A 144,179-nucleotide genomic window follows, 5' to 3' on the forward strand; every position below is an offset into this window, starting at 1 on the left:
TAAATCTCTTTTTTTTTAATATATATTTTTAAATATAAGTATATTTTATTGGATGATCATATTTTTTTAACTGTGATTTTTTTTTTTAATAGAAAAAGACGAGAATAAAAAAAATGCAAAATTTTGTGATGCTGTGAGCCACAAGTACAATGAATTTGGTCCACTCATTTTTTTTTTTTTTTTTGTCAGGGATCATATTTTTTTTTCAATAGTCATAATTAAAAAATATTTTTTGATTAATGATGTTACATTTATCATATATTTTTAATGTATTTATTTATGATATACACATATAAAATTTATACATAGTTTTCCTACATAATAATATAATTCAATGTGGAACTATTACTTTAAATAAAAAATACCTATAAAAATGAATTCTACTTACAAAAATAATATTGCTAGGAAATTATTGTAAAATATTTTTATATAAATTTTATGTATAAATAGAATTTTTATTTATTTATTATTATTGAATTTGACATGATTGACTAATCCAACTAACAAGGAAACTTTTGAGAATAAATTAACAAAATAATGAATGTCTAAGCTACGGTTCCTGGCCACACACAACGAGCAACTATAGCTTTGAACTAAAGTCGCAAGGCTCCTGCGAGACAGTTGTGCGCTGTTTTTCTTGTTTTGCGGTGGTCCAAAGTGGGATACAACAAGGCTGGTGTGGATGCTTTAAGAGACTCAGTTTAAGATAATACAATTCATGAGTTCGAGTAATTTTATTGTATATTTCGTTGCTCTTCATTATAATAGACTTCAATTTTAGTGATTAGAGAAAGCAATATCTTTATTTCAATTCACGTCAGCATCATAGAGAATAAATTATGATGTAGTTGTAAAGAATGACATTTCAATCCTTCAGAATTTCACATGAATTTTCTTGTTGACAATTTGTTGTAACCAATCAGCATGCATATACCACTGGGGGTAGTGGTAAGGTGGAAAGGTGTCTTCGTTCTGTTGGAAAATTTGATTTTTTATAAGCTTATTTTGAACCTATTTTGAATCTAATTTTGAGTGGGTCTCAAACATCTTTTGGTGTGGGTCCAAAGAGGTGACGTGTTCCTTACCGCATGGTAAGTCACACGGTGAAGATGGTTCATCAAAACCATTTATGAGTGAATGGGAACTTGATATCGTTTTCAGATTCATGGAATCAACATTAAAAAAAGTAAAATGTAGGTTTCCTTGTAAGGCTTGTCCTACATTGGAAACTTAAGAGAACTTATGTGTGTATATAAGTTCTAGGTGGCAACACTTGGGTTGGGCCCCATGGGTCACCCCAAGTTTGTAGAATGAAGGAGTTATGGACAAAGTGAACCTTATCCCAAACCACCACACACCCGCGCCGCCGAGCCGCACGTGGGTTCTAATATTAATTTTTTTGACAAAAATTTATTTGAATTTTTTCAGAAATTCTTAATGAAACTAAATTCTAATTTTTTGCCAAAATTGAATTTAATTTTCTGTCCAAATGTTACCTTGTCCAGTCTAATTTTTCCAAATAGATTAAACTGTCCAAACAGTTTTTCAAATCTGTTACACCCGGACAGATACAGTTTCTGCACAGAACAAATTTAAACTGCCCAAACAAATTCAAATCTGCCAGTAGTTTCCAACAGATAGAAACTACCCAGTAGTTATTTGTTTGCACCTGTTTTGTTTGAAAATAGATCTGTCCATTTGAAATTGAACCTGGTTGGACAGCCTCTATTTGCCTATAAATAGCAGCTATTTCCAGCAGTCTTTGGAATTCCGAAAATTCATTTTGTTGTCTTCCTTTTGCTCTCTTGCATCAATTATTCTTCATATTATTTTAGGGAAAAATTCAGAGAGTTTTGAACACAGGTTTTGTTCGCCAAACAAATTGTTTGGAGTGCTACTACAATTTGTGAAGATCATTGTATCCTACGAGATAAACGCCATTAGTCCGTAAGCACCGAAGCGGGGTGAATCTTAAGGACAGAGTGTCACACACTCGACTTGATCTTTATGTTACATTTCGATAAAATAAATTCTGTAAGTAATTTATTTTTATTTTTGTTTGATTTGTTTCATTATTTATCTTAAACGGAATATTGTTCCAACAATCTTAAGACAAATTCGAGTTATTTTGTTTGTACAGAATTTTTCGTTTGTTTCTTTTTCTTTTTCTTCTTCTTATAGAATTTTTTTTTCTGTGGTTTTACAAAGAAATGTTCTAGTTGGAAAAACAAATAGTAGTAATATACTGTTTATTTTCTTTGACAACTAGTAGTAATATACTGGTGTCATTAACAATTCAGAGTATTTATTTGTGAAATTTGTCAGAAATTAATTTTGATTTTCAGAAATAATTTTTGAGTTTTCATTAATTAAAATTTTGTTTCGGTATTTTAATTATTGAAATGTTACAGAAATTTAATTTTCTGTATGGAATTAATTTGTTTAAATAAAATTTTATTTTTTTTTCAAATTAATTAAAAATAAAAGTTACAATTTTTGTTTCTTCTATTTTTACAGAATTTAATTCTGTGGTTTTGGTTTAATTTTTTGTGTAGTATAAAATTCTAATTCTAATTTTGTTTTATAATTTAGAATTCATGGCTACTGAAACTAGTCAATCTAATACTCAAGCAAGTACTGATATGGTGGCTACAACTGCGCCAACCCCTCCTCATGTTGTGACTGTACTAGTCAATCACGGTGAGAAGCTATAGAAGTTCTCAGGAACTAATTTTAAAAGATGGCAGCAAAAAATATTATTCTATCTTACTACTCTCAAGCTGACTCGTTTTCTCCGTGAGGATGCTCATACTTTGAAAGAGGATGAAACTGACCGGTAAGTGGTTGCTGCGGTCGATGCCTGGAAACATGCTGATTTCCTTTACCGGAAATACATCTTGAACGGACTTTACAAAAAATTATGCAACGTCTATAGTCCTTTCAAGACAACAAAGGAACTTTGGGAGTCTTTGGAGAAAAAATACAAAACAGAAGATGTTGGCTCAAAAAAATTTGTGGATGACAAATTCCTGACCTTTGTGATGGTTGATTCTAAGACTGTGATCAGCCAAGTTCAAGATCTCCAACTCATTCTGTATAATATTCATGCAGAAAGCATGTCTCTCAGTGAATCCTGCCAAGTTGCTGCCTTAATTGAGAAATTTCCACAAGGTTTGGAAGGAATTCAAGAACTACCTCAAACACAAGCGCAAAGAAATGTCTTTGGAGGAATTAATTGTGCGTTTGAGGATTGAGGAGGACAACCGCAATTCAGAGAAGCGGGCTGGTAAGCATCTAATGGGGTCAAAGGCAAATGTGGTGGAACATGCTCCAAACGGAAGGTTTCTGGAGAAAATTCCTCACAAGGCTCTAAAGGATGGAAAACTAAAAAGTACAAGTTTAATGGCAAGTGTTACATCTGTGACAAAAGGGGACATCGGGCCAAAGATTGCCGTAGTAAAGGCAAAAGCAAAAGAAGAACAAGCAAAAAGCCTGTTCAAGCCAATATGACCGAAGTGGAAAAAATTTTCAATGGTGTAGATGACATAAATCTTTCTGCAGTTGCTTTCGAGGCAAGCCTTGTCGGAAATCCTAAAGAATGGTGGGTGGACACTGGTGCTACTCGCCACATCTATACCGACAAAAAGATGTTCACATTTTATTCTATAGTGGACAACAGTAAACAACTTTTTATGGGCAACTTCTCGACTTCTAAAGTTGAAGGACAAGGAAAAATTATTCTGAAGATGACATCTGGAAAGGAACTCACTCTTAACAATGTGTTGCATGTACTGGACATTCGCAAGAATCTTGTTTTTGAATCTTTATTGAGTAAAAATAAGTTTAGGCTAGTTTTTGAAAGTTACAAGTTTGTACTTATCAAAAACAGAATGTATATAGGAAAAAGTTACATATTTGATGGCTTTTTCAAAATGAATGTAATAACTATTGTACCCTCTGTTATTAATAAAAATACATCTTCTTCTTACTTGCTTAAGTCTTCAAATTTGTGGCATGGTAGACTAGGACATGTTAATTATGGATCTTTGCGTAGATTAATTAATATGGAATATTTACCTAAATTTGACATTGATTTAAATGATAAATGTGAAATTTGAGTTGAGGCAAGATTATCCAAAACTCATTTTCATTCAATTGAAAGAAGTACAAAACCACTTGAATTAATTCATAGTGACATTTGTGATTTTAAATCAATTCAAACTAGAGGTAGGAAAAAATATTTTATCACTTTCATAGATAATGTAACAACCCCGATCCATGATTAACGTTAATCCATGATTAATTATGCCTAATCAGTAATTAAGGAGAAATTATGAATTAAATTGCATGTGTGTTACATTATTTGTGTCTATATCTGTTTAACGTGGAAAAGATCTGTTCATGTTTTCTTTCGGTTGCGAATTGAAGGCCTTATCAGTATCCAATTCAGAAATTGACTTGATTTATATGTTAATTAGGATTTATAAGATTTTATGGTAGGTTTAATTAAAATTTAGTTTGGAACAATTAATTTAGATTAATTAATAATACTTAGCTTAATTTAGACCAATTACATAAATGCCACTAAGTGGGCTTATGCAAGACCACTTCTACACCTTATTACATGTTTTGACACTCTTGTTTTTCCTCATTCTTGAACCAAACTCTTGAACCAAACGTGAGGGAGAGGGAGAGGGAGAGGAGAGAGATTGAACTCAAACCAAGAGAATTGCTTGAGATCTAGAGGAAATTGAAGAGGGTTTGGAGGATTAAACCACCACACTTGAGAATTCAAGACTTAAGGTAAGAATCCACCCTTTTAATTGTGAAATAGGCGAATTCATGAAAATTCATGCATGCATGTCCATATCATGGAGTTTGAGGTTGATTTCATGAGAATTCTCACATGCATGTTCATTTCTTCACAAATTGAGCATGATTTCAAAGGATTCTTTCATGCATGTGTCCATCTCACTTATATTTTGGGAATTCATCATGTTTTCTATCAATTTGCCAAATTTGATCATGTTTTGAAGTGAGTGAGTACAAGAGAATTCATGCATGTTATGTTCTTGAACATTCATAAAGTTTAAGTTGAAATTTTGTACAATTAGCATGCCCTTGGGCCATGATTTCATGAAATGATCTTCAAGCCATGATGTTTTGTGAGTTTCTAAATGTTTTCCAGAATTTTGGCCCAAAATATTGAGTTTTGAAGTGTTTGGTTTGGGTTTGAAGCATGATGATCAAATCTGGAAATTCCAGATTTTGCATTCATGTTCGAACGTAGTAGCTCACACTCGAGCAAGCACTCTGAGTGCGTGCACTTCCGCTCGAGCGACCTGAGGTACGCTCGAGCGTGAAATGCATGTACCCAAAAGTTCATGTGTTTTGCAGCACGCTCGTGCGACAGAAGTCACGCTCGAGCGAGGATTTGAGTCTCACCCTCGAGCGGAGATCGAGCGTCCGTCGAGCGTGAAATTCAAACAACTAGTACTTTTTCAAAATTTGCAGTCCGCTCGGGCGAGGGGAGTCACGCTCAAGCGAAGCCTCACTTTTTGCATGTCTGCTCGAGCGAGGAAAGCCACGCTTGAGCGTAGACCCTGTTTTCAGCAAGTTTTGGAAAATGTTTTCAAATGCATTTTTGCATCCTCATTCCATCCTAGGCATTCTTAGGCCATGATTAAGACACCATAATGGGGTTAAAGACTAGAAAAACATGATTAAGCTATGTACAACCGAGCGTGTGATTCAATGTATGAGTCTGCTATGTTATGTAGGTCACGCGCCTCAGGAAAGGTGAATTGCCCACTTTGCCATCTAATTGGAGCTACCAATTATCTGTGAGTAATAACTCTGTAAAGTTATGTTTAACTTTAATTATTTTCTGATGATATGAAATGATCAGTTTTCTGAAATGCTATATTTTGTATGAATGAATGATTGTCCAATTTTCTTTGAAACGTATTTGTGGTATCCTATATAGAAGCCCTTGCCTAGGGGACATAATACTGTGGCTTTTGGTCATGAGGACCTAACCCGGGGGATAATACCATGGCCTAGGCTCTCGCCCGGGAGAAATAATACCGTGACCCAGGCCCTCGCCCGGGGGAAACAATACCTTGGCCTATGTATGAGATATGTCACCCGGTACTGGAGGTTCCTTTATGGAACTTGATATGCTTGACCAAAAAGACATGATTATGCTAATGGATGTACCACACATGATTTGAATATGGATAAGATCATGATTTTGTTTCTGTCATCTGAATATGATTCTGATTTGCTATGAGGTTTGAAATATGTAATGGGCATCATTCATTAAAGTCTTTACTCTGTTATTATTCCCTGGGCTTTAGCTCACTATTTATATTATGTATGTAGGTGAGTAGGCACGTGACCAGGCCCAAAGTTGACGGCCTATGTTCAGTTTTTGTCAGCCAACCTTTATACCTCCCTAGGAGGTTTCGAATGAAGTCGAGATTTGTGGTTGTTTTTGTAATTATGTTAGAGTTTGTTTGTTTGTTAAGTTTTGAACAAGGTTTCTAACATTATGCTACTAGGGGTGATATGTAATGGCTGTCTCTCAACATCACTCATAAGTTTATAAAAGTTTTAAATTATGCGTCTCATGTATGTCTTCACAGCTCAATAGACTGCGTATATTATGTATATTTGCTTCCGCAGCTCCTAACTTTATGTTAATCCGTCAAGAGGCCTTTGGTAATCCAAGGATTACTGGCCAGTTACGATATTAAACCCATAGGGGCGGGTTTGGGTCGTGACAGAGTGGTATCAGAGCATGAGTTATACCCCACACACGAGTCCATATGAGCTTAGGATGTCCTAGTAAAAAGTAGGGGCATTCCAACTGCATGTCTAAGTGTGTTTGTTTGAAAGAGAAAACATAAATCCAATTATGATCATGTGATATGGGAACAAACAATCTAAATAATGTAAAAAGGACTATTTGCCTATGTTCATAATGTCCTGTTTACCTATAGCAAATGGACAATGTGAGAAATAGTGGAACAGCTGAATCATCTGAGGCTCGAATGAACAGAATGGAACAAATGCTTACAGCTCTAACTGACGTAGTAATGCAACAACAGAGGCAACAACCTTTACCTCCTCCACCTCCACCTCCGCCTCCGCCAACCCAAGTTGAACCGGACAACAACAATATTATCAGTCTGACTCAGAAGTTCATGAAAATGAAACCACCAACCTTTCTTAGTGGAATTGAACCGTTAAAGGCTGAAACATGGTTGTTGGAGATGGAGAAATTGTTTGAAGTATTTCCCTGTTCCGAGGTTCAGAAGTTTTATTGGCCACCTACACTCTGAAGGACGAAACTCGGAGATGGTGGTTGCTAGTTCGAAATGGCAATGAGAACATGACATGGGCTCAATTTAATACAATTTTCTATGACAAATACTTTCCCCAGTGCTTCCGAGACCGGAAGGTTTCAGAATTCTAGGAACTCAAACAAGGCAGAATGTCCGTAGCTGAATACGAGGCTAAATTTACTGAGTTAGCCAGGTTTGCTCCTCATATGGTGGACACGAACTATAAGAAGGCCCGCAAATTTGAAGATGGGCTGGATTTAGATATACTGGATCGGGTGGCAGTTCTTAACCTACCTACGTATGTGAATGTATTGGATAGAGCACTGATGGCAGAGGCCATTCTAGCGGCAAAGAAACAAACTACAACTCCACCAACTGAATGGAAAGGCAAGAGGGTCGAGTTTAATTTCAAAAAGGGCTGATCATTCTTGAAGAAGCAAAATATAGGATCCTCTAGTAGTTCTAGTCAGCGTAGTGGATCCATACTAAACTGTCCGGATTGTGGCAGGAGACATAGGGGAGTGTGCCATCGTGTATCTGGTGCTTGCTACCAGTGTGGCAAAGTTGGCCACATGATAAAAGATTGTCCATTAGGATCCGGGAATGCCAGTCACCTCATAGCAAGTTCAGCTGGGTCAGTTTCAATGACCAAATCAAATACCAGAACTAATGGCAGGGGCAACAACAGGACTGAAGCGAGGCAAAGGAGAGTATTTGCCTTGGTACCTAGGGATATACAAAACACTGAATCAATAGTGTCAGGTATCATTTCTATCTGTGCTCAGAATGCATATGTGCTGATTGATTCTGGTTTTACACATTCATTTTTGTTGCATGCTTTTTCTCAAAAATTAACTAGACCGTTAGAACCTATGAACTGTTTGTTATTTGCATCTACACCGTCTGGGGGTTCTATGATATGTGCTTATGTTTATTCGGCATGTGATCTTATGATTGGTGAAATGACATTGTATATTGATTTACCATCCCTGAACATTGATTATTTTGATTGTATTCTGGGTATGGATTGGTTGGCTAAGTACTGCACCACCATTGATTGTGTGAATAAATCTGTTGTATTTCGTCCACCCAGTATACCTAAGTTTACTTTTACTGGGAATGGGGTAGTTCCTTCGCCCTACGTGATTTCATTTTTGAAAGCTAAAAAGCTGTTAAGAAAGAGATGTCGGGTCTACTTGTGTAGCGTGCTGACTGTGTCTTCGAATAGTACTAATGTAGAAACTATTCCTGTGGTTTGTGATTTTCCTGATGTGTTTCCCAATGATCTACCCGGGAATTTAATCGATAAGGAAATTGAATTTACTATTGATGTAATACATGGAACACAACCCATCTCCAAGACTCCATATAGGATGTCGACTTCTGAATTGAAGGAATTAAAAGTCCAACTTCAAGAACTCTTAGACAAGAAATTCATTCGCCCGAGTACCTCACCTTGGGGTGCTCCAGTGTTATTTGTCAAAAAGAAAGATGGATCTTTGAGGCTATGTATTGACTATCGAGAATTGAACAAAGTGACCATTAAGAACAAATATCCATTACCCCGAATAGATGATTTGTTTGACCAACTCCAAGGAGCTCAAGTGTTCTCTAAAATCGACCTTAGATCTGGATATCATCAGTTAAAGGTCAAGGCAGAAGATGTTGAGAAAACTGTATTCAGGACTAGATATGGACACTATGAATTCTTGGTAATGCCATTTGGGGTAACAAATGCACCAGCAGCTTTTATGGACCTAATGACCAGGGTTTTCAAACAACACCTCGATGAATTTATTGTTGTGTTTATTAATGACATTTTGATTTATTCTAAAGACAGGGAAGAACAACCATCTGAGAACTACCTGCAGATTCTGAAAGAAAGGAAATTGTATGCAAAATTGTCCAAATGTGAGTTCTGGCTTGACAGTGTAGCATTTTTTGGGCATGTAATCAACAAGGATGGTGTCTCTGTTGACCCTCAGAAAATTGAAGCTATTGTGGATTGGCCTAGACCAACAAATATAACAGAAGTTAGAAGTTTTCTAGGACTTGCTGGTTATTACAGAAGATTTGTGAAAGACTTCTCAAAACTTGCAATGCCATTGACACAATTAACACAGAAGAATGTATAGTTTGATAGGGATGATCAGCGTGAATCAGCCTTTCAAGAGTTGAAAACCAGACTAGTGACTGCACCGATTTTGACTTTGCCCAATGGTTCAGATGGGTTTCAAATTTACAGTGATGCTTCCTACAAAGGTTTGGGTTATTTATTAATGCAAAATGGGAAGGTAATTGCTTATGCCTCTCGACAACTCCGTTCACATGAAAAGAATTACCCAACACATGATCTTGAACTAGCAGTTGTAGTGTTTGCCTTAAAGATTTGGCGACATTATCTGTATGGAGCGACTTGCGAGGTGTACACGAATCACAAAAGCCTCAAGTATTTCTTTACTCAGAAAGAACTGAATATGAGACCAAAGAGATGGTTGGAACTGATCAAGGGCTATGATTTGAAAATTCTGTATCATCTAGGTAAAGCTAATACTATAGCCGACGCTTTGAGCCGAAAGTCGATTGGGAATTTGTCATGTTTGTTGTCCAATCAAAAAGAATTGCTAGATGACCTAGAAAAAAAATAAGATTGAAATTATTTTGCGAGAGCAATGTGTGATTTTAGCTTCCATTTCTGCCCAACCTGCAATCATTGAAGAAATTAAACAGAAACAGCTTGAAGATGAGTACTTGAAAAAGATTGTGGAAGAATTTGATTCAAAACCAAAACCAGGGTTTGTGTTTGAGAATAATGTGTTGAAATTTCAGAGTAGACTTTGTGTACCAAATTCCTCTGATTTGAGAAAGCGTGTTATGTCCGAAGCTCACAGCACCAAATTTGCTATGCATCCAGGGAACACAAAAATGTATCATGATTTGAAACCAAATTTTTTGTGGCCTGGAATGAAAAAGTGCATTACAAATTTTGTGGCTAGATGTTTACATTGCCAACAAGTTAAAGCCGAACATCAATGACCCGCTGGTTTGTTACAACCGCTTCCAATACCGGAATGGAAATGAGAGCATATTACCATGGACTTTATTGTGGGATTGCCTCGCTCTACTCGAGGTATGGATTCTATCTGGGTTATAGTTGATCGTTTAACTAAGTCTGCCCATTTTCTACCTGTTAAATCTATTTACAATGCAGACAAATTGGCCAATATTTATATGAATGAGATTGTGAGGTTGCATGGAGTGCCAGTATCTATTGTATCTGACAGGGACTCAAAGTTTGTGTCAAGATTTTGGCAGAGTTTGCAACAGGCTTTGGGGACTAAACTAAGATTGAGTAGTGTTTATCACCCACAGACAGATGGTCAAACTGAACAAACTAACCAAACTTTGGAAGATATGCTCAGAATGTGTGTATTAGACTTCCAAGGGAATTGGGAGACCTGCTATTGGCTGAATTTGTGTACAACAACAACTACCATTCAAGCATTAGAATGGCTCCTTATGAAGCTTTGTATGGAAGGAAGTGCCGATCTCCGATATGTTGGGCTGAGGTAGGTGATAGACCTTTGTTGGGATTGGAACTTGTACAGGAAACAACAGAGAAAGTGAAACTGATCCAACAGCATCTGAAAACTGCACAGAGCTGGCAAAAGAGTTATGCTGATGTCCGAAGAAGAGATAGAGAATACGAAGTTGGGGACCACATGTTCATAAAAGTGACCCCTATGAAAGGTCAAACTCGGTTTGGTGTAAAAGGCAAGTTGGCACCACGTTATGTTGGGCCGCATGCGATTCTTGAGAAGATCAACTCCGTGACGTATCAAGTAGCCCTACCTCCAGTGATGGAGCATATGTACAATGTTTTTCACGTATCTACGCTTCGAGAATATTTGAGAGATCTGCTACATGTGATTGAGCCAACTCACGTGCTTTTGAAGGATGATTATACATACGAAGAACGACCAATTCAAATTGTTAACCGAAGAGTCAAAAGACTAAGGAACAAAGAAATCTCATTAGTGAAGGTTGATTGGCAGAATCATGAGGGAAGCTATGCAACCTGGGAAACGGAAGAAGACATGATGAAAAGATATCCTGAATTATTCCCTTTGAATTCGGTATTCTTCCAAAATGAAGGTAACTCAAGTTTGGAGGACCAAACTCTTTAAGGGGGGGAGACTGTAACAACCCCGATCCCTTACTAACGTTAATCCATGATTAGTTATACTTAATCAGTAATTAAGGAGAAATTCTAAATTAAATTGCATATGTGTTTTACATTATTTGTGTCTATATCTGATTAACGTGGAAAAGATCTGTTCATGTTTTCTTTCGGTTGCGAAATGAATGCCTTATCGGAATCCAATTCAAAAATTGACTTGATTTATATGTTAATTAGGATTTATAGGATTTTATAGTAGGTTTAATTAAAATTCAGTTTGGAATGATTAAATTAGATTAATTAATAATACTTAGCTTAATTTAGACCAATTACTTAAATGCCACTAAGTGGGCTTATGCAAGACCACTTCTACACCTTATTACATGTTTTGACACTCTTGTTTTTCCTCATTCTTGAACCAAATGTGAGAGAGAGGGAAAGGAGAGAGATTGAACTCAAACCAAGAGAATTGCTTGAGATCTAGAGGAAATTGAAGAGGGTTTGGAGGATTAAGCCACCACACTTGAGAATTCAAGACTTAAGGTAGGAATCCACCATTTTAATTGTGAAATAGGTGAATTCATGAGGGTTTTGGGCTAGAATTTAAGGAAGCTAAGTCAATTCATGCATGCATGTCCATATCATGGAGTTTGAGGTTGATTTCATGAGAATTCTCACATGCATGTTCATTTCTTCACAAATGGAGCATGATTTCAAAGGATTCTTTCATGCATGTGTTCATCTCACTTATATTTTGGGAATCCATCATGTTTTCTATCAATTTGCCAAATTTGATCATGTTTTGAAGTGAGTGAGTACAAGAGAATTCATGCATGTTATGTTCTTGAGCATTCATAAAGTTTAAGTTGAAATTTTGTACAATTGGCATGCCCTTGGGCCATGATTTCACGAAATGATCTTCAAGTCATGATGTTTTGTGAGTTTCTAAATGTTTTCTAGAATTTTGGCCCAAAATATTGAGTTTTGAAGTGTTTGGTTTGGGTTTGAAGCTTGGTGATCAAATCTGGAAATCTCAGATTTTGCATTTACGCTCGAGCGTAGTAGTTCACGCTCGAGCAAGCACTCTGAGTGCGTGCACTTCCGCTCGAGCGACCTGAGGTATGCTCGAGCGTAAAATGCATGTACCCAGAAGTTCATGTGTTTTGCAGTACGCTCGAGCGACAGAAGTCACGCTCGAGCGAGGATCTGAGTCTCACGCTCGAGCGGAGATCGAGCGTCCGTCGAGCGTGAAATTCAAGCAACTAGTACTTTTTCAAAGTTTGCAGTCCGCTCAGGCAAGGGGAGTCACGCTCGAGCAAAGCCTCACTTTTTGCATGTCCGCTCGAGTGAGGAAAGCCACGCTCGAGCGTGGACCCTGTTTTCAGCAAGTTTTGGAAAATGTTTTCAAATGCATTTTTGCATCCTCATTCCATCCTAGGCATTCCTAGGCCATGATTAAGACACCATAATGGGGTGAAAGGCTAGAAACACATGATTAAGCTATGTACAATAGAACGTGTGATTCAATGTATGAGTCTGCCATGTTATGTAGGTCACGCGCCTCATGAAAGGTGAATTGCCCACTTTGCCATCTAATTGGAGCTACTAAGTATCTGTGAGTAATAACTCTGTAAAGTTATGTTTAACTTTAATTACTTTCTGATGATATGAAATGATCAGTTTTCTGAAATGCTATGTTTTGTATGAATGAATGATTATCTAATTTTTTTTTGAAACGTATTTGTGGTATCCTTAGTAGAGGCCCTTGCCCAGGGGACATAATACTGTGGCTTATGGTCATGAGGCCCTAGCTCGGGGGATAATACTGTGGCCCAGGCCCTCGCCCGTGGGAAACAATACCGTGGCCTATGTATGAGATGTGTCACCCGGTACAGGAGGTTCCTTTATAGAACTTGATATGCTTGACCAAAGAGACATGATTATGCTAATGGATGTACCACACATGATTTGAATATGGATAAGATCATGATTTTGTTTCTGTCATCGGAATATGATTCTAATTTGCTATGAGGTTTGAAATATGTTAAAGGCATCATTCATTAAAGTCTTTACTCTGTTATTATTCACTGGGCTTTAGCTCACTATTTATATTATGTATATAGGTGAGCAGGCACGTGACCAGGCCTAGAGTTGACGGCCTATGTTCAGTTTTTGTCAGCCAACCTTTGTGCCTCCCAAGGAGGTTCCGAATGAAGTCGAGATTTGTGGTTGTTTTTGTAATCATGTTAGAGTTTGTTTGTTTGTTAAGTTTTGAACAAGGTTTCTGACATTATGCTACTAGGGGTGATATGTAATGGCTGTCTCTCAACATCACTCATAAGTTTATAAAAGTTTTAAATTATGCGTCTCATGTATGTTTTCACAGCTCAATGAACTGCGTATATTATGTATATTTGCTTCTACAGCCCCTAACTTTATGTTAATCTGTCAAGAGGCCTTTGGTAATCCAAGGATTACTGGTCGGTTATGATACTAAACCCATAGGGGTGGGTTTGGGTCGTGATAGATAACTATACTAGATATAGTTATGTTTATTTAATTTGAACCAATGATGAAACTTTGGAAACTTTCATTCAATATAAGAATGAAGTTGAAAATCAACTTAGTAAGAAAATTAAAAAAAAAAATTAGAAGTGATAGAGGTGGTGAATATGAATCACCTTTTAGTGAATTTTGTAAAGAACATGTAATAATTCATCAAACCATCGCTCCTTACTCACCTCAGCAAAATGGAATTGCTGGAAGGAAAAATAGGACTTTGAAAGAAATGATGAATGTCATGTTAATAAGTTCTAGTTTACCTCAGAACTTGTGGGGGGAAGCAATACTTTCTACTAATTATATACTTAATAAAGTACTCTGAAAGAAAGTGAATCAAACACCTTATGAAATGTGGCATGGGAGAGTACCATCCTACAAATACTTAAAAGTGTGGGAGTGTTTGGTTAAAGTGGCTATTCCTAGTCCTAAAAAGACTACGATAGGTCCTAAAACCGTTGATTGTATTTTCATTGGTTATGCCAAGAATAGTAGTGCATATCGGTTTTTGATTCATAAATCAGAACATTCTGAAATCCATGTAAATACTATTATTGAATCTCAGAATGCATCATTCTTTGAACATGTATTTCTAAATAAGACTGGACAAGAGACTAGTATTAATAAAAGATCTTATGATGCTATTACTAGTCATGATCAAGAACATGATCATGAACAAGAGCAAGAGATAGATCAAAATGAGGAAGAGAAACCTAGGCGTAGTAAACGTGTTAGAACAACGAAGTTGAATCCATCCTGCAAAATCACACTTGATAATTTGTGGATTTGCCACCAGGATGTAAACCTCTTGGATATAAGTGGATTTTCAAAAGAAAAATGAAAGCGGATGGATCAATTGGCAAATACAAGGCAAAACTTGTGATCAAAGGTTTTAGACAAAAAAGAAAGTCTTGATTAGTTTGATATATACTCATCGGTTACTAGAATAACATCCATTAGAATGCTAATTGCTATTACATCATTGTACAGTCTAGAAATTCATCAAATAGATGTGAAAATCGCTTTCTTAAATGGTGAGTTAGATGAAGAAATTTACATGGAACAACCAGAAGGATTTTCTGTCCTAGGAAAAGAAAAGAAAGTGTGTAAATTAGTTAAATCATTATATGGTTTAAAACAGGCGCCAAAGCAATGGCATGAGAAATTTGACAAGGCAATGATGTCAAATGGATTAAAAATTAATGAGTATGACAAATGTGTTTATATTAAAAATACAGACAAAGGTTATGTCATTGTATGTCATTATGTGGATGATATGCTCATCATAGGTAGTAATAATGATATGATTAAAACTACCAAGAAAATGTTGAATAAACATTTTGACATGAAGGACATGGGGATTGCTAATGTAATACTTGGTATGAAAATTACCAAAACATCAGAAGGATATGCTTTGTCACAATCACATTACATTGAGAAAATACTTGATTAGTTTAACAAAGATGATGATCATCTTGCTAGAACACTTGTGGATGTTGATTTGTTTCTTTCTAAGAATGTACAGGAAAGTATTTCTTAATTAGAGTGTGTCCAAATTATTGGAAGCTTAATGTACTTGATGAACTGACTCGCCCGGATATAGCTTATGCAATAAGTAAATTAAGTAGATAAACGAGTAATCTAAGAGTAGAACACTGGAAAGCAATTATAAGGGTTCTAAGATATCTCAGATTTACTCGTAACATTGGGCTGAATTATACTAGATATCCAGCAGTACTTGAAGGATACTGTGATGCAAACTAGATATCGGATACTAGAGACTCAAAGTCCAACAGTGGGTATGTCTTTACTCTTGGTGGTGCGGCTGTATCTTGGAAATCTTCTAAACAGACTTGCATTGCTAGGTCTACTGTGGAATCAGAATTCATAGCTTTAGATAAAGCTGGGAAAGAGGCAGAATGGCTTCGCCACTTCCTTGAAGATATTCCAATGTGGCCAAAACCAGTGCCTGCTATATGCATACATTGTGATAGTTAATCAGTAATTGGCAGAGCACAGAGGCATATGTATAACGGTAAGTCACGACACATTCGTCGTCGACATAACACCGTGAGACAACTACTCTCTAATGGAATTATTTCCATTGAATATGTGAAGTCTAAAGACAACATAGCGGATCCACTAACCAAAGGGTTAGCAAGAGAGTTAGTTGAAAATTCATAGAGGGGAATAGGACTTAAGCATATTAAATAAAAGTTACCACAACGGCAACCCAACCTAGTTGACTCGAGATCTCAAGATTTAGGTTCAAATAGACAACTGAGTTGTGTATGACTCATAAGGATCACTGGGGAGTCAAACTCCTACCAATTTCTATAATGAAATAGTGATGTCTGCAGCGGTTTAGATTAAGTAAAATTTTAATGATTCTTATATCTAGGTAAACCTAGTGGAGTATGGCAGAATACTCTTCATAAGAATCACATATGTGAGTGTGAACTGGGTCATCTCTATAAAATTTGTGAAGGGCTACAATTCTCTAGAGCACTCATGAAAGACCAAGTTGTTCAAGGCCAAAATGAACACAATAGTGAGAACTAAACTGTGTCTGGTGATATACTGCGTGAGTTCTATTGTCTTGGTTTACACAAATGGCTAAACAGTTCAAGACATCATATTCATTGATTAGCTAGTAAATCCGATAGTGTCTCACAAGGGAAGGTTCAAAGCCAAAAGCTACCTATCATTTGCAGAATATTCCCAATTTGTGTACTCTCTGTAATTAGATCATGTTGTTGCATTTTCTCTTTGTCAAATTCCATTCATGTGAGGGATTGTTGGAAACTTTGGTTTTTTAATAGGCTTATTTTCGGCCAACTTTGAGCCCAATTTTGAGTGGGTCCCAAACGTCTTTTGGGGTGGGTCCAAAGAGGTGACGTGTTCCTTAACGCATAGGAAGTCATACGGTGAAGACGGTTCTTCAAAATCATTTATGAGTAAATAAGAATTTGACGTCATTTTTGGGTTCGTGGAATGGACATTTAAAGAAATAAACTGTGGGTTTCCTTATAAGGCTTGTCTCACATTGGAAACTTAAGAGAACTATAGGTGTATATAAATTCTAGATGGCAACACTTGGGTTGGGCCCCAAGGGGCACCCCAAGTTTGTAGAAGGGAGGAGTTATGGACAAAGTGAACCTTAGCCCAAACCACCACACGCGCGCACCGCCGAACAGAGCCGGGTTGGGCACGACTGTGGATCGGGTCAGTTCTAATATTAATTTTTCGGACAAAAATTTATTTGAATTTTTCTAAAAATTCTTAATGAAATTAAATTCTAATTTTATACCAAAATTGAATTTAATATTCTGTCCAAATGTTACCTCATCCAATCTAATTTTTCCAAACAGATTAAACTGTCCAAACAATTTTTCAAATCTGGTACACCCGAACAGATACATTTTCTGCACAAAACAGATTTAAATTTCCCAGACAGATTTAAATCTACCAGCAGTTTTCAACAGATAGAAACTGCCCAGTAGTTATCTGTTTACACATGTTCTGTTTGAAAACAGATCTGTTCATTTGAAATTGAGCCTGTTGGGACAGCCTCTATTTGCCTATAAATAACAGCCATTTCCAGTAGTCTTTGGAATTCCGAAAATTCATTTTGTTGCCTTCATTTTGCTCTCTTGCATCAATTATTCTTCATATTATTTTAGGGAAAAATTCAAAGAGTTTTGAACACAGGTTTTGTTCATCGAAAAAATTTTTTGGAGCGCTACTACAATTTGTAAAGATCGTTGTATCCTGCGAGATAGACGCCATTAGTCCGTAAGCACCGAAGCGGGACGAATCTGTCTTAAGGACAGAGTGTCACACACTCGACTTGATCTTTTTGTATTTTTACATTTCGATAAAATAAATTCTGTAAGCAATTTATTTTTATTTTTATTTTTGTTTGATTTGTTTCATTATTTATTTTACACAGAAGATTGTTCCAACACCTTCTACATAGTTGAGTAGGGCTCGACTTTTGGGGGTGCAATTAGCGGCCCATTTTTTCAAACAGTGAAGTTAATTGTGTTGTACTATGATTGTGACTTTGCCTCCTATATTGGGGATTGGTGCATTCCTCTCTTACCTAGGTGGTGAGTCCCTTTCTTTGAATTAGGTTAAATCTAACCAACAACTGATTATCCCGAAGTCAAGACCCACGAATGCTATGATGCCTCCTCAGAACTTTTTTTTTTTTTATCAAAAAAACAAATATCAGCATGCGTATGACCTTAAAAAAATGAATAAAATTTATTACATACTATGAATTTGTGGCAATTTTTATTAAATCCATTTTTATTTAGATTTTTTTTTCAAATCATATTATATAGTCAAATCCAACCGTAATTAATATAGAAAACAATTGAAACTCTCTTTAGCTTGAATGAAGTTTTGGATATTTTTCTCAAAAGATAATTTTATTTTTTGAGATATGTGATTTGCTTATAACTACCTGATAGAAATTGAGAGGGACAACCTAATTTGAGGGGAGGTGATTTGCTTATAAATAACATGAGGAAAATTGATACCACATATTATATATCTATATAATAAAATAGAAAAGTTTTCAAAAATGTTTTAGGGGATGTTTGATAACTTGATTCAGCATTTAAAATTGAATATATTAAGTGATAATCAATTAAGCTCGTTTGATAACCACAACTGATATCACTTAAAAGTTTAAGTGCCTATCAAAATGTAGGTTAAAAATTAAGAAAATTTTAAGTCATAATAAACTGATTTACTTTTGACTGAATTTATAAAATAGTCAATATAATCATCGATATATACTATTATAAAGTTACTACCACCACCATCATCATCATGTCACCGCCACCGCCACCATGACCATCATGCCACCACCACCACAACTACCACCGCCTTCACTATTGCTACCGCTATTACTACCACCACCACCATCATTATTGCTACCGTCACCATCACCATCATGTCACCACAACCACCACCATCATGCCACCGTCACCACTACCACCACTACCATCATCATCATTGCCGCCACTACCATGCCATAGCGACCACTACCGTCGCTGCCGCCATCACCACCATCACGCCACCACTACTACCACCACCACCACCACCTTTGTCACTATTGTTATTGTTGCCATAAGCACCACCATCATTTTACTACCCTACCACCACCGCCACCATCAACACTACCGTTACTACCACCACCACGATGCCACCGCCACCACTACCACCACCACTGTCACCATCATTACAATATAAAAATTGAAATGTACAATTTGAAAATAATACATTTCAAATTTGATCTTATACATATGAAACAACTTACTTTTAGTTCAGCACTTAAATTTTTATCAAATAGTTTTTTAGCTTTAAAAATTCAACATTTAGCTTTCAATACTTAATTTTCAGTCTTTAATTTTTAATTTTCAGTTTTATCAAACACCACCTTAGAGATACAATTGGTTAGAATGGCTAGGATTAACTCATATACGATTAGATTTACTTGGATCAAAATAAATTTTCCACCTAAAGCAACTTTCTAGCACCTTCCTCCCATCATTCACTCCACATATCTCTTCCTCTCGAAGCTTAGCTTATTGGGCTCATTCCAGAGTCTATTTTAATGATCCAAACCATTCACTTTTTAGAATATATCTACTAAAATATATCTGCAAAAAACCAAATTAATCGGACATCGGTAACCCTTTCGTCAAAACACATTTGTATTTAGTTTTATATTTCAAATTACATTTATCATTCACTTTTTTAAATGCAAATACGATTTGATAAAAGGGATACGTATGTCTAATCTACTTAATTTTTTTTTTTTTTTTTTGCAGTTGTGGTCTACTTAATATACTCTAAAAAGTTAACAGTTTGAATTATCGAAATGGGCCCTAGAATGTGCCCAATAAATCGTGCAATAGTGGTTGCCGCACACTATGTGCAATAGCAACCCAAGTCCCTTTCTCTCTTATTTTACATTTATTGAATTCATTAATTGTTTTTCATTGCAATATAAAATACTAGCGAATGACCCATGCCTAAAGGCACTTCCAACCCAAACTAATGCAAATTAAATAATCTAATTTAAGGGCACCATTCCAATATAAAGTTTAGAGATTCATCACAAATTTAAGGACAATATTCCCCAAAAAGAAAAAATGTAAAATAGTAAAACCCAAACTACCAAATCAATTCGCATCCATCTGTTAATCCACAAGGCACGCTCAATCCGTATCTGCTAACTAAACTGATGATACAAATTGATTTTTTTCCAATTTGCATTGGTTTGGACGGATGACAGAAGAGAGGGCACCTAACCCAACCCGATCCGCAAGCACCCCTAGTCAGCTATAGAGGTGGAGAAACTTTAGGTAGGGCCGGGTTCGAGTCAGGCCGGCACTACATAATAAAGGATTTTGTGTTACCCAAGTCTAGCCCGACCCTACATCGGGTCTCTATATCTGCCCAAGCCCGATTCAAAAAATAATTATAAATCCCAAACCCACCTATTAGGCTATATGTTTAAAAAAATTAAATCATTCCATATTTAAATTCAATCACACATTATATTTCTTAAATAAATATATTGACATCATTATAAATTGAAAGATTTTGTGTATAAATTGAAGGATTGCTTAAATAAATTCAAACACACATCACTAGGGGTGCAACTCGGGCGGGTTCGGTTGGGTTGGGAGGTTATTCAAGCCCAGCCCAAGTTGTGCTGAAATCTACCCAGGCCCGCCCAAGCTCGAATTGTAACCCGAGGTTGCCTGCCCAAGCCGCTATAGTAGTTTTTACAATTTATGAGTGAAAATAAATAATAAAAAAAAATAAGATTTTATATTCTTTATATATATAATATATATTCAATATGATTTAATAATCTAAATTACTTTAATATCATGTAATGGCTAATAATTTATATACATATTTAATATTTTTATATATCTATATATGTATAATTCGGGTTTCAGGTTGCTCGGATTGTTTGATGTCTTTGTTCAAACCCGTCCAAATTTAATTCAGACTTCTGAATTTTTGCCCAAGCCCATACCGAATTTGAAAATATTTTAGCCAAGCCCTAAAAAAATTCAGGCTGGGTTCGGGTTGCTCAGGTTGAGCCCGCCCAAGTTGCACCCCTACACATCACCACAAATGTGTGTTTCAATAAAATCAACAAAGATAAAATCTAAATCCCAACAAAAATATATATTTTAATATGTTTTAAATAATTAATTAATTTAATAACAAGCCGGGCAAGGCTGGATTGAAAGTATAAATTCCAAGTCCAATCCATTAATATTTTAGGTTTAAAATGTTGGTCTAGCACAGCCTTATGAGTTTAAACAATCTTTTCAAATCTTAAAAAAATACAGTTGGGCCGGACGGGCCAGCGAGCCGATGTCTACTCCTCGTGGCCAAGTTGTACTAAAAAGTAATCATCAAGTTTAAGTTGATCGCACGGTACTGCCCCTTGTCAATGGTTCTTTTGGTGGTGGCCAACTTGCCCCAACCCTTAACCGTTGGATCTATGTAGATCGATTGGCTGCTATTATATTAGCTGATTTGTTTTGAACCGTATCTTGCTTCTCTTAGATATGCTATGTATCTAGCCCCTCATCAACCTTGGGCCGCATTTAACTTAGGCTTTTATTTGGGGATTCTATTTACATTCAAAAAAATTAATTAGTACGTTAAATTTCTTAGTACTCCATATTAAGGGGTTGTTTTGAATAATCTAAATAAGTGTATTTTTTGTCTTTTTATGAAAAGATGTGCAGAAAAGTAGAAAGGTGATGTGATAGAAAAAAGATAAAAAGATGAATTATTTTTGAATTGCCAAACTTAACCTAAATTATTTAAATATATAATTTACTCTCAATACATCCTATAATTTTCACAAATTATCCTTGAATAATTTAATATTTTAATTTTATGGTACACCTAAATAATAACTTTTAGACAAAATCAATTCCAAAAAACTCTCCCTCTTTTGTTTTCTTTTCTCTTCTCTTCTCTTCTCTTCTCAACTCAACCATTATTAGGCACGTCTCAGCCACTTCATCATATTCTCAATCTTTTTATTACCAATTATTGAAGAAGAAGCACATTTGATCCAAGTTAAAGTATGACAATGACGAAACGAAAATTGGGTCAAAGTCAACTTGTTCGGTCTTCCAGTATCGGACAAGACTATTTTGTTACAACATGAACAAATTCACTTTGTCCGGGAGTGAAAGTCCAAACAAAGTGAATTTGTTCGGATCTAAAAGTCCAAATAGTATTGATGTAAAACAGTAATATTTGTTTTTATGTTAAAAAAAAAACACCGAAATTAAGAATTGTACTTTGATATTTATGTGAATACTTACCTCCTCTTTGATATGTTGCTTCAAAAAATATTTTTGATTATTATTCTCATCCATTGTTTGATTTTATTCAAACTTTATTCTAATTGCAAGTAACAACACAATAAAAAACAATGATATTGATGATGAACAGGTGGATTAGAGTTTTTGAGTGGGGAAGAAGAATAAGAGAAAATAATTGAAATTTAGGAAAGAATATGAAGAGACTTGAATATGAGTAATATATATAAGTGATTAGATTTTTTAGGCTTAAACCAAGAATTGTTGGGGGGAAATCGACTCAAATTAGATTTTCTAAACTCATTTTTAATATTTAATCTAATATTAGAGTCACAAATTAACTCATACCGATCACGAAAGATAAAGACAATTTTAAATGATCAAGACAATTTTTAATGATTATGTGAAAGTCATATTGGCATAATATTAAGTTGACTAGCTTTTAGGTCACTTCTAATATTTGGTCCAAACACCACAAGTCAATCACGTAAGAGTTTTTTTTTTTTTTTTTTGGTAAGCAATCATATAAGAGTTATGACATAAGGCAATTTACAATTTGGAGTACACAAATTTTTAAGCTTTACAAAATAAGAAAAAATTAGTATATTAACAAATATAATTTACTACAATCATATGGTAAATAAAAATTATGAAACTATGAAAGTTATAAAACGAAATTTATTTACATTTTATCATAAATATAATTTTTGTAATTTTTTCTCTAATTTTTACCAATTAAATTATGGCATGCAATTTTTTATTAAAAACTTAGAACGCACAATTAATGACATCATAATAAAAACCTTCTATTATGTGTAACTTTGATAAAAAAATTAATAAAATTTAATTGATTATAAATTATTTTTACCACACATTTTAAATAAATTTTATATTATTATTTTAATTTAAAAAATAATTTTTAATTATTTATTTATATGCGTGCATAGCACAAGTAATATACTAATGTTATACTTTATTGAAATTTTAATATTGAAATAAATTTGAATTTTTTTTTTTTTTTATCAAAACAAAACTAAACCAAATTAAATATGATGTCCAAAGTAGAAACATACTATGTATACACCATTCAAAGAGTGTATGTCATAAAATTTTTCTACAAAATAATATTAGGGATCATGAAAAAAAAAATCATGAAATACATCATGAAAATTTCTTATCCTTTTATTAAAATGTAATATTTTATTGTATATATAATTTAAAAATAAAAAATCTTTCATAATTATCTTCATAATATTTTTTTCATTATTTCAAACATTACTCTTTCTCAAGATAACTCAACTCAATAATTTGCAACCTAACTCCTATAATACAAGTGACTTATTGTAAAGTGTTTTTTTTTTTTCGTGGTAGAATAATTATAAAGGTTGATTGACTGAAATTTGGCAGCGGTGATTGCGCTAAAAAAAATTTGTTGGTGCCATTCGGACGACGTTGTCGACTTTTGGTTGATATTCTAGCCACTACAAACATTAAGGGCTTGTTTGATTTGTTTTTGGGAGAATTGTTTTTGAAAAAATTTTTAAAAGGGAATTTAGAAATTTTTTTGATTTGTTTGGTTGTATATTTTGGGAGAGTTATTTTTTTGGGAGTTTGGGATGATTTGATATTTTGGGAGAATTTGAGTAGATGTATGTGAGAGAAAAAATGATTGAGATTGAGAGAGGAGAGAGAAAAAGTGATTGATTGATGTGTAAGAGAGAGAAAGTGATTTTGAAAATTTTTTGAAAAAAACTTAAACCAAATAATTTTTTAGAAATTTTTTTTTAAAACTCATCTCCCAAATGCAAACCAAACATACCCTACGTGCTCGTATGAAAATTATTTTTTTAATTTTTTATAAAATATATGTAAAAATATAAAAAAATATTGTAATAATTTATCAGAATTTTTTAATTATTTTAGTTACTCCCTAAAGAAGACTTTGTGAAGAGATATATATATATATATTTTTTTTTTTTTTGACAAATTACACAAACCTTTCTTAGATATTATTAAAATGATAGCTGGCCCCACGATTATGAGCAAATGACGCCAACCTCCCTTGATAAGTCTCAAAACTTAACTTCGTCATCAACGGAAGACATAAAATGACAAAAATATCATATATACCCTCTTTCTTCTCAACAACTCATTTTGTTTCTTTGAAACATTTCACCAAACAATTTATTTGCATATACCAAAAGCACATCTCCTCATCCATTATTTCTCAGAGTCTCCTCTCTTTCAATCATCTTTTAATGTAGTACCATTCACTACCATCATTCAGCCACCAAGACTCCGCCTAGCCATCATTGATGAATTGATGCCATGAATCCAAAACCTTTGTTATCTCACCTCTACTGCCATCCATCACCACTACAATCTATATAAAATAAATAAATAAAACCCTAACTGACATCAAAGCGAAAAATCAATTCAAAAAAGATTCAAAAAATAAAATCTTAGGGACGTCGAAGAGTGATGGAGGGATGGAATGGCACCAAAAGGTAAGGCAATTACGAGGGTGGAGGGTCGTGACTGTGAAAGAACTAAAGATGTGGGGGTCGCTGGAGAGGAGAGATGGACTAAGACAGGCTAGTGGCTAGAGATAACGGTCAAAGCTAAGGAGGTGCTAAAGCGTAATGGACAAAATTGAGAATGAGCAAGAGACGACAAAAAGGGGCTAGGGTGGAATGAGACCGAGGGATGTGGACTAATGATAATGGTGATGGTGGTGGCTGGGTGGTGAGAGTCTAGGATTAGCTAGGGGTAAGAGTAGAAATAAAATTTTATGATAAGATAGAATTGTAATAATAATTTTTTTTTTTAAAGTAAATTACATTGACCATCCTTATTGTTTAAAGAAAATATAATAAACCCATTGTTTTGGCATAGTTATATTGAATTCCTTTAAAATTTTAATTCACATACATAATACTTAATCCCATTTTCATTAATAATTTACTAATTATATAAATGAAAATATATGATATTATTATCTTTTTTATATGAAAATATATATTTGATTTATTTATCTTTATGGTTTCATATCATTTATATTAGTTTCGATTTATTTAATCATATACACTAAAAGAGATGTCAGTATAATTATATTAAAATTATAAAATTTATTGTATTTTTAAAAAATTTAGTGGAGGTTAGTATAATTTATTTATTTATTAAAAAATAATAATAATAAAATAAAAAGAAAGAAGAAGAAGAAGAAGAAGTAAAGATGCAAAGGAGAAAAAATTGGTGGGTTCTAGTAATAGCAACCTTCAATTTAACTAATAAATTAATAAGAAGAAAGCATGTGAATGAGACATAATTGGCCAAATTTGCCAAGTTGAAGACAACCCAAGTGAGGATGGGTCCACGCCGATAAATACGCTAAAGTTGACACTATTTAAAAATGTGACACAGATTCAGGTATGATTATGTACCATGTAATAATGTTCTTCTACTACTACTACTACTACTAATTGTTCCAAAGGCAAATAATACTAATAATAATAATAAGAAGAAGTCTGAAAGAAAACGCGTAACGTTCTCTCAAGTAGTGCTGCCCTTGCAGAGACCATCTATCTCATTTGAAAAGGTTTCTTAAAAGCAAAATGCTCAAGGCATCGAAATTTTTCGAATGTTTTGAAATTTTTCTTTTTTTGAGGGCTTGGTTTGATTTTTTTTTTTTTTTTTTTTTTTTGAAGGGTAGTTACGTGTAGGGGTGTGTTAAAAAATTAGACATCTCACACTGATTCAGTCTGTGTGGTTTGATAAGATGAGTGAATTGGGTTAGACTAGTTAGGTAATAAAATTGACTGATCAATTAGACTGCTAGTTAAAATTTGTTAATTTCATTCAATTTTCTACGAGTTTCTACTATATTTTTATTTCAAATCAAGAAAATTGAAATAAAATATAGTATGGACTCGTAGAAAACTGTATAGAATTAAGAAATTTTAACCAGCAGCCTAACTGATCAGTCAATTTTATTACCAAATCAGTCCAACTCAACTTACTCATCTTATCAAACCACACAGGCTGAGTCGGTGCGGGATGTTTAGTTTTTTAACACACCCCTACACATAACCACCCTTCCCAAAAAAAAAAAAAAACATGATTCGAGGCCTCTAGCATGACTATTCTTAAAACTAAGAGCAAATTCACCCGTATACTTTCACATGATTTCTAATGACACCACCAGACTTCGAATAATTTCAATTTTATCTCAAAATTTTTTGAAATCGTATCAATTTTGCCCTGTCATCGCATTTTGGCCCCAAATTTCAAATAATAGATGCAAACCCACCCCTTCCTACCCAAACTCACCCTATCTTCTTTCTGTACCTCTACAATTCTACCGACCACCACCGCCAGTGGCGGTGGCTAACCATCATCCTCCCTCTACCACTACAACATTTATGGACTGAAGATGAGAGTTGTCTAGCCCTCATTCATACCCTCCTTAGACCACCTAGACCCAATTTCACTACCCACTATTCCACATCCCTCTTCCTTTTTTCACAACAAGATCATCACCATCTTTTGAATACAAAGCACATTTCAATAGCACAAGTGTAAGTCTCTCTCTCTCTTTCTCTCTCTCTCTCCTTTCTCCTCTCTCTTTATATATACACACATATATTTATATATACATATATATATATATATATATATGTTAGGGGTGGGCGCGAGTCGGTTGCTGCCACAGAACCTCTAATTCGGAAATCAATCCGCATCCGTCCGCTAATCCGGCGGATGTGGATTGAGCAGATTGACGGATGGATGCGAATCAGTTTGGCGGTTTAAAATTTTATAAATTTTCAACATAATTCAACTTGTGCACTTCCTCAAAAAAAAAAAAAAAAAAAGTGTTACAGTCAATGACTTAAAACAATATTATAATCACTGCATGCCTCATCCACATACTACAATCACAACATGTCTCATTCATATAAAGTATTACAATCTGTGGTTCTTAAAATATAAAAGCAATTCAAACTACTAAAACCATGAACAGAGCAGTAGTAGAGATTGTATGTCTCTGTATTGCTACATCTATATCTGTTTTTGAAAACAAAAACCAACCAGCATGTATCATATTTTCTATTTATTATTTTTAGAGATAGATTTAAAAACCAAAAAATATAGATAAATAATACGTTATTTTTTTCAATTCAAAAAAGATATCCAAGTTGAAAATTTTTTTTCAACAGAATATTTAAACTCTTTTTTAATTGAAAACACAATCAAAATATTTAAATAAACTGGAAACACAAAGTCTTATAAATTACTAGGGGTGCTCGCGGTTTGGCGGTTCGGTTGCGGCCAAAAGAATCTCAAATCTACCATCCATCTGCCAGATTGGCGGATTAGAGAAAATCAATCCGCAACCGTCCGCTCGTCATCACGCATCCGTCCAAAATGCGGCAAATTAGTTCGGTTTGGTTCGGTCAGTTTTGGCGGATCAGTATATCCGCTACTCACCCCTAATATATGTATATTGTGGATTGCAGATAGAGTTCTTCATATGCTTGTAAAGAGATTTGCTACGTATCATCTTCAACAGTAAAGGCTTATTCAAATGGATCTTGCTCGCATAGATCGGCGAAGAAGAGAGATGAGTTTATGGTAGTGAAGGAGAATAAGAGCCCATATCAAGCTACATCTGATCGGAAAGCTTCCAGATCTAGATCTATTGGGTGTGAAAACATGAGCTTTTCCGAGGACTTTTTCGAGCGAATCTTAACTGGGCTTGGGGATTGTACTCTCAGGTAAGTCGAGTATCAGAGGGAATGCAAGCCTACGGTCACCCATCTCCACTGCCGTGGTGGTGGACAGGATTGTATGAAAGAGAAAGTCAAATGTGGTGGGATTTTTAGTGGGTTCATGATCACTTCTTCATCTTCTCACTAGATTTCATCTTCAGTTGAAGACAACAATCATATGAGTGGCAAGGTGGCGGTAATGGTGGCAGCAGTAGCAGAAACACCGGTGATGGTGAGGCATCTTTCTCATGGGATGAGTAAGAGTTGGGGATGGGCATTTGTGAGTCTAATTAACACTTTGAGTAAGCCTTTTTCAACTGGGAAAAGAAAGGGTTCCAATAAGAACAACACCAATAACAATAGCAACACCATTTCTTCTCTATTGGCTCTGGGAGGCTAAAGATATGCTTTTTGAGTTTGCTCATTAGCTTAAACCTTTAAAGTAAACATTACAACCTTGTTTTACTTGTGTATTTCTCTCTATATCACTCTTTTGTATTTGTCTGGGTTTTGTGTCTAACTCATTAGTTATTTGGGAAGTTAATTTGCGATTCAAATTCACTCTATGGTTACTGATAAAGAGATCTAATGGACCTAGACAGCTCTCACCTTCAGTCCATAAACATTGCAATGGTAGAGGGAGGAGGAGGCCTAGCCGCCGTCGCCGCAGCCGGTGGTGGCTAACAGAGTTGTAGAGGTGTAGAGAGGAGAGATGGTGAGTTTGGGTAGGAGAGGGTAGGTTTGCATTTATCAGTTAAAATTTGGGGCCAAAATATAATTTTTTTAACTTTTTCCGTTTCAAATTTGACGGCAAGGGCAAAATTGATACAATTTCAAAAACGTTGGGAGTAAAATTGAAATTATTCGAAGTCTGGTGGTGTCATTGAAAATCGTGTGAAAGTACAGGGATAAAAATGAAATTTGCTCTAAAAATAAATTTGTTCACATTCTGTCAAACTATCTCTCTCAATAAAAGAATACAATACAATACAATACAATAGTATAGTATAGTAGTTGTCCCATTTCTTCATGGCCTCCTCAACCCAGAATTGCTATGGATTGCCTTGGTTGCTATATCTATCTATTTATCTATATATATATATATATATATCAAGAGTGCTTTGTAATTTCCAACGTTTATTTTTCCCTCAATATCAGTTATTCTTGGTTTCTTCCTTGCTCCAAACTTATTACTAGGCTTCAGCTATTAGTTTGATTTAAGGGTGCTTGTGGATCGATTTTTGATGGTTCAGTTATTGGTTTGGACCCTCTCACATATTTGCGTTTTGAGAAAAATTGAACCCACAACTGCCTACAGTGCAGATTACAGTTTGTACATATAGGGTTTGCAAATGTATAGGCAGTTTGTGGATTGGATTTTTCCTTCAAAATTTTATTTTTTGGCTTGTTTTTTTCCCATTTTTTAATTATTCTTTTTGAGACTTTTCTCCCATTTTTGAAATATTATTTTAGACCATAAAATCACATATTTCTTATCAAATAAATTACAGCAAATCTATCCAACTTACTTCCAGAAGGAAACGAGCCATAAGCACAGGCCAGATTAGTCAATTGACTCATATTCACTTTGCAGAAAATGTATAAGCTAAACAATGTGCACATATGCGGGCGGGTGAGTGCAGGTCCAGGTAAAACTTGCGACCCACCCGCAACTAGCAAAACAGGAAAATCCTAACTCGCATCCAAGCTTAACAATTATGCGAAACTGTCCAAATAGGTGCGGGTGATTTGAGTTGGACAGTCTTCGGGGGTCGAATAACCCTATGCCTAGTTCTAGTTTGATTAATATTAATTTCAAATTGACTATATCATACAGTTTCTAATAGAAAATCCTATATATAAAACTATTATTCTATTAAGTCTCAAAAAATATTCTACAATCCTGAGAGGGTAATTTTTGTAGCCAAATTGGGCCGAGCTAGATGGAAGTGGCTTTAAGGCTTGGACCGTGTGATGCGCCGAGCTATGTCTTAGAGATAGCTTGGTTTTGGGCCAAGCAAAGGCTAGGTCGATTAAAGATGTTTGACCAAACTAATAAATACCCATATTCTTAGACCTAGCTACTTCCTAGAGGCAGTTAACGCTTTGACTGCGCTTCAAGGGAAGGCGGTCAAACGAAACTGAGAATGAAGCTTCAACCGAGCTAGGAAAAGAGCCATGTAGTGTCCGCATGGTGGCACACCGTGCAAATATTGCGAAGCATTGTGTGTTACACGGCTAAGTTAGTGGTGGACAGAACAAAGTTAGCTTGGCTGATCGGTAGGAAGCCGTACAAAGAGTTATGCCATCTCACTTGGCTTGCAGTGAAGAGGGTATTAATGGATAACCATTATCCTTTAGGAATGTGATTACTACGAGGACTCTACAAAGGAGAGTTAGAGTCCTACTAGGATTGTGCCATGCAAAACTTACAAAAGCTCAAACCAAACTCTAATCTCAAGTATTACAATTACTACCAAACCCTAATCTCAGGTATTGCAATTACTATTCCCGAATTCACAGAGTTTTTACCTCTTAAGTCTATTTGCTAACTTAGGCATCGGAGGGGTTTTCGGCACACACCCGCCGGCCAACTCACGTTTGTGATTTTAGGTGTTACGACGACGTTTGGAGGGACGCAAGCTTGATCAATAAGATTATACGAGTGAAGATTATTTCGTACTCGTACAAAACCCAAAAATATATTTTATACATATATATTGTACACAAAATGTATGCGTATATATATATATATATATATAAATATGTACCATCATGCTTTATATTTATTTATTTTTTTTTTTCATTTGGCATAAACCATAACAAGCTGACCTTTGTATAAATATGAATGATGTTTTCACATCATGAGGTTCAAAGGTTTTTATTTTATTTTTATTTTTTTTTTTGTAAATTGCACTTACCTTTCTTAAAGTTTGAGAAAAATATAGCGAGAGCTCTATACCTTTTGATATAATTATATTAGTTTCCCTTCTAATAAGGTTAAAACGACTAAAAATAATACAAATAATAAGTAGACACTAAAATAAACAAAGTTGAGTATACATTTTAGTAAAACAGGTATGACAATATTATTTTTCATTTATGGGGCTAACAAATTATTGATGAAAAATATATAACTGTTTTGAATTAAAACTTTATCTGAGATCAGTGTAATTATGTCAAAAGTATTAGACTAATTATATTTTTTTCAAATCCTAAGGGAGATAAGTGTAATTTACCCCTTTTTTTCAAAATACATAACTAAATATGTGATATAATTGTGTAAAATTTATTTTTGAAAAGAAAATTTGCATTCATTGGAAACAAAGTTTAATAAAATAGATTTGTCTCACATGTATTTAGTTTAACCAACTCATTTAAACTTATTTACAAAATGTAAAATGAAAAACTAATTTTTCTTAGTGATTAGAATTTATATTGAAAAAAAATAATAGTTAATTAATGATCTATGAAATGTGAACGCAAAAGAAAATTTAATACGATTTGCACGTTAATTATGTGGCTGCTTTAATATTATTATTATTATTATTATTATTAGAGAAAATTGGTGATAAATCTATATTACCACTCCTATAAATCTTTAAAGACAATGGTGAAACTATTAAGGCCATAAGGAAATTTGTTGGTCAAAAAAGGGACATTTGTTGGTCAAAAGTCCATTAACACTTATCTGTTGATTTTTTTTTTTTGTTAAACTATCTATTTAATTTTTTTATCTGTTCAATTGTTTGAACCTATCTGTTTAAATTTTATCGGTACAAATTTTTTGTTCAAATTTTCTGTCCAAGTTGAATCTATCCATTCAAAGAGAAAAAAACAAAAAAAATAAAACAAAAACAAAGAAGATGATGAAACAACAAAAGAAGAGATGGTGGTGTCTGTTCTTCACCTGTCATTCCTCGGCAAGGGCCAATTTCGACGAATATCTGATCTATCAGGAGTAGAGGCCCCGATTCACTCTGAGAGAGAGATAGAGCAACTCTGGCTAAAAAACAGAGCAATTTGACTCTTTTGTACACCTTATCTGTGGTTGCTATAACCACCACTGCGATCTCGATCATCTCTTCTTCGATCTCATTTTCTCTCTCACGACCCTCTCAAGCGCCTCCCATCTTCCTTTCATTTTTCCACCTCTGACGACAGCGCCGACGACTCGTACCTCAAGGCCATGTTTGTTTGGGTGGACATGAGCTTGGGATTGGACTAATAGTCCAATAAAATTATTAATTCGATGTTTGTTTAAACAATTGAAGTACGGATTAATTATTTTAAACTTGACTATTAGTTAAGATAGGATACATAATCCAACGGATTCGTAGTCTTAGGACTATTAGTCATGGGAATGCTAATCCAGTCCCCCCAAACAAACATGGCCCAAGGACCTTCGCTTGAAATACTAATCCTTATCACTCAATTCACAATCTACACCACCATCCTTTTTTGACACCGACGTTGACTTCTTGTAAGCTTCACGATAGCCATTAATGGCCTCAGAAGAGAGCTTTCGTCTCTTAGATCCTACTGGTTTTTCGGCCGTGAAGTTCATCCGAGAGAAGACCCTTGATTTCTGCTTGCTGTGTTGTTTTGCTACGGCGGCTGTGGATTTGGGCGATGGTGGTTCTAGGTTGAGCGATGGTGGCAACTGTGATAATCATCTCCTCAACGTCTTCGTCTAGTCCTAATTGCAAGTTACATACATATATATATATATATATATATATATATATACTAGTGGTTGGGCACGCGCGTTGCACGTGACATGTGATTTTTCATCAACTGTTAATACTGTAATTATGCGTGTCTCTTAAATTGATATGTGATATGTATACAAAGTATAGAGACTTGTATGGATAAATTGGTTTGTATCCAAAATACAACTAAGAAATGAATACATACTCAGCTAAATAATTTAAATGAGAAATTTTATAAATATAAACATTAATTTATAACTAAATTGTTAATATCACAATATTATCTTAAACAATAAACAACAAGTAGATCCTTTAAATATATAGTATTACACAAATCTTTTTCTATCAACTTCGCACTTCACAATTTCATAATCCGTACCTGTAATACAATTGAATGTATGAAATTAATTACAATTACATAATTGTATTTAACAGTTCATATTATAATGCAAATTCATTGAACTCACTATTGCATATTATTTGCATACTATTAGTGTAAAAATGCATTAATATCAATATGTAATATATTTTTATATATCAAGAATAGTTGAGTTTCGTTTCTTGTGTCACAAATATCTTGCATGATGAAAAATATAACACTAGTTATTAGTACATTTTTATTTGTGTAGAAAATGTGGGATAATTTTTTTAAGAAAATTGAATGATATTGTAACTTAATATTTAGATCAATATAGGAATTTTATAATTATTCTCACAATGTTTATAGATTCATACGTATAAGTATTTGCAGAGTCACTTTCATGAAACTATCAAGTTATATAATTTATTATGGCATCTCTAAGTAATCAACATATAACAAAAATTGATTGAAATTTTTTATTTGATGTACTTATTTTTTGTATCATTGAGTTGCTGCGATAATGTGTGGCATCATTTGACTTTTTTTTTTATAATTTGACTAAAATGTGTGCATGAGGTATATTATTTTTTCTTGAACTTCACAATAGATAGGGCAATTTCTATTTCAGCTCGTCTAATTTTGCTTAGAGAGCATGTTGCAATAGATTTTCTGTAATTTTTGTTTCATCATCTTCTTGTTTTTCTTCTTACTCACCATTACAACTCATTGTAATAAAAATATTTTGATGAGTAAGAGTTTAAGAAAATATCATATTGTTATCAAAATATATTTTCCCTTAATAATGTGATTTTTTCTGTGAGGGAAAAAAAATACAATTATTGTCGTGATAGAAGTGTTTTCCAAAGTTTTAGTTTGTTATTGAAAGTGTTTATTGTGGATACTTATTTGTATGACATGTATGTATATATGTATTGAACATAAGTTGATAAGAGAACAATACACAATTTCATAATTTTTTTCCCAAGAAATATAATTATATTACTAAAGCGATACATGTTATAAAATTCAAATATCCGATGGTAATATAACATTATAGATTGATAATGTATTAATATAGTAACATATATAAATTTATATTTATATTTTTTTTATATGTTTATACATATAAGCATTGACATATATAAGATATCACAAAAGTAATATGTGAAATCTTTTGTAACAATATAATACAGGTAACTATGAGAAGTTAATTATTCATAATTAAATAGTTGGTCATAATGTAGATGTTTAGTGTTACCTTTTTGTGTGTATACACCATTTTTTAATTAAATTATTAAATTCACATAAAAATTTAAAAGAATTTGTGAATAATTTATGTAAAATTAGAGATTAGTGAAGAAAGATTTAAATAAATAAATAAAATAAAATAAAATGAAAAGAGAGAGAGAAGTTTGTAGTGTTTGGTTTGGTTTGTTTTTTCAAAATTTTGTTTTGAATTTTTTATTTTTCATGTTTTTTTGTCTTTGACACTCTTTTTTTAATAACCTTTTTATTTTCTTTTTAGATTCACTTAATTTAATATATTTTTTAATTTTTAATTTTACTTTTAGATTTAGATTCACTTAATCTAAATACACTTAGAAAATAATTTGTTGTGTATTCTTTTCCCAAAAAAAAAAATTATTAATATCAAATAATAATAATAATAATAATAATAAATCAGTACATTTTTGAATTTATAAATCTTTTTACCTATATTTTACTTTTTTAATTCTATTCAGATTATTAGATATTAGATTTTCATACAAAAGTATAATTTAAATATAAAATATGAAGAAATTTCAATATCTTTAATCACCAAAACTGAGAAAATATGAAAAATCAAAAAGTTGAAAAAACATATTTTAAAAATAAAAATAACAAAAGTGGTTCTTATTTAGAATTTTGGCATCATACATTAGTTATTAAAGTACCATGTAAAATATTACAGTTTCTAAAATATAATTCAAACAAAAACAAAGTGTATGAAGATAACTTGTGAAATGCGCTTTCCTCTGTCTAGATTCAAACAAATCCAAATGAATGCATACAATTTTAAGATTTAACCAAAATTATTCACAGTGATTTGATGTATGATGGACAATTGTAAATATTATGTATATTAATATAGAAGTAGACACACAAGAAATAAGACATGATAATTATTTTTTATTCTTCAATCATCATGAATGTAAAAAAATAGGAATTTTTTTTTTTTTTTTCAAAAGAAAGGAAACCGTTTGTTTATATTTATATAAGACTCTAGAACGTAGATATATCGTTTTTGAGTATTCAACTCTAAAAATAAAGATATAGTTGGTTTATATAGGACTCTTCATTACTTTTAGAAAAATAATACATTTGAGAGATAAAATTGGGATTTAAAAAAAAAAAAAGTAGAAAACATGACATACTCTTGAGATAATTTTATTTCTACACACTTAATGAACACTTTCTCGATACACACATTATAAAAATATAAATTCTCAGTACACATCTCTAGATTCCAATATTACCCTCATTTCCAATTTTAAAACCCTAAGGCAATATTTGGTTTCAATTTTTTGAAATTTTTATGAGAAAAATATAAATTAATTTGACAAAAATAAATATCAAAAAAATATTTTTTAATGTTTTTGCCCCTAAAAAGATGAAACCATATTGAAATAAGAAATTTTTTTAATTTATTTTTGAAAACATATTCTAAAACTATACCAAACATAGTCTAATTTTTTTTTTCCCATTCATCCACTCATCTTTTACTGTCGTTGCTGCTACTTTCAACCCTCCATCGCTACCACCATCACCACTTCTAGCTCATTCCCCTCCATCCTAGACTTCCACAATCAACATTGAGTGATTCGTACTAAGAGACTTGTGAGAGTGTATGGTTCATGGCGGAAAGTGATCACAGGCGGATAAAAAAAGAGGCGACTGGAGGGGATGGCGGATGAGAGAGGTAGCGCTGGCAATAGAGAATGTTTTTGGCATTTTAGATATAGGGTTTGAGTAGAAGAAGATGAGGGTATTATGGTATTTTTATTTTAGGACAAAATTGTATTAATGAAAATTTTCTTTAAATGTGTGAATTGAGTAAAATTAGTGTGTAAAAATAGAATTAACCATGCTCTTTACACTTTCATAATAGTAATAAATAGTAGATATATTCTTAACCTCTGAGGCGAAAGGTTAGAGGAGAATCAAAGAGATTGAGAATTGGAAGAGACGCGGAGGGAGGAGACGCAGAGGTTTTAGAGAGAGAATCACAATATAGAGAATAGTTTTATATTGTACAGATAAGAAATAAACTGGCTATTAATTTTTTGGAAAGCTTGTCCTTATAGACTTTCTAATGTCTTTACAGACCTAATAATTTAGCGCCTGATCTTTTAGACAACAAATTCATAATTAGATTACTGGGTTGAGCGCTCTTATTATTGTCATATTATTTTTTGAAATAATTTGCCAAATGGGGCGTTTTGTAATTTCTAGAAAAAATTGAAAACAAAGCCGGAGCATCTCAACACATATATATTTAATCTAGCAAAAATATATTTTAAAAAGACATTTTATAAAATAAAAGGTCATTTATGTTTTTTTTCATGATCTACAACGCTACTCTCTATGCTGACTCCAAACTAACTTAACATCATATATTCTTTTGCACGACACGTTAGAAATTGAGAGAAACACAATAACAGTTTCTTGGAATTTTATTTTTTTTTTATTTTTTTTTCAAGAATAAAATGTTAGTTTGTTAATAAAATTAAGTTATAATTTAAACGGATCACCGTTGACCCATCAACTTAAATTCCAGACTTTTCACTCACCACACCGTAAGACATGACTACATATACCACTCAACCCTAAGGGCATAGCCTAATTTCTTGGAATTTGGAAAGTATGAAACCTCATTTAGAGAGCCTACTGGAATTGCTCTAATGCAATCATGATAAGATCCAATTACAACCCACACTAACCTGCTAAAACTAGCAGTCGTAAATTGATTACAACAAAACTTTTGAATGGATTGACAGTTTTTTCTTTTTATCTTTTTTTCACGTGGTTAATAAGTTAGTAATTAGATTATAATTAGATATTGTCATCATTAATTTTTAAAAATTACTCACTTATTAATATATTTGTAAACTATTATAAAAGTAAAAACGTTACGTTGTGATTAAAGTCAAAAGTCTAAATCTAATTTTTTAATAATTTTGAATTTTTCAAATATAATAATACATCAGTCTTCGCTACATTTCCTAATTGAGACTCTCCTAATTCTACCCCCAATGACTTAGCTAAGAAAAGTCTCATGCTCCTCCCTCTCTCATCTTTACCTCCCTAATTCCACGCCATTAAGGATAAAATTGAGGAGGCTAAATTAAAGGAATCAATCATTTTTTATAATCCATATGTCATGTTATATATTGGTCTTCCTATCTTACTATTATTTCCTCCCAAATTTAAGAAATATATACTCTAAATATGGCAAACTTTTCAAATTTTAAAATTGTCTTCAATTAAGATCCTTTCAAATTGATTATATTTTCTTATTCTTAAATAGAGAAAGGAGAACATCATACAATTTTACTATTTATTTACGGTGCAAAGAGATTATTATTATTATTATTATTATTATTATTATTATTATTTAAATCTGTTATTGCAAATACCTTTTTTGGGTCAAGACTTTTATTTCAAATACACATTTTACAAAATTATAAATTCTTTTCATTATTTTTTTGTTTTCAAATTTGCTGCATTCTGCATTGATTATTATTATTATTATTATTATTATTATTATTATTATTATTATTATTATTATTATTATTATTATTATTATTTAAATCTGTTATTGCAAATACCTTTTTTGGGTCAAGACTTTTATTTCAAATACACATTTTACAAAATTATAAATTCTTTTCAGTATTTTTTTGTTTTCAAATTTGCTGCATTCTGCATTGATTATTGGAATATTAATTTTTGACATGACTATATTGTATTATATTAAAATATATTGCGAACAAAAGTAAGTTAGATTTTAAATTTTTGGATTACATTACACTAGAGATAACATTTTCTATAGCCTAAAAATAAATTCTTTTCAGTATTGTTAGCCTATAAACCTCGATAAAACTAAGTTGATCACATTTCTTATTCTTTTATTTTTAATGAAACAATGGTTAATTTATTATTATTATTTTTTATAATTTGATTAAAATGATTATTCATGATACATCAAATTGAATTTACAATGAGAAAGAAATTGGCCCACGGTAATGGAATCAAACCTAAACATAAATTTAATCTTATGATACATTATATTCAATCAATCATTTTAAGTATATAAATGTAATAAAATGATTATTCATGATACATCAAATTGAATTTACAATGAGAAAGAAATTGACCCACAGTGATGGAATCAAACCTAAACATAAATTTAATCTTATGATACATTATATTCAATCAATCATTTTAAGTATATAAATGTAATGGGTCTAACTTAGGCAAATATAATGACACAAATTTTGTGCTGGCTCAATCAAACTAAGAACATTCATTCATTCCTTAATTGCACTGGCCAAAAAAATTGAATGATAATTTTTTTGATTAAAATGTAAATCATAATTAAACTTATAGCATGTTTGATGAATCTAAAATTAAAATACTAGATTATTTTTTTTTAAAAGTAAATTGATTTCAAAGTAAAAAATTAGGTAAACTTATTCATTAATTCTAAGATTAAATGTAAAAAAAAATCACATTGCAAATATCATTTAAGAGTCCAAAGAGAGGGTGAAAAACATTTACCTTCACCATATCACAAAAATTTATACTCCCATATATATTACATGATAGATTTTGTATGTTAATTCCTATACATTTGATAAGTCCAACAATTTAAAAGGATCTATTAAGTTTTATTACCTAATATACAAAGCATTTTTGTTTATTATAAAGTTTTTAGAATCTCAACCTCAATCATAATTGTTAAACTCAAAATAGATGATTGGAGATTCAGTTAAGAACACACATAGTTTTGAAAGGAAAAAATATGCTAGATAAGACAAAATTGGGTACACACAAGTGCACAAAGGGTGCACTTGGTAGCTCAGATTCATCACAGATGTGACGTGAGTGAAACTAAAAATAAATCAATAGAGAGATGTTGGTCAGATTCATCACAGAGTGACGTAAGTGAAACTTAAAATAAATAAATAGAGAGATGTTGGTCGAGTTGAGAAAACTTTAGTACCCAGAAGAAGATGAAGCAAATGCAAGCAAGTCCTTGCAATTTTCAAAGTTTGGGCATGTAATGTAATGTCATCTTCTCATATTAATCCACACCTGTGTATGCAATCATCACCTAATCTGGTGGCGAGCAAACTAACCAAATTTTTGTAAGGCCATGTTGTGTAGACAACCACCCTGCCCTCACACATTTTAGGTGCACAAGTCCTGAATCTGAGTAGTAGAAATAAACTAGAGGTACAAAATGCCAATGAATTATTTGATCGGCGCAGGTGCTGAGGTGTTAGACACAACACACATATGTATGCGCCGCTGAGGTGTTAGACACAACACACATATGTATATTAAGACTTATCATGACACATGATAAATCACATAAGAAATGAAGAATTTGATGAAATAATCTGATGACATATAGCAGCAGCACTCAGGGGGGAAATAAATCTTTAAAAAAATAAAAATAAAATAAATAAATAAATTCAGCTCTCAATAATACCTAAGAATCAACACATAATTTGGGAGAAGGAAGAAGACCAATAAATGCCATTATTATGACAACAAGTCCTCAACTTCACAATTGAGATACAACCATGCCTGTATTTCATCTACTACCAACTTTTCAATGTACACAGCTGCTAAAAGCTGTGTAACCTAATATTTTGTGTACTTCCTTGATTTTGCATCAACATGGAATGAATAACTAACTCAAAAACCTAAAATTTTCCCAATTATAAACCCCACACCAAAAAAAGAAAAAGTAGCCACTGATTTTATTTGTGACATTTCCAACTTTGAAGTCTGAAAGGTATGCTGCCATATTAAGGAGTTTCCAACTTCAACAAGCAACACGTACAGCGTGACATGCTTTATTAAAATATCATCTTGTTTGATACCAGTAGTAACAAACAGGAAAAAAGGACACAGCTCTTGACAGAGAGAATAAGCAAGCTAGTATGACAGCAAGGAATTTTCTCAACAGAAAGGCTCTCACCCCCTCCCGCTCCCCTTCCTCTTCCCTTCCCCTTCCCCTCTAAATGTCATTTTTCTCTCAATATGATACAAGCTTCTATCAACACCTTCCAAATAAGAAGTGGGTACCATTCTCCATTTGACTCAGTTCTCACCTAAGCTGATGGGAGGAACCATGTTTAAAGCCTTCATTATAAAAGCAAAGATGAAGGCATCTTCTTGGAGCTTCTCAAACCTGCACTCAACAAAAAGGTGAGTATTAATTAAAACAAGCATATATGTCAATAAATATCCTGGGATCTTTCCATTAAAAAGGCAAGAGTAAATTTGACACTTCACACCCTCAATCATGGAGTTCATTGTTAACATACTTGGTAGTGTGTTAGAAGGAGGCCATTACAAGTGTTGCTTGTGGTTTTGCAGGCAGGGGCTACGCAAAGCCCCCATCCAAAATAAATAAATAAATAAAATAAAAATTCTAATCCCTCTTTACCCTATACCAAAGTTAGTAAAATTCTAAAACACCCCCAAAACCTATCAGGCCATTTCATATTTCCATCATCTGAAACTCCTTCCTGACTACTATGGCCTACCTCTATTTACACCACAAAAAGATCTCACTCCACCCTTCATTTTTTTTAAATTAGAATTTCGTCCATATCCAAAATTACCATTAAGACTTAAAACCCTAAAAATTGAAAACACAAATTACTCACACCATCCATCCCTTCCCCACCACCTCCACCCATGCCTCACCTCTGCCACTGCCGCCTCTCCTCCACCTATGCCTCACCTCTGCCAGCCCCCAGCCCCAACACCCCCCCCTCCCCCTCCCCCTCCCCCGTCACCCCTTCCCCTACCCCTGCACACCACCCAACCCCTCCTCCGTATGAACCACGCCACCATGACCCCCACCTTATTCTCCTTCTTCTTCTTCAAACCTTAGATTTGAATCTCTCTCTCTCTCTCTCTCCACCCAACCCCTCTCCCACATGAACCACATCACCATGACCCCCCACCTTATTCTTCTCCTTCTACTTCGAACCTTAGATTTGAATCTCTCTCTCTCTCTTGCACGACAAAGGGTTGTGGGGGTGGCGGTTGCAGGCATTGTTGTCAAGGGGGTGGTCATGGGGGTGAGGGAAGGGGTTCACAGGGGTAGGAATAGGCATGGACATCGGCCCGTTGGCCCGCCCAACCCAGCCCAGCCCAGCCCAGCCCTATTTTTCTAGGGCTTTATTTTAGCTTATAGGGCCGTGTTGGGCCAACATTTTTAGCACGAAATATTAAGGGAGACTCAAGTATAAGTCCTATTAAGTAAACTTATTATCCAATAGGTCCTATGATAATTAAAAACCTTTTTCATCATACACTATTAAAAAACGTCACTAATTGTTTATTTTCAACGATACTTTGAAAATTGTCACAAATAATGTCACAAATTATAAGTTTTAGCGACAGTTTAAAAAAATCATCACAAAAAAATGTCACTAATTTTTAACTTTTAGCGACAATTTAAAAAATTCGTAACTAAAAAACATCACTAATTGTAAATTTTAGTGACAATTTATTAAAATCGTAAAAAAAAAAATCACTGTCAATTTTTAGCGACTTTTGTAAAAAATCGTCACAAAAATTATTTTTAGCGACGATTGTAATAAAACTTATTTTCAATAGGACTTAATTTGAATTAAGTCCAACTATTAGGAACTATTGGTAATATACCCAAATATTAATGGGTTCGGTTTGGAATTTATACTTTCAACCCAACCCGGTCCAACCCGACCCATTATTAAATTAATTATTTATTTATTTATTTACAATACATTAAAATATATATTTTTTGTTGGAATCTACACTTTATCTTTATTGATTTTATTAAAACTCACATTTGTGGTAATGTGTGATTGAATTTATTTAAGAAATCCTTCAATTTATACACAAAATATTTCAATTTATAATGATGTCAACAAATTTATTGTGATTAAATTTAATTATGAAATGTTTTAATTTTTCTTTTTTATATAACCTGATTGATGGACTTGGGATTTATAATTATTTTTTGGCCCGCGCTTGGGCAAATATAGAAACCTGATGTTAGGGCTAGGACGGGCTTAGGCAAACACAAAACCCCTTATGTAATTTTGACGTTTATCCACTCCTAGGTAGGAGATTGCAGAGGTAGGGGCTAAGAAGGTGCTAAGTTGCAACAAGTGGGCGAAGGTGGAGGTGGTGGTGATTGTGGCTATTAGAGGTGGTGGTTAGATAGGAGGGTTGCAAATTAATCGAGTTGTTCATAAACAGGTTGAGCTCGGCTTGTTTAAAACCAGTTTGCACTCGACTCGTTTACTAAATGATTGAGCTCAAACCCCATTTTTAGACTCATTTATTAATCAAGCCAAGCACGAGTAGCTCCGAGCTCGACTTCATAAGACTCGTGAACATAAAGAAAATAAATTAATATTTACTTTTAACAATATACCAAATAATTTTTTAATAATATATTTTATTTTTCTATTTGTGTTTGGTGTTTGTGTAAATTTAAATATTTGATTGATGACATTTATTATTAATATAAGCATTCTTGTATATTTTGCTTATAATTTTCTATTTTTTTTTATCTTAATAAGTACATTAATTTAAGTTTTTTTTTTTTCTTTTTTTGTCCAAAGCTTGGCTCGAGCCAAGCTCAAGTTTATCAAATATTTGATGAGTCAAGCTTGAGCTCGACTAATTCTTAAACTCAAGCTCGCCTCGGCCCATTTGCAGCCCTAGGCAGGAGTGGAGTTAGGGTTTGAAATGTTAAGGAGGTGTAAAGAGAAGATGAGTTGTTAGGGATGGGGATATATTGGGAATTATGTAATAAGATAGAAAAGAAAATTAAATATTGAAAGGTGGTGTTATTAGAAATGGGGTGCAATGAGCTAACTGTGGTGTAAATAGAATCACACAATGCTATTTAACCCCAAAAAAAACTCTTGCTTAAGATTGTCCATGACCATTCTAGATTTCCTTTTAAAGCTGAATAGCTACAACAGATTGGATCCTCCCTTGAAGTATTGAAACTTAAAATAAACATCTTGCTTGGATGCTTCTAACATAAGAATGAAATGAAATAAAATAGAATCTAGTAATTCTATACATCTTGAAAAAATTCGATACATTAAAGTTTAAAGAGTTACTTATTAAATCTTCTTTCTAGGGGGTATATTGAGAGGTTGTAGCTGTGAGAATACAATCATATATAGGCATGATTGTGTACATATTAGGGATGATTGTGTATATATATTAGGCATGATTGGGTATATATATATTAGGCATGATTGTGTATATATTAGGCATGGTTCTGTATTTCCTTTTTAGTTTAGGCATTAGGGTTATATAAACTACGGTCTTGATGTAATTGATACAAGTTGAATATACAGAAAACTTACATGGTATCAGAACAAGTTGAGAAACCCTAGCTCCACCGATCTCTCTCCTCTCAGACCTAGTTGTTGATCGAAGCTCTTTGTTTCATCTATCGTCAGTCGTAAGTCTTCTTCTTGGCTCTATCTGGTCCACAACCTCTCTCTTTCCCTCAAACCTGGTTGTCGGTCGAAGCTCCTTGCGTCATCGATCATCGTGGTTCGTCGGGTCTGTGGCCTTTGACTTGATTGCAAGGGCTTTTCGTCTCTCTCTCTCTCTCTCTCTCTCTCTCTCGGTGTTCATATATTTCTCTCTCAGTCTCTCTCTCTCTGTTCATTTATTTGTTTTCAGTCTTTCTCTTCTTATTACTCTCTGGCCTATTAATTCTCTCTTTAATCTATCCCTACTCCATTATAATGACGGACGCCAAAATCCAAGCCATCAGATGTAAACTTACTGGTGCCAATTATGCTTATTGGGCTAATGTCATGAAGAATTTTCTTCTTGATCAGAAAAAATGAGGCTATGTTTCTAATTCTATTCCTCGTCCAAACAAGAAGGATATTTGACTACCTGTGACACTTGGGATTGTGATAATGTCCAAGTTTTGACCTGGTTTCATAATTATGTGGATAACTGTATTGGAATGATGTTTTCCAAACACAGTACTGTTAAGGAGGTGTGGGACTATTTATTAGGTGTGTACCAGCAATCCAACTCTGCCAAACGGTATGAGTTGGAAACAGCTATTCAAAATGCTCGTCAACGGGATCAATCTATTCAGGACTTCTACATTGAAATGACAGGTCTCTGGGATCAATTGGCTCTCATGGAACCATCTAGCCTCAAGGCCCTAAACGCTTACGTTGAGTTTCGGGAGCAATGTCATTTAGTGCAGTTCTTAACGGCTCTCTCCCCTCAGTATGAGACTAGCCGTAGTGGCATCCTTCATCGGTCTCATCTCCCCTTTGTGGATGCTATTGTTCATGAGCTCCTCTCCAAGGAAACTCGTCTTAAGATGACCAGTCAGACTCTGTCTCCATCTGTTTTCTTGGCTCCTACTCAGCCTCCTCTATTATCGACCCAACCACCTCATTAGCTTCAGGGCAATGCGAAGCCCAAGAAGGGGCCACTAGCCTCTGATGAGTGTGCTTTTTGCCATCACAAGGGCCATTGGAAGTACAACTGTCCCAAGAAGGGACGTCAATCTGCTCAGTCTTCTTAGCCGCCTCAGACACAATTTTGACCTCCTGCTGCTTATATTGCATCTGCTCCGGCGTCTGATCCTGACTTGACTTCCTTGCGTGCCCAGATGGCTTAACTTCAACATCTCCTGTCCACCTCCCAGCCATCCTCATCTACCTCTGCTCTCGCCTCTCTTCAGTCAGGTTTGTTTGGGTCCTCTTCAAGCATCTCCTCTTTTGTCTGACTTTTTGACTCTAATACCTCTCATCATATGACTCCTCACCTGTCCTTACTTCAAAACTGTCCCCCCTTCTCCTCTTACTGTTAATACTGCTAATGGGTCTGGTATGCATGTTCTATCTGTTGGGTCTATCTTACCATCTACCATGTCTATTGTTGTTACTATTCCCTCTGTTCTTTATGTTCCTCATCTATCTGTCAATTTATTATCAATCAGTCAACTTGATACTTCTGGTTTTGATGTTATCTTTCCCTCTCTTGTCTATTGTGTGTAGGATCAAGTGTCCAAGAAGCAGATTGGGACCGGTCATAGAATTGGAGATCTCTATGTCGTAGAAAGCTTGCATCTCCCTCTATCTACCTCTCTAGTTGCTTTTTCCTTATTTCAGTTAAATTCTCAGTCGAGTCAGTTTTCTTATGGCATTCTCACCTAGGTCATTTGTCTGTTAACCGCTTACGGTCTTTGGCTCAGTCAGGATTATTGTGTAAAGTTTCTCGCAGTCAAATTGATGAATGTCGGGGGTATAAACTTACCAAAATGTCAACTTTACTTTTTAATAAAAGTACTTCAATTTCTGTTTCTCCATTTTCTCTTGTGCATACTGATGTCTAGGGACCCTCTCCTGTTCTCACTAAAGGGGGTTCCTTACTATGTGTCTTTTGTTGATGATTGCACCCGTTATACTTGGGTTTATCTTATGACTCATAAATCTGACTTCTACCAAATATATCATACATTTCAGTCTATGATCACTACACAGTTTGGGGCTACCATTAAATTGTTATGATCTGACTTGAGTGAGGAATATTTTAAAACTGAGTTCTATGAATATTTGGCCAACTTGGGTACCATTCACCAAACTTCTTGTACTGATACACCTGTCCAAAATGGTCGAGCCGACCGTAAACATCGTCATCTCCTTGAGGCAACTAGGTCTCTCTCTCTGCCTCAATTCCAGCTTCGTTTTGGGAAGAGGTAGTTCTTACTGTTGCTTTTCTTCTTAACCGTATGCCTACTCGCCTTCTTTCTGATCGGTCTCCTTGTGAGGCTCTGTTCTCTCAACTTCCCAATTACTCCCTCCTTCGTGTGTTTGGGTCTCCTTGTTTTGTCCTTCTTCCCCGTAAAGATCGAACCAAACTTAGTGTCCGATCTGTCCTACGTGTCTTTTTGAGTTATAGTGTTACTCAGTAAAGCTATCGGTGTTACGACCCTATTTCCCGTAGTCTTTACGTCTCCCCTCATGTTTCTTTTCTCAAACGTCTGCCTTACTTTCAGCTTCCTCCTATCACTGCTCTAGTTTCCAAAGAGAATTTGGTTCACATTAATCCATTTCCTTCTAAGGTCCTTCTTGATAAGTACATCTCTATTGTTCCCTATGACCTTACTCCCTTTTCTCCTCGTTCTCCCCAGCCTGCTCCTTCTCCTTCTCTTCCGTTGTTAGTTTATTCTCATCGCCAGGCTATTCCTCCACCAGTTGTCTCTACTCCTACTGCAGATCCTCCTGCTTCTGACGACTTTGATCCCGCTGCACACTGATATCCTACTCGAGCGCGTCATCCTCCAAACAGGTTGGGTTGGTCTAATACATGTTTTTCTACTTCCTATCATACTTTTTTGTCTACTATTCATTCTTTTTCAGAATCTCGATCTTACAAGGAGGCCTGTCAGGATCCCTATTGGATTCAAGCTATGAAGGATGAGTTATCTGCTTTACAGAAAATTAGTACTTGGGAGTTGGTTCCTTTGCCTATTGGTAAGAATCTGGTTGGGTTGCAAATGGATCTACAAAGTCAAGACTCACTCTGCTAGTTCTCTTGAGCACTACAAAGCTCGCTTGGTTGCCAAAGGTTTCTCACAGGAGTATGGTATTGATTATGAGGAGACCTTTGCCTCTGTAGCCAAGATGACCACTGTTCGTACTTTGATCTTTGTTGGTGTTGTTCGTCATTGGCCTCTTTATTAGATGGATGTTAAGAATGCTTTTCTTAATGGTCATCTCACTGAGGAGGTTTACATGCGTCCTCCCCCTGTCTTCCTTATTCATTTGGACTTGTTTGTCGCCTTCAGCGTGCTCTATATAGTTTGAAGCAATCTCCTCGTGCTTGGTATGATCGCTTTCAGGCAGCTATTACTGGGCTTGGGTTTCATCTATGTGACCAAGACTCTGCCTTGTTTCTCCTCCATACCTCTGCTGGTTTTGTTACCTTATTACTATATAGATGATATGATCATTACTGGCTCTGACACTTCTGCTATCTCTGAGATCAAGCAACATCTCTTCTGCACTTTCGAAATAAAGGATATGGGACCCTTGCGGCATTTTCTTGGTATTGAGGTAACTTCTTCTCCCAATGGTTACTTTCTGTCTAAAGCCAAGTATGCCAATGAGGTTATTCACCGTGCCAATCTTGCTGACACTAAAAGTTCTGATACCCCCATTGAGCATAATTTGAAGCTTAACACTACTGATAGTGTCCCACTGGATGATCCTACTTCGTATCGCAAGTTTATAGGCTGCTTAGTCTATCTGACCGTTACTCGCCCTGATCTTACCTATGTTGTTCATGTGGTTAGCCAGTTCGTTTCTGCTCCTTGCTCTCCGCATTGGGCTGCTTTGGTTTGGATTCTTCGCTATCTCCGCGATACTATCTTTCAAGACTTGTTGTTGTCTTCTACTTCTTCCTTGGATTTGGTGGCTTATGTTGATGCTGATTGGGCTGGCGATGTTATTGATCGTAAGTCCTCTTCTAGTTTCTGTCTGTTTCTTGGTGATTCCTTAATTTCTTAAAAAAGCAAGAAACAAACTGTTGTTCCCTGTTCTAGTGCCAAAGTTGATTACCGTGCTATGGCTCATGCTACTGCTGAGGTTGTCTGGCTTCAATGTCTCCTCTCTGCCTTAGGCGTTTCTCAGTCCTCTCCAAACTCTCTCTACTGTGACAACCACAGTGCTATTCAGATTGCCCATAACACTATTTTCCGTGAACGAACGAAGCACATTGAGATTGATTGTCACTTCGTCCGTCAGCACCTCCAGTCTGGCTCTGTCTTGTTTCCTTTTGTCCCTTCGACTCTACAGCTTGCTGACTTTTTCACCAAAACTCACACAACTGCTCATTTTCGGTTTCTTCTTGACAAACTCTCTGTGGTTTCAGCTAAAACACCTTGATTTTGAGCGGAGGTATGAGAATATTATTGTATATAAGTATGATTGTGTACATATAAGGGATGATTGTGTATATATATATTGGGCATGATTGGGTATATATATATATATTAGGCATGATTGTGTATATATTAGGCATGGTTCTGTATTTCCTTTTTGGTTTAGGCGTTAGGGTTATATAAACTACAGTCTTGATGTAATTGATATAAGTTGAATATACAAAAAACTTACAGTAGCCTGGGGGAGGGGAAAGTCTTGCCACAGGCAAGGCTTGAACCATTGACAAAAAAATTGGAAGTGTATAGTTGTTTTCATTGCAAGTGAGAGAGGTTTTTGTAAATATCAAACATTTCTTTTCTATGTTTTTTGTTAAGCAAAGGTCAAAGTAATGCAATAAAAAGCATGCTACTAGGGTGGCAAATCTTGTGTAGAAAAGGCAAGATAATTAGGTTGACAAATCATGCCATTCGCCCCTCATATTGTCCCATCAATTCAAAGTGAAGGAAAGGGTGGGTGTGAACTCATAAATGGCCTGGCCTCTAGCTTAATCCCTATAAAGTGGCTATCCTTGTTCCTAAGACACAAAATTGTGTTTATGTGCCTGCAAACCCGGGGTTTTACCATCGCTACCATTGCAACAAATAATGGCCCTATGTTTGGCAATATGATTGCATGTTTACAATATTATATTTCCTTCTATATCTCTTATCATCGTGAGAAGATACATGTAAATATCAATTCCAGCACTTGGTTTTGCACCATCTTCAGTTCTTTACCTTGACAAGTGCTCCTCTCATGTTGTGGATTCAATTACACATTGAACCCTTTTTAAAAAAGATTTTGAATATTCTTATTTTATATCTATTTTTCGATCTCAATTGGTATTTCATCCATTGTTGTCAAATCACGAATTAAATCATAAATAGTTTTGTTAAAAAAGTGAATCGTAAACCGTAAGATTCACTTTATTTACTATAATGTATAATTATATATACACATAAAAGTATACACAATGTTTAAAATGAAGTAAACATTAATAACTAAATTATATATATATAATCACGTATATCAATACAATGAATTGATCTCCTTTTTTTTTCTTTTTTTCCTTTTTTTTGTTGCAAAACAACGTTGTTTTAAGAATTATACAAACATAAATGAATTGTTGTGAGTCGCAATTGAATAAGATTCACTTAATTTAAGATTCAGCAGCACGGATCAAATCGTTTTGGCTGAAACTCATATCAAATTGTATGAATCGAATCATGAATCGTAAGATTCCAACAACCATGATTTCATAAAAAAATGACAATAAACTAACTGGGCCATCTCATACACTCATTCATTCATAGCTAAAAGCTAGATTGGTATTATTATGGTCACACCCTCCTCTCTGTTGGATATGTGAAGTGAACGAGTTAACAAATGAAACATGTTCAAGTACTTGTTCATGAGTAGTGAATAGTATTTTGATGTAAATAGCTCCACCATAGAAGCGACACAATGCAGAGCATGGAGAAGAAAAAAGGGTTAATTTAGAATTCCACATGCAACATATTTAGGGCATTACGACATGAAGCTTTTGATTGATTTGAGTCTCAATTTCATCCTTATTTTAAGTGTAGGTATTTGGTAATGAAGTGGTCGATCGTTAACCTCTGAGAACATAGTGGTCACTTCAATAGCTGGAAGTCACTAGAAACAGATGAGAGAACAAAGGCAACCTTACTTAATGGTCATCAAGACCATTGTTACTGAATTGATAAAGGTTGTGTTGTCAATGTGCATGGATACCCCTTATATATGCTTCAAGATGGTTGAAGACCAAGCTCATCCATGGACCGGTGGCTAGCTCTCCTTAGACCAACACGATGGAGCTATCAAGTCTTCTCTACATTCCATGATTCATATCTTGGAGTTTATATCATGGGAGTTCGAGAGTTAGTTATGATGCCTCAAAAGGTGTATCATGACACAATGTGGCTCGTGGGTACGATACCTTTCTCGAGGTATCCGTTGAGTCAACAACCCTCCCTCTAAGACCAGTCAAGGAGCAGTTGCTCCCTAAGGAGAAGCAAGCAAGGAAACCTCGATTGCCTCCAAACCACAATCCTCTAACGATCTTGAGCAACAAATGCCTAGTGTCACAGACTGGCTAATTTGGATGCTCACTCTAGAAGACACTAGAAGGCTCTAGAGGTTAATAGAACTTTCTAGAGTTTCCTAGAGCCTTGTTGAGAATGGTAGAATTTTATACATAATTCTATACATGTATATATTGTTCTTGTATACTCTGGAATGTTCTTTTGTGTCCTATAAAAAGGGGGAGGGCCTCATTTCCCCAAACCATCCAAGTGAATCCTTGAATCCAAGAGATCTAAGAAGAAACACAAGCTCTCTTGTTCTTGGATCCCATCAAGAGGAATCGTAGTGTGCAATCCAAAATCAAGAGAAGGTCGACGGTCGTCAGAGCCACCAGCAAGTGGTGATGGAACAGGGGGTATTGTGGGTCAATATATCAAGGGTTAAGTGTGTCCCAATTTGGTTGCAAGTCACTTAATATTTGAGTTTTGTATTTGAACTTTAGATACAATGAATTGTTTTGACTACTAAGATGCTCATGTTTTTTCCTCATGGGTCATTGTCTTCAAGGTTTTCACGTAAATTGCATGCAAGTATTGATCTATTTATGCTATTTATGCTATATGTGGGGTTGGTTACGGATTAATATATCTATATAATAAAGTAGGACAGTTTTTGAATTTGTCCTACGCACATTTGTCCTACTAGGATATTTGAACAGCTCAGATCTATTCAATTTATAAAACAATGGCTGATATACATTTTTCAAAAAATATCCTATATATACATTTTCTATTTTCCCGCTTCTCTCTCTTACTTTTTCCTTTTCTCACCCATCCTTTTATAATCTCATGATCCCACCTTCCTCTCTCTTTTCTTTTTATTTTCTTATTTTCTCCCATTTTTATTTCTCTCTATTTGTTTTTTTTTTTTTCTCATTTTTGTTCACTTATTTTTTATTCATATTATATGAAAAAGTCTGCGATTTCAGAATTAAGAGCCAGATTTTACTCTGTGTTGTGGAGATTAAATTAATGAATTTTACAGTCCAAAATTAAATGAATTTGAACAATTAATTATTATTTTTAAATATATTGAATACATAATAGACTTCATAAATTTAGATCTCATATGAATTTTAACATATTTTAATAAAGTAGGACGGTTTTTGAATCTTCAATATATTTTTGTCTTACTATGACATTTGGATGGCTCATATCTGTTTAAATTTTAAAACAATGGCTGATATATATTTTTCAAAAAATCTCCTACATGTACATTTTCTATTTTCCCTCTTCTCTCTTACTTTTTTATTTTCTCACCCATCCTTCCATGAGACCTTCCTCCCTCTTTTCATTTTATTTTTTTATTTTCTCCCATTTTTATTTTTTTCTCTATTTGTTTATTTTTCTATTTTCTCCTTTTTGTTCAATATATTTTATACATATTTCCATCCAATGTATGTATGCCCATAATACACTAGAACATTACAGGCATACATACAATTTTCATATAATTATATAAGCAAAAACATTATTGTATGTATACCCGTAAAAATTGTATGCATGCCAAGTACATCTATCTATCTTGCTATGTATTGTATAAACAAAAACGAGTTTTCGTAAAAAGTTTTATGAGGACTCCAAAATTTTATAATAAATTTGTAAATTTATCAAATTAAAAAATAAATTTAAATAGTATTAGAATTACAATTATATTCTAATCCTAACATTATTTATACCGTGCCTTCAAGCACGGGCATACGCTAGTATATATATATATTGTAGTTGCAATTAAAAACTTTAATTGCCTATACTTCCTAGGCCTCTTCACCCCTCTAGGCATGAATTAGGTCCACTTCCAATCTTTCAAAAACACTAACCCTAGAATCCACTCCTAACCCACATCAAACACACTTATTGGCGGCTTAGGCCAAGTTTCCTAAAGTTGTCATACATCATGCATAGACTCTGCTCTATGTACGTATGAACAAAAATAGAAACCCCTTTTAATATTGGTTAATTATGTGGAGAGAGGAACAAACTATTTGCTTCAAAAACTTGAAAAAATTGAACACATTAGACAACAAAATAAGAGCAGGACATCACGGCCTTAGTTATTTGCAAGTGCTTCATGTGACACTTAGCTACTTACAAACTTAGCTACTGATGCAAAGTCTGCCTAACCTTTAGTGAACAAGAGAGAAGATCAGCACACACAAGGGTTTGAGAGAATGCACTTGTATTGCTAGAGAGAATTTACACTCCAAATTGGATGGATGTGAACTGGGTTGAGAGGCAAATGAGCCTTCACCCCTTATATAGCTTTCCCTAGCCTTCTAGGAACCATCTAGAATATACAATTAATAGGCTGTGTAGAATCAATTAGAGTCCTCCACAATCTTCCAAAGAACTATTTAGAACCTACTCTAGAGTATTCTATACAAGTTGTAGAATTATGTACAACATTGCCACAATTCTCTCAAGTCTTCTCGGAGATTTTGGAATCTTCCATTAACCTCCATCCTTCTAGTCCACCTCAGCGAGGAAAATTGTGTGTAGACAACTCGGCAGGACGTGACAAGGAATTTTCTTTCAATATTATATTAATAACAGGGCAAACTTCACTTTACCACTTTGTGGTTTGGGCAATGTGCAATTTCCCCCTCTAACATTTGGAAATGACCATATAGCCCCCACGTGGTTTGTGGATTGAAGTGTACCGCTAAACATTCTGTCTAACTTAACAGCAAGTGTGAAACACGTCACAAACATAAGGGAGTTATATTCTCATTTTCAAATTTCAAGGGGGAAAATCGCATATGGAATAAGCTCAGGGGGTTAAAGTGCACTTTGCCTTCCAAACAAATGATGAAAATACAAAGCTATTTTAGTCTTTTTAATTAAATCGTTAACAAGTCTAACGGTGCACTTCAATCTACAAACCACAAGAGAGTTATGTGATTATTTTCAAACATTAGGCAGGTAAACCGCACATGACCAAAACTATAACGAGGTAAAGTGAAGTTTGCCCTTAATAATATGACACCAAATAATCAAGTTTCCATATCCAAAGGGTTCCATATGAGCAACTGTCCAGTCAGAAATTGGGCCTATTTGACAAAGCACGCGGCAATTTGTTGCAGCTTAAATGAGCCGATTATACCTTATTTTAATTTGGAAGACTATGCAGATTGTTTAGTGCAACTTTTACTTACAGCTTCAAAACATAATTGATTTTTTTAACAAAAGCAAGAATATTACCTTCCAGACTTTGAAGAGTGCCCAGCACCGAATTCGCATTTGAATAATAGCATGTTATCATCAGTCTTCATATCTCTCAACTTTGCCACAAACTTGGCAGGTTCTGAATACATAACACGTGTATCTGGAAAAAATATCGTAGTTCATATTAAAATACAATGAAAAGAAAATCTTGCAACAGATAATAGAAGAAAATGGCCATCCAATTCATTCCTAATGCAAGCAACATTGGCTGGGGGATCAGTTTCAGTACTCCCTGTCCAATTGATCCCACCAAGTCTACTTTTGAAAAAACATGGTTAAATTGAAACCATCTTTCAATCGCTAAGGTAAACATACATGCTGGAACTAGTTGCTTGCCTCAACAACATTCACCAGGTGAATCAAGCAACCCACAAATAGAAATATAGAAAATTACCAACCAGAGTTTCCAATTAAACTTTTTCACTGTATGAGGACTTCTTGTCCTCCACACTTTCTTTTTTAATAAACTTCATTGTTGATTTTCAAAAAAAAAAAAAAAAAAATTAAACTTTGTTAATTACAAGTTGCCCGTTTGGTAACCCTTTTGTATTATGTTTTCTGTTTTCGTGTCAAAAATTTTTGAAAACTGAAAACAAAAATTCATTTGGTACTGTTCTCTTTTCCAAAAGATTGGGAAGTTTCAATATTTTCAAATTTTAAGGAAACAAAAATGTGATTTCACCTGTTTTAAAAACATTGTTCATTCCCTCCAGGCACTCCCAAACCTCCGGTAACTCACCGAACATATTTTCTCGTTATTGTTTTTATGTCTTTTGAAAACATATGTACATACCAAACATATTATTTGTTATTATTTTTTCCACCCAAAAAATAAACTTTTCTTTGTTTTCTTACTGACAATGTTCCAAACGTTACAGAATTATATAATAGCAGTATGATGACAAATTAGGGACTTTTATTGAATGCTAGTTTGCGTTTATAAGAAAACAAAATACAGGACTAGTTTGAAGGATACAGGACAGGTTTTACAGCATGGAATATAAATTAGTGGAAAAGGTTTCACCTATTTTGTCACCATCAGTAAGAAATGAATGAGGATCAGGAATGAAATTCCATCACCATCAATAAGGTTTGCAGTAATGAGATTCCAATGTCATGTTCAAGTGTTCAGAGAAGCACTAGTTCTGCACTAGAAATAATATTTATTCCCATTTCAATAAAGTAATTATTACTAACAAAAAAGACAACTTCAATAGAGTTATCATCTATGAAAATATTGAATAATAAGATTGTTTAATCCACCAACATAAATTTGACACAAGTAACATCAAAAGTTACAATATCTACAATACTGGACTAATTAAATTATAAATCATTATATCTACAATACTGGACAAATTCAATTCGCAATTTATCAAAAATCGATATGAATCTATGGATGAATCTATTTTGGGATAAAATTTATGGTGAATCACACGATTTACAATTGATTTGCGATTCGATTTACTTTTTACAATTCAGGCAATTCTTGAAACAAACTTGTTCAACATATTTTGATCCTTTTTTTCCTAATTACTTTTAGTGTCAATGACACAATATAACTTCTAAAAGTGTTCAGTATGAAAATAACCAATACTTGTGCATGGTTTGCTGTTATTTTGGTGATCATGGAGTTTTTAATGGGATCCAATCAAATCCTTGAATTATCTATTGCTATTTTAGTGTCATAATACAAATGCTTAAGATTAAACTAACTTGATGTATAACATCTTCTCAGACAGATGCTCAAGTTTAAAGTAACCTACACCCATAAATTATCTATCATTGTTTTAGTGAAATACATATGATTTAACAGTACATGGGTCAGGTCAGCCAAACGCAATAATTCTGCAACTTTCTTTTGAACAATAACCATACATCACTTAAATTGTTTTAGGTTTTAAAATAAAATACCTCAATTGGTTCATTCTTCATAATATTCTCTATATATAGGTTCCTGGGTTTATTTTTTGAATTTCAAGAGAGATTATATAATAAATAAATAAAATAAAATAAAATAAAAAATGTTGCAGACCATGGAACTTGAATTGCGGCATGTTGTTTGTATAACAAATCCTAAAATCTGCACTTTTCTATCTAATTTTTTTGGTTCAGTCTGGCTATGCCAACACCACCCTTTTGGCAATGTATGGCTATGCCGATGCCATTTTTTTTTTTACCATTTTAAAATTTTATAATTATTATTAACTATCTCACATAACAAAAAATTGGCATGCATGCATCGTATTGCATCCTCTTTGTCTATTTACATAATATCATATTGCTTGCCGTTGCATGAAATTTTTCTTTTACTCTTGCAAACATTTTAATAAAAATAAAAAATAAAAAATCATTTTACTCAACCCAATTTTCACAATACACATTGTATGGGCTATATATATTATTGCATGATTTTCATTATATGAAACAAAAGTCAAGACAAATTCACTTGACTCAGAAATCAACAGATTTGGAAAAATAAAACTGAAATAGAGATGAAGAGTTCCTAACACCTCCCCTACTCATGACAGTTAACCCTCAAACCCATCTCTGATTTTCGAAGACTGAAATGGAAGTCAACAATAGGCCCAACCTTGCATTTTTCTAAAATATTTTTTTCAATGTTAAATAAAGCTTTTTTTTCTTAAAAATGGCTTTGGGTGACCTCACACACCCGAATTATATGTTAGATGGCGACTCCAAATTTTCAAACACTTATAGCCTGAGTTACAGATATCGGGATCGTATTTCTTTCAGCACATAAATTCTTGATTTATCGATCCTTGCATTGAGGATCAAAAATCCAGGTGCAAACATGCCTAAAATGAAATAAATATCAATATATCTAAATTCTGTATATATAATCATGTATATCAATATATTGAGTTAATCTTTTTTAATTTTGCGAAAATGACACTGTTCATGCATTATGCAAACACGCCCAAATCGCAATAAATCATAGTGAATCGTAAGATTCACTCAATTTAAGATTCAACTACACAAATCGAATCATTTTGTTTTTTTTTTTTTTTTTTTTTTTTTTGACAAATAAATCGAATCATTTTGTTTGAAACGCATATCGAATCGTATGAATCAAATCATGAATCGTAAGATTCTAACAACAATGCTTATAAATGAGAAACTCAAAGAAGGATTGGACCTTTACAACCTTTAACTTACCATGAAAACCAGCTGTCACGAGAATGGCTGGATAATTTTGTGCCTTAATCTGTGCAAAACAAGGCAATGGTTTCAGTCTGTAAGTTGTTAAAAATGTTCAGAACTGACTAACCAAGTCATTAATTCAGATGGTGCCAATTGCCAAGTGTTGGTCACTGTAGGCCAGGTTGTTTGTAGGGATCTTATAAGCTGGGAACAATAACATGACTAAATAAATAAAAGAGTCATTTGGTGCTCACATTATCAACAGGGGAATATGACTTCATGTAGAAATAAAACTCTTCTTTGCGAGGATCACCCCATTCCTACAGCAACAAAAGAAAATCCGTTGGATTGAACCTGTCTTATTTGGAATTTATCAACACCATAATCTCCAACTTCAAATAAAAAAAACAATAGGGCTGATCTACATCCACGAGATACTACAACTCAAATTATAAGATAGCAGGGCTGCAACTTGGGCTGTTAGAATAGCCCATTATACAGAATGGTAAAGGGGCCCAATCAAGGTTTGTTTCTCCAGAGTACCAAAGACAAGTTACAAACATAAAGTCCCAAGGTATGGAACCCCAGAAAGATGCTAACCCAACTTCAATGATATGATAGCTTATTTGGGTTAGGTTGAACGTTACCCTAAGACACAAGCAACCCAAATGGTTGGAGTGGATGCCCAAGCCTTGATCAAATCTCACCTAGTCTTTAGATTGGAACCAATCAAACCCAAAGTTGCTGGTTGAACCATTCGGACATAGATTTTCTTTTCCATTGCACACGTTAAATGCTTAATATTTATTTATTTATTTATTTATTTTGATAAATAATCAAACTTTATTAAGAAAGCATCAAGACGATGCAAATAATACAAAAGGAAAACCAACACCCCACACCAGGCACTAAACTAACTAATCAACTCTTCCACAAAATCAACAAAAGTCAAAACATCAGGATCCACCAAACCCTTCACCCAACTATACAAAATCAAAAGTAACCTACTTTCTAACCAAAGAGTCGAGTGACTAAAATCTTGAAAAACCCGCCTATTACACTCCAACCAGATCAACCAAAACAAACAATCTGAAACAAGTACCCAAGCCTTCCGACGCCTTTTGCCCACCCCAGTCCCACCCTAACTTTGTAGAACACCCAACATAGACCCCGGCTGCACCCAAACCAAACCAAATAAAACAACAATCAAATTCCAAAACCGAACCACAACCAGGCAATGGACAAACAAATGATCCACAGTTTCCGCATCCCTACAACACATACAACACCAATTTACCAACACATGCCATCACCGAATTAAGTTATCAATAGCCAGAATGTGACCCAAAGCAACTGTCCAAACAAAGAAAGCAACCTTGGACGGTGATCCCACCGCCCAAATGTGCTTCCAAGGGAACACCCCAACTCCACCCCCTTCAAGCATCCCATAAAACGACGACACCGAAAAACCCCTTTATCCCTTGTACCCTCCCATAATAAAGTATCATCCCCATCCCCTCCAAACTGCAACTCATACATAAAACCCAACAAACCCACCAATTGGTCCAACTCTCAATCTTGCACATTACGACGAAGAAGAAGATTCCACGTATATGAATGCCCTTGCCGCACCCGAACCGAAGCAACCAACTCCTCCACATCAACGGCAATAGCAAAAATCAGTGGAAACATGGCAGCCAAAGACAACTCGCCACACCACATATCTTCCCAAAAGCGAACCCGATCCCCAACCCCCACTTTGAATCGAACCCTATACCAAAAGGCCTTCCTCCCCAACCAAATCCCCTTCCACAAACTACACCCATATGATTGACTCACCCTATTTGAACACCACCCCCCTCTAACCATCCCATACTTGGCCACCACCAACCTCCTCCACAAGCGATCCCTTTCTGCCACAAAACGCCACAACCACTTCCCCAAAAGAGCTCGATTGAACACAGCCAACCACCTCACCCCGAGGCCCCCCCTTTCCTTAGGAGTACAAATCCTCGCCCAAGACACAAAATGATAATGAAAACCCTCCCCTCCACCATCCCATAAGAAATCCCTTTGTAGCTTCTCCAACCTCCTAGCCACCCCTGTTGGAATCACATGCACATACATGAAATACGTCGGAATACTCGATAGGACACTTTTGATCAAAGTGAGCCACCCACCTTTGGACAAGTATTGACGCTTCCACCCCGCCAACTGCCTTTGAACACGATCCACCACCCCATTCCATACCTTAGTCTCCTTAAAAAAAGCCCCCAACGGAAGACCCAAATAGAAAACCGGCAACGTGGACACCTTGCACCCCAATACAGCTACCAACACTGGAACGTGCGCCAACTCACCCACCGGAATCAATTCTAACTTTGCCAAATTAACCCGAAGCCTCGACACTGTCTCAAAACACAATAACACACATCTCAAATAACCAATCTGATCCACATCCGCCTCACATAAAATCAACGCATCAACAACACAGAAAAGATCAGAAACCAACAGAGAGGCAGACCCACTCCCCACCTCAAACCCTGATAACAAACCACCTTGGACCGCTCTGGAAATTAGACGACTCAAGGCCTCCATAACTAGGATGAACAATAAAGGAGACAAAGGCTCACCTTGCCGTAAACCTCTCCAAGTAGGAAAGAAACCCGCCGGCGTCCAATTCACCAAGACCGATATCCACACAGTGGAGATGCAAAATTGCGTCCATTTCCTCCACTTTTCTCCAAAAACTTCCAATTTACATTATCATATGCCTTCTCAATACTCAGTTTACAAATGATAACCCCTTTCCTTTGACTAAGCCGTGAATCCACACACTCATTGGCCGCTAGCACAGCATCCAGAATCCGACGACCACCCACAAAAGCATTCCGCGACTTTGACACCACCCCCTCCAAAACAGCACAAAGTCTATTAGCCAGGACTTTAGCTAATAACTTATAAACACTACCTAACAGACTAATCGGCCAAAAATCTCAAATATCCTCCACCCCCCTCTTCTTAGGGATCAATGTTACGAAAGTGGCATTAAGACTCTTCTCAAACTGCCCCGTTTGATAGAATTGCTCAAACGTAGCCATCACCTCCCCCTTCACCACCCCCCAATAATGCTGTAAAAAAACAATAGAAAAACCATCTGGTCCTGGCACCTTATCACTCGGCATACTCCTCAATGCGTCCAACACCTCCTCCTCAGTAAATAGACTCTCTAGCACATGCCATCCACCTGGGATATAGTAGCAAATCCAACACCATCGAAAGTCGGCCTCCACACCTCTCCCTCATCCTGATAAAGATGCTGATAAAAACCCACTATACCAGTCTTAACCTTCTCTTCTAAAGAGAACAACACCCCATTCACCCGCACCTTCCCTATTTTATTTGCCCGCCAATGAGCATTTGCCATTCGATGAGAAAATTTGGTATTGCGGTCCCCATCTTTCAGCCATAAACATCTAGATCTTTGACGATAACTGATTTCCTCTATCCAAGCAACCTACGCATACTCTTTCCTAGCCCCCTCCCAGCAAATCACATCCTCCGCAGAGAAACTCCCCTCAGTTTCCTTCTCATCCAGCCCCTGCAAGACTACTAAGATATTCACCTTCTAAACCTCCAAATGGTGAAACACCTCTACATTCCATCTCTTCATATTAGCCTTAAGGAATTTCAATTTCTGGGCCAATCTACAGCTAGGCATCCCGACCACCCTATAGCTCCTCCACCATCCACCCACCATCTCTGGGAACCCCTCTGCTCCTAACCACATATTCTCGAACCGAAAAAGCAAAGGACCACCCCGAGCTCCCCCGCTATCTAACAACACTAGCCAGTGATCAGAGATCAGACACTGCAACCTCAACTAAATCGACTGACAAAAATGCTCCTCTCAATCCCCAGATACCAAAAATCGATCAATCAGAGACATAACCCGACCTCCAAACCAAGTAAAGTCCCCACCATGCACCGGCAAATCAAGCAGCCCCATCGTATTAATAAGCGCAAAGAAAGCCCTCATAGGCCCTACCACCGAGCTCGCACTAAGCTTCTCCTCCAGACTCCTTACCACATTAAAATCACCCCCAACACACCAAGGGAGGCCCCCACCGAAATGTAGCATCCTGCAATTCCTTCCAAAAAGCATCTCTCTCTCCCCCCCTCACCGGCCCATACACTCCAATGAACACCCACTGAAAACCATCCTCCACACATCTAAATAAACAAGACAAAGAAAACCCCCCTACCTCTTCCCCCTCCTTCACCACAATAACCCAGTAAATATCTTTACCCTTTGAAAAATACAACAAATGTCGAATACACAAGAATAATAATAAAAAAAAAGTTAGGTACCAGCATTATAATTACACGAAATAAAGAGTCTTCTAAAATTGATGAGATATGTCCTTTTACATTTGTCATAACTGCTAAAAAATAGTAGAATAAAATGTAACACTAAATTCTATAAATTTTGTACTTTAGATATGTAAATACAATGTGTTGCACAAAAAATGTGTATAATAATCAACAAGAGAAACAAACCAAAAAAAGTACAGTGAACCAGGTTCAGCTTGGATTGAGTGCCGAAGTATTCACCGAACGCAGCCCAATCTTGGGTCTGGCCATTAAGTAAACTTTTCCTAAATATGCCTTTTAGTTGGGTTGGACTCTGGTTTAAACCACCCAATCACATCACTAGATAACATCACCAAGCCACTTGTCCAATTTTTTTATCCAATTTTGTCTTCTACATATAAACGTTTACTACTCTTTTAGCCCAAGGGAACAAGTGGGACCAATTAAGGGATAGATAAACCAAAGTAGATGTGCATATATGAAAGGATTTCCAGCCGAGAGATCTATCAAAGAATCAGTAATTCATGCATATATAAAATAGGAAAATTGACGATGAACAAAGAATCATTACGTGAAGTTGTCTGTCCATATCCCTTACAGTAGGTATTTAATCCTTTGTTCTTTTAATCAAAATATTATCAAATGCACAAAGTGGGTGCCACCCATAAACATTATAAAGCAGGTACAACAAAACTCCTAAACATCTTATATGTAAAACTTTACTAAAAAATCTCCAAAATGTCCAAAAGTTAGTTCAAGGATGGATCTATAATGCCTAAGAACCAACCGTTGAAAGGGGATAAGAATCTACTTTTCAATTTAAAAAGCTGTACTTCCTTTCCGTCAAAAGTCCTCTGGTTCCACTCCCCTAAACTATGGCGCGCACACTCTTCCAAGGTGGCATTGCATGTCAAACACCAAACACAAGATGACACTCATCAGACACTTCTCGACACTCAGTAGGCACACATCCAAACATGTTCCACTAAGGTTTAAAACTAAGAAGTACGGACACTTCTATGAAGGAAGCATGTCTCGTCCGACACCCGTGTCCGACACAACACTCTTTGGACACTCCTAAAAGTGTGTCCGACACTTCTTCAATATTCTCATTGGACACTTTAGCGACATTTTGCGGACACTTTGGTGACACTTCCTGAAAACTCTCCAAATACGTCCTATATGATGAATCCCTTCATTATAACAATATTGTCCATTCTTCATAACACAAGTAATGTATCCTATATATGTTTCGAAACTTTTATAATACAATGTTATATAATTGTTTTGCATTGTTTAGAATGTAATTGCTATGTAAATGATATCTTGGTGTTTAAGTTATGTAATATATAGCTTTTAAATGTAAATTTTGTGTTGTCTTACATTTTCTTATTATCTTTGAATAAATTATTCATATATATAACATATAATAGATATATAAAAATATAAAATTTTAATGTGTCCCTAGCACGTCATATCCTACATTTTTTTAAAATCGATGTGTTGGCATGTCGGTGCCGTGTCTATATCGTATCACGTGTTCGTATTTGTGCTACTTAGGTTTAAAATTTTCTTCACTCAGAGATGCTTCAAAAAATTGGAAAACATGTAACAAACGCATTACAAGACATTGTTTGGAGTCTTCAGACACACATCAAACACACTACAAGTTTCAATAAAATAACTTAGAATCTAATGACCCAAAAAAGGGGGAAAAAAGCCTAGATAAGACCAATTATGACATGCGGCAAAAGAAAATTGAATACCTACTTAATGAACAAGAAGTACTAGAAACAATGACCAATTTGAATATATATGATATATAATAAACATATAAAACTATATTTCATGTGTGTCTCACACGTCATGTCTTACATTTTTTTAATATTGTCATGCCGGTGTATTCGTGTCGTATCACATGTCCGTGTCTATGACTACGTCTGCCTTTGTCTACGTATGTGTCTGTATGTATTAGGGTGAAAGTGTTGATGATTTTTAGGACCTTAGGATTGGTGAAACTGTAGAACTAAATGATTGGTTATCACATTTTTATATTTCAAAATGTTAAAATGTTATTAGTGTTTGTTAGGTCTTGAGATTTCAATGGATATCGGAATTTGGATTGTTGGATTTGGTTGGATAGTTTATATTTTTTATGGATATTTTTTTTATTTTAAATTCCTTAGCATTCGCCTCTTTTGATGAAGCCATCCCCTCACCCCATTGCCTTGTGCTTAGGCCTCAAGAGGCCTCGTCACCTCGGTTTGCTTTTTGCTTTAAATAACAGACATTAGCCCATAACTATCTGGTCAGATTAATTCCATGTAGCCAATAGAATTGGAGAGATGATAGACAAAAGATATTATCATATGATAATCACCTTTTAGAATCAATCTCCAGGACCAATCTTCCAAATTGAAGATCAAATTCCAGTAAATGTAATGCCACTAACAGTTACTAAAGGATATTAAGGTTTAAGAGTTGATAATCTACAAAATGGAAAGAGCAGACCTCCCACTCTGACGTCGTAAGAGGAATAGTCGGATCAAGCATTGTTGTCAAAACATCCACAAAGGGTACTCCAGCTACAGCAACCTTGAATAAATCAGGCCGCATGTTAAGAGCAGCACCAACAAGCAATCCCCCTGCACTTCTTCCTTCAATACACAAGTTTTCTTTTGCACAGTACCTTTTCTCTATGAGATATTCTGCACAAGCAATAAAATCTGTGAAAGTATTTTGCTTCTTCAACAGTTTTCCGTCTTCATACCACTGCCTCCCCATTTCACCACCCCCACGAATGTGAGCAATTGCATAAATAAAACCCCGGTCCAACAAAGACAGTCTTGATGCCTTGAAACCAGGATCCAGACAATACTGTTGAAAACACGCCATTTGCAGCATCCACCAAGTAAAAGTTAGAATGAAAATCTTGAAATAAAAGCAGGACAAGAAGCATCATTTCATTTGCAAAGAATAATGGACCAGGAACTCTGCCTCCACATTTGCTTGTGCAGTAGTTTATGGGTATTACCCCTCCCAGGCTGGACTAAACTGGATATACTTTTTAAGATTACTCAAAAATCCATTTAAATACAAACTCTTAGTTTTAGAAAATAATCACTGGACAGGTGCTATTGATTTCGTGATTGTGAATAACCAAACTGATTGTGTGAATTATGACTAGCAAAGAAAGCATGGAAACTAGAAAGTTAAAGAAATGTGAATGTTCAAAATTTGTACAATATTTCCTTTTAAGACAATAATGATGCTGAAGAACAGAAGGTGAGAAGAAAATTCGTTAATGAATAGTATATTTCATAGTTATAAGCAGCCATTAGATGAAGCAATAATACAGAGCAGAACTTCAAAATCCAAATGGGCACCATAATGCAAACCAGAACTTATAGCAAAGAAGCCTAAATTTTATTTTTTCAAAAACATAGGCATCAGACATAAGACCATAAGTTTTCCCATTTCTAAAAAATGTAGTCTCTTAACAGAATAAAATTCCTGCCTGAATATATGACAGTAATTTGAACAATAAATCAGGTATTACCTCATAGGAACCATAACCATAAAGTAGTAACAGATCAGACCCATCAAGCTTCACAATATTTCTTTGATAAACAATTGATATAGGGATTTGAGTTCCATCTGGAGCAGTGGCCCATTGCCTTTCAGTTACATAATTTAAGGCATCAAAACCTCCCAAGACCTAGTCAAACAGTATAGAAACTATTACACGTGAGATTCATAATCTTCATATTTCACTTACAAAAGAATTTAATGGCAACAGTGAAATTTCTTAACCAGGAAAGAAGTAATATTTGTCGCACACAAAAAAGTCACAATCTTTAATCTATCTGCTTATTGCAGAATGTAAAATATGCGCACGGACATGCTATGCAGAAACTTTAAAAATAAATAAAGAGGAAAATCAAAATGTAAAAATCTTCAAAAAAAAAAAAAAATCCAAGATGAACCACTTGCGCCAAAGTACATACATCATTAAAAGTTAAAAGAAAGTACAAAATAAATCTAACATTCCCCAAAATTTCAACACATTTCCATAACCAAACAGACAAAAAGCAGCTTTGATGGAAGATCAAATACACTTAATGGGAAACAAAAAGGAAATTAAACACTTGAGAGACAATGTAACAGCCACAATATCCCAAATACACAAATGGGAACAAAAAAGAAAATTAAACAGTTTGAGACAGTGTTGCTGCCAGTGTGCCACAAATTAATATCCCACACCGGCCTTAAAATATACTAGAAAAAAAGAAAAATTCCATGAATCTCACAAATATAAATTTTGGGAATATACTAGGTGTTAGCAAAAACCTTATGCCAGGTGGTAAATTTAGCAGAAAAAACTACTTAAGATGTATCAGTGCAAAATGAATTATTTGAGCTCTTATAAGGGACAGAGGTTGCTGTATCGCAAGGACATCATGTTACAACAAGCCAATGGTAGGAGATTCTCAGCCAAATCTTCTCATCATTTTTTGCAAGGTGGGGCAGATAGCCCTCTCCTTTGGAAGAGTATTTTGGAAGGTGGGTGTCCCTCCCAAGTTCTCTTTCTTCATTTGGAATGCAGCTCTCGATTCTATTCTTAAAACTTAGAGAAAAGGGGGAAAATGCTCCGTGACTGATCTTACATCTGTTGTAAGGTGAAAGAGTTCATGAATCACTTTTTGCTTCACCATGATGCAGGAACAGAGTTAGCGAGCACATTATTCTTTGTGCTTGGTATCTCTTGGGTCATGTCAGATCAGTCATTCAATTCTAACCATGTAAAGAGGGTGAAAAACGGTTAGAAAGCAGTGCCTTTGTGTTTGATGCGTATATGGAGGGATAAGTGGCATACTTTTGATGACATGGTGCTGAGTTGCGTTAATTTATTCCTTTCATTTTTGGCTTACAGCTAAGTTTTTGAATCATCTTTCTCTTTTGCAGATTTTATAAGAGAGCACAATATTGTTGAAGGTCTTTAAGTTTGCTTTGAATAGATCTTGAACCTGTTTGGCACAGCTTTTTATAGTTGAAAGTCCTTTTGTAAGGACTTACAAGAGGATGCAATTTTGTTTGGTGAATGTTCATTTTGGAAATATTTTGACATGAGGAAATGTTTTTACACGCTTGGTGACAAACATTTCAAACATCTCAAGTAGCTTCTAATGGACAATATTGCCCATTAGCATTATTATTCACCTAGATCATTGTTAAAACCTATCACCTACTTCACCCACTTAAACCTACTCCACTAAACCTAACCCACTACACCACTACCACCTCCACTTCACCTACTCCTTACCTACTACACACTCACCCTCTTCTATATATAGAAATCATGAATCATTGTAATAAATATAACATTATATCAATCAATAATACAATTCTCTATTTTTCTTTATACATTAAATTTCTACATGGTATCAGAGCTATAAGATTTAGGCCTATACTCCTTTCTTTCCGGCGGGCAGCCGGCCGGCAACCTTGCCTTCGCTGCCCGCTGGAGTTTTTTCTACACATACATTCACTTTCCTACTGCTGCACCTCCACAACCGGCAGACACCACTGCTGCAACTCCACGACTGAGCTACCATACAGCCTCCAAACCGTGACCATGCACACATGCACAACTTCTCTCTCTCTCCAAGCCATTGCAGGATTGTAGAATTGCTGCAAAGCCAGCATCACTGATTTTAGAGAATCCACCGAATGTCACTGATTGTAGGCCTCCGCAACTCACAGAAAGGAGGAACATGCCCATATCATTTACTGATAGCATAATCTACGAAATCCTGGAAAAGGCAGATTTAGAGACGCTTTGCTCCGCAGCTTGTGTCTCCGACACCATTCGATCCTCTGTCTACCGTGTCCTTTCCTCTCTCCCCACTCTCGATCTCTCTTCGTTTTCTCCAGATGTGGAGACTCTGGATTGCATTCTGAATCGGTTTGGGGGAGGACTCAGAAGCGTCACCGTTGATTGCCTACGCCTCCATGATTCTTCTTTCGTCACCAATTTTCTTGGAGAACAAATCCAGGAATTGAATTTGTTCAAGGGTTCATGCTTATCGCATGAAGTTCTTGCTTCCATTGGACGAACATGCCCTAATTTACGGGTACTTGTGCTGGAATTGGCAGGAAGAGACTCACCAGAGATGTTCAAGAGGAACCTTACACATATGCTTCACAGTTGCTCATGCTTGGAGTCACTTTGTATAAAGATCCGAGGGACAGAACTTGATGCAAATGTTTTTCAGTCAATGGAACTGTCTCTTCCCAAAACTGTCAAAGTTTTAAAATTGCAGCCACTGCTTATACAAGATGCCATCCATTTCATACGTGAACTCAGAGATGACAAAATTTTTTTGCAGAACTCAACCAGACTCAGCATCCCTGTCTGTCCAGGGTCTCCTGGTTTCGCTTTGCAGAGTTTATCGCTTGTCTTAGATATTATATCTGATGAGCTTGTCATCTCCATCACTAAGTCTCTCCCATTTTTGGTCGAGCTCGATCTGGAAGACAGACCTATCGAGCAACCACAGCTGCCCTATGACTTGACAAATAGTGGCCTTCAGACCTTGGGGACTTGTCAGCATTTAACTGGTCTCTCTCTTGTACGAAATAGACAAAATCACCCAGTAAAGCTGCTTCAACAAAAGCAGACCCATCATCCACCACTTTTGCACAAACCCATATAACCACAGCAGAACTCATCATTCACCACTTTTGTCTCCCTCTTTTCGTTTCTTTTTCTTTTCCTATTATCCACCCACTCAACTTTCTTTTTCTTTTTTTATTATTTTACTCCATCTTTTGAAAAGCACACGAAACACAAATTGATTTGCACATGTATCTCTTTTCTTATTTATTTATCATCACACCCAGACACCAACTTTTGTCCCCCTCTTTTCATTTCTTTTTTTTTTTTCTTTTACTCACCCATGTGACCCACGATGTTCCAACCTATACTTTTTCTTTTCATTACACTCTTGTTCCCCACTTTCTTTATTATATATATATATATATATATATATATATCTCTTTTTATTATATTATATTAAAAAAAATAAATAAATAAATAAATCATCTCTCCTCCGTTTGATTTCCAACTCCATTATTTTTATTTATTTTCTCCAAACCACTTTCCGTCTTTCCCCCATCTTTCATTTTTTATTTTACATATATTTTTATTATTTTTTCTTTCACATTATTTTTAATCTTTCTCCAATTCCATTCATACCATATAGCTTTGCACACCAAACCATATTTTATTCATCTCAGGGATCCACCCCGATCACAATTTTACACAAAAAAAAAAAAAAAAAAAAAACAACAACAACAACAACAACAAACCACCACACAACACCAACAGCTTTGTTTTCTTTTCTGCAGCCGGCCATCAACCGACCTCACTTCTTCGCCTATTCCGCCGGTCTTTTCTTCTTGCCTCCGTCCTGGGCGGCCCTTGCCGGTGCTGCCTCCGTGTTTCCCATGCCACCGAGCACGTTCACTCCCTCCTGCTCTTCCACTACAGCATATGGCGGACCTCCAAATCGGAACATCACGGTGGCCTTCCGCTTCAGCTCCTTGTTTTCCGCTTTCAGCATACTTATCTCTGCTCGCGCATCCTTATACATGCGTTGGAGTAGAGCCAGTTGGGCGTTTAACTGTTGCACCTCATTTGTCCTACTCTGAAGCCGGTGCGACAAGTTTGTGACCGCCGTCATGGTCTCCACGCATGACTTCAATGTATACTGATTGGCTTCAATATCCGTTTGCACTGCCATTTTTTGCTCCACCGACCGCATCGGAAAGTTCAACGGAGCAAAACCAGAGGTGTTTGGTTGAGGTTCACGGGCCACCGCACCAGTTATCTCTCTTGTTGACTCGTTGATGTCGGGAAAGAGAGTGAGCAGACCACGGGAAGAAGAGGCCATGTTCTGGGTAGCTGAACGGGAAGAAGAGGCCATGTTTTTTGGGTTGCTGAGTGTTTCAGCGAAGCAGCGATTTCCGACTGGTACTTTCAGAGAAGGATTGGTTACAAAGTGTTATAGAGTATCTCTCTCAGCAAACGAACAGAGTATCTCTCTCAGCAAACGAAGAGTTTTTCAGAGGATTTTAACAGGTTTTTTTGTTTCAGCCTCTGCCTCAGACTCAGCCTTCGTCTTGGTTAAATAGCCAAGGCCGATACGCGCCTCGTGCGCCGCTCGGGGCTAGACGACAGCCTGGGCGCGCCTTTTGATGGCACGCCTTTTCATGGCACGCCTTTTTATGGATTGGGCACGCCTTTTGACAGATTGGGCACACCTTTTGAGGGTGCGACTTTTTAAGGGTCCGACAAGACTCTGTAAACTGTCCCGACATTGATTCCGGTTAGCTCCTTTATGGGTCCGACAAGACTCTGTAAACTGTCCCGACATTAATTCCGGTCAGCTCAGCCTATATACACCATCATACAGTGTATTTTTTAAGGGTCCGACAAGACTATAAACTGTCCCGACATTGATTCCGGTTAGCTCCTTTATGGGTCCGACAAGGCTCTATAAACTGTCCCGACATTGATTCCGGTTAGTTTCTACAAGGGTCCAGCAAGACTCCGTAAACTGTCACAACAACTGTCACAACATTATCTGCTACAACGGTCCGACATGACCCCATAAACTGTCTTCTACATCAGTCTGACACCGCCATCCAGTGTCCTCTACACCGTTATGACACCACCATACAGTGTCTTCACCAACGGTCTGACACGACCATACAGTGTCTCCTATCCTCTTTTATTTTATGTATTAATCTATTTTCTTGTTTTGTTACTCTCTCCAAACTCAAGTTGGCTAGTTCCTATCCCCCTTGAGTTTGCGGGGGGCTGTTAAAACCTATCACCTACTTCACCCACTTAAACCTACTCCACTAAACCTAACCCACTACACCACTACCACCTCACCTACTCCACTAAACCTAACCCACTACACCACTACCACCTCCACTTCACCTACTCCTTACCTACTACACACTCACCCTCTTCTATATATAGGAATCATGAATCATTGTAATAAATATAACATTATATCAATCAATAATACAATTCTCTATTTTTCTTTATACATTAAATTTCTACAATCATTTTCATATTAAAATTTAATAATAAAAAAAATAAAGAAATTAGAAATAGAAAGTAATTGTATGCAAATTTGACTCAAAAGAATATTAGGATAGGACTCAAACTCTAAGCTCTCAAACACTCAAACCAAAACATGAAAAAAGAAAATATACAGCTGAAATGTGCTTGTCGGTCGGGATTGCCAATCAAGGACCTAACACTTTGGATTATGAAAAATAAAAAGGAGTCAAGCATCACAGTACAGTTACATCATGCAATACCTCCATTCTTTTGGAAACATGGAATGAAAGAATAGTGTCATCCTAATATAGTTTCAAATGTTTTGAGTTAAACAATCTATGAAAGTATATAAGAAACAACATTAAGAAAAGCAGTCAGCACACTCACTAATGAATAAATACAGAAATGTGAAAAATTATATCCATTAACAACGAGCAGAGAGTAATCACATTGATTAAGCTAAATATGATATGACCTACAAGGTAGACATGTAATTTGAAATCCAATTTAACCCGCTAAAAGTTTGACAATCACTCATCAGTTGACTTACTGTTTCAATCTTCTTCAGTACCGAAACCCCTGTGTTCATATCGTAATCATAAACGGAGTGCGGTGTCCTCAATGAGCTATAAAAAAATCTTAAAATGCTGGAAGAAAATTGTGATTCTGATGGATCCACTGAATAAACAGGATCAATAAAGTCAACAGCCCGACCACCTTGAAGCCTTTCAAGTGGTTCTCCAATGGGTGGAAGGCCATATATAGTTACTTTGGGAAGGCCCTTTTCACGCTCATATACGACAAGATGATCATTAAAAAGTTGTATGTCCTGAATCTTTACACTGGACAAAAAGTAAAACAAGTTAAGCTCTGAAATGCCACAGCAAGAGAAGTACATGGAATGCTGACAGGGAAGAATTTAACATAACATCTACCACAGATATGCAAAGTCATCAGATCAATTTGCGGAATGACCATGTCACACATTAAATTTTAGAATTAACCAATGAATTCTGGGAAACTCCATACAGGGGTAGTGCTATAATCATTTCCTTCTCTTGCTCTGTGGGTGTGATAGGGATTGGAACCACAAAAACGGTAGATGACCGATTATATTTAGCTAATTAGCTCTAATAATAGGAAGCCCCTGATTAGCATGAAGACAGAAACAAAAAATACAAAAAAAATGCCTTAACATAGTGACAATCAAAAAAAAGCAACGCCCAATTAGTACACATTAATGTGTGTTTGGGAGGGGAAAGATTGAGTACACACCTAACCTTTAGCATAATGCACAAAGTGGTGGCCCCAAGACTTGAAACCATAACCTTAACATAGTGACAATCAGAATTGAATAAAATAAGTACAAGATTTAATAGAAAATTAAGGGAGGGAAAACACTCTCCAAATTTTCTTCTTGATATATCTGACTTTCTCATCAAGTGATTATGCTGTGTTGCCTGGAGTTTATAGCGAGCAAGTTGCAACTTAGGCTCAATTAGTGTATTGATATTTTCATTGTCATCCCATCTCAGGTTTTATTTTTCATTCCTAATATTATTTTCATTGTACCACTACAAAAGTTTGACAAGAACACAAAAAAAGAAAATTTGTGTAACAAAGTATATCATTTCATATGGCAATTCTTTTATAGGACTACACAATGTACTTTTAGTAGCTTCAATTGTAAAGGCAAGATAATAATTAATGAATGAAATTTGGGGCTGAAAAATAATATTATTTTGGATTAAAACATGGATGGTGTTTCACCAGATATAATTACCTCAAGATCATACATTTAGGATGGTTACAATCATCTACTATGAAGCACGAACACATATCGGACACGGACACGGACACGGACACGAGTCAGACACGCGGTGAACACATGTCAGACACTCTACCTAACGTGTCTCCTTTTTTTAAAAAAAAAAATTCGCAACTGGACACTCTTGACACGTTATGGACACATTGAAAATAGAGGGAAACCCTAACTTAGGAGACAGAGAGAAACCCTAACCCATTAAAGACACAGAGAGAGAGAGAGACAGAGAGAGAGAAAGACAAAGAGAAAGGGGAAGAACCTGTTGAAGACCTAGAACGAGGAGGCTAGATCAAGGTATGTTCTTCCAATCTGTGTGTTCGACTCTCTCTCTCTCCCTCTGTTCGGTGCTCTATGTTCATCATCGAACCTATTCATCTTCCTCGACTCTCTCTCCCTCTATTTAGTGCTGTTAGAATTTACCATCACCTACCACCACTACCACCTCACCTACTCCACTAAACCTAACCCACTACACCACTACCACCTCACCTACTCCACTAAACCTAACCCACTACACCACTATCACCATCCACTACACACCATCCACTACACCTACATCTATATAAGGAACCATTTGTAATAGACAGAAATGTAATCAATTCATCAATCAATATATCAAATACATCAATCAATAATACATTTATTTTTTACATGGTATCAGAGCAAGGTTGAGAAGCTAGTAATTCTGCTTCACCGGCGGGCGGCAGCCTCGCCTTGGCCGCCCGCCGGACCTCTACACATATCTTCATTCCGGACCTCAACCTATTCCATTTATTTTCTTCACATACCTTCCTATCATTGTCCAAATACTTTCAGACTATGTCTCCATTGTGAGTCTTGAGAGCCTTGACAGCTTTACCCCTTGATACACCTGCCTGTGTCATCACCAAATCAATGTCACGTGGCTCCACCCCAGTCTCGTCAATCTCTCCCTCTTCAATGTCAACTGGAACGCCCTTCTTCTGAGCTCTATCAACACAATCACTCTCTCTGCCGCGACCATGGCAGGACTTGCAGCAAGCAATACTATTACTGCCATTGGAGTGCCACTTTTTGCTTTTAAATTGTCATCAACACTCTTGTTTTGTGCAGCCACAGGGATGTTGATGGTGATGAACAAGCTCCAACCATCACAACTTGCTGAAGAACAGCTCAGCGCTGCCCGGTTGTTTAAGCAAAGCTATGAAAAAAATTGAAATCATTCTGGCTCTTCGCGACGTTAATCAAAATGATGTGAATGAGGCAATGGAGAAGGTTTTGGCACTTGACCAAGCATACCCACTTCCCTTACTTGGAGTCATGCTTGAAAAGTTTCCTTTAACATTTGAGCCTGCTGTTTGGTGGCCTTCAAAACTTGCCCAAAATGAAAGAAAAGTATATGAAGACAGAGAGGTTAATTTGAAGAAGAGGGAGAGGAAGGACAAGAGAAAGGCTGCAGATGCAGCTGCTGATAAGAAACAAAACGGTTCAAAGAAGCGATCTACTGCTCCTCTTTAGTCCTGTGTTTAAGCTCACCTCAGCTGGATCTTCTTGTTTCTCTTCTTTTTTCCGTCTCACTTTTCTTTGATAGAATGCGATGATTATTGTTCTCTCTCTCCTTGTTCTGTGGATAGCCTCAGGCACTCTCTCTCTCTCCACTCAAGGACACTCCCTAGCCTCAGGCTCTCTCTCTCTCTCCACTCAAGGACACCCACTCTTCTTTTCTTTAAACATAAAACCCTCTCTCATATCAGAGCCACTTTAATCATATCCACCACCATTCACCTATCTTTATCTCTTTTCTCTACAACTCTCACCCGCGCACATGCTTTCCTCCTTAATATATTATTATTATTATTATTATTATTATAAAACCAAAAAAAATAAAATAAAAAATAAAAAAATAAAATATATATATATATATATCTATTTTTATATACCGCACACCGTTGCGGCTTTCAATTATATTCTTATTATTTCTTTCTTTCTTTTTCTTTCACATTATTTTTAATCTTTTTCAAATTCCTTTCATACCATATAGCTTTGCACACCAAACTAAATTTTATTCATCTCAGGGCTCAACCCCGATCACAATTTTACAAAAAAAAAAAAAAAAAAAAAAAAAAAAAAAAAAACCAAAAACACAACAACCAAAGATTTGTTTTCTTTTCTGCAGGCGGCCACCCACCGACCTCACTTCTTCGCCTATTCCGCCGGTCTTTTCTTCTTGCCTCCGTCCTGGGCGGCCCTTGACGGTGTTGCCTCCGTGTTTCCCACTCCACTGGGCACGATCACTCCCCCCTGCTCCTCCACTACAGCATATGGCGGACCTCCAAATCGGAACATAACGGTGGCCTTCCGCTTCAGCTCCTTATTTTCCGCCTTTAGCATACTTATCTCTGCTCGCGCATCCTTATACATGCGCCGGAGCAGAGCCAGTTGGCCGTTTAAATGCTGCACCTCATTTGTCCTACTCTGCAGCCGGTGCGACAAGTTTGTGACTGCCGTCATCGTCTCCACACAGGACTTCAAAGTATACTGATTGGCTTCAATGTCAGTTTGCACTGCCATTTTTTGCTCCACCGACCGCATAGGAAAGTTCAACGGAGCAAACCCTGGGGCGCTTGGTTGAGGTTCACTGGCCCCCGCCCCAGTTATCTCTCTTGTTGACTCGTTAAGGTCTGGAAAGAGAGTGAGCAGACCACGGGAAGATGAAGCCATTTTCTGGACAACAGAGTGTTACAGAGTGTCTCTCTCAGGAATCTCTCTCAGAAAACAGAGTATTACAGAGTTTCTCTCTCAGCAAAGGAAGAATTTTTCAGAGGTTTCTCTCAGTTTTTCTGTCTCAGCTTCTGCCTCAGCCTCCGTCTTGGTTAAATAGCCGAGGCAGCCACGCGTATCGCGCGCCACTTGACGCCAGACGACAAACGGGCGCGCCAGCCAAGGCACTCACGTGCCTCGCCATCATATCTGGCACGCCTTTTTATGGATTGGGCACACCTTTTGATGGCACGCCTTTTGACAGATTGGGCACACCTTCTGAGGGTACGACTTTTTAGGGGTCCGACAAGACTCTGTAAACTGTCCCGACATTGATTCCGGTTAGTTTCTACAAGGGTCCGACAAGACTCTGTAAACTGTCCCGACATTGATTCCGGTTAGCTCCTTTATGGGTCCGGCAAGACTCTGTAAACTGTCCCGACATTGATTCCGGTTAGGTTCTACAAGGGTCCAGCAAGACTCTGTAAACTGTCACAACAACTGTCACAACATTGTCTGCTACAACGGTCCGACATGACCCCATAAACTGTCTTCTACAACGGTCCGACATGACCCCATAAACTGTCTTCTACAACAGTCCGACATGACCCCATAAACTGTCTTCTACATCGGTCTGACACCACCATCCAGTGTCTTCACCAATGGTCTGACACGACCATACAGTGTCTCCTATCCTTTTTTTATGTATTTTCTTGTTTTGTTCCTCTCTTCAAACTCAAGTTGGTTAGTTTCTATCCTCCTTGAGTTTGCGGGGGGCTGTTAGAATTTACCATCACCTACCACCACTACCACCTCACTTACTCCACTAAACCTAACCCACTACACCACTACCACCTCACCTACTCCACTAAACCTAACCCACTACACCACTATCACCATCCACTACACACCATCCACTACACCTACATCTATATAAGGAACCATTTGTAATAGACAGAAATGTAATCAATTCATCAATCAATATATCAAATACATCAATCAATAATACATTTATTTTTTACAAGTGCTCTATTCTTCGTTTCTTCCATCTCTCTCTCTCTCTCTCTGTGTTCGTCTCTCTTGTTTGCTCTCTCTCCTTTTTTGTTCGACTCTCTCTCTCTCCCCCTCTTCATGTTACTGTCTCTCTCCCTCTTTTATTCTTTATTTCTTTTTCTTTTTTTACCTTTTTTGTTTTTAGTAATAAAAAAAATAAAAAATAAAAAATAAAGAACTTTATTTTTCTCTATATTTTTTAATATTCTTGTTTGCTAAACATTAACATACAGAATAAATTATTTTTATTTGTTGAAAAAAATTGAAAATGATATTTGATATTAAAGTAAATAAATAAATAATATTTTTTTTTAATTTTACATATAATAAATATATAAAAATTATATATATTGAGCATCTCGTGTCCCTCATTTTTTAAAAATTTGTATGTCCACGTGTCCATGTCGTGTCCCGTGTCCGTGTTTGTGTCCATGTCTCATAGATCATCAAGTTGTACCTGCTAACAGACATAGGATGAAGTTTGGCTTTTTAGAAATAAAAAAGACAAGCACATCATGCAATCATTATTCATGACAAGCTCTCAATATCACTATCTGATCAGCATAGCATTACAGCTTAATATTTAGAAGTTTCGTAGATTTTCAGATACTAAACTTTCTTCTCACAAGTTCGTAGTCATCTATAGCGGAATGCCTCAATGCAAAATTCTTTTTCTGGGGGTAAACAGAGAAGACAAGTAGTCAGCACTCAGTAGCCAGTACTACTTTGGGTAGTCAGTATCTAAACCTTTCTGTGTCAGTGATCAAGTACATACTGAAAGTGTCCTAAACGGGATTGAACAGGACAATCATTATTTTTAGGGATAATTACCACAAAAAAAAAAAAAAAAAAAAAAAAGCTCTCAAGATTTGAGCCTTTTAACAAAATAAACCCTGAGTTTTCAATTTTGTGAATTTAAACCCTAATCTTTTGATTTGTTTTCAATCTAAACCATCCATCTATTTTCATTAAGTAAAACCGATGAAAAAATAGTATTTAAGTCATTAAACTCAATGTAGGTATACATAAAATGTCTAAAATACCATTTTCATTGAATTTAATGACTAAAATACCCTTTTCGGTCAATTTTACTTAAGGAAAATAGGCAAATGGTTTAGACTGAAAACAAATCAAAAGTTTAGGGATTAAATTGACAAAATTAAAAGTTCGGGGTTTATTTTGTTATAAGGATCAAACTTTGGGAGTTATTTTGTAATTGTCCCTTATTTTTAAGACATTGTCTAGTTTTAAGTCCTCTAACCCAATTTGGCATGTCAGTATTGTCTCTTTCAAATCTTTTTAGATATATTTCAAGTATTCATATGTTTAATAAAACCCTAAACCCCTAAAACAATTTAACTTATCTTCGACGACCAATTAGAGAGGGTTTGTGAGTTCACAACTAATTTCAATTTTTTAATCGATCAATTCTAGTAATCAATTAGTATAAACTCAACTACTCATTCACATACACAATTCAATGGTATTTGCTTTGGAACAAATTGATTATACATAGTTTACACAATCCTCAACTCTTCTTTCATGAACATAATTGAGTAATATAAAATGGAGGCACAACACAAGTTCACACTCATCTCATCAATTCAAAATTCAAATGTAAGTTTAAAGTGCCAAACATTAAAGCGAGATGAACACATGATTTAGAGTGGTTCGGCATAACACTCATGCCTACATACACAGACTCCCGTCAGATTTACGTATTTCATTTTCCCACTACAGACGGTTTTCAATAGATTGACACAAAAGTTCAATCCTATAGAATTTCCTACCTAGGTAATCTACCAACCTAACCTACTAGGACCTCCTAATAGAAATTCTGCAGGTTTTGTACCTAGGCAATCCTACAAAACTTCACTATCTCAACATCAGGTGTTACAACTTAGAAGGTCATCCACAACCTTTCAAATCCTTTAAAAATAGGTTTCCTAGCCTCACCCTTAGGCCTCGTTTGGCAAGTGGCTTTTTTAGCCAAAAAGCTAAAAAGTTACTAAAAAAATCAAAAAGCTAACAACCCATACCAAAAAGTCAAAGATTTCCTTTTCTCTCTACTTTTTGCACATCTTTTCGTAAAAAACCAAAAAATCATCCCAAACATACTAGTGTTTTTTACATCACATTTTAGCCAAAAAGCCAAAAAGTTACTAAAAAAACATGTTCCCAAACGAGACCTTAATCTACAACCACAACTTATCACAATCAAACAACTACATCAAGTTTACCAAAACTTATTGTCAACCTATTCAATACCAAGTCCAACACAAATGTGCATAGTAACATGTGTCTAAATATTGTATATTTTGCTTTTTCAAACTAGCTCCTTGATTCCAAGCTTATGTGAATGAGTGGGCTAATTCAACACTCTCTTGATAAATGTTCACTTCTGACAATATAGCCTCAAATATATCTCCCGCTAAACAGTTTTGACTGTTTGGAATGACAGGAATCAAACGGAACGACTAAGAATCTCATTACCAGGAATCCTATTACTACTACATTGTTCAAGTATTTGGCTTACTTAGGAATTCTCTATGGGAAAATGATGAAATTTTAAAAATTATAGGACTTTTTACGCTTAAATGGTTCACATTCCTCCATAAATGTGATCTTAACATAGTGTGAGAATCAGATTCCTGCTTAGTTTGGAAAAGTGATTCCAGCTTGAGTAGGTAATCAGGGATCACGTTCCCAATCCAATCCATTTCAAACAGTTGAACCATGACAACCTGGAATCTCATTCCCATTCCCCCCTCAAGAATCTTGCCGTCCATACTAAGCCTTATCATGTTGGTGAAGACATTTCTTCATGATTATCTCTTGGCTTCTTTGTATTTGAACTTTTAGTGTCTTTGAGCTCGTGTATGTGCTTTCAATATGTCTTCAATGAGTTTTCATTCTATACATTATATACATGGTCATAAAACTGTCGATCCTAAGTCACACTTTCAAAGATGGAAAATTAGAAGCACAACATCATGAATACATTCCCAATTCTCCACCAATAGAACATGAAAGCTAACAAAAAGCTGGACAACTTGTCAAAGCGAAAGACATCTAAATGTTTTGAGATAGCAATGAACTTAATACAAACCAAAAATCAGCATGACTTGTTTCAATGGAAGCACAATTGTCAAATAAATAAGCAACCGATTAATCACGAAATCAGAAAATCATCCTTTAATCCATCCTTCACTTTTATCAGAAATGGTTATACTACTTTCCATGCTTACTTTTAACAACATAATTTCATAAAGAATCACGTTCTATGAAGCACGGGTACGGGTACGAGTTCTGGTACTGGTACGATATGGGTACGTCGATACGGTAAATTCAAAAAAAGTAGGGTACAAGTACGGCTTGGTACGCTTGTAAAAAAATATTTATTTTTAATTTATAGTAATGTAAAATTAATTAAATGGTTTAATTTGTTAAGATTTAACCTATAATTAACATTTAATGCCAAAAGTAAATGTATAAATCAAAATTAAATGTCAATATATTTTACAAACCATAGTTTAATTTTAAAAACATGCTAAGTATAAAATTAAAAATTAAAAAGAAGTCTAGTTAAAGGGGTTTTATCTCTATAGTAGAAGAAAATACTATTTCAACTGAAATACAGTACGGCTTAAGTATATAGTAGGTATGTCTGGGTACGTCAAAAATTAAGAAGAAAAAATTTGGATACGTGTTTCGTGTTTCGTGTACCTGGTACATATGAAGAAGTACCATACGAGGTACCATACGCCGGTACATACCCGGTACGGGTACGGCTTGTTTTTTAAAGTACCCACGCTTCATAGATCACGTTCAATGGGAAATTTCCATAACCACTTTCCAAGCAAATATACTGAGCAAAAATATTATGACCCCCTTTGCTTTTTAGTAAAGAAACTACTTCTCCATTAATCTTCTGTAAGAATTTTAAACAAAGATAAACAATAAATAGGCACACTAGATAAACAAATTGGACCAAAGTATATCGCCCCCTCTTCCATTCATTCTAACCTTCCATCAATTTCCTCTACTACTGGAGCTCAAAATGTTTAAGACCTAGACTACCCCCCAAAGGAAGATTTGGGTACTTCAAAGGCAATGATTTAATGGACATCCCAAAAGTCCTACCAACCCTTAAAATCTAACTTGCAGGACATTGATCTCGCTAATGCACTATTACTCAAATTTACTCTTAACCCAAAAATCAACTCAAAAACCTTCAAAACCGAAAGCAAATATCATCTGCAATTTGTAAGTGAGACATAGAGATCTCATCCCTCCCTACCACAAAACTGTCCACTAACACGTCAACAACTAGAGATAATAGAAATGGAGACAAAGGTCATCCTGCCTAAGTGCACTAGAAGCCATAAAGGTGTCACTAGCCTTGCCAATAATTATAGCTGAAAAGCTAATAGAAAACAAACACCTCTTAATCCAATTCCTCCATCTAAGATCAAACCCTTTCACGTAAAAGTCCAAAAATCCCACTCCAAGTGATCATATGCTTTTATCAAAATCTACTTTAATGATAATTCCTTCTTTGTTTGTACTTTTGTACTCCACAAACCCACTAGCTATAAAAGCCACATCCAAAATCTGTCTCCCCTCCACAAAGGCACCCTGATCTTGTATCCTTCAAAACCACTATAAATCTACTTGAAAGAAGTTTTGCTACAAAGATGTAATCAAAGTAATTGGTTGAAAAATACAAATCTTCAAGGAATTCTCCTTTTTGGGAATCAAACAAATAAAAAGTAGCATTTGTGCAAGCATTCACAATTCAATGTCAAAAAATTCACCAAGAGATGGGCAATCTATCTTTTCAGAGATCACCCCAATAAAAAAATAACATAATTCACATGGATATAGTAAGTCTCGGTTTCAACAAAATCATGCTTAACCACATCCCATCAATCTTGAAATACAATCATAGAAAAACCATCCGGTCCTTGTACTTATCCATCTCCCATTCAAATATTGCATTTCTAATTTCCTCTAACTCAAAAATGCCGTTCCAATGAAGGAAGGAGTTTTATCCTCTTTTTGTGAAGAGGTTAATTCCTATAAAATGACCCCACACCAAAGCAGTGGGAATGGAAAGCACTCGTCATTGCTCTAGGTCACGACCTCAAACTGTACACACTATAAGAAAATCCAAACAAACATCTAACTCTTCTACACAAACCATTTGCAGCAAGAGATTAATGTTTTATATTTCTTTTGACACAGTTTTGAGCAGCGACACCCATTATGCTATCCTTATGTTCGAATAGCAGTTTCTTGACCAAGTTAAGATCAACCACTAATTTGGATCACATTTCTTAGGATTAGAAGTATCCACTGCATCTTTTGCTAGCACAAAAAAGTTACTTTGTGTATGGGTGCACAATATTCAATTCAAACCCTTTATGTTAATATCATTGTTGTAACTAGTAAGTTATAACTGTGAAGATTACACCATAATACGAACAAAATAAGAGCTAATTTAATGCTACCACCAAGTTGTAAGAAAGCAAAGATTTAATATTACCTTTCCCGATGAGGGAGAAGAACTGAGGTTGCAGATATATTGTCCAGTGGGCATGCTAGTAATTCTGAATTGAAAAACTGATCACTTCTCCTCTTGATGAAAAAATGATTTCCACGATGGCTAACTGAAGTGTCAATACCATCTAGCCGAGGTGTCAATTGCATAAGCCCGTTTTCAGGCTTTGAAATGTCAAAATAGAAGACAAAAGTTGTAGTTTTACTTTCAGATGCAATGAACAAAAATTTCTTGCTCTCAGAAGCCTCAACTCCGATAGAGAACATGTCATCTTTTTCATGATAAAGGCACAAGTCGTTTGATTGTTCCATCCCCAAGTTATGTAGCCACACCTACTTATAGTAAAAGAACCATTAGAAAAACATGCCAATTAGAAAAGTTCTAGCCGAAGTTTGCTTAGAATGGAAGTGGTGGAAAGTGAGGGAAATGAAAAAAAATAAAAATAAAAAATTATGAGAAGGTTTAGCATGAAAATGGTGGAAGTTACAAGATAGTTAATTTTCTTGTACAATCCATGACAGCATGGCAATTGAGCTTTTTGTTTCTTGCAGAAAACACAGAAAAATACAAGAAACTTTAAATTTGTTTATAAAAGTAGTTACTTATAATTAGAATTCTTAATTTCTCTCTTTTTCCTCGTAAAATTTTCATCCTAATCAAATTCATATAAGAAAATATGTTTTCTTTTCCTTTCTTTTCTTTCTCTTCACTTTCCACCATTTATTTCTTTCTAATCAAATGGACCCTAGAAAATTTTGTAAGCAAAAGTAAAATTTCTCCTTTTGCAAGTAAACTAAACAAAGAGCATTATTTCCTGGTTGAATTACATAAGTTGCAACAATCTAAAACTGAAATGTGGTACATGGAATTGCATGTGACTATAATTAAAAGTACACAAATATAAGGTCACAATACTAGAAGTAATGGTAAATAGATGGATATGTCTTCTTCCGAAGTAGCTCTATGGCACGGGTTGAAAAGCTTACCAACAATAAAGGTGTATTTCCTAAAGATTCAATGTAGGTGGTGGGTGGAAGAAAGAGGGCTAATATCATCATTTCATCTGGAGTTAAAGCTCAAGTTTGGCTAGAGAAGGCCAATTTACTTGATCAAGAGTAGTTTGGAGATTTGAAATTTATGACTGCAATGATGAAAGTGCAGAGAATAATGGAGTTTTTCATTCTAGAGGTGGCACTAATTTACAGAAAACAGAGGAGTTTGAGCGCCTCACATGGAAACTCTTGCTGTGAAAAAAGAGTTGCCCCCTAACAGTTGCCCCTCTGGTTGAAGAGTATTGCATGGGTCTCTCTTTGGGGGAAGGGGTAGCGTGCTACAATGTAAGGACAATAACAAGACTGTTGTTTGGTTTCTTGGTTCAGTGAGATGCTTTTAAGCTGCATTGGCTTGAGTTTCATTTGCAGTTGGTTTCAGGGTATCAGAATTCAATGAGCTATTATCATAGATGCCTTTATAGCAGCAAGTCATACTCAGGTTGTGTGATGAGCGACATTGTAGCCTATGGTCGCTTTTGTGTTAGATGGGTTGGTTTCCTTCCATTATGTAACCTTGGTCTTCGCATGTTCAACATTGGGGGCACTTTGTGGCTAGGGATGCTGCCTATGTGTTTGGATTGCTTCTCGACATGCATGGTTGAGCTGGATGACAAATAAAGTTCATTAAAAAGAAAATGAATTACTTGATCACCTTCGTGATAAAAATCTATATAATAAGGGAAGAAGGTTTTTGAATATTTGATGGGACTTTTGTTTATTTGTCAAAGTATGAACCGTTAGATTGGTTCAATCCCATGGTTGAAAATGTTTCCCTCACCTGGACATTTCAATGGTTCAGATTTTTTGGGTGAATATGAAGGGTTGAGATCAGTTTTCCGTTTAGCTTTTAGATTTTACACAGACATGTTGATTTTACACAAACATCAGTTTTCCATTTCAATGTTTCTCTCACACCTCTTCCTCTTCCCACCACATATCTTCCTCTTTCCACCAAGCTTTCTCTCTCCGGTGGTGATTAGCTCTGACAGAATATAGCCTCGGTGGTGATATCCGGAATCTCTGTCTCCTCTCTCCCTACACAGCTCCAAGGTAGAAAGCTATCCTCCATGTTATTTTTTGTTGTTTTTTTTTAGGTGGTGTAAGAATCTAGGGTTTCCCCCCTCTTCTATTTCCAGAATATTGCTCCATCTGCCTCAATACCTTCTTCTATTTCTTCCCCTTCTATTTGGGTTTTGAAAATAGGGGTGGAAGTTGTAGTGATTAACCCTAATGAAATCTAGAAAACCCAATATGTTGTTTTAGTGATTAACCCTAATAAAATCCATAATCAATATGTTGTTTTAGTGATTAACCCTAATGAAATCCATAATCAATATGTTGTAGAACAACAATTCTAGAACAACAAATTGATTATGGATTTGTTCATAAACCCAAATAGAATTGAGTACAGAGACATAAAATTGGGTATTATGAAATTTGTTCATAACCCTAACCATAAACAAATAGAATTGGGTATTATGAATTGGATCCACTGTAACATAAAATTGGTTTAAAGTTGTATGTAAATGCTAGGTTTTGAATTTCTAGAATTGGGTATTATGAATTTCTTTTGTATACATAAAATTGGTTTAAAGTTGTATGTAAATGCCAGGTTCTGTTTATGGTCAGTGATTGAGTTGCAAAAGAAGCACATTTTGCCCCTGTTTTTATGATTTAATGATTTAATTCATAACTAAAGTTCCAGAAGTTTTGAGGAGTCTATTATGTCTTCCATTTGAAGAGGGGGAAAAAGAAAGAAAGAATGTAAAGACTGAATGTAAAGAATGTAAAGATTTGATATTAATTCATAACTAAAGTTCCAGAAGTTTTTCTCTCACTTCCCCCTTCTCCCTCTTCTATTTGGGTTTTATTTATTTTTTCTTTCTTCCTGTTTGGTTGCCGAGAAAGTGGCGGCAGAAGTAGAGAAAATGAAATTTTCGTTACTGTCATTTCTGGGTTTGACTGAAAGGTTTGTTAATTTTTTTTTTTTTTTTTGGGTTTTGTACTCAAGAACAAGTGTTAATGTTCTTAATTGTTACAGTGGACCGGAGACAAATTCAACTCTATTTAAATTCTAAATATTTTTCTAAATAAATCATATTTATGAAGAAAGAAATACCAGCTTCTTTTTTAAGTGTAACACATTAACCCCAATCATCCATTCAGGAGGTGTGTCTCTTAGTCTTAGATATGGATATCTTAAGGAGATGAAAAGAGCTTGAATTTATTGACTTTGTTCTTGGCTTTAAACAAGGTCCTTTGAAACTTTCTCTAATTTCAACTTCAGCACCAAAGAAAGCAAAATGACTACTCCAACTTTCAAAAGTTGTAATGTAACAATCACTGATTTGATATAGAAAACAATAACCCTCACTAGCTGTTTCCAACCCCACTTCTTTATCCCTTCTTTTCATTGCAATTAGAATTGAAACTTTGTCCATTTATTTTATTTAATGTCATTCTATATTTACCTCTGTTTCACATGGCTCCATGTATTCCCTTGCACCAAACAATATCACTTCTTTTTTAATTGAAATCAGGAACTTGGAGTTAATCAATTTAATTTGTTTATATTAATGATGCCACAAGTCTTTAGGGAGGAAGGTTAGTAATTGTAGGAACTATAGAAAGGCACACTTGGTTATTTCGTTTCTAAATAGAAAATTATTAGATACTCTAGGAATACCATGTAATATAGTTTCTTTTTTGCTTTCTACTACATCTTTCTTATAGGTTGAGGCTTTTATTTATTTATTATATCTAATTTCCTTTTAATAAAAAGCTTTTCCTATAATTTACAGGTGGACGAGACTTAAACCCAGGTAAAACTCTATGCTTATTCATTTTCTCAAAATTTTCCCTTCGCATACTATTTTTGATTTGATTATATATAGGTTATAGTCAAACTCTTATGTTTTTGTGTGTCGCGATTATATAGCATATTCTGTAATTTTGCCAGTAGAATGTTTGATAAAATATCAAGTAGAAGCATAGGCTTGACTGCCTTCAGAGTTTTTGTGCTTTGAATTTGGTATGGTAACTCTCTCTATTTTATATCAAATAATACTTTCGTGAGATGCAGTCTGGCTTTGCAATATTTATGGCAAACGATGCCATGGCTTTGACCCATTTTCGTAATAGGATGGTGAAAGAACATATTGTGGATGACTTTGACCATTTTAATTTGATCTTAATTTTGTTTTCTCCAATTGAACCCGTTGCTCCATAAATGTTTTGGTTAGCAGATTGGTTTTCCATTGTATATGGAATTTTAATGAGAATGTTGTGAGTATGGGAAAAGGTCATTGGAGTTATTCCCTTCCCAAATTCGCATTTCATTTTTTATAATCTGTTTTCAGCAATGGGGTATCTTTATAATAATTCCATCCTTAAAGAAAAGGATGGTCGGGATAGCTAATAATGTTCTGTTACATATTTTTTGTATTCCTCCGATTGAAAGTTAGGTTGCAGTGTGTGCCTCTACAGCTTGCTTCTACTCTATGATAAGTTTTTGATCGGTCATGCTAATTTGGGTCTGATGAAAATGAGCAACCTTGGTTATGGTGATGAAGTTGATGTCATTACTAGGTTGTGAGCTACTTATCAATTATGACAGTTAGCAAAATTGGTGAGTACTCTATTGAATTTGGTAATTCTGTTAAACCCAGTGAAGGTTGACAAGTGCTACCGCTTGAGAAATCCCAATAAACAATGTTATCAGTTTTTTTTTTTTTTTGTTGGGATTGCCTTCAGGCACGAGTTATAGGCTAGGAGAGCTTAGGCATCATTAGCTTTACAGTTATTTTTGCCCTTTTGTTGATGAAGAAACTTATCTTCATTTGTTATTTTCAAGTGTATGGAACTATGCAGTTCATTTTCAAGTGTAAATTTAAAACTTTGTCATGTTTATATGTGAAAGTAATTTGTGAATATCCTAATACACTTTTTGAATATTTGTTTTGATAGTTAAAAGAAGTTTCTTTACCCATAAAGCGTCTTTTGACTATGTGTAGTAGTGTAAGCACATGCATTGCACGCCAATAAATTTATATTAGTGCAAAGCTAGGAGTTTGAGGGCAGAATTTATACTATTTTTGGTTTGATCATTGCCAAATTTTGAAAGTGATTGACATTGTATAAAGTTAAAGATTATTTAGAGGCAGATTGATGTTGTGTAAACTTATTTAGGTTTGGTTTGGTTTGGTTTGAGAGGTAGACATTTGGAGGTGTCTGCTTGGATTTTGATCAAGAACACCATTTTCGTATTGGCATGGGGTGCTCCAAAGGGAGAACACCATTTTGTTATTCTTCTTATTTTGAAGTTGTATCTATAATAAAGGGTATCCTCTTGCTCAAATGCATGCTATCTATTCATTTTGTGTGTCATGGGTAAACAGAGTTTTAGGTATATTTGATCGTCATTTTTCCTAACTTAAGAGAGAATGATAAATGAAAACTATTAAAAAAAAAAAAAAACATTATTTACACTGTGTCTTCAGGCACGGGCATACATTAGTTTATTAAGATTGCAGAGCACTTGCTGGTGTGTTTTATTTGGTGTCCAGTAAATTTTTTTTATTTTTTATTATTGAATGTTAGCAACTGTACAATAGCTTTGATTTGTATATTTTGTTTAGTGTTAATAATTTTTTTTTGGCTTACTCTTATATTTTGAACATTTTAAATCTTATATGTTTGTTTCTTAATTTGCATTAAGGTTAGTGGAGTTGTTATTTTATTTGAGTTCTGTAGAGCGTGTGATACAAGTAAAATTATTACAAGTTCTTTAAGAAAAATAGTATTTCTTTATATTTTTTCAATATTTTTATCAAAAAATACTAAAGATTCCATAACTTTTAACATGATACGTATGAATTATAATTATATTTTGATTACAATATTATTTACACCGTGCCTTTAGGTATGAGCATACGCTAGGTATTGTTCAATTTATTTTTGAAAATGTTATAAATAAAATATACTTTTTTTATTTAAATAATTTGTGTCAAATTTTTCCATTTTTTATTTTATTTTATTTAAGGGTCTTATATTTTATTTTGTTTTCCAATTTTTCTCTCCTTCATTTTTGAAGTGCATGATGGATCATACTATTTTATTTTATTTTTGTTTGTGTTTAATTTCCTTATATTGGGACTGAACAGTTTCTTTGCACATTGATATTCTGATTATTGGAATTGTTGGGCTTCAAGGTCGTTTCTTTGTTTCCGGAGTGGTATACTTCAATCACTAATTGTTATTTGTTATTTGTGTTCAAATGAGGTCTGATTTTCTCTCTATCGGGCTTTTCTGTGGTTGTGTCTGTTCAAACCCCAAAATAGAAGATTAATCCCAATGTTTTGCTGAATGTTTCTATAAATTTCAATGCTCTGACTTCTTAGTTGAAGGTTTATATAAATTTTCTGAATTTTCTATACCCTACTCTTTGAAAAGAAAAAATGTTTGTTCAAGGGCAGTTCATAATTTTTTGAATTTTCTATAAATTGGTGTATTCACTCCCTACTCTTTCAAAAGAAAAATAAATAAATAAATAAATATTCCTTTAACATAACCTATGACCACCAAAACTCTTAAAACAAAAAACAAAAAGCAAAGAAAAGGCAAAGAAAACTCTTCAACTTATATTCTCATAGGCATTTTCATTTTAGTAGAAATTAACTTGAAGTTCTTGATGCTTGCATTTCCAATAGTCTACATGGAAATTTAGTATTATCCGTGTATTGAGCATGACCATCTTGGTAGGTAATTATTCACCCAAAAAAATCTTGGCAGGTAGTTTCTTTCGTACCAGGGATTGCATCATTCTGCCATAGCATTCATTTCATTATTTCCATTGCATAATTTACTACAACATCACATTAAATAGATGCCACAACCAATGAAGGAAACTGTGGGTGCATAATATGATGAAAGAATCTGACACTGAGGCCCCTGAAAATTCCAGTGTCAAGTTCCAGCTTTCTCACTAAATTTTGATTTTATTAATTTTTTTTCCACTTCAGGTTCTTTTTCTTTTTCTTTTTTGATATGATTGTTTTGAATTTTTTTATATTTTGGTTCTTCTCTATATGCAGAAAAGCATTTGCTAATGCATTAGCAGCAGCGCCATCCATGTGGACTCTTGGCAATGCAGGCATGAGAGCATTGCAGGTTTTTAATTTCTTGAAACAAATGACCTTTTGGAGCCTTCTCATCTGTCCAAATTTGAAAAAAATTCATTGAAGATAAAAAAATATATATATATATAACTTATTTAGTTGTTGCCAAACAAAGGTTGGTTAACATTGCCTTTTTTTATTTTTTATGGCGTCTTGATTATCATACCCCCTCTCTCAACCCATTTGGCTTCACAGCTCCAATGGCTTCCTCCATGCCCAAACAACTTGGAGAGCTTCTCCAAGAGCAACAAGAGCCTTTCATCCTTGAGCTCTACCTGTTTGAGAAAGGGTATCTGAGAAACAACTTCAATTCAGAGACCAACTTTCATTGCTGCTTTGGCAATCCAAGCAGCTTCTTGAAGAGGTCAGCTAGCTGGGGTGGTCTAAGCAGAGAAGAAAAGCTATTCTAAGCTGTTCCAAGATTGTACAACTTCTGTGTTTAACCAGATTGTATCCATTACTAATGTGCTTTATTATATGGATTTAGTATTTTTTTTTCTTTTTATTATAGATTTAGTATACAATAACTTTAATTTATGTTTTTTGTTCAGTGTTTATAATTTTTTTTACTTGCTCTTATATTTTGATTTGTAATATTAGTGAACATTATAAATCTGATATGTGTTTATTAATTTGCATTAAGATTAGGGGAGTTGTTATTTTATTTGAATTTTGTAGAGCATGCAATACAACCAAAATTATTACAAGTTCTTTAAGAGGAAAAATATTTCAATATATTTTTATAACAACATTGTAATCTTAATATTATTTACATCGTGCCTTTAAGCACGAACATACACTAGTTAACTAACATAGAGTGTACAACTGGTATGGTAGCAAAAGCGCTTAATGAGTGCCATGTGTTACCTCCAGGACATGCTAATTAACAAATTCCTCAATGCCCATCAACCAACAGTCCTAAAGATGAATCGTCAATCTTGGTTGATTGCTTGAGGTTTCCAGAAGAGCTTTGACTTTACAATTTCACAAAACAAATTAACAAGCCAAAAAACAACATATCTGAACTTCTGGATATTTATAACTCAAATACAAGACAAGGACCGTTATGAAATGAAAATGTAAGTCATAAAAGGGGTCTCTAGCTCTCAAGTGCTTCACAAGACAAAATAGAACGAATAGAGATCCTTTCATTTCTTCTTGTTGAAAAAAGAAGAGGATTAGAGATTGTGCTGATTGTTACCAATGAGCTAGGCATTAGCTATTAAACCTTCAATGGTGCAACAAAGAGTATGAAAAAAAGATCTCAATCGCCCTAGCAAAACAACATTACACCAATTGAGCTAGATCTTGCTAGTTAGGCTATTAGAATCGTAAGGAAGAGGGAGAAGCAGATACCAACTATAAGCCAAGTCCACATCTCATAAAATAATTAAGCAAGATAAGAGAGAAAGGCTCAAGCAGTTGTGAGGCAATCAGAGTTCACTCAAACATAGTTCAAATTGAAAAATCATACCTTCTCTGGACGAAGGGTTGCATCCATTGTAACATAAAGTAAAGCATCATCACCAGCCCATTCAATATTTGATGTTACACCAACTAGAGGCTTCCCCAAACACGTTCCAGTCTCAGCATCAATGACGTAAACATGGTAGATCTCATCTCCTTTAGTGTCTTCTGCATATGCTACCAACTTATTATTTGGACTAACCTGGAGATTAAGAAAAATGACAGGAAATGACAGAAAAGTAAGAATTAAAATGGAGCTACTGATTGAAACAGAAAACCCAGAATATTTGAACACAAGGAATGCAAAAAAGAAGTTGTTCCATATTTGAACACAATGAATGCAAAAGAGAAGTTGCTCTTACTTTAAAAGCACCAATGCTATAAAATGCATGCCCTTGAGCCTTTACATTCTCATCGAGTATAACATGCTCAGGAGGAGCATCTGGTCCAGTTGGCAAAACATCATAAATAGAGGGTGGAGCCCCATTGTCAGATACTAGGCAGCGGCAATGCTGAATGTATTCCTTTCCCTCCAAGGTCCTTTCATAGTAGTGGTAAGGCCCCCTGCGTATTGGAGCAGAAATGTCATCCTCCTTGATTCGTCCCCTTATCTCAGCATATATCTGGTCTTCTAAGTGTTTGGTCCCTAAAAGAGCAATGGAACAATTACAAACTCACCCATTTCAAGGATAAGTTGACATAATAAATATTATAATCATGACTTGTTTAAGTGTTTTAATACAGGATCCAGAAATAATTCTTAAACCATATTGCACTCCTACTTCTTCCAGTACAAATTAATCTTTTTTAACTGTATCAGCACACATCACTTGTATGTGACGATTGTGTTGCATCTACTCTTTGGTGAGAGTGCTCAAGAACCAAGGTAAAACTGTGCATGCTTTCTCTTCTCTTCCCCCCACCATTTTCTTTTATGTTAGCCTTTTCCGCTTCTATTTTCTTTCTTTTCCCATTACGTTTTCCTTAACCTCAAGTTATTGATTCTCTGAAAACTGGATTGACTCAATTCACAATTTGAACCATGGTCCAAACTTCAAGCTCTATCCCCCTAACTAGGGCTGTTCACGGGTGGTCCAGTTCAGATTTGTTAGCCAACCATCACCCGAACCAACAACCTCGGATTGGAGACTTTGCCAACTGATTTGAACCCAATTATCATTCAAACCTGGCCACTTCAGGTGTAGAAAAATTGTTTCAGACATCAGTTGGTACTACAACAAACCACCATCAAGATCAATGGATATTTAGGAAAGGGGGGCTGGGGGAGTGAGGATGAGAGAGAGAGGGGAAAGACAGTTAGAGAAGGAGAGAGAATGAGAAGATCATGATCACTGCCACCATCAATATCACCATTTCACCGCTAGCACCATTATCACGATCTCAACACACATCTCCGCCAAGTATCTCAGCGTCACCACTACCAAATCCTTTCATGGCTTCAGCCCCCATGACAGATACATAGAAGCTCAGAGATATAGAAGAAGTGAGAGAAATGAGATTAGGGAGAGTAATTTTGATGAGAGGATACGAAGAGCGAGGAGACTAGGGGTAAATAGAACTTCAGAATAATGGAAGAGAGAGGGAGAGGATAAGAGTGATAAATGAGAGAGGGATAGGGAAGAGAGAAAAGAGGCTGTCAACCTTATGCATTGGAAATGATAAGGCTCTCTTAGCAAGAGAATAAAGTAATAAAGTAAAGGTCTCAGCTCTCTAATCTAGAAAAAAGAGCATTAATTTAAAATGAGACAATTGTATAACAAGTGATAAAGGACAAATTCTTCAACTAATATGAATGCACCACCTGTAAAAACATTCAGAGAACATATAATTCAGTCAGTCGGATTTTAGTCGGATGGAATGCTTCAAATCTGCAGACCGAACCAGCAATTGTTTTTTTTAGTTGGTATCATCTGCCACCGACTGTTTAACTTGGCAAAACTGACCATAGACTGTCGGATCAGTTCAATTCGGTTGGTTTGAATGGGTTAATTGGTTTTATAAACAGCCCTACCCCCAACTATAAGTCAAAACCAATCTGGCCTTAAAATTTGATGCATCAGAGTCATGACATCCCCCAAAATGTTCTCATAACGTAGAAGAACACATGCACACTTAGATTAACGGAATGGCATTTCTATTTTGCTCCAACAACAAAGATAATTTACTTATCCAGAATGTGCACCCACTGGACAACCTAAATAATCAATAAATTCTTGAGACAATCTGGAAAAAAAAATAAATTGCAACAAATATGTCTGCACCAAGCTAATTCCATACCATCAACAACTATACCATTAACATAACCATTTCCAATTCTAAATCAAAATTGTGTGTGATCAGAGTTGAAGAGGAAAGAAAATGAGGTCAATTCATGACAACAAACAACAAAGAACAAAGTTCTTTTCACTTTTCAAAGAGAACCATACTGGGTACATCCCAAATTGGAAATAAGGACAAACACTATTGGACGGAGGGAGTATATGGTTGCATTTATTTGCAAAGTGCTTTAGTGGTGCAGTTGTCAAAGTGTGAGATGTCTACATCTATGGTCGCGTGTCTGAACCACTAACACCACTTTGGTACATTGGAAGGTGTTTGGCAAAGTATTAAGTTTGATTGGTACATTGCAACTTGTCATTGAGTTAGTATTCAATTCACGGATTTTACCTGAATTTCCTATCGGTATGCCAATTTGTGTGTTAGAGCACAATTTGCCTAGTCACCTAGGTAGATCGGGTTTAGGCCTTACTCACAACACTAAAGTTGAAGATCAGTCCAGAAATGTCAATCCTAAATAGATAGATAAAGTTTGATGCTATATCAAGTGTGGATAAATTTTACACGACTTTTAACTATTTACTAACTTCAGCTTTGGGATGTAGCATGCTTTCTCAATTGTTTTCTTTGCTTTGTTTGGTTACTTGAGTGTGGGCCAGTTAAAATGAGAGGAATGTGATTTAAAAGGTCCAAACCTACATTTTAATTGGATCCAAAGCTTGAATCCTCCATCTAACTGGTCTTTTGACAATAAATGAATGAGCAAATTTGAGAAACCGCTTGAAGCTAATTACCAAGCATCCTCTCTTACATGTGATGTGAGTGAATAAGATCCTATAAGGCCTTTATTCTAGACCAAGCAATGTGAGTCTCCTCATTTAATAAAAGCCATGGTGCTTCGATTTCTGTCTTTGGTGTGCTCATTTTTCTTTAATTGTCTTTAGTTTATTGTGTTAGGAAATCGACTCTTCCTAACCAAAATGGGTGAGACACAAAATAGCAAACAATAAAGCTAAAACGAATCAAAGCAATCACACACAAGAAACATAAAAATTTACGTGATTCACCCCCATAATAGGGCTATGTCCACAGCTGCAACAGTTTTCACTCTAATCAGAAAACAATTACAACTCTCTACAGTACAAGATTTTGCCCCTTGTTCTATTTATAAAGGATAGAAATTAGGAGAACGCGGAAGCAACATAAAATTACCAAAGTAGCCCAAAAAAGGTTAACCCCTGGACCCCATCCCTTGGGGGGCCCCCAAAACCCCCCATTGGACCCAGGTTACTAGTCAGAGTACACAAGAACCAACACATTGATCATGGCCTCAGGCACGATGTCTTCAAAAAAAGGGGGAATGGCAACAAAGATCATGAAACATGAAATGACCTAAAGAAACAGGGGGTCAACGTAACAGGTGGAAATCTCCCACGAGGTCATCCATGATGATAATCAATCTTAATGATGACATCAGATACATTTACTTAGACTATCTCCAATGGTTCACCAAACCTGGCATCAAATTTGAAATTTGGTGAAAAAGACACTTTTTGAAGCTACAGCTACAACGGTTTCACCAAACTGATATCAAATTGAGAATTGAACAAAAATAGCAGGATACAGATTTCAGCAAATACTATTTGTGACCGTTGGAGGAGAGGAAGGCGGTTGACCAACTGGTCGACCACTAAAAATTCAAACAATTCAAATGGGTTGATTCAAACAATTCAAATATATATATATATATATATATTTTTACCTTACCGGTCGACCACTAAAAGGTTCAAACAGTCAACCACTTCAAATAGGTAGGTTCAAGCAATTAAAAAAATAAAAATAAAAAAAATTTGTCTTACCGGTCGACCAGCCTGTCAACCAATCGGTTATCCGTGAAACAGATTTGATCATGGTTGATTTGATGAAAATCAACCATTGTAGTATTCTGTATTAGATTGAGAAAGATTTGGTGAAAAATTAGGTTAATGCATAGGCATAGGCATAGGCATAGCCAGAGAGAGAGAGAGAGATAGAATGGATAGTACCAGACATGAGGAAGTCGGTGTAATCGTTTTCCTGTTGGAGATAAGAGAGGACATCGGGATCGGAACGAGAATCGTCGCGGAGCCAGTAGTAGGAGTCAACCCTCACATCGCCAAACATCTCGTCCATCTCGTGATTTACCTTCTTCGCCATCGGCGGATCCGAACTCCTCATGGCGGCTGCCGTTGCGATTGGTTGTCGGGCCTTCTTCTCTTTAGCAGTGCTGCTGCTCTGTGGATGTGGATAATGATGTGAAATCCAGACTAGAAAAGTTGTATGAGTATCTATACACTTGGATTTGGGAGCACAGATCCTCCCCTGCACTCCGTCGTCGGGTCATTTTAGGTCCAATTTTGGTAATTTAAGGTGAATATTTTAAATTTATTTAGTATATTATATTTGTAAAAAAATTAAATTAGTCGGATATCAAAATTAGGATTAAAAGTAGGCGCAAAGGCCCCGCAAGGAGAGAGTGCAAGGAAAGAGTGTAAGAGCATCTCCAACCACATCCTCTTCTCAAGACGATGAAAATAATATTTTTTATTTAAAAAGTAAATATAGAGGAGGTCACTATTCATTCAAACTCTAACCACAAACATTCATTTCCTTCATTCAAATTCTAATCAAAAAGTAATTTTTGTTCATTAATAAATATTTAATTTTAAAATTTTTGTAAAACATATTTAATATTATACTCATTTTAAATGTATGATTTTATACTTTTTATTGATGTCATTTTTATAAAAATTAAATTTACACATTAAAAGTTATTTCGAATATAATTAAGAAATATAGAGTGAATAGTGTTTTAGAGTTTCCTCTATTTTTTCATCCTCCCTCTATATTTGGAGGATCAATTCATCCTCCTCCCGAATGGAGGAGGATATAGAAGATGAGTTGGAATTGTTTTTAGGAGATGATCCTCCATATTTGAAGATATAAAGAATGGGTTGGAGATGCTCTAAAGAGAGGATCCCAATTCTGAATTTGGTCTCCTGAAGCGGCTGGCATGTGGAATTTAAGTGATTTTAATAAAATAAAATAAAAATACACCAACGTTTCCTCATTCTCCCAACTAGCACTCAGCCACGAAGAATTTTAAAAAAAAAATTGCCCATTTCATCCCCACGTTTCTTCCCACCCAAGCAACAATCAACTAACCATCTCTCCATCTCTCCATCTCTCTCTCAATCTCTCCGTTAATTTGATAAAAAAATAAAATTAAATTAAGGTAAGGTTCAGTAGAGTTTTAAATATAATTTAAGGATAAAGTTGTATTTTGAATTTATGAGTTTTTGAATTATGATTCGAGTGTAGAAAATTTAGAGTGAATTACATTAATAGTCCCTATAGTTTGAAACTTGTGTCACTTTGGTCCCTGACTTTTCAATTGTGACACATTTGACCCTAAAATTTGAATCTTGTTCCAAATAAGGACAATTAAAAATATCATTAGATTTTTCAATGATAAAATTGTCAATTGATAAAATATAAACTAATTTGACAAAAATAAATGTCAAACAAACATTTTTGAATTTTTAAAAATTATTTATATTCACTAAAAATGAAATTATGTAAATTGATAAATCTCTTAGACATTTATTTTTTTTTTTACCAAATTAATTTTTGTTATGTGTTTGGATGATGATCATATAAAATTAATTTTTAAAAATTAATCATGTAATTTTTATTAATTTTTATCAATTTTATATAATTTTATCATTGATGGATAAAAATAATTTTTAAAAAATTAAAAATATTTTTTTGACATTTATTTTTGTCAAATTAGTTTATATTTTATTAAATTGACGATTTTGCCCTTCAAATTAAACAATGGTATCTTTAATTGTCCTTATTTGGAACAAGATTCAAAATTCATGATCAAATGTGTCACAATTGAAAAGTTAGGGATCAAAGTGACACAAGTCCCAAACTATAGGGACTGTTAGTGTAATTTGCCTAAAAATTTATTTGGTTATGAATTTTGAATTGAGTTTTGAATTGACTGTTAAATTGAGTTTTTAATGTTTTATGTGACCTATGAAATAAGAAAATTTGTTTGGTTATGAATTTTAGAAAGAGTTTTCAAAATTTAATTCAAATTGTTATAACTCATAACCAAAAATACTACTCAAAACTCTATTGAAAATTCTGATCAATAAACAAACTCTTTTTAAAATTCAATTAAAAAATTTAATTATTAACGGCAAATAACATTAATCAATTTTTTTAATTGAAAATATTACAAAGGCAATAATTTTTTTTCAAAATAAATATTTTCAATTAAAACATTTTTATATTTTTAATAATTACTGTCACAAATTATTTATTATTTATTGTATTGTTATTTTCAAATAAATGGATAAAAAATTTATCTAGTATTACCTATGTGGGAGTCAAACAAAAATTAAAATATTATTCTGTTAGCATCTACACAACTTACCACACACGATTCAATTTTATTCAATTTTTTTTATTCGCTTTCAACAGAAAATTAGTCTAAGCACAAACACATGTATGTATGTATGAAAAAGTTAACCAAAAAAAAAAAACCACCATAGTGCTCAACCGGGCCGAGCATTCGAGGGGATGTCTGGAGGATGTCCCGTATATTCAAAAAATTCAAGAACTGTATGAAAAAGTGAGAGTTTTGCATTGGAAGTTTGTTTTAGAATGAGCTCTACCAAACGTGAAACAGAAACGTATTTTGAAATGTGTTGTGGAATTAATTTTTGAAAACCCCATCCAAACACTTTATTCGCGTGAAGAGATAGAATTATAATTAGAAAGTTGTACCAAACACAATCTATCTTTTTGATTTCTTCCTCTCTGCTTTTTGGTTTATTCTATCATTTTATAATGATTTTCTCTTTTAAAGAAACTACAAAATAAAATTGTTATATACAATTATGGCATACAAATAAGATTATCATTCATCTTTAAAGGTAAATGATCTAAGGCTCATTAATTTTTATATTCTCAGTAATTGAAATTTTTGTTTAGTTATTTTTTCATATAAGTTCTGTAAGTATTTAAGAGTTTTCAATTTATAATTTTTGGCATTGAAACTTTTGTAAAATGATAGGGTTTTGTTTATGTTTTAAATATTTTTTAATCTAAATTATAAACTATCCTTTTTATTAATCTTTTTAGGTATAAATTTTGTTCTAAAAAAATAACTACAATTAATAGGTTTGTTTATGTTTTAAATATTCTCAATTTTTTTGGGTATAAATTCTATTTTTCTTTTTGGTAATTCATGAACAGTATTGTATACAAGTTTATAAATTTTAATTAAACATATTTTAAAAATTAAAAAAAAAACAAACATCCTAAAAAATTTATATTTTGGTATATAAATTCTGTAATTTTTGAAAAAATGAAAATTTCAAATTTTTAATTTGTTGATTATGTTGACTGAAAAACAATAAATAAAAAATCGTATAACATGTATATATTATGATGTGAATTTTAGGCTTATATTTTTATGAAAATTTGTTTCATTTTTTTTTACCATATAAAAGTTTAATCTAAACTACAAATTTTTTTAAAAAATAAATAACTAGAATTAATAGGTTTGTTTATGTTTTAAAATATTCTCAATGATTGTTTATTTATTTATTTTTATAGTTTAATTTTGTTCATTATTATTCTAAACTATAAATTATGTTTTAAAAAAAATAACTAGAATTAATACGTTTGTTTATATTTTAAATATTCTCAATGATTGTTTATTATTTTTTTATTTTTTATTTTGGGTATAAATTTTGTTTTTTTTAAAAATAAATTCTGTAATTGTTTAAGAGTTTTGAATTTGTTTATTTTGTTTATTTTCTTTGGTATAAATTCTTTAGTTGTTTAAGAGTCTTGAATTTATTAAATTCTCAATTATAGAAATTTTTGTTTATTTATTTATTTATTTTACTATAAATTATGTTAAGTAATATCACTCTTCTTGGCCAATCTTTTCAAAATTTGAACTTTGAGAGCACATCTTAGTAATTGTTTAGTTATTTATATAAAACTACATCTCAGTGATTTTATTTTTTATTTTTATAATTTAATTTTATTCATTATTATTATAAATAAAAAAAATCAGTAAGCTTTGCCACATTGTGCTATTGGGGACAAATTGTTTTCAACTTGTTTTACCACATAATGTATATATATTTGTGAAAATTAGTAAATATTGTATATTTTGAAAGATTTATATATATATATATATATATATATCATATGTACATATTTTATTTATGAAATATATTAAAATCAAATGTTATATTACAATACATTATATTATACGCATGATACATATATACATTATTAAAAAATATTGTAACATAATATAATTTTTTTTTGAATTTGCACACGCATCGCATGTGCCCTCAGCCGCTAGTGTTTATGAGCAGGAGGATGAAGGAGCAACCATTGTCTGCGTACTTGTGAGAATCGGGAAATCCTCCTCGCCCTCTACCTCAATTGAAAACACTCACGAAGCATTTTATTTTGTTTTGTTTTATTTAAACTGGAAGGTTACGTTACGTATGCAATACATTATTATTTAAAATTGAAACTAAATCTGTAAATTTAATTTTTAAAATTTAAAATTGTTATAACGTGTGTAAGTGTAGGAAGAAAAGAAAAAAAAATTTATTCAATTTATACTTGGTAAAAGTTTTAGAAGATTAAATTTAGGCAATTTTACTTGAAATAAAAAAAGTTGATTATCCATTAAGAAATGAGTCAAGATATAATTTTGTTTTGTTTTTAATTTATTATTGCACGTGGATTACCAAAAAAAAAATATATATATATTATTAGTTTGAGGTTTTTTTAAATAGAGAATGTGAATAAAAATCATTATAGTAATTTTTAATTGTTTTTAAAGGGGTAAGCATAATTATGGCGATGGTTTAAGATTTTAAATTTTTTTTAGCTTCAAAACAGAACGTTTTGTACCATAAAATACTCTAGATTGGATTCTAAGTTTGTATTCCTCTTTTTTTTTTTTTTTTTTGGTACACGTTATGTAAATTAGAATAGTCATTCCTTTCAATCAAACAATTTGAATTATGTTTTGCTCTATAATTATAATAAGTTCACTTAAATTAAATAAATTTATATCATTTTTTTCATGTTAGTATGCCTTCCTCTTCTTTTAATATTTTTATTTATAGTGATCATGTAACACTTTCTTTCCATTACATTTATATCTCTCCATTATAAATAAATTTGTGCCTTCTCAACTTATTTTAAGTAGTATTGCTCATTTTTTTTCACTAATATTTAATATTAATTTGTAACTGCGTCTTTAGTCTTATCATGTATCCATGCAAACATTTCCATCCAAACTATACATTTTATGAATGCTTTGCTCTCATCTCATCAAGCAATGAGTATTGTTGATCTTTGTTTTGAAAAAGTTTCCTTTCAATGTGTTAGGTGTGCTGAGTCAACTTGGGATCCCATCACCTTCAATTTCTCCTTAGATAACAAAACATATTCGCTCTTTATTATTTTTTGTTTTGAATTTTTATTTCCATTATTACTTAAAATTCAATATACTAATTGAAAATCAGTTACATCTGTTTAATAAAAATAATTTATGTCACTTAAAAATTCAATTAGCTCTTAAAATGTTAGTTAAAAGTTAAGAAAATGTTAAGTAGCATAATTTTATACTAACTGAATTTATAAATATATATAAATATTAGTGTGCACCGACATGTCCTCGCTATCATCACCATAACCACCACCACTACACCGCCACACCTACCATCGTCAACGTCCCTCCACCACCACCACTACTACCACAATTATCATCGTTGTCGCATGCACTACTTTATTTCATTGTCGCCGCCGCCGCTACTGCCACTACCACCATCTCTCCACCACCACTACTACAACCACCCTCCATCTCCTTTACCATCACCACAACTACCATAATCACCACTATTATTACACCACCACCATCACTATCACTACACCATTGTTGCAGCTGCAACTGCCGCTACCCCTCTACCTCCACTACACCACCCTTTCCACCATCACGACAACCACTATACCACCACCTCAACCACTGGCACCATAGCCACCACAGCCCCCACATCTACCACCTCTATCACCACAACTACCATAATCGCCACTATTATTCCACCACTACCATCACTATCACTACACCATTGTCGCTGCCGCCACTACCCCTCTACCTCCACTACACCACCCTCTCCACCATCACCACAACCACTATCCCACCACTGGCACCATAGCCACCACCACTACCACATCTACCACCCCAACCTCAGCACAACACTATAAAAATTGAAAGATAAAATCTAAAAATAATAAAAAAAAATTATCTTATACTTCTCAAACTACTTATTTTAGTTCATCATCTAAATTTTTATCAAACATTTTTTCGACGTAAAAAATTAGCATTCAAATGAAATTTCACTCCAGCGGGATGGAAGTTCATTTCCTCCTATTAACACATAAATTCACAAAATCAAAATCATCTTGATATGTACACCAAAGGACATTATTAATAGAGAGGATGGATGGTTGGGTTGGGTTGGGTTGGGTTGCATGGAACGTTGTCTCACTTATTACTTATTTCCTTTTCTTGTCATCAGCTTTGATTAGAAGAACAGGCGCTGCCGGTATCCTGACCCACCATTCTCTTATCCGCCTCAGCCATCGGTCACTACTGGCTTTCCTCAATGGCATCTCCCTAGTGAAGGACTCAAGGAACACCAACAAGGTTAAGTGTCTTAAAGGTACAATTGCCAACAACACAGCCACAATAACTAACAAGAAAGCAATACGGTCTGTAGCCTGAAATGGAAATGAGAAGAAAGTTGAAAGCAGGAATCCAAGAAACATATCTTTTAGACAAGCATTTGGCATCGTTTTCAGTTTTCTATCTTAAGAAACAGAAAAATGCTGAAAACACATTTGGCAAACTGTTTTCGGGAACGTTTTCTGTAAACACTCCATTTTTTAGGAAACACCTATAGTTGTTTTTGTGAATTTTAGATAACTGTTTTTGTAACAACAAAAAAAATGAAAAAAATATAAAACGGATGGGTATTCTTCAATGTTTTATTATTTTGTTCCCAATGACGTGAAAACAAAAAACAAAAACAAAGAAGATGAACATGATACCAAACAGCCCCAACTTCGAAAAGAAAAGAAACATGGTACTCAACATGTTCGTGTAGCTTGTACTATAAATGATAACTAGTATCATCATGACAAAATTTGAGAGAACTAATATTTATCCACAAAAAAAAAATAAATAAATAAAAATAAATAAAATTTGTGATAACTTTCGTCATTACGACAAAATTTGTATCTAGATCTCACTTTACTAGCCAAGAGGAATGTACAGGTAATGTGACTGATTTGAGGAAGTCACCAGTGTCTCCAATGACAATTATTATGGGAGAGCAGCAGTAGCTATAGCAAAAAAAAAACATTTGATGAATTGGGCAGGAGTACAAAAACATTCATCTGGAATACAAATATCAGGTTTTATTTATTTTCTTTCTTATTCTCTCTCATCCCTTTTTACCCTTAATCTACCAGAACAGTTCAGGTAAAATCAGGTTGAATATCATACCTAGAAATTATCTGAACTACCAGCAAGAAAAAACTTGCAAAATCACACAACTGAGTGTATGCTGTCATAGCTTTAAATAATTGTATATAACATTGCGAATTGAGAGGCCAAATACCTGTGGAAGTGCAGCAAATAGGAGAGCTCTAACTTTCAGTAAAGTAATATTTCCAGCTTGTATTAGAGATTCAACTTGAGTGATGGCTTCTTGTAATGTCAGCAGCTGCTCTACTGCATTTTTATTTGGGGGAATGGTAATTTTAAATGCTTCCACTGGCCTCTCTTTCTTTATATGCCCATACCAGAGCATGAGAACTGCAAGAATTACAAAAATGGAGGGCAATATATACCTGATCCATCCCCTGCAAATCATAATGAGTCATTTTATTAAATTTCTTTCTTCAAGAAGTAATGAACGGACCAAAAAAACAGTCCACCAAAGGGATATTAAAAGGATGTCAAATCTACATCAGTAAAATCCCATCTCACAATTAGCATGAAAAAGGCCAATTTCTTTAAACTAACTTCCTTTTCATACTTTAAAATTAGAAGGAAAGGAAAAGAAGTTAAATTCTCAATTCCATCATTTTAAGGAACATTTTGGCCCGCAATCTGTTATCCACAAGCATTTACTGTAGAATTACAACACAAACGTTCAAAATATATTCTTTCACAAAAGCAAAAAAAATAAAATAAAATTGGGGCTTTCTGGGGAAGGCTTTCTGTTGACTCGAAAGATCTTTGATGAAAGTTAACCAAGATAAAATACAGAAGTACGATAGAATATCTATCATCCAAATAAATCATTTTTTGTACTTCAGAAAAGTCTTTAATCCAATTACAAAAGACTTCTCCATTCATAATAATGTCAATAGCAAGTGAAACACAATTGCTTAATCTTCCTATTCTAATTTAATTGATATCCATTTCCATTTATTGTGAACGAGAGAGAGAAAAGAGAACACTTCAAATAAAGCCCGAGGAAAGAAAGTTCCGTTTTACCAATTTTATCTTTATTCATCTACTATAAACTAAAATTCAATCTACCTGCAATGAACCTTAAAATTGTTGGCCTTATAGCTATTCTACAAATAATAAATATAGAATTCAATTTTGTTCTATAATATGCCACGCACTTCTCCACTTGAGCAAAGCCAACCTACTTTGATTCTATGAATCAAATCATCTCTAATCTCACCATCATTATTATTAATCAAACTTAAGTAAAGAAAATGTTCACTATATCTTATCTTATGGCTTTCAACCGTAACTTCTTCATTATTTCCAGTTCTATTGTTGCTGAAGTCACATTCCATATATTAAGTTTTGTTCTTACTAATTTTAAACCATTTTGACTTGAGTGCTTTGGACTAGGCCTGTCATTATTTGTTAGCTTTTTAGTTGGCTGATTTCCGGTTGACAAAACATCTGAGTCTGTATTTTTGGGTTTTTCTTGTTTTGGGGTTTGAGTCTTAGACTAGTTGAGCTCATTTTGTTGTGCTTGGGTTCTTGTTGGTGGAAGAATCTTCCAAGTCTCAAAGGTTTGTGACCCAGCCACACTTCACACACTGATTTTATGGTTTGCACTCGCTTTCCGCCCCCCTCAGTAGCTCAAGCTCTGGTTTTCGTGCAATACCCGCTCGATTCAAGCTTGACAGTCGCTCGAGCGCTACAACCCCTGAGTTGTTCACTTGCTTCGAGCTCGACAGTTACGCCAGTGCTGTCATTGCTGCATGTTCTGCTCGACACGCGCTCTATAGTTGCTCAAGCGCTGGAACTCCTGTATTTTGCGCTTGCTTCACTCTACAGGGGCTCAAGCGCTGGAATTCCTGTAAAGCGCGATCAATAGGTGCTCAACAGCCATTCAAGCACTAACGACTTGTAGCACGTGTGCTTTTGAGCTTTTTGTGACTCTTTTGCCCCTGAACTGTTTCTTGATCACATCTGATCTCATCTTTTTGGTAGAGATTCGAGAATACAAGCTTAGACACACTTTCTCTCTCTACTTGGTTGATTTAAGCTTGTGCTCCAAGAATCCATGGATAAGGGTTTCAATCTAGAGATGGGTTTAAGATTTCTATCTTTACTTCTCTCTAGATTGATTGTTTTACAACTCATTTTTCTTAAATCATACACGTACTCTTTTTATCCTTTAATCACCATGGTCAATTGAAGATCGAAGCCATTGATTTGGAGATTGGAGCTCAAAGCTTCATGGAGATTTGTGAATCAAAAGTGCCTGTGCTTGCAAGGCCGCTACGGAGCAGAGATCTAGCTCTTGAAGCTTGTGGTGAGGCTCAACTATAGGGAGGCTAGGGATTTAGCCTCCTTGTTGTCTCGCATTGATCATTTATCAATGGATTCATCCTCGAGTGATAAACTGGTTTGGCTCTTGCATATTTCCGGTATCTTTTCTTGCAAATCCTTTTTCGCAAAAATCATTGAGAAGCCAAGTATTCCGTTTTTTTCTCTGCACAAGAATCCGGAAATCTTGTGCGCCTCTCAAAGTGAAGTTTTTTATGTGGTCTTTGATTCATGGAAGCATTTTGACCAATGATGTCCTTCAAAAAAGGAGGCCTAATCGTTATCTTTTTCCTCAATGGTGCATTATGTGTAAGGAAGAGGGGGAGACTCTAGATGATCTTTTTTGTTTTGCATTGCCCAGTGGCAAGGAGTTTGTGGCAGCAGTATTTTTCATGGGGTGGCCTTGATTGGGTGGCACCTGAATCAAGTAGTTCAATGCTCTCCATTGATTTTTGATTTTTGGCTCAAATAAAAAAGCAAAGGTGTTGTTGGGGCTTTATGTGGCTTTTGCATTATTCCGGGTCATATGGTTGGAAAGGAATGCGAGAATCTTTGAGGATAAGTGTTGATGTCTTTTTGATGTGGGAGAAAATGAGATTCCTGGTAATTCCTATTTGAGTCTTGTAATTGGTCGATTCATTGATCTAGTAAAATTCGGTGTTGGGGTCACAGTTTTCATCCTGTGAGATGGTTGTCTCATAAGGTTTCCACATAAATTGTGCATCTCTTATATTGTTTCATTATTGTCTATTGAGAAATCATGTGGGGTTTTGGTTGATAATTGATGATTGTTCTTGATTTGATTTTTGGATATTGGAATCACTTAGAACAATCAGTGGGAAATCATTGGGAATTTCATTATTAATAAAATAAAATTTCAACAATGAACAATCATATGATGAATGTCATTAGGAGATTGTACATGAAGACCAAGCCTATTGAAGAGTCAAGCTGGGATGAAACGAAGCAGGCAGCCTGGCCACCACTATCTTCATGTAAAATTTATTTAAGATGGCATCACAACTACCCAATCCACTAGCCAACCTGGTCCGTCCGTCTTTGGACCAAAATATGAAGAGAATCCACGAAACTTGAGCTTAAAAATTCCTTTTGGGTTATTAAGCATTGCCTCCATTTTTCTTTCATATCAAGCAATCACATCCAATATCCACTGATTGATGAAGGCCTTTACTGCTGCTTCTCTCTTTGAAACATCAAGTCACCTAATATCCAAGAAAAGATGAGAAGCATAAAGTCAAAATTCAAGCCTGCTTACAACCTACTCCAATTATTTTAAGCCTTTACCGTTCAAAATGCTCTTCATGTTTTTCCATCATTGCTCATTCATTCCTGTTATGCTCAAAGAAATGAAAACCAAGTCCATAAATTTCTAACATTGAAAGTGCTGCCTTAAGTTCAAGTCTGACACAATAGGTTTCATAGTAGGAAGTAAATTTTTCATTCATCACAAAGTATAATGAATTGACTTATGTACATTCTTTCATTCTTTCTTTTTTTTGATAAGATATTTAGATTCCTTCAGAAGATACCAATAATATAAAATATTAATCTATGTTAAACAAACTTGGGATCAAGATTTTTTCCACCAGTGGAAACACGAAATTCAAGTTGAAAGTAAATTACCTAAAAATTGAATAGCTGATCATCACCAGAAACATTGTTGATTTCCAAGGGTCTTGCCATGTAGCCAAAACTTGAAGACAGTTGAATGATTCAAGAAGTGGGAAAAGCAACTCCTGCAAAGGAAAGTAGCTTGAACATGTCATCCTAAGGAATAATGCATCAAAATCGTACCAAGCTATCTTAAGACCATTAAGCTGTTGAGAATCAACAACCAAAATCATGATGGAGTTCTATGGAACCCAAAACACCAAGGAATCAAATCCTTGATGACTTGTGTCAACGTGTATGAGTGAGCCATAGAACCTGAGTAAATTGTAAGTTGGTAACCAGTCATATCTAATCTAAAAATTTAAATCTAATGGACCAGTTATATCAAGGTGAAGAATATATGGGAAAATATCAGATAGGTTTATCTAAAATGGAAAAATAGTTGCTTAACTTCTCCTCATTGTGTTCATAGTCTAATTGACTGGGACCCTTCAGTATTTTTAAAAGCTGCCATCTACCTAAAGGAGAATGAGGAAAAAGTCCCCCTTTTCTTCAAACACAAAGACTGAAAATAATAATACAATTTTTACACCTATCTAACTAAATGCAGATGATCTTAAAAATCAAAATAAAAAGTAAAAAACAATTCTTACTAAAAATTATTTTTCTGGCACAAGAAAGCCAAACAAATAGAAAATATTTTTATGAACCTTCATTACAGCTAGATTGGTATCAATGCCCTCCACTTTTACTTGGTCCACAGTTGCTTGCGCAGCTTCTGCCCTTCCCGTGTTCCGCTTGGACTGTTTCACTGCGTTTTCTAATGGATTTATTTCACCAATACAAACATCTACAGCTGCATCAAATGCTTCCCCATCAACATCTTCCCAGTGTTCTGATATAAGCCCAAATCTGTGTAGTGTCAAAACTGAAACTGGGAGTTTCAACCCTAGTTTTGCATTTAAAACCCCAACTGAATCGCGTTGGCAAGTGCTGGCATTCAAGAGCGCCAAACGAATTGATAGAGTTTCCAAGATCACATCTCCCCCCGGAAGACTTTCAGCCAAATTAAAACACAGTAAGGTTTTGTAATGGGATGAGAAGGTACGAAACGCTTCTCTCACCGCACGATATCGGAAAATACCTAGGATTGCCCTTGCAAGTGCTTCAGATTGTTGAATCCCTTTGAGATTATACTTCCTAATGAACCTGTGAGCACGGAGGATCTCAAGACAGACATCCAACCAGTAGTCCCGTCGTGAATTGCCTTTGAATTCAGGAAACTCCAAATAAACAGGCTCTGCTCTGTACAAAAATTTAGTCAAAATCTCAAGATTTGTACCAGTATGCAAGTTTCAAACAAATAAATGTAAGTAGAAAACATACATAGATGTTGATTTGTACATCACAGCTTTGTCAAAGAGACGAGCACCCAATGGTCCGGTTAATTCAGGCCTTATGACCTGCTTCATGTCCATTGCCAAATCATATCTGACAGCTTTGTCATATAAACCAACTCCCAAAGACTCAAAGTACAACGCATAATTGGTCAGTGTCAACCGCCCTGCCAAATAGATAAATTTTAAAAATAACGAACACATTCCAGAGAGGATATTAATGAAAACATACTGTCAGAGCCTGGCAACAAAGTTCAATACTTGAATCAGCCATTTACTAGGCTGTGTAGACTCAACAATTGTTTTGTGTAAATACTTTATGCTTCTGTATCGTAGATTAGATGTGCAGCATCGAACTACAATGAACACAAGAATTTAGGATGACAAGGTGTCACAGGCCGACTCTTTTGAATGTACAGCAGAACATATCTTTGCCAGTGATGTGCTTGAACTCCAACTTAGTCCAAGCCTGCCTAACTCTTTAAACCATCAAACATCAAGTGTTGAATTTTCACCCCACCCAATGCTTTGTCAAGTCCTGCACTTCAAATGCTGCCTTAAGACGGGCTTGCCCCAAGTGGCGCATCCATATGGCCAACCAGTCGCTTCACTGCACTGAGAGCAAGGCGCTTGCCCCATTGAAGCGTCCAATATCGCCAAGATGCCTCTTGCCACACAGCTGCACACCTTAATGTTATCAGCAGTGTTGCCCACAACTGAGCCACTTAAGGTTCCCAACTGTGCGCTAGCAAAGCCCTCGACCTAGCTAACAAGCTTCCAACGCATGTTAGGATCTCTTGTTGCGCACATCTCGAATAGTCACGAGGCTCTCCTGTACCCCACACATGACTATGGGTCACTTGCGCACCCACAACATAGTCCTCATGCACGCTTGACATGCTAACCGTCTACCAAGGGCCATTGCGCACCCAAGGCGTTGCATTAACGTGCTGCACGAGAAAGGCAACATTGGTATGTAGCCCACAAGTAGCATTACACCTTCCTGGAAGCTTAGCACAAGGTGCCTCGCATGACATAGAGCTTCATGCCTTTCAAATATTCCCATGAGTAGTGGCGTTGCCATCGAACAACTTACTTTAAGCCATGAGACCCCCACGAGCATGGCCAAATCCAAGCGTATGTCGTGCCTCGTGATTTGGCACACGAGGCTCTGGTGGCACCTCGATAGCCCATTCGGTCAAGGATGACAACCCAAGATGCTACAATAACGGGTGCGTGTCCCAAATCTTGCGCCAAGGAGGTGCGCGCAATGTCGGCACACATGCCCCTTGATGATACTGTCCACGGGGCTTCCAAAACCAAATGGAGACCAAAGACGCTGCTCTGGATGCCAAAGGCCGGCCCCCAAGTTGCCTTGAGGTTGCCCACTTCGAATAAGGAGACAAGTAGAAGCACACCTTACACCCTTATAATAGTATTTTGAGTCATTTGTTGACTAAGAAAAGGAAACACCACTCTTTGTTTGAGGAGTCATAAAGATTTTTCATTAATTTCACAGATTATGAAAAATCACAATTTTAAATTATAGAAATTACATAACTCCATGAATTCCCAATAAAAATCTTATCTCAAAACTCCATTGTTTGACCCCCAAAACCCTATGCCAAAGGTTTAGCCACAATGTCCCACCGAGTCGCCTGACATGCACCACATACAGATTGGATGGGCATGCACAGTGCTCGGCATGCAACTCAACATGCACACATTGGAATACTTGGGGCCTATGAAGCACTGACACTTCAAAATAAATGTCGTAGGGGTGTTGGACACGAGGACACATATGGGACACGCAGCATGTCACATTATTTAATTAATTTGCTTTCAAGAGACACGTTGGGAACACTCAACGAAACACCAACTAGTTCCCCCTTTTCCCCCACCCTTTTCTTAACTTTTTTGATGGATGTGAGATGTTGAATTTTATTACCTTTTGCTTAGATTTAAATACTTAATAAAACATCCACAAAAAAATATATATAAATGATAACTGTAAATTTGAAAGTGATTTTTTTTAATATCAAACAAACTAGTGTTAGTTTTTGTTAACTTCAATTGTTTATGGATATAATATTAATCTACATAAAAATATATGAAAAAATATATTTTATTGCCGTGTTCCTGTCGTGCCCGTGTCCCTATTTTTTTGAAATCACCATGTCCGTATCCGTGCCCATGCCTGTGTCCATATCCATGCTTCTTAGCTTAGGGCCATCCTTCCAAGACACATTAGGGCGTCAAACCATTTTGACTAGGAATCTCGATGCCACACGCATGGGCACTCCCAAAGACCTTGACGAAGCACTCCAAAGGTCACCACATATGCAAGCATCACGGGGTTGGACTTCAGAGGTCAACTGACACAAGGCCAAGCCATCTTAGGCAGACTGAACTCAATATTTGAATTGTTCCCTTAAACTCTGCCAAGGACAATTCTAATCAGCTCATTGTCACAATGGAACAGGATCATCTGGTATCAGTACAAAACTCATTGAGACAATGTCTCCATAATGAGCAATAATTATATTCATGAGCATATCAATGAGACTGATCTTCATAGCACAGAGTCAGAGTGGGATACAGAGTCACATTTGAATAGCTATATAACAATAGCCAAGTTAAATAAAACCAATCTCACAAAAAGTTTGATCAAATTACAATCATAAATGAAGGACTCACCAGGCCATGCTGATATTCCAATATGTTGCAGAACTGGTTGTGTGGGAACTGTACCGTCAACATCTAAAATGAACTCACCCTCAGCAAGCTGAAGGTTGGATGCAGATTGAGGTCCCAGTGTACTTTTCACAGCTTTAATTACCCTGCAATAAAAATAGGAGCAACGGACTTGAGTATTCAATCAGAATCGTTTTATTATCCTTTAACTCTTGTCCATCGCTTCTTCTCTCTTCCAGATTTAGTTTTTAGTACAACCAAGTATACAAAATAAATATTTGTTCCCAAGGATTAATTAAAAAGAAACAAACATGCCTTTAATATAGTCAATATGAAGATTGCTTAAGCAATTAATTTATACCAAACCTAAATTTATTTTATTTTGTAGATATACCAAACCTAAAATATGTAGTCCTCAAGGAACAAAATTTTCTATTGTTTCCATCGAAACAACAGACTCGTTTCCATTTCCTAAGAGACCAAAACCAAACACTATCAGATAACAATATTACAACGTTTCCACCGAAAGAAAGAACTCATCAAAAGACAATGAAACATAGTGAAACAATAAGTTGCGATGACACAAATTTAGAATCTTTCAGAGATGTTTTTACAGATTGTAAATTTTTAAGGGAAAAAAAAAGAGATGAAATGTCTTCTTTTACTATATTAATAAGAGTTATTATAATAATATTAGTATAGTAATAATATTTTACTTACAAAAAATATGAATATAGAAATACTATTATCATTACTATCTTAGTAAATTTGTTTAATCTTATTTTGTAGGAATCTCACACAGTAACAGAATTATATGTACTTGTATTTGATAAACTCAATATATTTGACAAAACTTCACCAAATTTTTGTTCATGGCAACATTTACTTTTTAATTTTACATTTGTTCCTTATGTGAATCTAAAAGTCTAAATATGTTTAATTAATCAATTATTAGGCTTTTATACATTTCGATAAGTTTTATTTTGTGTTCTAAATGTTTTCATGTATGTTCAATTTCTTTTCTTATTTTTCGAAACACTTCCAAAATGTTTCCATTTCTATGCTAACCGAAACAATACACTAAAACGAAATTTTGATCCTAGGTGGTCCTTGACGACTAAGAGGATTGAACAAAAAGTTTCTAGCCATGCATAAAAAATAATCAACCTCATCCAAACAAGAGAACTGAAAAGGTTCTTGAAGGCGCACCGTAAGATTCATTAACACCTGATGCATAAAAATTTTGATCCTGGATTATTAGAGTTACTACAAACGAATTAAGACATCCAAAGAAGACCCTGAAAGTATGGGGTTAAGGTGGCAAGTGTCAGTACAAGCTACACCCAAATAATTCACAAATTCCACTGAACCCCACTTCCGCATCCCCCCCACCCACCCTCCCAACCAAAAAAAAAAACTTGCACTTAAACAAGTGTTCTTAGCTCGAGGAGCTGACCATACTTCTCAAGTGTTCGAAGGTACTTGTCATATATGAGAAAATGAAGTCGATGACCAGAAGAACTAGTCAGTGCATCAAAAAGATTGTGGACAGTGATTATATCTGCAATAACAGCACAGGCAGGAGCTATCCGTGCAAAAGCCTCTGTCCCAACAGTCTTCTTGTTATCAACCTGATGAAAAGTGAAATGAATGAGCACACAAGACCGACACAACAGACTGCTAAGGATTTACCCTAAACCAACTTACCCAAAAGAAAGAGTTACCCTACACCAAATATTACCGTTAGTGAAAAAAGGCTCTATATTTTTAAAGCAACAAAATAAAAATGAGAAGACCACCTGAACAGCCATTTTTGTGGAACTAGAATAAAATAATGACCACCCATCCTCATCCTCCACTTCCTGGTTACTGCAAGAAGCAGTTTCCTGTCATTTGGAAAAGTTAAGGCTGCATTTACAATCCAGAAATGAAAAAACACTTTCATCCATACTCTGAAATTCCTAACAAACAATCAAGAAAAGGCACCACTAACAATATGAAACATTAAAAGTTCGCCAAAATATCCAGAGAAAATATGTTAGCTATCTTACTGTGTCTGGTGTCTGATTCTCAACACCAGGGGCCTCCCAAGCAAGCATCATGTCAAAAGTTAAACAACGGAACTCCTTGTCACTTAAATAATCTGGATGTGCAGTCACCAGATTGAGTGCTTGGTAAGAACAGAATTCTAAAAAATTCTTAGTATAGGTTGAAGGTTGCTTGACAGTATCAGGTAGCTCTGTCTCAAAACGATGCTGTAATTCTTCAGTAGGGATTAGAAGAATCCTGCAATTGCATAAAATATGCGTTAGGCAAGAAAAATCAATAAAAGGATAATTTCTTGCAACTGTAAAATTTTCTTATTTGTAACCAAAATTTAAACTATTTCTTAGCATCTAGATAATCCTTTGACAGATGGTCACATGGGAAACATTATTTCCCGATAGATGGAGAGAAGCATATGAGAAAGATAAGGGTTGTGAGTATCTTACAATTCACGATACGTCACTTACGATTTGATATGTTTAAAGGAAAATGAATACATATCACCAATATGTATCTTGGTTTAAATATATCTTACGATACATGTGACATGACCTACTACATATTATACATGAATACTTAAATTGTTTTTTAACATTATTTGAAAAAAAAAAGTAGCAGAACTTATTTTGTGGAAGTTAATATTATTAGAAAGGTTAATTAAATTATTAAAAATATATATTGTTAAAATAAAAAAGATACTTTTTCTTTTGCTATGTCTAACATTTCTACAAATATCTACTCATTGGTATCAAGTATCTTATGATATTGATTGATACCTGAAGTAAAGCTTAAAGTTTTCTATTATAGATAAACTATTTGAAAACATAAATGTTGTAAATTAAAAATTAAAGAGTTAATTACACAGGCACCCACTCAACTATCACTGAATATTAATTTACCCCCTAAACTTTAAAACTATATATTTAGAACCCTCGTCTATAAAAAAAAAATATATATATATATATATATGTACAAATAACCCTCCCTTCCAGAGGGGGTGAAAGTGATGCAATTGTATACTAAGGGATCCAAATGTACGATTTTGAAGTTGGGGGAAAGTGATAGTTGATGATGTGTCTATGTGATTAACCCAAAATTTTAAAACATCACTGATGATTTAAGACGATACGAAAAATATATTATACAATTACCAAGAATGAGAAAAATTTTGGGAGTAAATTTGATTCAAGGACATAATAATGTACTATAGTGCTATATCTTTTTTTATACTTATTTTTATCTCCGCTCTGCATTTTTTATGTATGAAGTATTGATGCATGCATATCTTTAATTCTAGGAACCTTGCTTTTGTAACGTTGATGATTATACATTGTTTAATGTTGTTCTTGCAAGATATTTGTTTTCTATAAAAATATTTATTTTTCTACCTATTTTAAAAGATGCTAAAAAATCTTAAGATGCATAATTCAAAAAAATACAAAAACGATTCACAATTCCTATCAATTGACAACTATAGAAAAAACATTATACTCCATCAAGATCCATTTATTATAATTTTGATGTAAGTATATAATTACAAGGAATTGAATAGCAACAAGAAGAAGAAAGAACCTTGAAATTCCAGTGACAAAACAAACAAAAAAATGCATTCCAAAATGAAAGCATTAATATGATTAAAAGATTGCTCCATGTCAATTGGTACCTATTTCCTGTGCATACAGAACTATAAGGTAGAAGGAATATGTAATCCATCAATTCCACTAAATAAATATGAATATGCTTTAGAAGATAAAGTACACCTCAAGAGCTTTGCTATTGAAACCAACCAAACAAACAAATAAATAGATTTTTCATATGGCATGCATATTTGGCATTAAAATCATAAGGAATTACATATGTTGTACCACATCATAAGATATTGGCACATAACCCCCCCGCAGCCCCTCACCTTGCGGTCCTGAACCCCCCGCAACTCTCTCTCTCTCTCTCTCTCTCTCTCTCTCTCGTGCACGCATGCACACAATCGAAACTCATTTCTCTTTTGCAACTGGGGTTTCGCATGGGATGGGAGCCATCGAAGGAGACGCATGGTGGCGATTTAGGGTTGTGACGTGATGAGAAGATAGTAGAGAAGGGTTACGGGTTGGGAAGGGGTTGGGGGGTGGCGGGTGTGAAGCAAAATCCCACATCACCCAAGTACTAAAATAATATTAAGCATATAAGTATGAGGGCATCCTCACCTTTTGAGCTAACTTTTGGGGTTGAGTTCTACCCAAGACCATGTAACATGGTATCAGAGCTGAAGTACCTCGGGATGGGTAGGGTGAGTGTCCTTGGCTTGCACGCCGCAGGAGCTGCCAAGTGAGCATGCTGGGAGTGAAGGAGGGTGAGAAGTGAAGTCCCACAACGCCCAAGTACTAAAATAATATTAAGCATATAAGCGTGAGGACACCCTCACCTCTTGAGCAGGTTTTTGGGGTTGAGTTCTACCCAAGACCGTGTAACAGCGAGAGAGAAAGGAGAGGATGGAAATAGGGTTTTTTGAGAAGGGAGGGAGGGTGGCAAATGGGTATGCCAAAAGTAAGGGATGGCAAGGCAGTTTGGCAAAGGAGGGTGGAGGGGTTTGCCGAAGAAGCTGATTCAAAATTTCCAAGCCACACTGATTCACTAATACCATGTGCTGCAAGGCTAATTTGAGCCCATGTTATCCCCATTGATTTTTATTTTTATTTTTTTGTTGGAAGGGGGGAGAGGAGTCTATTGCTAGCATTATTTCACCAACACACAAAGCTATGAGGGTGGATTGTATACAAACCTAACATTTGGCATTATTGCAAAAAGTGGTTGCCTTCGAACTCAAACTCACACTCACACCATTACATTCACAACCCAAGCAACTTGCACTTGTTGGACCTAGCAGAAAGTGGCATTAGTTGTTCAGTCCACACGAAGCTACAGACAAACTGGTCCTACTCTATGACACAAGGATCCTACCAATAAGTCTATGATAGCCAAAAGTAGTCTGCAGCCTAACACCAATCCAACCCACTAAAAATAAATATATGTACAGATAGATATATAAATAATGATAGATGATGCATTCCAGCTCAATATTCACCAATCCATGCTTTTATATCAAATAATCATGATTTGGGAATAGTAAACATCATCAATGCCATTATCTCAAATATAAACTCAAGATGTAAAAACATGTGGTGCATGCATCAACTGTCCCTCAAGAAATCTAGCATACACAATGTCTAGTGGAGAAACAATAACAATATCAACTTTCCAACTTATTTGTAGCAATCTTGAAGATATTAAACATCCTAATGTACCAAGTCTAATTACTGCAGTGTACTTACTAACTAGATTGGCTGACATGAATATCAAATTTAATAGACTTATGAAGTGATATTACATAAACATGTCGCAAATATTTCATAAATTTGTGGTGCCATAAGTAAATACATTTAAAGTATATAAATATGCCATAGTTTCTTAAAAAATTAAACCAAATATAATCTTAAGAAGGACCACTATCCAATTTTAGTTCACTAGGCAAAGAAGGGGGCATCATCAAATCATCTAACACACCCAGACTCTGTTGAGTTATCCTTAAAATTTAGGATTAGATTTTGGGACTTGGAGCATTTCTAGCACTAATAGATATTTTGCCTAACAAAAGTACAAAAAATAAAATAAAATAAAATAAATAGTACATTTTGTATTTTGCCTAACCACTTTGCCTAGTGTGTACTCCAACAACATTCTCTACTACTAAAATCGGTTTGCCTAGTCTCCAAGGCTCTCCAAATGTAGTTAGCCAAGAAAGAATGAGGCAAAATGCCTACCATGTTGCCCATCCTGTTGGAGTTTCATTTTGTGATGAGGCTAGACAAAAATCCTTGACGCTGTGTTTGGTTTAGTGATTTGGAAAGAGATTTAGAAAAGAAAATGAAAAAGGTATGTAAAATGTAAATAAAATATACTTATATTTCACCTAGTTTCACACACTTTTTTTTTTCCCTTTCTAAATTCCTTCTCAAATCATTCAACCAAACACAGCGTAAAATGCTCTAAATTCTTCTCCTGATGGAGATGCTTTTAGGCTGTGTTTGGTTGAGAGATTTAGGGAGAAATTTGAAAAGAGAAAGAGAAAATGTGTGTAAAATTAAGTAAAATCTAAGTATATTTTATCCGCATTTCACCTATCTTTTTCCCTCTTTCCAAATCCTTTCCCAAATCTCCCGACCAAACACTTAGAAAGATAGGATTAGACACCCACCAACGAGGTGGCCCAATGGTAAGGGCGAGCACGGGACTGTGTGGGTAAGGCGCACGGTCATGGGTTCGATTCTCCCCGGGGATTAAACTCGTGATTTAAGCGGGGCTGGGCCGGTGGGTTGCTGTGATTGCCCCCCGAGGGATTAGTCTTGCTGCCAGGTGAGGACACCCTCGTCATCAAGAAAGAAAAAAAAAGATAAAAAGAAAAAAAATATAGGATTAGACTCTATTTGGTTCATTGGAATGAGATGGAATGGAATGATTATTCCCATACAATAGTGAACGACGATTCTATTTCAAATGCATTTTCCATTGTTTTTTTTAGTCAAGTAAACATGAGAATGTATATTTTGATGGAATGACCATATTCCATTCCAGTGAACCAAACACTAGCTTAGGGAATCATTAGGGGTAGGAGTAGTGGCTTCCAAGGCAGCACGAGTCATTCTCTACTTGGAAGCAATTAAGTTTAATGTCAGTTCTTGATTAGTCTCTCTTTGTTCTCATTGCTTTATTTTCTTTGTTTTTCACTTGAAACACTTGGTGAGTTTGAGTTGATCGATTCAATTTTCACAAAAAGGTCTGGAAAATAGACTTTGAAGGACTTTAGGCATGGATTCGAATAAAAGAGTGTAAATGGAAACTAATTAATTGAAAAATATTGAAAAAGGAGATCATTAGATCAATAGTTGTAGTTGTTGTCATTTACTTGGAACAGCGATAGACTACGGAATTGGCGAGAGAAGAGAGGAGAGCAATGGGCCTGGGTGAATCGGCATCGCTGGACTTCTTCTTCTTCTTGTTGTTGTCGAAGAATAAGATCGACTTGAAGAAATGATTATCGTTCTTGTTGTTGCTTGCGTTTGTCATTTCGCCTTCTCCTCCTCCACTATTTTCTGTTGTCATTTCGCCTTGGATTTTTATTTTTTTGATCAGAATTTAGTTGGAGAAAACCCTCATTTCATAGATCGAATAACCTCGTTCGCCCCTCGTTTTTTATTCGCATAACAAAATTAACGAAAAAATAAGGCTATGTTTGGTAGACTTTGGAATGTTAATTCCGGCTTTGACACCAGTTGTCCCGCCGATTGTCCGAAATAGTGTAATTATTTTATTTTTTATTTTTTTTATGATTGATATGTGTTAATTTTTATATATTTAATAAAAAAAATTTTAAAATTTTTTATGAGTTTTGAATAAAATTTTGAGTTATGTGTTTGGTTATGAATTGTAAATTTTTGTATCAAATATCAAACGTCACATCAAAAATTTCTCATTCAATTCAAAACTCTTTTCAAAACTCATTTACCAAACAAATTTTCCACACTCAAATCATAATTTCAAAACTCACAAACTCAAAATACAACTCTATTCTCAAATCATATTTAGAAAACTCTACCAAACGCAACCTTACTTTTTCATTTTCTGTATTTTTTTTTGTTTTCACTGAATTTTAATATTTTAAGCATTTTTTAAAAAAATTTAGTTACACTTAACATAAATACACTTAAAAAGTATAATATCTGTGATTTTTTTTAAAAAAAAATCACTAAATACAAAAAATACAAAAAAAAAACGGAAATTGAGTACATTTTTCGTATTTTTTATATATTTATTATTTTTTTACAAATATTTTACTATTTGGATATATCTAAGTAAGGTGCATATAAAAATGTATAAAAAAAAATGCATAAAATTTAAAAAATATTCACTAAAAATATAAAATTAAAAAAACACAAAAAATAAAAAACTCAATTTCTAGAAAACTGAATTGAGAAAACTGAAACCAAACATACTGAATAAAAATTTATATTAATGGGAAACTGACCCATAAATCCCATAAGGTGGAATTATAAACTGATCAGTCCCATTTTTTATTTTGTACACATAGTGATCCCATTATGTGTTGGTTTACGTTGTTGCCCCTTATGGGCTGTGTATTAGGTTTGGGCTAATTTGTTTCCATTATTTGGATAAATGGCATGCTTTAAAAAAACGCACTATAGGGGCTTTTGGGATTGATAGTGTTTAGTTGGTAACCCACGTTTCATATATGAGCCACATTTAGTTATGGGTTACCCACATTGGTAGTGTCATATTTTGACATTTTGGTTAACGTGAGCAACTCTTTAGTTGCAGGTGGTGAATGTGGAACCAACGAAATATTCTGTGGGTTTGAAGGTTGCTAGGGTTTGTGATCGTGATCTGTGGCCGTCGGCGACGAAGTTTGCGTGAGCACTGTTTCAAGGAAATTTGTAAACGTTAACCTAACGGGGATGGTTTGTAGACGTTAGGCTGAAGTTGTAGTGGTTGCTGTGTGGGGATTGAGCAACGAGTTTGGCTGCTGACTTTACGGACTAAGTGTTGGATTACCTTTTCTGGGCCAAATCATTCCGAGATTTGGGACGTAAGTGTGGGGATTGGGTTAAGTTTGTTTTTGAATCGTGTGGTTAGCGGGATTGCATAACAGATTTGACGATGTAAATGTGGAATAACAATCACACAATTGTGAATGTTGTACAACATCAAAATAAACCTAAATCCCATTTGATTTCAATTTTTAAACGTGACGTAGTAGTGCAGTGGCGAGAGTTGTTGTTGTTGGTGATTTTGATACATATGTTGGGTATTCCGTTCAACGTTTGCAAATCCAAATACGATGACAACGCCTCGCCACAATAAGTGTCCACTTTTCACGTTTAGAATATGAGAAACAATGTTAACTGTGAATGTGTTGTTATTTTTTGTTTTACATGTTTAATGTATGGTATGCATAACTTGGTTGTGTTTGCCTCATTTGGTGTTTGAAATGTTGATGGACTGTTATGTAATAGTATGAAGAATGTTGCATTTGTTCATAATATTTGGGGTTTTTGAACTAGTGTGGGTGGTGTAAGTGTGGGTGTGTTGTTGGTGGGGGTTGGGCGAAACGGGTGTTTGATGGGGGGTATGAACAAGCTAGGGATGTGGTGGAGGGGGTAGTGGGTTGGTGTGCTTGTTTAGGTGGAGGTTTGGTTGGGTGACCTTTGTGGGGGAACACAATGACAGAACTGTGAGATGTGGGCTGGTGTGGATGGTGTAAGTGTGGGTGTGTTGTTGGTGGGGGTTGGGCGAAATGGGTGTTTGATGGGTGGGTATGAACATGCTAAGGATGTGGTGGAGGGGGTAGTAGGTTGGTGTGCTTGTTTGGGTGGAGGTTTGGTTGTGTGACCTTTGTGGGGGAACACAATGACAGAACTATGAATATGGCAATATATGATCTTCCATATAGTCTGTAACGAAATCAACGTAATAAATGAGATTCTTCTCAAACCCTTTAAAAATTGTTTTCAATCACCAAAATACAAAGGGCACAAACGTCATAAACACCAAACCTACAAAGCAACATGGGATCTTACGGAACACAAATCTACAAACAAAGGACTCTAAGGTGTATTATTTTAAAGTAGGACTTATTGGACTAAAACTCTCTCAAATGGGATTTGCCAATAATTTCCCCTATATTAATTCCATGATGGAATTGAATGGTTATTCATGTTTGGTACGATGAAATGAAATTAAGTGGGAATGGAATGAGAGTAAGAATGGAATACAAGGTTAAATGAAATGGAATGTCTATTCTCATTCCATTGTTTGGTTGCTAGTACGAAATGACATAGGAATAGGATGATAGTTCTTATTCTCATGTTTGGTTATACCTATTAAACTCATGAAATTGAATAAATTTTTATTACTTATTTATTTTTTTAACAAGTTAGTAACAAATAAATTAAAATTTTATATAGATCATGATAATATAAATAGTTGTGAAAGTGATGATGTGAGTCATAGTAGTGTGGTGGTGGTGGTGGTGGTAGCGGCGGCGGTGGCGCCATCAATGGTGGTGATATCAATGATAGTAGGATGGTGGTAGTAGATTGTTGTGGCTTTAGTGGTGGTGTTGTGGTTGCGGTGGTAGTGCTGGCAGCGGCGACGGCTGCTGTGGTGGCCAACGGTAGTGGCGGTGGCAGTAGTGGCGATATCGGTAGTATGGTGGTGTGGTGGTTGTGGCGGCGACCGTGGTAGTGGTGGTTATGGTGGCAATAGGGTGGCGGTGGCGATACGGTAGTAGGATAACGAAATGGTGGTAATAATAATATTTTTTTTAAATGCCAACAAAAAAAAAAATTATGGTAATTCCATGACGGAATGGAATGGTCATTCCTTAAGTTGGAGGAAGGTATAGGCATTCATACATTTTGTTGGAATAGCCATTTGTCACGACCCAAACCCGTTCCTAGGTTTAGCGTCGTAACCGGCCAGTAATCTTGGGATTACCAAAGGCCTCTGAACAAATTAACACATGATAAGGGGCTGCGGAAGCAAATAAATATCAAACATACATAGTCCATTGAGCTGTGTTGACGTACATGGGACATAATATTTAAAACTTATATACGCTCATACGTCACCAAAATCCACATATATAGAACTTACAAAACATGTTCGGACAAAACATAAGAAAAGATAAAAGTCTCAAACACTTGTTTCATATAAGCTTAATCAGGTCTCAAAAGGGAACCTCCTTGGGAGGCACAAAGGCTGGCTAACAAAACCAAAACTCCAAGTCATCAACTCTGAGCCTGGTCACACGCCTGGTCACCTACATACATAAATAATAGATTGAGTGGAAGCCTAATGAATAATAACAGAGTAAAGGGTTTAATGAATGACGTCTTATATCAGATTCGGAAAGTAGTGTTCAGATCAGAAACAGATTCATATTCATATTACTGTTCAAATCATATACATAAATCAAAGTTCATGCTAAATCATGCATGGTACATCCATTAGCGCTAACAGATCAGATACAGAGCATTAAAGGTTATACTTGACTAGTTTTATAAATGAACCTTCGGCACTGGGAACAGATAACATACTTAAGCCACGATATTGTTACCTCTGGACGAGGGCCATGAGACCACCGTATTATTACCCCTGGGCAAGGGCCTTGTTCTCATAGACTACGGTTTTGTTACCCCTGGGCAAGGGCCATGTGCTAAGGATGTCACGAATACTTTTCAATATATGGACAATTATTCATGGATACAAAACATAGTATTTGTAATAACCCCAACCTCTGATTAACGTTAATTCGCACTTAATTATGTCTAACAGTAGATTAGGAGAGATTTGGAGTTAATATGCACGTGTATTACGTTATTTACGTGTTTCTATCTGTTTGCGATAAAATGATCTGTTCATGTCTTTGACTTTAAATTGCGAATTGAAAGCCTTATCGGCGTCCGAATCAGAAATTTACTTGATTTATGTGCTAGCTAGAATTTATAGAATTTTATGGTAGGTTTAATTAAAATTCGGTTCGGAGCGATTAAATTAGATTAAATAACGTTAAATTACATTAGTCCAATTATTTACGAAATTTCCCTTGAGTGGGCCACTTTCTCATACAATGTTTAGACTGAATTCATACACCATTTTCAGCCACTTTCCTTGCTAGAAACCGTGAGAGAGAGGGAGTGAGGGAGGAATTGAATCCATCTAGAGATTAGCTTGGAGAACTTAGGAGAATTGAAGAAGGATTGCATGTTTAAGCTCCCACACTTGAAATTGAAGACCTAAAGGTAGTGAATTCATCCTTTTATTTATGAATGGGGGTTGTTCTTGCCAGGTTCTTGGTGAAATTAGTAGTTGAAGTCAAGATTTAGCTCAAAGTGTGGTTTTAAGAGTCCATTCATGCATGCATGCATAAATTTCCATGTTTTGAGTTTGAATTCTAAGATTTCTTCCATGCATATATTAATTTCACTCACATTGTGGCCATTTATCTCGTTGTCCATCAAATTATCAAGATTGATCATGTTTTGGAGGGTTTGGTTTCAAGGAGATTCTTGCATGTTATATTTAAGTTTTGTTCTTGAGATTTTATTTGAAATTGTGTTCAATTGACTCACCCTTGGGCTTTGATTTTACAAATTGATATTTGAAACACCTTATATTATGAGTTTACAAGTGTTTTCCAGAAAATGGGCCCAAGAGGTTGAGTTTTGAGGTGTTGAATACTTAGTTTGAGCTTGGGAGACAAATCTGGAAATTCTAGAATTTGGTTTATTCGCTCGAGCAAAGGATTCCACGCTCGAGCGACCATCGTTTGCTCAGAGCTACGATCGAGCGAAGGAATGGTGGCTCGAGCGTAAATTGCAAGCTCTCAGGTTTTTTGGTGCACGCGGACGCACGCTTGAGCGACGAGACCTACGCTCGAGCGAAGAGCTGTGTCTCACGCTCGAGCGAGCATGGAGCGGGCATGGAGCGTAAAATTTCAACAACCAGTACTTTTGCATTTTTACAGACCGCTCGAGCGAAGGAGTCTACGCTCGAGCGACCCCTCTGTTTTGACAAGCTCGCTCGAGCGAAGAAATCCACGCTCGAGCGAGACCTCTGTTTTCAGTAAGTTTTGAAAAATGTTTTCCAAGGCACCTTTGCATCCTCATTCCATCCTAGGCATTCCTAGGCCATGTTTTAGACCCCATAATGAGGATAGGAAATTAGAAACACACTAAAGGCCAATGAAATAAGTTTTGTGCAATTAGATCGTGTGTCTCAAGTGTGCATCTGTTATGTGTTATGTAGGTCACGTGCCACGTACTGTTTGACCAAGTTTACTCCGTCTGTCTGTCTCAAGGCCCACTGTGAGTAATAACTCTGTAAAGTTATGTTTAACCTATGTATTTTCTGACTGATATGGTATAATCTGTTTTTTTTTTTAAATGCTATCTTACGAATGATGAATGAATGTCCAATTTTCTGAAAAGTATTTGTGGCACCCTTAGTTCACGTGGCCCTCACCCGGGGGTAACAATACTGCGGCCAATCTGCATGTGGCCCTCGCCCGGGGGTAACAATATCACAGCCAATCTGCACGTGGCCCTTGCCTGGGGGTAACAATACCATGGCTACTTGCGCGCAAGATATGGACCTTTGTGGTCGTTGGTACCAACTATATATGTGGGTCTCTGGACCAATCTGATCTGATAGCTAATGGGTGTACTACGTATGATCTTATGCAAAATCAGAATATGAAAATGTATATGAATCTGTTTCTGTTTGAAGTCTGATTATGCTCTGATTTAAAGGCTGGATTCTAACTTGTGCTGGACATCATTCGTATAACCCCTTTACTCTGTTATTATTCACTGGGCTTTCGCTCACAGTTTATATTATGTATATAGGTGAGCCGGCACATGACCAGGGCCAGAGTTGACGGCCTTCTGTACTGTTTTGTCAGCCAACCTTTGTGCCTCCCGGGAGGTTCCGATCGAAGTTTAATGCCATGGCTATTTTTGTATTTCATGCTAGTCTTAGTGTTTGCACTGTATAGTCAGATCTTAAGAAGTTCACTTCTGTAATTATTTTGTAAATATTGGTGTCCTTGACTGGCATGTTTATGTATATATAAATAAGTTTTAAAATGTTATGTCTCATGTACGTTGTCACAGCTCATTGGACCTTGTCTATTTTGTATTATTGCTTCCACAGCCCCTTCTTACTTGATAATCTGTTAAGAGGCCTTTGGTAATTCACGGATTACTAGCCGGTTACGGTGCTAAACCTATAGGGGCGGGTTTGGGTCGTGACAGAGTGGTATTAGAGCACGTGTTCTACCGCACACGCAGGTCCGTATGAGCTTAGGATGTCCTAGTATGAGTTAGGGGCATTCCATCTGCATGTGTGAGTGTGTAGTAATGCAACTGAATATGAAAACTGAATGTACATTTGAATCAAATGAATTGAAGGAAACTAATAAGATTATGCCTATGTTTATTATCATTTGATGTCTGTATAATAAAATGGACAATGCAAGGGGAAGTGGTGAAAGTGAATCTTCAGAGGCTCGCATGGGCCGAATGGAATAGATGTTAGCAGCGTTGACTGAAGCCTGGACACAACAACAGAGACAACAACCTTTGCCCCCTCTGCCTCCACTGGTACAAGCCGAGGCAAATAATAATGACATCATCAATCTGACACAGAAATTCATGAAAATGAAACCGCCAATGTTCTATGGCGGAATTGAACCTTTGAAAGCTAAGACGTGGTTGCTTGAGATGGAAAAATTATATGAAGTATTTCTTTGTTCTGAGACTCAGAAAGTCCTCCTAGCCACCTACACTTTGAAAGATGAAGCCCGCAGGTGGTGGTTACTAATCCGAAATGGCAATGGGAATATGACATGGGCACAGTTTAATGCTATCTTCTACGACAAGTACTTTCCCCAATGTTTCAGGAATCAGAAAGTGTCGGAATTCCCAGAACTTAAACAGGGAAGAATGGCTGTAGCAGAGTATGAAGTTAAATTCACCGAACTGGCACGGTTTGCTCCACATATGGTGGATACTGATTACAAGAAAGCACGGAAGTTTGAGGGAGGGCTGGACCTAGAAATATTTGACCGAGTGGGTGTCCTAAAATTATCTACTTATGTGGAGGTACTTGATACGGCATTGATGGCAGAAGCCACAATAGCAGCTAAGAAACAAACTTCAACACCAACAACAGAATGGAGAGGAAAGAGGACTGGATTTAGTTTCAAGAAAGGCCGGTTGTTTTCGAAAAGGCAATATACAAGATCCTCCTGCAGCTCTAGCCAAAGTAGCGGATCTACTCCAAACTGCCCTGACTACGAAAAGAAGCACAGGGGTGCCTGTTATCGAGCATCAGGTGCGTGTTTTCGCTGTGGCAAGACTGGCCACATGGTGAGGGATTGCCCGATGAGATCCAATGAGGTTAACCGTCCTATGACAAGTTCCACCGGGTCTGTTTCTGCAGCAAGACCAAATGCAAGGGCCGATGTTAGAGGGAATGCAAACGATGAAACATTAAGGCAAGGGAGAGTGTTCGCCTTAGTGCCTGGTGACGTACCCAACACCTATACTGTGGTGTCAGGTACACTCTCTGTATGTTCTCAAAATGCATATGTACTGATAGATTCTGATTCTACACATTCCTTTGTATCGCATGCTTTCTCTCGAAAATTGACTAGACCACTAGAACAAATGACATATGTGTTATCTGTATCCACACCGTCTGGGGATTCTATTATGTGTACTCATGTTTATCCGGCGTGTGATATTATGATTGGTGATATGGTGTTATATGTGGATTTATTACCCTTGGATATTAGTCATTTTGGTTGTATTTTGGGGATGGATTGGTTGACTAAATACTGTGCTACCATTGACTGTGCAAATAAAACTGTTGTGTTTAGACCACCGGGAATGCCTGAATTTACTTTTATTGGGAATGGGGTAGTTCCTCCCCCATATTTGATTTCGGCTATGAAAGCTGTAAAACTCCTTAGGAAGGGATGTAAGGGTTACCTGTGTTGTATATTGACTGCTCCATCTAACAGTACTACTGTAGAAACAATCCCTATTGTTTGTGACTTTCCTGATGTGTTTCCGACTGACTTACCTGGGGACTTAGTTGATAGGGAGATTGAATTCACTGTCGAAGTGTTTCCGGGAACATAACCTATTTCCAAGACTCCCTATAGAATGTCTACCTCTGAATTGAAAGAATTGAAAACCCAATTGCAGGAACTGTTAGATAAGAAATTTATCCGTCCGAGTACTTCACCTTGGGGTGCTCCAGTCTTGTTTGTCAAAAAGAATGATGGATCTTTGAAATTGTGTATAGACTACCGAGAACTGAACAAAGTGACTATCAAGAATAAATACCCTCTACCCCGAATAGATGACTTGTTTGATCAACTTCAGGGTGCCCAAGTGTTTTCCAAAATTGACCTTAGGTCGGGGTATCATCAACTAAAGGTTAGAGCTGAGGACATAGAGAAAACTGCATTCCGAACTAGATATGGACATTATGAGCTTTTAGTAATGCCGTTTGGGATGACCAATGCACCTGCAGCTTTCATGGACCTAATGAATAGGGTGTTTAAATCATATCTGGATAATTTCATTGTTGTATTTATTGATGACATTTTGATTTATTCTAAAGACAGGGAAGAACATGAGAACCATCTAAGAACTACTTTACAGATTTTGAGGGAAAAGAAATTGTATGCTAAATTGTCCAAGTGTGAATTCTAGCTTGACAGTGTGGCATTTTTGGGACATATAATCAACAAGGATGGAGTTTCTGTCGACCCTCAGAAAACTGAAGCCGTCGTGGATTGGCCTAGACCGACAAATGTGACAGAAGTCCGAAGTTTTCTGGGACTTACAGGTTACTACAGGAGGTTTGTGAAAGACTTTTCTAAGCTTGCCCTGCCATTGACTCAATTAACTCAGAAAAATGTGCCATTTGACTAGAGCGAACAAAGAGAGGCAGCTTTCCAAGAGTTGAAAACCAGGTTAGTGACTGCACCAATCTTAACTTTGCCTAATGGTACTGATGGGTTTCAAGTGTACAGTGATGCTTCCTATAAAGGCTTGGGGTGTGTACTAATGCAAAATGGAAGGGTGATAGCCTATGCTTCTAGACAACTTCGACCTCATGAAAAGAATTACCCAACGCATGATTTTGAGTTAGCAGCTGTGGTGTTTGCTTTGAAAATATGGCGTCACTATTTGTATGGAGTAACTTGCGAGGTGTATACAGACCATAAAAGTTTGAAATATTTCTTCACCCAAAAGGAATTGAACATGAGACAGAGGCGATGGTTAGAACTAATCAAGGATTATGACTTGCAAATTTTGTATCATCCGGGAAAGGCTAATACTGTAGCAGATGCCTTGAACAGAAAATTCAGTGCGAATTTGTCATGTTTGCTATCCAACTGAAAAGAATTGTTGACTGACCTAGAACAAGATGGGCTGTTATCTGCTATTTCTGCTCAACCTGCTATTCTTGATGAGATCAAACAAAAACAATGTGAAGATGAACACTTGAAAAAGATCATTGTAGACGTCCCCGAACCCCCCCGGGAGGGTGAGTCCCCCCCGTTCCGTTCGATATTGGGGTCACTACAAGTTCGGACTCTCGAATTGTCACGGTTCTAAATCTGAACCAAAGAGTCCAAATCCGGCAAATCGTTTTGAGAAAACAGATTTTGAAAGAAGTGCCAAACATGGACTGTTTTGCCAGATACAGAGTCGCCACCTAAATGTTTTATTTTGGAGAAATTTAGGAAACCCTGACTCGTTTGCCTAAGGTCATGTGTCCGTCAACACCAAAATTGCCTCGGCTCGGGAACTTGGGTACGATTGGGGAAGGTCACTTCGTGAGCACCCCCGCTCGCCCGATCAAAGATCGGCCTCTACTAACCATGATATCTATTTTTGAAAACATTATGCGTTCTTATTCCGGTTATTAGCCTAGATTTACTATGTGATGCGCACAGCATACAAGTATAGACTGGATCGCCTGAATTGGAACAAAACATTTCATGTTTGTTTATTTTGAAAATGGTTTGATGGTGCTACCCGTAAGTAGGCTAAGACGTGGATTTGCCACCCTCAGGTGGGCTTAGAAAAACATGATTTTGTCACTATCTGTGGGCTTAAAACACACATTTGATGAATTTTTCCAATCCAAATAACCCAACCTTCACCCGCAGGCACTCAGGCAGTTATATCACATAAGCATATAGCCTCATGGTAAGCATGCTATTCATGGCAGTCACTCACACGCATGCAAGGATGCTAAAGCATAAAACTTACCGAGTACTCCAAGCCAAAACAGAAGCTAATTAGAAATCCATGCATGATCCTAACTATACAGAAATGCCTAACGCAACACATGCAAAAATGCAACTATAGCAGGCTCGGCTATTCTAGACATGGCATATGAAATGCTACAGCTAACATGTATTCAACTTGGAATTGAAAATACAATGCAGTTAGTATGATGCGCCGAGCCCGGTGCATGCAAGACAGATGAAATGAATACAAACATGCTATCATACTGTATGCTAATTGAAACATACCCTAATCTAACCATCATAAGCTGGTAAATAAAAGGGAGAAAGACGTGGGGTTGGAAGACATACATCACACACACGCACACTTATTACAGTTGTGCCATCACTCGGAGGGTCCGAATAAATAATATACAGTCCCAAATAATTACAGTCCAAATATGTACAAAACCCTAATTAATTAACAAATTAAATTAGGAAAGCAATAAATTGGCATGCAAGCCAGGGACTGCCTCAAATCTGCTCCGGATGATGAATGATGCATGCTCGGGTTGCCTTTGTCGAAAAATCCCTTGGGATGCCCCGATTTGCCTCTGTTTGCAATTGTTCTTGGAATGCGTGCCAAGCTCCGAAAGGCTGCTGATTCTTGATTTGCTGCAACAGAGAGCAACAAAGGGGCATGGCAAAGTATTTTCACATATGTATGCATGACTACTCTTCGGGGAGTGTAGTCCTCGATCCTCGTGCCACCAATCACGCATCTCAATGCATGATGGCCGAGGAGTCGAATTGCATGACTCAATATGAAATGAATGCACATGAAAACACAACAGGACCTAAACTCCATCATGGATAATCCGGAGTGTCGGTGACTGGGAGTTGAGACACGTTCCGTCACTCGAAGTACGAAACGTCCCTCGTTTCCCGTGCTCGGGCTAAATCCTATGCCAAGCACAATGCAATATGCATGACATGCATGAATACAACTAATATACAACCTAGCATGCACGATGCTATGAAACGGCATACACGATGCATGAGGTAACATGGCATACACAATGCGCTAACATACAACCTAGCATACACAATGCTATGAAATGAAATGGCATACACAATGCATGATGGACTTACACCAACATGAGTGGACCTCAGGCACACTCTCATCAGTAGCCATTAGATGAACAATGAGACTCTCGAGACGCGTGCACACATGCACGCAAACCGAGGACCAATCCTAAGGCACAAATGTCACTCTAACAAAGCATGGCAAGGCACGAAATATGGCATACAAACATGCAAGTTTTAGCACTGAAATGTGATGCAAAATGATCTCGAAACATGGAAACATGGCACCCGATGCATGGAATGGCCCCGAAACACAAAACTAGGTATACGCATTGGCCTATAGCTATACAAAGCATGCATTATTTTATCATGAAGCATGAAGAAAGATGCAAGAAAGTCCCAAAACATGCATATTTCCAGTTTATAACAAGTCCCAAAAATGAATACAAATAGGGCTAATCTATCATGCAAAAATGGCCCTAAAATAGAGATTAAACACAAAGGGACAACATATGGCCCCGAATGGAAAAGAGCCCTTTAAAAAAGTTGAATAGGGGCTCAAAACAAGGCACTTTACACTTTACATCAAGCCACGAAAATAATCAAAAATAAGGCCAAACTATCATGCAAGAAAAGGCCTAAAATAGGGATAAAAAGACAAGTGGCAGCTGCTGTTCTCAAACAGAGGAGAGCCCTTCAACAATCTTGAAGAGGGGATCAAAAAAAGAGGTTTTACAGTTTATGGAAAGATCCAAAACAACTCACAAATAGGCCTAAAGTACTATGCAAGAATTGGCCTAAAAGAGAGATAGAGAAGCAAGTGATAGCAGGAGATCTCAAACAGAGGAGATCCCTTCAACAATGTTGAAGAGGGGCTCAAAAAAAGATATTTTAAAGTTTATGGTAAAGTCCAAAACAACTCAGAAATAGGCCTAAAATACTATGCAAAAATACGGCCTAGAAGAGAGTTAAAGAAGCAAGTGCTAGCAGGAGGCCTCAAACAGAGAAACACCCTTAATCAAACATGAAAAGGGGCTCAAAATATGACTATTTACAGTTATGGTCGGAGCCCAAAAATTCAAGAAACTAAGGCTTATATACAAAGCAAAAAAAGACTAGGAAAGGGAAGAAAGTGACTCACCCTTGTAGACCAATGCTCCAACAACTTTTGAGCCAAATTTGGGAGTTCTTCACCTCTGGAAAGCAGCCTCAAGTTGCTGGAATGGAGGATGGAGGTGTGGTGCTATGAGGTGGTGTAGAAATGGTGTAGGAGCAAGGTGGTTTTGAGGGTTGGAATAGAGGGAGAGAGAGATTGAGTGCAAGGGCTCAAGACCAAATTTTTGTAACCCCTCAAAATGCAGCTGAGGGGCTGGTTATATAGGCAAAGGAGGGAAGGAAAATGGGGGAAAATGAATTCAAATTTGCCCCCAAAAGGCAGCCCCCCGGATACAAAATCTGGGGGGAAACAAAATACACAGCTGGGACCCACTTGGAGAGGGGAGTTTGGCCGGCCTGGTAAAAAAAGTTGAGGTGGTCGGCCGGCCACCCCCCATGGTCGGCCGACCAGGGGTCAAATCGGTCAAACAAAATTACTGGTCGGCCACCTCAAAAAGGTGGCCTTCCATGTGTGCACAACACAACTATGTGGTTGAAACCCCAAAAAAGTGAAACAGGAGAGAGAAAAGACCATTTTTTAGAGGGGGTCAAAAGGGTCAGCCACAATTACTGGTCGGCCACAAAATATTGGTGGCCTCCCAGGTGTGTACATCACAAATATGGGGTCTAGGGTTCAAGAAAGTGGCCCCGGGGTGGTCAACATTGGCTTTCAAGTGAGTAAAACGGGCGTTGGAGAGCGATGAAGAAATAAAACTGGTTTTTTTGGAACAATTGCTGGCCTCCCACCCTCCTACAAGCTTCCTAACTATGAAAATAAGGTCTCCACCAAAAATGAACCAAAACGGATGCAAAACGGAGGTTCGGGGACCGAAACGCGCGGCCCGAGGCCCCGAAAATGGGCTGTTAAGCACCGAAGGTGGCGTTTGACCACAAAGTTGGTCTCTCAAGCCACAGTGTTCCTCAAAAGGAAGGAAATGAGGTGTATACCAAAAATCGGAGCAAACAGAGGTGGTTAGGCGGTCCCGAACCAAGGCACACGGCCGTCGGCTCCGAAAAATCGAAAAACGGGCTCCAAACGGGAAAAATGGCCTACGACCACGAAACGTAGCCTACGGCCACTGAGAGATGATCTACGAGACCTCTCCCTCCCTTCAGGAAGAGCAAACAGAGAAAACAGAGCCTGGTTCGCAAACCGAGGCAAGGCACGAAAGAGTTCGGAAGTCCAGAGGCAAGGCTCGCAGTCGAGACTCTGAAACTTCTGAACGAGCACTATATGCAATATCACCGAGCACTCAACTGGTGACGTCTGAGTCTTAAGGTTGGTCAAAAATGGGGTGTCTACAGTTGCCCCTCTTTGACAGAACTCGGAAGTCATAAGTGACGAGAGTGAATGTCAAAGCCTAGAGACGACCGATTTTTGACAAGGCCGAAGACTTAGACAAACAGGCAAGACAAACAGAGATGTGCCCGCAGGCAGGGACAAAATGCAACCGACAATGCAAGAAGCTGAAGGTATCTCAATGATCATGCAAATGCAGCAAGCTGTAATGAAGCACATATTCACAATAGATGCAACAGTTTTAAGCAAGAATGCAAAGCAACAACTACATTTCATGCAGTTTAAGAATACGGAGAATTATTCAATTCTCGCCACGTCTCACACGGAGAAGATACAATACCTGCGCGGTTCGTCTGGTCACGCCAGCCTCAAATGAACCGTACATACAATATCGTGCCCTGAAAAGAGAGAGACTCAACAAGCACAACATCGTTAACAACATGTTTTTAAAACGCTATTGAATACAGACAATCGCGACGTTGATAGAAAAGTGCATCGCAATGCGAGGAGTAGCGCGTGACAACGTGGATTAAGCATGAGGGTATGATAACACCTGTGAAACGTGCCCAATAGTATGAGTGGTGTGCATGAGAATGCAAGTGACGTACATAACAGTGCAGAATAAATGTGAATTCGGATGCGAATCTGTCACAAAACAACAAGCAAAGAAACGCGATTTTTCGATGAGGGTGACTCAATTGCTACCTCCGGTTTATCTCCCGGAGGGGTCGCAACATGTTCAAAAAGGATACATCTCACTTTTGATGAGCAATGATGACAGACGCACTGAAAGTTGGAGTTGACGTTCCGGCGGCGCGATTTTGCGACGAAAAGTGTACTTTTCTTGTACTTTTTTAGGTCCTGGGGACTCCAATCCTTCCCAAAATTTGCAGAGAGCTTGGTGGGCACTTGGGGAACACCACCGACCAGGTCTTGTCCCTGGGAGAGGCCACCGACCAGTTTTTTGAAAAGGGGGTGGTCGGCCTACCACAAAAGGTGGTCGGTCGACCACTTAGCCCAAATCCGGGGCAGTTTGGTCTTTTCACTCTCTTTTCTTTAAATACACTCGGCCATACACGTTTTCCTCACAACTCCAACTCCGAAATCAGTCCCTCTCCCTTCCTAGAGCATTCTCTCTCTAAGACCTGCGCTCTATACGCGTTTTCCAACGCTCCACGCAAGTTGTTTTCGCGAAATCTTTCAGTTTTCATCATTTTGGATCGATTAAATTTTGATTTCAGTGCTTCTTTTCTCATTTTCACCACTTGAGGTAAGTTTGTCTCAACATTTAGAAGATTTCCTTGGGAGTTGACTTTTGTTGACTTTTTCATTTCCTGAGAGTTGACTTTTGTTGACTTTTTCCAATTTTGGCTCATTTTGTTCATTTTTGCTCCTTTTTGAAGATTTCTTGAAATGGCGGGTCACTTTCTCCACGGCGGAGGTTCTCCAGGCGCCGGAGGCGAGCCTGACATTATGTCTTTGCATCCGAGGGTTCGCCCCTTTATCCCCGAGAGGTACAATCCTTCGACTCATGTCCTCTCTCGGGCTATTTTTTATCACTTTACTGATTTTGATGATCGAGCGCCTGGGGACCTGCTTCTGCGAGAGCCAGAGTCTCACCTCTCTCATGAGGCACGAGAGGTATTTATTTCCCCTCCTTTTTTTTTTTACATTCCTACAACGTATTTCGCATTTTTTGAACGTTTCATGCCTCTTGCTATGCATATCTGCTCTTTTTAGCACGTAGCTTGTTCCGACGCTTAGCCCATGATGCCGTATTCTGTTTGCATTTTGAACGCTTGAATTTCTGATCACGTAGCCTATAACCTGATGGTGAACACACAGCACACACTTGTCGAGAGTAGAACACACAGTCCAAACCCTGAATTTCTGAACATGCAGCCCAAGTTGAAGGTGAATGCACAGCCCACTGATTTGTTGAGAGTAGAACACACAGCCCAAACTCTGAATTTCTGAACACGCAGCCTATTGATTTGTTGAGAGTAGAACACACAGCCCAAACTCTGAATTTCTGAACACGCAGCCCATTGATTTGTTGAGACTAGAACACATAGCTCAAACTCTGAATTTCTGAACACGCAGCCCAAGTTGAAGGTGAGCACACAGCACACACTGATTTGTTGAGAGTAGAACACACAGCCCACTGGTTTTGAAATCTGAACACACAGCCCAAACTCTGATGTTGAACACTCGGCTCGAATTTTGAGGTGAACACACAGTCCACTGGTTTTGAAATCTGAATACACAGCCCAAACTCTGATGTTGAACACTCGGCTCGAATTTTGAGGTGAACACACAGTCCACTGGTTTTGAAATCTGAACACACAGCCCAAATATTTGAATTCTGATGTGATCCTGCATATAGCTTATACATTTCATTTGCATGCAGCTTGTATATCTCATTTGCACGCAGCTTGTTTATTTCATTCTGAAACTGAATATACGTATTCACCGTGAATGCAGGTGTCCTCCCGTGTTACACGGGGATATGGCTCCATCGTTGCGATAGGGTGGTACACGGAGCTCCCAGAGGCCGTCCGCGATTGGGTTGATCTAGCCGGATTCGGGTCATTTTGTGCCGGGATATCTCGTCATCCAGCTAGCAGGACGTTGATGGGCGCCCTGGTGGAGAGGTGGTAGGACACCACCAACTCCTTTCATTTCTCATCCGCCGGGGATATGACCATGACCCCGTTTGACTTTGCCGTATTGACCGGCCTTGACGTGGGAGGCTGGGCGATCCCATATGATGAGGATATGGGCCAGTAGGAGGCCGCTTAGATCTTCTTACTAGGAGCTCGTCCACCGGTCGACCGATCCTCGGGCCGAGTCCGGTACACTTGATTTTCTTCCCATTTTAGGCATACTGAGCCCGAGACTCTGGAGGAGATTACACAGTACGGCCGCGGGTTTCTGATGTTCCTCTTCGGGACCACTCTGTTCTCCGACAGGGGGAACACCGTTGGGCTATATTTGCTGGGTGCCCTGGCAGACCTCACACAGGTTAGTCGGTATGATTGGGGTGGCGCCAGCTTGGCTACCCTCTATTGCTATATGAACGCGACCTCCCGCGGACGGGGGAACATAGTTGGCGGCTACTGGAGAGCTTGGGAGGTACCTTTTGCCCTCTTGATTTGCATTTCTGCTTTCCATCATCTGTATATTGCACACACGGTGCACCTTACATTCTGTACGTACATTCTGCCCTTAGCATTCTGTATTCAGATTCTGCACTTAGCATTCTGTATTTTGATGGCTTTTGTCCTGTTTTCCACCGTTATGGGTCTTCGCGTACTTTCCGACGCTAGCACCAGAGCTGGAGGTGGAGGTGCCCCTTGTGACCCCTTACTCACTTGTTTTCGAGGGTCAGTGCTGGCCACGGCCTCGGGAGACTCTTATCTTCCTACGGCAGTACTTTGACATGGTGCGGTCGTCAGAGGTAATCCAAGACTCCCAATTCCCAATGTTTTCATCTTTGGTTTATTCCGTACATCTACGATTTCTGATCAGCTTGTGCATTGGTTATCCGTAGATTACCTGGCAGCCCTGGTTGCCTTTGGGTGAGGACCTTCGATTTCAGTTTGCCGGAGGATGGGGCTCTTCCCGGTATAGGGTCTTGTTCGAGGGGCCAGTTGGTAGGGCTTGGTTCCTGGGGGAACGCTTCCTTCGTCAGACTATGGGCTTCCCTGAGCCGAGTGTTCCCTCAGCACCTCCGGACGGTATGCGGCTCGTTGATAGGCTTACTCCCCAGGGTGTCATTGACGCTAGGCTGGGCACTGATGCACTGCTGTATATAGAGGACGGGGAGTACGCGACCTACCATCACACCTACTTGATGCCTCCGTTGACAGGTGTCCGTGCTCCCTCGAGGAGGTCCACTGACATGCCGTCTTTGAGTCGGGCTCGGGTTGCAGGCGCCCCTTCTACTAGCAGGACTAGTACATCGAGAGGTGGGGCTGGATTGGTCCCTCCGATTCCTCTGACTTATCATCATGCCGGATGGCCAGACATGCCGACCGAGTTGACAGGATGGCGATACGGGACCTCCTACACAATTCCGATAGAGCCTCCCATGCCTGATCATCGATATGTCATTGATCCCGACTCACCGCCGGTATGCCCCACTGTTTTTCATCTATCATTCAAACACTTAGACATTCCTTTATTCACTGATGATTATGAGCTTGTATATGCAGCCATCCAGAGAGTACATGGAGGGGGTGATCGGATTGGTGGCCTCACTTGAGGGCATGGTCTTGCGGAGAGAGGCACAGCTGTCCGTCATGGGTTTCCAGGTACTCTTTAGTTTTCCCACATTTATCGTACTTCTGACGACATGTTGACCTTGAACATTTTACTGCTTTGATTGATTGTATGTGTAGAGCACATCTGACACATCACATTCATATACTGTATCTACATGCACCCTCATTTTTATGTAGTTTGCTTGCATCTGTATCTGATACACACATTTTGAGCTGATGTATTCAAAGTGCACTTTTTATTTTCAGATGCCTCCAGTATATCCGCCATAGACCGGGCCATCTCGACCTTCTCGGGGAGCCGGGCCATCTCGGCCTTCTTGCGGGGCCGGGAGAGGGGAGTCATCCCGCAGACGCAGGGCACATATCATAGAGGAGGAGCCCGATGAGGACGAGGAGGAGGAGGAGGCTACAGATCGTCAGTCAGAGACCTCTACCGACAGAGAGGAGGGTTCCGTCCCTGGTTCCGGCAGTGGAGAGGAGGCTGAGGAGGATCCTGAGGATGACAGCTCCGACTCAGATGGTGCTGGTGGTGCAGAGCCTGTTCCGTAGAAGAGGACGAAGAGGGCCTCTTATTCCTTCTCTTGAGAGCATTGATGCAGCTGTTTCCTGCTTTATTTTATCTTTTTTACTAGTAGTTGTAGCACATTTGTACATTATTAGGCAGTTTTATTTTCTGTAAAACTTGTACCTTTGCTGTAAAATGTTGTAACAAAGGAAGCATGATAGAATGGAACAACTTTTTGAAAAAGTGTTGTACTTTATGTTCTCAGCATCGCATCGCATCATTTTGCAAATAATGAGGTTTGAACGGTAAATGTGTATTGTGTATGTACCAAGTCAGGTAGCGAACCGACACGACAAACTAAACAACCTAATCTTACTGCGAAACAATCAAAAACCTCAGCAAGTTTACAACTTGATAAGTAAAACACAACAAAATTGATAAATAAAGAGTAACAACTCAAATGCACAAAACTTGGCGACTCGATTAAACAAGACTCGTTAAACGAAACAGCTCGACCAACAAAACAACAACTCGATAAGCAAAACAACAACTCGATAAGCAAGATATAACAATAACTCTATAAACAAAGTGTATTTCGGATGATTTGGGCGACGAAACGCATTCGAAGCAGAGAGAAATGGAGGCTTTCGACACTCCCGACGCATGGAAATGCTAGGAACTTTCTTCTGAAGGGTAGAACAGGACCAAATACGCAGATTGCAGCATGACCGGCCACTTTTGGGAGCTTGCCGACCAGCTTTTGCATTTGAGGGAAGGAGGGGTGGCCGACCTACCAGAGAAGGTGGTCGGCCGGCCACTTAGCTCAGCAACCACCAGTTTTTCGACACGTGTCCATCCGAACAGTGCTTTATCCCTTTTAAAAGCCTTAGCTTCGTGGCTCATTCATTTCATCTCAGTTTTGCACCAAAATGGAAGCGTTTCTCGTCGAAAATCTCTCAGCTTGGATTGTTTCTCTGGACGGCTCAAAAAGTTAAACTTCCGGGGCTTTGGCTTGAATGCACTATTCCCGCTGAGCCGCACTCCGCTACACCTTCCTTTCCTTCATGCCGCGGCAAGGTTTTGGAACCCGGTAACACACGTCTTTGGCTTCGGCGGGCAAGAGGTATGTCCAACTTTCGAAGATTTTCAAGCTTTGATGGAATCCGAAAGTTGTGAAGAGATCTTGCCTCAGTTTCGCTTTGGTCACGCCCAAGTTTTAGGGCGGATGTGTGGACTCACCACGCATGACGCTCGTTCTCTGACCTGTAATGGGGAACTGGACATCCTCGGATTGATTTATCGTTTTTCTGACGCCGGTGGCCGTGGCGATCATCATTGGCAAGGTTTCCGACAACATGCCCTTTGCTTGTGTATGCTATCTCACTTTCTACTTGCATCGGGCTTTGGTGGGTTTAGCATTCGCTTGATTGAAGTTGCTCAAGGCTTGAAGGATGGAAAGAGTTGTATTGCGATGACACTGGCTGAGATGCTGATGGGCTTGGATGCTTTCCATCGCCGGGAGACGACCAAATTTGCGGGGAGTCCACTACTGCTGCAGGTAATGTTTCCCACCCAATCTCACATATGTAATGCTCACATCACTCGGCCCTCAGGCTCGATTTTTTTCTCACAACACCATTATCTTACTTTTCTCTCATCGTACATCTCTCTATTCTTTATTCTCTCATTTTTCATCCCTCCCCAGGTATGGTTGATGGATAAATTGTAAGTTGTGGACTCTTGCCCAGCCTACTCAGCTCGCGGCTACTTCTTTCGACAACGCCTAGTCGATGCCTTTGATGAGGGATGGTGGTTCGACTGGATGTGCAACTTGTCTGCAGATCGCATCACCTGGCGTTGCCCTTGGCTCAATCTCCCGGCAATGAGCTATAGTATGTTCCGGCAGACCGGGATCCAGTTAGTTGGTCTGACTCACTGTGTATTCTACTTTCCGTTCCAGTTCCAACGCCAGTTTGGTCATGATCAGACTTGCCCGCCAGAGGGGATAGAGTATCCGGCTGCTTTCCCAGTTCGAGGTGCACAGCTTACCCGATATGCCACAGCATGGAGGATGAGAGAACTCCTGGCCCCCGCTCTCACTTTCAGTTGTACTTTGTTTGATGAGTGCTTGGATTGGCTTAATGAAGAGGCACAGGTCGGGCCCAGCTTGGCATCAGAAGCTTCGACCAGCTCTGGGAGGGGGCGTTAGGACACCTGACTTGACTATGCCCCGGATTTATTGCTTTATTAGTACTTTCAAGTTTTCTTTATGAATGTAATAAAAAGCAACTTCAATTGTATGCAAGAGCAGGAGAACTCTGTTTTGAAATCAATGAATTTGAAGGTTGTGGTACTGAAAATTTTCCACTTTGGTCCAAAAATGGTCTTAGTTGTAGAAAGATTAATTTGAACAAAGTCAACTTTTTTATCAAAACTTTTTAAAACCATTTTCGATATGGATCAGAACTGGACACGCCTGAGATCTGTCACTGAGATGCACAACCCCGGATCCCTGCAACTGGAAAGTTGCCCCTAGTCTGAAGAGCGCTGCGGCACTGCATGGCAACGGAAAGTTGCCCCTAGTCTGAATAGCACTGCACCGGAGATTCCAAAGGAAGCCCTTAAATGCTGATAGACAAAGATGACTGAGATGATCAAATGGACAAAGTTGATCGGGGAAAAGTTTATGGCTGAACTCCAAGATGAAGTTGCCTACGTATCTCGAAGATGGGAATCAAGCCTTACGTAGTTCCGGCTTAGGTTCACTTGAGTATTTTCACTCTCCTTTTACCCTCTAATTTTTGCCAAGGCCGCCCTTTGCGGGTTTTCAACCTTGCGAGCTCAGTTTTTATGTTTTCCAATTTTTCAATGCTCTAACTTTTGCCTAGGTCGCCCTTTCGGGTTTTCGGCCTAGCGAGCCTCTCAGGGGTAATATTTCTTCAACTTGTCCATGTTGATCGGTTGGGAGAACTTTAGGCCATCTAAATCCATCAGAACCACAGCTCCACCTGACCAGATAGCTTTAATGACGTAGGGACCAGTCCAATTGGGTTTGAACTTGCCCCTTGGGTCGTGGATGGGAGCTCGGTTATCCTTGAGCACCAAATCTCCTTCCTTTAGATTCCTAGACTTAACTTTCTTGTTGAAAGCCTGGGCAATTCTGCGCTGATAGCCTTGAACATGGTACAGTGCTTTCAGTCTTCTCTCATCAAAGAGCATGAGTTCCTCAAACCTGCTTTGCTGCCAATCTGCTTCGGCTATTTGACACTCAGCCAATACTCGTAATGACGGAACCTCAATCTCGATAGGTAGAACGGCCTCCATCCCATAAACTAAGGAATACGGAGTCGCTCCGGTAGAAGTTCTAATTGAAGTCCTGTAGCCCCACAGAGCAAATGGCAGCTTATCTGGCCAATCCCGGTAGGTTTCCACCATCTTCTGCAGTATGTGTTTGATATTCTTGTTGGCGGCCTCGACTGCTCCGTTGGTTTGCGGTCGGTATGTGGATGACTTATGAAAAGCCACATTGTATTTTTCAACAAGTCAATCACTTCCTTCTTGAAGTGGGAACCATTATCTGAAATGACCTCGTTTGGGACCCCGTAGCGGCAGATGATGTTGTTACTGATAAATTTTACAACGTGCGACGCCTTCAACACGGCATACGATTGGGCCTCGACCCACTTCGTGAAATAATCTATCGCGACCAAGATGAACTCATGCCCATTCGACCCCTTTGGAGTGATAGCCCCGATCACATCGATTTCCCAAACTGAAAATGGCCATAGTGAAGTCATGTTGTACAGCTTTGACGGTAAGATGTTCATGCGATTTCCGTGGATCTGACACTTGTGGCATCGCCGAACAAAACCGACACAATCCTCCTCCATGGTGGACCAGTAGTAACCCTGTCTGAGGATCTTCCGTGCTAGCATTACTCCGTTCATATGCGCACCGCATTCTCCTCCATGGATGGCCTCCATCAGGCGCTTCGATTCCTCGGCTTCACAACACAGTTTATGCATTCCCAGGTGACCTCTCTTATACAGCTTACCCCCACAGATGACGAACTGAACGACCATTCTTCTAATTGCCCTTTTATCCTTGGCATTTACCACTGGCGGATATGCTTCCTTCTCCAAGAAATTCCAAATGTCATAATACCAGGGGTTTTCGTCCTGAACCTCATCTATAGCAGCGATCGACTCATAGGCTGGCGCAAATTTCTGGTCAATGATGACTGGACACATCCGGATTCCGAACGGAATGTCTATCATGGAAGATAGAGTTGCTAAAGAATCTGTGAACCTGTTGTTCTCTCTCGGAAGATGAGCAAAGTTTAGCTTTTCAAACCGATGAATTAACAAGTCCAGGGTCTGGTGATACATCATCATCTTTTCTTCTTTGACTTTCTAGTCTCCTTTTGCTTGAGACACAACAAGGTTCGAGTCCCCGATGACGTCCAACCGTCTTGCTCCTAGTTCTAGGGCTGCTTCTAGACCGGCAATGCATGCCTCATATTCTGCTTCGTTGTTCGAGACTTTGAACCGGAGTTTGAAGGCTAGAGGGATATGAGAATTGTCGGGTGCTATCAGCAACACTCCTATCCCATACCCGTACTGATTTGACGCTCCGTCAAAGTACATCATCCAATACTCGTCGTCGATGTGCAAAAGGGCTTCATCCGGGAATAAATATTCAACTATTTCACCTCCTTCCACTGGGTGATCAGCTAAGAACTCTGCCACTGCTCCTGCCTTGACTGACTTGCGTGTCACATATTTCAGGTCGAATTCGGAGAGCAACAGCAACCAACGAGCTAGCCTACCCGTAAGTGCCGGTTTCTCGAAAAGATATTTGATGGGATCGAGTCGTGAAATCAACATTACGGAGTTAGCTAACAGGTAGTGCCACAGCTTCCTGGTAGCCCATACAAAAGCTAAGCAAGCCTTCTCCAACAGCGTATAGCGGGTCTCATACTCTAGCATCTTCTTACTCAGATAGTAGATGGCTCTCTCCACCTTGTCCTCTGATTCTTGTGCGAGCATACAGCCCATTGTGGTCTCGGTTACTGAAAGGTATAATATCAACGGCTTCCTCGGCTCTGACGGTGACAACACGGGCGGGTTCTGTAAATATTCCTTGATCTGTTCAAAAGCAGCTTGGCATCGGCCGTCCCATTGGAATTTATTGCCTTTCTTTAGGAGACCAAAAAGTGGTTCACAAGTCAAGGTTAATTTTGAGATAAACCGTCTTATGAATTGCACTTTACCCAGAAAGCCTCGCACTTCCTTTTCAGTCCTTGGTGGTGGCATTTCTAAGATGGCCTTGATTTTTGAAGGGTCAACCTCGATGCCCCTTTGTGTAATCAGAAATCTCAGCATTTTTCCCGTTGTAACACCGAACGTACACTTCTGAGGATTTAGCCGTAACCGAAACTCTCTGATCCTTTGAAAGAACTTTTGCAAGGCGGTGTAGTGGCCCACTCTTTCTTTGGACTTGACAATCATGTCGTCCACATACACCTCAACCTCTTTGTGGATCATATCATGCAATATTGTAGTCGCGGCCCGTTGATATGTAGCTCCAGTATTTTTTAACCCAAACGGCATCACTCTGTAGCAGTAAGTCCCCCACGGGGTGGTGAAAGCAGTCTTTTCCCTGTCTTCTGGTGCCATCACTATTTGATTATAGCCTGAGAAACCATCCATGAATGAGAGCAAAGCATGCCCTGCTGTGAAGTCCACTAACTCATCAATATGCGGCAAGGGAAAGTCGTCCTTCGGACTAGCTCTGTTCAAATCCCTGAAATCCACGCACACTCGGATCCTGCCATCCTTCTTTGGCACTGGGACGATATTGGCCAACCAAGTCGGGTATTCGGATACCAGCAGGAAGCCTGCGTCGATTTGCTTGGTGACTTCTTCCTTAATCTTGAGAGCCCAGTCGGGGCGGATCGTCCTGAGTTTCTGCTTGACAGGTCGGGCCTCGGGGTCAAGAGGGATCCGGTGCTGTACAATCTCAGGATCGATTCCAGGCATGTCTTCGTAGGACCACGCGAAAACGTCTTTGAAATCTTTTAATAAAGCGACTAAGCGCTCGCGTTCCTCTGAAGACAACGTGGACCCGATCTAGACTAGTCGCGGGTCCTTCTCAGTACCAATATTCACTGTAGTGATTTCATCAACTAGGGGTTTAACAAATCTTTTCTGCTCTTGTTCAATTAAGCGTTGCAAAACCGGAGGAACTTTGTCCTCGGCGTTTTCATCAAAATTTTGAAAGTCTGAGTTAATGCAATAAATCAAGGGCACAGAAAAGTACTCAGAAACCACAGCTACTTGATTCTCATTAAGCACATCCAAATCGTCCGATTCCTCGGTTACAATAGACTCAAAAGAGAAAGAAAAAGACGACCTAGACAAGACTGCGGCATCTGGGTTATCATCCCTAGGAATACCAGACTCAGACTCAGTCGAGCTGGAACCTAATTCTGACTCACAAGACTCGATGGAATCAGATTCCGGCTCACTACCTGACTCGGTACTGCTGGACAAAAATCCCTCTTCATACTGCCAAATGAGAGAGGGTGCAATCGATGCATCCAAAATAGTTACTGGCGGGCCCGCAGCCGTTCCATTCCCGATCACGCATATCGAGAAGTTATCCCCCAAGCACTCCTGGTCGATCAGAGGATCTGAAAGTAGATATGCCAGTGCTACCCCCATTTCAAGTTTGGTGTCCTCAGACTGCACTTTCTTACTTTGTTCAACCTCAGCTGATGGGTCTGTCTGCTCTTTGGCAACATCATCCCCGGATAATTGCAGGTCAAAGAAAATCTCAAACCCTGGCACGCGCTTCCTCTCCGCGTTCAGCCACGGCTCTGGGATGCCGCAAAATGGAAAGTCCTTCCCCTCCCGGACGAAGCGTCCGTTTAGGGTACCCTGAATGGGCCTATGCATCAGCTCAAAAGGCTTCCCGGCCTGCTTTACTCTGGCTCTTCCAGCCATTTCCTTTCCCTTCCTCATCCAGTCCTCTTTGGTGGGCAGATATCCCAAGCCAAAGGTATGAGGGTTGTGTGGCACTTCGGCCAATGCTGCGACGCCCTTCCGGCCGCTCCTTCCCAATCCCATCCCGGGGATGTGTTGAAACTTGTTCATGAGGTATACAGATTGAGCACTGACGTATACTCCCTCTTTAACGACCATAATATTCTGCACAACCCGGGCCTCAGCCAAAGTAAACCCTGATAAGAACAAATCCTCCGTGCCATGTTCAATTTCCAAGACTGGCGTGGACACTTCCGGCGGCAGGTGGATTGATGAATTCCCAAAAACAATAGCTACCCCCTTCCCGTGGGGGTACTTCAACATCTGATGCAAGGTAGAAGAGACTACCTTGACCTGGTGCAACCACGGTCGCCCCAAAAATAGGTTAAAGGTTGCGGGAACGTCCAAGACATGGAATTCAATG

The 144,179-nt window shown here is 36.7% G+C and overlaps 2 protein-coding genes and 3 long non-coding RNA genes across 8 annotated transcripts; 2 read left to right on the top strand and 3 right to left on the bottom strand.

The window, feature by feature from the left end:
* Positions 1-39,486: 39,486 nt before the first annotated feature.
* Positions 39,487-40,777, top strand: LOC145801820 (uncharacterized). The gene is made up of 2 exons (XR_014343465.1): positions 39,487-39,851; positions 39,889-40,777. It is a non-coding gene; the product is annotated as an uncharacterized LOC145801820 (long non-coding RNA).
* LOC145801818 (uncharacterized) lies at positions 40,406-95,318 on the bottom strand. 2 transcript variants are annotated; one of them, XM_082893493.1, is made up of 11 exons: positions 94,803-95,318; positions 90,822-91,105; positions 90,467-90,661; positions 81,750-82,096; positions 71,135-71,426; positions 65,005-65,163; positions 63,957-64,322; positions 57,326-57,391; positions 57,087-57,135; positions 53,883-54,006; positions 40,406-40,775 (listed from the first exon to the last, which is right to left on the bottom strand). In XM_082893493.1, exons 1-11 carry the CDS (start codon positions 94,972-94,974, stop codon positions 40,685-40,687), a joined length of 2,145 nt encoding a protein of 714 aa, XP_082749619.1. In that variant the 5' UTR covers positions 94,975-95,318; the 3' UTR covers positions 40,406-40,684. The 2 variants fall into 2 exon arrangements, 1 of the variants encoding a protein (XP_082749619.1); XR_014343463.1 differs by lacking the exons at positions 57,087-57,135; positions 57,326-57,391 and having other exon boundaries at positions 94,803-95,133.
* On the bottom strand, positions 73,934-77,027 carry LOC145801821 (uncharacterized). The gene is made up of 2 exons (XR_014343466.1): positions 76,004-77,027; positions 73,934-75,961 (listed from the first exon to the last, which is right to left on the bottom strand). It is a non-coding gene; the product is annotated as an uncharacterized LOC145801821 (long non-coding RNA).
* On the top strand, positions 83,692-89,634 carry LOC145801819 (uncharacterized). The gene is made up of 4 exons (XR_014343464.1): positions 83,692-83,866; positions 85,618-85,638; positions 88,909-88,984; positions 89,188-89,634. It is a non-coding gene; the product is annotated as an uncharacterized LOC145801819 (long non-coding RNA).
* A 5,824-nt stretch (positions 95,319-101,142) lies between the features above and the next one.
* LOC114301367 (uncharacterized) lies at positions 101,143-117,772 on the bottom strand. Of its 3 annotated transcripts, none has more exons than XM_082893494.1 (10): positions 117,449-117,772; positions 112,497-112,731; positions 112,245-112,331; positions 111,907-112,076; positions 110,449-110,591; positions 107,741-107,918; positions 107,065-107,659; positions 106,367-106,479; positions 102,537-102,780; positions 101,143-101,634 (listed from the first exon to the last, which is right to left on the bottom strand). In XM_082893494.1, exons 1-10 carry the CDS (start codon positions 117,643-117,645, stop codon positions 101,410-101,412), a joined length of 2,187 nt encoding a protein of 728 aa, XP_082749620.1. In that variant the 5' UTR covers positions 117,646-117,772; the 3' UTR covers positions 101,143-101,409. The 3 variants fall into 3 exon arrangements, with proteins under 3 accessions (XP_082749620.1, XP_082749621.1, XP_028102133.2); XM_082893495.1 differs by having other exon boundaries at positions 101,143-101,530; positions 117,449-117,761; XM_028246332.2 differs by lacking the exon at positions 101,143-101,634 and adding an exon at positions 101,998-102,258 and having other exon boundaries at positions 117,449-117,749.
* Positions 117,773-144,179: the final 26,407 nt, after the last annotated feature.

The sequence above is a fragment of the Camellia sinensis genome, chromosome 11 (genome assembly GCF_055761805.1).
Source record: "Camellia sinensis isolate YWXY chromosome 11, ASM5576180v1, whole genome shotgun sequence".
NCBI classification, from domain to species: domain Eukaryota; kingdom Viridiplantae; phylum Streptophyta; class Magnoliopsida; order Ericales; family Theaceae; genus Camellia; species Camellia sinensis.

Excerpts from the sequence above, each read along its gene's own strand:
- LOC145801818 (XM_082893493.1), bottom strand. The coding sequence starts at position 94,974 with ATGAGGAGTTCGGATCCGCCGATGGCGAAGAAGGTAAATCACGAGATG. Across the intron at positions 91,106-94,802 it reads CACCGACTTCCTCATGTCTG|GGACCAAACACTTAGAAGAC; the intron begins GTACTATCCATT and ends TTGCTCTTTTAG. Across the intron at positions 82,097-90,466 it reads CAACCCTTCGTCCAGAGAAG|GTGTGGCTACATAACTTGGG; the intron begins GTATGATTTTTC and ends TACTATAAGTAG.
- LOC114301367 (XM_082893494.1), bottom strand. The coding sequence starts at position 117,645 with ATGACAACAGAAAATAGTGGAGGAGGAGAAGGCGAAATGACAAACGCA. Across the intron at positions 112,077-112,244 it reads CCACAAAAATGGCTGTTCAG|GTTGATAACAAGAAGACTGT; the intron begins GTGGTCTTCTCA and ends ACTTTTCATCAG. Across the intron at positions 106,480-107,064 it reads CCAATCTAGCTGTAATGAAG|GAGTTGCTTTTCCCACTTCT; the intron begins GTTCATAAAAAT and ends TTTCCTTTGCAG.